Here is a 144,179-nt window from a genome sequence, read left to right on the forward strand (position 1 = left end):
ACAGGTGCTTTGTTTGCTTTGAATGCTTTTCCCCCTCTGGGCAAACTACTAAACACAGAGTTGTAAAGAGGACATACTCTGAGAGTTGCTTCCTATCTAGTGTGCAGAAAACCAACTATAATGAAAATAATTATAACTAATGTTTTCTGATATTTCCTATTACTCCCTCTTGTAAATGATCATTTTAAATATTCTTTTGGTGTCCTCGGTGATTCACGACATTAAAAGAGCATTCTGAATGACTTCAGGCCGTCACATTTGACCCTTTTCACTTTCACACTCCCTGTACTTTTTCTAAAAACCAAACCGAACACAGTTTTTTTTAAAGGTTATCAGAAGTGACGCATTCACTGAAGTGGCTGCTTATGACAAAAACTTTGATGTGGAATTTGTTTTGTTACAATTAATTTGCATTAAATGCGAGAGAGAGGTATTGAACTTAGAACAAGTTCAACAATATTTACTGATTCTTCATGAAAATCCCTTTATTTATTTCTCAACTTATTGTTTTGTTTCTGCTGAGGTTAGAAATGTCAAATTTTGTTTTTTTGTTTTTAACTCTCACTCTTTGGCTCATATTAGTTTTTCCTTTTAATTATTAACTACTTGTCAGTAAAGATTCCATTCAGTTCAATGTTATTTATACAGTGCCAGATCCAGGGATTTGAAGTAATGAAGTACAAATATTTTATTACTGTACTTAAGTAAAATTTTCAGGTTTCTGTACTGTACTTCAGTTTTTATTTTTCTAACCATTTTTTGACTTTTACTCACTACATTTTTTCACACAAATATCTGTACTTTACATTCTCCTAGCATTAAAAACAAAACAAAACAGGGAAATGACAATTTAGGTTTTTAGGACATTGAAGGGGAGTTATTATTATTATTATTATTGTTATTATTTGTCAGTAGTGTGCACATTTAAACATCGGACCTATTTGAGCTTAAAAGAAGGGAACATTGATATATAAAAGACAATCCCATTGGCGTATCCATCACCAGTGCTTATTGCATGCCAAGGGACGAAGGAAGAATGACAAAATAAATGACAATTTATGTTAAGAGCACTTTACTCAGGGGTTAAAGTGGGCTGGGATTATCTGGAACAGCGTTTCTGGCATTGATGTTAATAAGGTGTGGTCTTTGTACTTCAGCGTCAAGCTAGCACAACAGCACAAGAGCAAGTATAAAGGAAGTAACTTTTTTCTAAAAGTGGCAGGTCATTTCTATCAGCTCGACAAACAACAGTAACCACACAAAATGTTTCTCCGCAGTCTGTCGTGTCTGCTAGATAAAGGTAAAGCTGCTGTATTTCCCATTGAAAGAATAAAGTCAGGTAACTTAATTTTGAGAGAGAAAGATGTAAGAAGTTATATTTAAATGAAGCTTATACGTATGTTCAATAGGGACGATCTATGGTCTCGCTTCTGTCTGCTCTCAGGTGCTGCCAGCTAAATCTAAGCTTTATCACTCCCACTATCCCACGCTGTCAAGCTGTATGTGTCGTCACTCGTCTAGTCCAATCACCTTCTTACGGCCTTCTCCAGCCCAATCAGCTCACTGCACCACTGTTATTCTCCTTTCCAGACTCCTTTGTGCAGCCCACCTTCTCCCCGTCTCCACCTCTCATCACTCAAGCTCCATTTCAGCCACCTTCATCTCCACCACCAGTGTCCAGGCTCCTGGGGTCCTGCTCTGATCCCTTTCACAGCTGGGGTTCCGTTCCACCAAGACGGGCCATTAGAGTCTAACCGCCAAACACCTATCTATATTCTGTTCATCAATAAATCATGTTCATTCTTTCTAATGATCTCCCCTTTTTGAAATACAGTTATATAGTTATGAAGGTAAAGACTGCTCAGGGGCATTTGAAAAACTAGAGCTTAAAATATTACGTGTAATGTGCTCATTTAAATCAAAAAAGTGAAATTATGTTTTTTCATATTGTGAAACATCCTGCAAAAGAACCTGATGTTTATACTTTGTGTGATTCTGACGTTGCATGAAAATTTCCTGCAGTTTAGTGTAAGACACACATGTCTGTTTAACCGGACCGGTGCACAGGGATTTAGTATTCATAATCAGTGTTAGGTTACATAAAGAATATGATCATTTTGAGTTTAAGCTGATGACAGTTGGATTCAGTCATTGAATTCAACCTTTATACTAACCTTATATTGTCTAGTATAAAGTTGGTGTAAACAGTATGGTATCAGTGTGGGGAATTTAAATTAGCCAAGATAACTTGTAAAATATGGCATTGCAGCCCGTTGGATTTGACTGCATAAATCCAGTAAACCTCAGAGCAGCAGGAGCAGCAGCGAATCAATGTTAAGTACATGATAAGTGCATAAATTATATTCTGGATTTAACTAAGAAGCGCTGAGGAGAGACTAATAAGTGAGAAATATGGTCTCTGCCTAGTTGTGGTCAGTGCTCTCTGTGAATGGGTTGTGTATATTGTATCTATGTTGTTTGCACTTTGTATTAGATGTCACACTGCGTTGCATCATTTGAGTTACATATTTTTTCAATTACATTCAATTTAAAATAGTTGTACATGCCCAAACCATGTTATCCTTGCCTCTCTAACTGTGTCTCCAAACTGCTCAACCTGAGGTATCTCTCATTTCTGATTATACAATTTCTCTTGTAACATTACAGATTAAACAACCTAACAGCTGCCAATATAGCTTTGTAATATTGACACAGCTTGGCTGGCAGAGTACACAAATCAGCCACCAGATTTGTTCATTGTGAGTTGACATAAAATAAATATTTCAGTTATTCCCCTGATTCTTTCCATCTCCCTGTTCTGAGAACTATCTTGAGGCAAGATTTCGAACAGTGCTCTTTAATATTCAAAAAACTGTCCAAAAGCTGTATTTAAATCAAAGAAACGTGATTAGCACACTCTCACAAATAAACAGTCACTCAAACTGTTATTTCAGATTAGATGGGGAATGCCTCACAGTCATGCATTTTTAGGAAAAAGAACTGTAAATTAACTTCTATAACAAGGTACGCTATTACTGTGCCATGCACACTAAATGCTCTTAACTGAGAGCCACAACGTGACTCTGGGAAAACTTTGGCTAGCGGGAAACAAGATGTCTGCTATTAGATGGAGACCTCTGCACACTTTCTCTCCTTGCACCAGTGGAGTGTATCATTAATTGACAACCTAGTCATGGAGCTACCCACTGCTAGGATGAATAAGGCTGGCCGGGATGTGCTCGAGGCCTGGAAAGCAACACTTGAAGTGGCAAAGAGTCCACTCACATGAAAATTAACTTCCTGCGCTATCTTCACTGCAACAGAGAAAATGGTGGGGCGGGAAATAGTTCTGAGGGGAGGTGGGGACAGGTGGGGAGAGGATCAGAGAAAACGGACTGGAAGCAGAAGCAGAGGACTAGGGTGGAAAATAAATGAAGAAAAGCAAACTAGGTGGTGGTGGGAAGGAAAGAAAGGAATAGGTTTTCTTGGACAGGGAGTTTTTACCTTTAAATAGGATGATTGATATTGTGTGAGTGTGTGTTTAAGAAGGCTGTCAATGCCTGGGCATGGTGCTGTAATAGTGAGCTTTATGTGGTCTACTGAAAGTCAGAATTTTTTTTTTAATGGTTGGTGATACGTGTAACCAGTGTCATCGTCCTCATAATATACACACTCTGTTGATGCAGCAGCTTTATATAAAATATATAAAAATGAGCCTGAAATACGTGTAGTTAACTGCTTATAGGGCCCGTCTAACCAACCCAACTTTGGTCAGGTTTTGATGCTACTTTTGTTATATTTGTTGTGGTAAACTGAAACAGCCCTGCTAGCGCATTCTGAAAGTGGATAAACATCAGAAAAGTGAAACTTTCCAAAGTCTACAATGACAATAAAGTTCATTGATCATCTTGGATATTTCCAGTGTTTTCATGCAGTTTTCTGCCAATTAGTCTTTAATCTCTACTATAATTTTTGGAAATCATAAACTATTTGACACTATCACATTGCTTTTATTGGCAGCACGGTGGCACGGTGGTTAACACTGTTGCCGCACAGCAAGAAGGTCCTGAGTTCAATTCCACCATCAGGCCGGGGTCTTTCTGTGTGGAGTTTGCATGTTCTCCCCGTGTTTGCGTGGGTTCCCTCCGGGTACTCCGGCTTCCTCCCACTGTCCAAAGACATGCAGTTTGTGGGGATAGGTTAATTGGATAATCCAAATTGCCATTAGGTGTGAATGTGAGTGTGAATGGTAGTCTGTCCCTGTGTGTTAGCCCTGCGACAGACTGGCGACCTGTCCAGGGTGTACCCTGCCTCTCGCCCTATGACAGCTGGGATAGGCTCCAGTGCGCCTCGTGACCCTGAAAAGCGAATGGATGGATGGACATTTCTTTTATTAAGTTTTGGTTGCTTTGTTATAAGTGAGTTTCCTTTGGCTCTGGCTAAAAGTTACTGGTTGAGGTAGTTTACTTATATATTTTTGTGTTCTTTCTGCCTTATCCATTAATTAACCCTTTAAGATCTACCATAGAACCAAGGCCGCCAGAGCTTACCTTATATTTTTACATGTTGTAGTGCCATTTTAGGGAGCATTTCAAGTTGCTTTACATCAATACAACTGTTATAGCCCACATTTTAATAATATGTATGCATTAAGTCCATAGTAATGACATAAACTGAAAAAAAGTGCAATAAACTACAAAAAACTTGAAAATCGTTTTTGGTTTTTTTAAACATATTTCTACTTGGAGAAATTTAAGAGGCTTATCCCTCAAAACTTTAAATACAAAAAAGTTGCAAAAAATAGTTTACAACAACAGGAAATTTATTTTGAGTGTCTTCATAGTTTTATTTTTGAGATACACCAATTTTTATATACTGCAGAAAAAAACGAAAAACAATCTTATGATGCAAATTTGCAAAGAAAACAGCATGTGCATCAAAATAAACTATTTGCAGCAGTGCAATTTGAGTTCAATTTGAGTTCTAAGCATCACAGAAACTATTCAGAAAAGCATAAAGTCAAACATGACTTATAAAAACACCAGTATAGGCTTCTAAGGGCTACAAGTAAAAAACTACATTTTCCGCAAAAATGGCGTCACTTCCGGTTTCGGGCAGGTAATGGCGGACATGCGATCGTTCGCGCTGACATCTATTTCAATGTGGGAAGTGTTATGAACAGCTGATCGGATCGGCAAAGTATGTTTCTGGATATTATGTTTTTGTTCCTGCAAGTGCTTTTTATGCAGCTTTTGCAAAGCTATGTGTGGAAGGAAACCGTGACTTAGGACAAGCTGATGGCATAAGATGTAAATACAACTCCTCCGGTTTCATACACACAAAAAAATTATTGCGCTAGCTTACGTGGTTCCGGTTCTGACCGGCTTTAAAGGGTTAAAGTGACCAGACAAGCCAACTACTGGAGCTGCAGAAACATGTGATGAAGAGATTTCTAAGAAGTACAGCAAGCTGCCTATACCTGAGGCCTTTGAAACTGCTAAGCAAAGACACACACCCTTTGCCAGCTACTTGAAAAGGTAGACCAGAGAGGTAGAAGTAGGGCTGCACGATTTTGCATAAAATGAGAATCACGAGTTTTTTGCTTAGAATTGAGATCACGATTCTCTCACGATTTTTTTTCCAATATAAATATTTATTGCACTTATTAACTGCACATCAACTTCGCAACAGTTGAGACTGAACATAAAAACAATAAATGTCTCACTTGTCTACTCCTATGTACAAAACCTTAAAATACTTTACTGACTTTAACAATACTTTAACAATAACATTTTGAACAGTATTCTTTGCGCGTGTAAGGTGATGACAGAGGTAGGTAATAGGTATGTTTCTTAAAATGTAAACCACAAATATTAACAAAATATAACGCTTGACATGACAATATGATAGTTGACCATGGCAGGACCATAAGTCTGTCGTTTGCACAAAATGTTGTACTGCTTGTAATTCCGTCTCCACCGTTGCTCGACACTGCGTGTATAGTACAGGTAGTGCAACATTTGAAAAATAGTTGCGGGACACCACTGTGTAGCGTTTGTCTAGGGTGTTGATCATTTTCCTAAATCCCTCGTTTTGCACAGTGTTGATGGGAGCCATATCTTTAGCCAGGTGATAAGTGATGGCCTCCGTAATTTCTTTGTGCCTGCGGGAGTTCGACAGGTAGGGGGAAGCGCTGTATAAGGTTCCCGTTATTGATGTTTGGGTGGTTGACGGGGACGGATTTTCTCCTGTCACTTTCTTGGCCTTTACAGCTTCATCATATTGCACTTTATGGTGACGTTTGAGGTGGTTATACAGATTTGTAGTGTTACCTTGCAGTGCTGCTACTATGGCAAAACACAGCTTGCAAATTATATTTTTTTGACTCTCATCGTCTTCTTTGAAGCCAAAAAACTTCCACACGGAGGAATGAGAACCTTTTCTTGGAAGTAATTTTACAGTGGGGTTGTCATTCTCACCGCCACCAGCGAGCTTTTCCTCTGCGCTCATTGTGTTTTCTCCCCTCGGGCAGTTTCTCTCACGTGCTCTCCGTTGTTTTTTCCCTGCCAGATGGCTTCTGTATCACGTGGTATAAGGCTCCGCCCTTGTCATTTGTTGAGCAGGAAGAGTGAGCGCTTGTTTTCATGCAGATTATGTCCCGGATCAAAATGCGGTACAATCGTCTTTTTTTTTTTAAATCGTTGTCCTTTGGAAATGAGATCACACATAAGTATGAATCGAGATCGCGATTTTCTAACGATTAATCGTGCAGCCCTAGGTAGAAGCCAGGAAAATAAACCAGCTGTAGTCCACTGAACCATCCAAGGTATACTCTCGATGCAGGAGAACAATATGAGAATAGCTCCACCAAGGCTAGAGATTGAGCAATACTGGAAGAACATATGGGAGATGGCCAGCAATGCTCAGTGGCTAGCAGAGCTATGAGCAGACCTCCCTGAACAAGATCAAGTAACTCAGTACATGAGTGGGGCACAGAAAGGAATTGGCAGGGGAGGAGAAAACTGGACAAGTGGCTCCAGCAGATTCCAGGAACGACATCCGAGATCTCTGTCCAGAAAAGCGCAGCCCTAGGAAGAGCAAGGACACTGCACAGGACCCTCAAGCTCCCAGACCTCTGGTAGAGGACCCGAGCTTGAAGGAAAAAAGATTGATTGCAATATTAATCTGTCATGCTTTCAACAAGGCAGTAAATTGAGGGGTTCATTATTATTTCTAATAACCATACAAGCAGTAATATTTGGTCATATTTATCCTCAAGATCTTTAAGCTTTAATATTTTAAACATACAGATACAATCGTGCTTATAGTCTAATTTCACACAAGTCAACCGTGCTGCAGAGTGGATATTCACTTGCATCGTTTTCCCTTATGCACACAGGGTAACACACACACACACACACACACGCGCACACACACGCGCACATTTCATTTCTACCTAAGACTTCTTTTTCAACCCCCACCCACCACCCCAGTATACCCCACTCATTACTTGGTTTTTCTCAGATGCACAGAATCACAAACATGTGAAAAGATTAGGAACAGTCTCTGCCTTCTTTTTCTCTCTTTCAGTGAGTTCATAAATATTCAAAACCAGGCTCTGCTTATTGCTTTGCATAATACAAGACTTTATTAAAACTACGGTGCTGCTTAAAAGTATTCCTTGATGATGGTACACTGGAGGCCATGTTGGGCTACACACACACACACACACACACACACACACACACACACACTAACCCTTTACCAAAAACTGACCTTAATTCAGATACTTTTAAACCTAGACCTCACTGTCTCCTATTATATTTTGATATTAGAACAGCTATACATTATAACATTAGTCTGCAGTTGTAGAGATTTGGCTGACACCTTTACTGTGTGACAAAATGGGTGAGACTCCAGGAGTTGTCTCATTTCCACCATTGAACCATGCTGCTTACTTCTTGATAATATAGAGGAATATTTGCACTGGTGAAAGAAAATGTGCTTCCTTACTGACAACAGCCACATTTTGCACTTGCCACACCACTGTTATATGTTATAGTATAGTGACAGTTGGTCATTGATTTGGGAGTGACGTTACATTTATCTGAAGCTTGACTGGCACCACCGGCTTAAATTAGTTTCTGACCTATTAGAATAATACCCATAGGATAAAACACTCAAACCATTTGAATGGTGACCTGGTCCAGACCTCTGCACTGGGTTAACTGGGATCTAACAGGTGTCACTGCGATTAAGGTATTCCTTAAAGTATTCCTAGTAGTAGTCTATCACCAGACTATGTCCACAGTTGAAGTCAGCAGCGCCCCTTTCCCTTCCTGAGTTGCCTGACGGTTTGCCAAAATCCCTTAAAGGCAGTCCGAAAGTCTTGTTCCATGACCTCACTGAACTCCTCCCCTTGTCAACTGATCCAACTCACCACCCTGAACTAGTATTTCATATACAAAGTTTCTAACATACAGTACAACAAAGCAAGACATTTTCTTTCTCTAACCATAACTTAAGATGATGTTAATCCCCTTGGATAAATAAGTACATTTCCATATGAAACTTACCTACATGGATATATGATAGGGATCTGTGGTGCTTAACCATTGTAGACATTTGTGAGGATGGTGTTATCCATCTTTTTTGTTAACTGACAGGAAAACAACAGAAATAAATGAAAAGGAACTTTAATGGTCAACGCTTATTTTACAATTTTCTGGCTGAGTAAATGAAATTAGGAATGAGATATATTCTTCCAATGTGCCAATTTATCAGCATAATATAGATATCTGCTTACTTCTTTACTACACTTATCAACCAACATGGCCCCATCCCCCCAAACTTTCCTTGCCTACACAATCAATGCTGATGGTTACAGGGCCAGATTTTAATCAATAATAATAACTAAAACAATAAAACATAGTTAGCTCTTACACATGTGCCAGTATTCAATTTATCTCCTGATATAATAATTTGTCCTTCTGAATAAATTAAGCAACCTTCTGCTGGAGTGGTAGGCTGGTTTACCCATAAACCTAGTGATAATTATTCAAAAAACATTTAGAAAAATGCCTGATTTAAGTCACTTATCAAAAAAAAAATCACATTTCATATTACTCAATAATTTGCTGTTCCCTCTCACATGTTAATTTAACAGCAAAAAAGTCCCAAGTTTATCAAAATTAGAGTGGACATTTAAAAGAAAAATCACAAAAGTAAACACAATAATTACTATTTAAATGTTTGCTCTTTAAAAGAATTTAATCCTTGGAGGAAACATCAAGCCTCGAGTTCTTCACAGCAGAATCCCCTGAAGGAGGAATGGCTGACACCAAGCACAAAAAATAAATAAATAAAAAACAAAAGAACAGACTCAGTCTTATGGCTATTTTTTTAAACCATCTAACTATAAAAAAAAAGAAGTGAGATATTGATTAGTATTTTATGTAAATTGTCATGATGTGCAACTCCTGAACTACAAGCATTTGTAACAAATGTTATTATGCTTGCAGTTTCATGTGATCCCAGAGGCTTGTTAAATCCAGATTTAGTACAACTCATCAAAAACCCACATCTTTAAAGGCTAAAGCATAAATATTTGGGTATTACATACCCATCCACAGATTATACAGATGTTTACCAATATATTTTCCTTCTGTGTGGTGACCTGTAACAGGTAGGGAGTGGTGGCAAGCTGATTGTGGCAGCAATGCATTATGGTACTGTGGGCTCTGTGGTAGCCCAGTTTAACCAGCAGACTGCCATAGTAAAGGCACTCAATCAGCCCCGAGCCACATACACACCTCACTGGGGGAGGAACACAATGAATAATACACACAGGTTAGAGTTGGTGCAAGTGAATGGATGGCATAAATGGACCATAAGTGACAACTGACAAGAAGATGCACAAATAGTAAGATACATATACAACTACACAAACACAGATGGGAAAAAATGTATTGGCATTGCACTACTCTTGTAAAGCTGTAATGATTTAAATGCACAAATAAAGGCACACATTGCAGGATAGACATCCCCAGTGTTGCAGCCAGTGGTATACAGAATAAGTGATGTGTGTAAAGTGTGTAAAGAATGTCAAAGAGAGGGTTCCTCCGACAGCCACTTTTGACAGAGTATCCTATGAATGGCAGAGTCTGTTGCTGTGTTTGCAGAAAAGTTCACAACTGATTTAAGAGGAAAGATATCCAGTCGCAGATTTTGTTCAATGCTCTTGTGGATTGAGCAGAAATTTGGTTCATATCAGCACTTTGGCTTGAGCAGTTAATGAAGCTGTGTGGTAGGGGTATAACTTGATCTTTAACACTTATTTTTGTGCAAAGCCAACAAACTTTCAGAGATTTTTTAAGTTGAATTTGACTGTGGATTATCCAGACACATGTAATTTCCATGTGTTGGTGACCACCAAAGACAAAGTTATGGCTCTCTCCCATACTCATTTCAGATGGAGGTGTTTCAAGCCAGCTGGCTAGTTGTGAGACTTGCTTCTAAGGACATTGGTGTAAATCTGGTTTCATTACAAATATCCCCAACTTGTTTTTAACATATTAATATCCACTAGAGTATTGGTGATTTATCTAGAGTTTGGTCTATGGTTGATTTTTTTGCTCAAAGGAAAGGGAAGCTCAGCTGTTGAACATGCTGATGCTGGAGCAGTTCATGGAGGAGCTCCCAGCGGGAACAGTGGAGTAGGTCTGCTGTCAGCCAAGGGTCACATGTTGGTGCTGTTGGGGCAGCCACAGCTGGTGGCAGGAAGTCAGTCGATCCCGGGCCCGAGGAGGAGGCCCTGTGGTGTGTCCCCATCGCAGCCGCAGAGCAGTGGTCGCCAACACTTAATGACGCTTCCCCTTCTGCTGTCTCTCCACTGGTCCCAGTGGCTATGGACACTGCACCCCACTCACCGGGAGGATCGTGGCAGGAGTCTTAGAGGTGAGGGTGACCAGGACACGTCCACTGTGTCTGTCCACAGATGGAGGCGAGACAGGTGCCCGTCTGGGGCATTGTTGGAAGCAGGGTGGGTGGAGGTTCGGTGTATGCTTGGGGAAATCCACAAATATCCTATAGTGCAGCTGCAAATTAAATACAAGTCTTCAGACTGAAGAAGTCATCCAAGTGACTTCACTTCGACGAAACGTTTCTCCACTGAAAACGTTATGTCCAGATGAACAGGATCAACCTTTTGGGATTTACTTACCTGGATGATTGAGCATGGATCAAGACAAATCGGTTTAATGTTTGAAGGCTCGCAGTAATAACAGATTTCCTCCTATGCCTTAAACTACGGGTGTCAAACTCCAGGCCTCAAGGGCCGGTGTCCTGCAGGTTTTAGATGTGTCTCTGATCCAACACAGCTGATTTAAATGGCTAAATTACCTCCTCAACGTGTCTTGCAGTTCTCCAGAAGCCTGATAATGAACTAATCATTTGATTCAGGTTTGTTGACCCAGGGTGTTATCTAAAATCTGCTGAACACCGGCCCTCGAGGCCTGGAGTTCGACACCCCTGCCTTAAACCAAAAGTAACGAGCCTGTTCTGGAAATGTGAGAAGTAGAAAGTACAGATACTTGTTTAAAAATGTAGGGAGTAAAAGTAAAAAGTTGTCAGAAAGTAAACTACTTAAGTAAGGTAGAGATACCTGAAAATGTAGAGCGTAGGCTAGGCCCAATGGCTCACAGAGATACTAGCTGTAGACTGCAGGCTTGTTTCCAGACCACTTATTGTTATTCACATAAGCTGCTGCCAACTTGATGACTCTGTTGCCACATTTAGCAGATTTCAGACATTGTAAGTAAGTTTTGACAAATAACCACAGGGAACATCGTTAATGTGCTCAGTCTTCGAGCATTTGGTGACAAATTGGAAAGGCTGCTGCTGCTGCATGTAGATGTGCACAGCTTTCTTAACAGATCTATAGAGGTCTCAATGCAGCATTTCCTGTAAACAGTAAATCTTTATTTCTGCTTAAAGAGATTTTTAGCATACGGACAGTATTATATGCAAATTAGCATATAATGTCTTTTGGCTTCTTTTGGCAAGTTTTTTTCAGCAGCCAAAAGCTGGTCTCAACGGGAGCGAGCTGGCACCACCTGGTCAGGGAGTTGTTCAGGGCAGATGATGGCGAGTGTTTCAGATTACAAAGCCAAAGAAAAAAAACCTGTTTCTTTGTTGATGACAGCAACAGATTTCCTCAGATGAATCCATCCCATATTGTTTTTCAGCTAAGTCTCAGCAAGGCTGGGAGAACTGGCTCAGTTTTAAAGGAGTCAATAATTACTGAAAAACACACAGATGATGCCTGCAGTGAAGCTCCAGCAGCACCAAGTCCAAATGTTGGCAAAGCGTCTGGATGACACCACCTCATAATGTCTGATTAATGCACTGGCGAGATGGGCGAATAGAGATTTACCTGCCTAATCAGTTTCTGCTCTGCTCTTTTTTTCCCCATGAATTTGGTTAATTGAACAGAAAGGCTTCTGTTGTAAATTCTGTACCCTTATTACTTATGAGGCTTACCAGCAAACTCAATGGGGGCAACAAAGGCTAAGTTGTAATTAGGATAAGGGAGTGTTTCAATTTTAAAATCACAATTGCTTATTTATGCCTTATTCCATTCCTTGCCCTTCTACTGTCTATCCATATTTTCATGTATTTATTCACATAATGGAAAGTAAATTAAAAACCTCAGGTACACCACCCCAAACACAAACATGTTGAACACAAAGCTGTGATTAAACTCGAGATGTTGCATTGTAACTCTTGTCTGCTGTGTCTTCTACCCCCTCCCCTTATGTTTATCCTGCTGGGTGACAGTTTTCCACCACTTTGCGGCTCTTTGATGTTTTTTGATTCCTGCTGTTAAGTGTTCTGATTATGTTTTTATGCCTGTATGCTGGGCTTTTGAAAGGCTGATTGCTATTCTGAACAAAAGGCCCATAGCTTGAGTAACAAAGGGACTACAGTGACATCCATCTGAGTGAGGGGACAGCTGCTGATGTATAAGGATGCATCACTGATATGAATGAGGACTGTGGACAATATTTCCACACAGTTCACAGAAGGCTAACTCCCAGTAAGAAAAGCTCAGGCGTTTACATGAGCTCTGTTCTACTCAAGTGTCCCGGTGTGCCATTAAGCGTGGTAGTATTTCAGCTTTTACAGTACCCAAACACAGAAACTGAAGTGGCTAAACAACATTGCGCTTTTATTCGTGTTGTTATTTATACCCCTTCAATTCATATTACCATTTTCTATGTGAGATCAGAAGATTACACGTTTGAAGTAAATTTAGACATAAAATCTTAAGTAAACAGCTTCACTTTTCACAACTTAATTGGTTACCAAATTTCTCACTGAGCAGAAAAAAAATGTGCAAACAACCACATTTTGCAGACAGACTTGCTGGATCAAAGATTTCCTTCATACTCTGTCAAACAGACTAAATATTTAACTAATCTACTGCAAACATTAATTCCCTCTTTTCAACCAAAAAACCTTTTGTCCAGTCGAATACTGAAAGAAATAAATGCATTTAATATGTGACATAATATCGTATACAGTATTTTAACAAACTCAAGTTTTGTTTGAAAATGATTGCTGTAATTTAAGCTGCATTAGGCATACATTTGAAAAAGGGCAAAAACATTACTGACTGCACTCATCCTGCTCTCCCCTCACATACCCAAGCATAGGCACATATATACACATTTCATATGCACTCTAAATAGCTGAAAGTACAGTGCATGCGCTTAACACATAATCAAAATCCTGCTTTACTGTGTTAAAGTTCTCCGTTGACTCTCTTCACCTTAGTACCGTTATACCTCATCTGATCTCATCGGAAAAGATCCACATTTTTTCAAAGGCCAGAGGAGGTGCAATGGTTTAGCTCCCAAATCACTTCAATTACAAAATGCTGAAGGGTTAAGTGTATAATGCGGTCAAAGGCAGGAGGGTGTCCTGTTTAATGGTCTCAGAACTGCGTGTCTGCGTTTTTGCAGAAGATGTGGTCCTGCTGGTTCCACTGAATAATAATTCAGTTCACATTGGAGCAATTTTCAGTTAAGTGTGGTGGGACGTCAAAGAGAATTAGCACCTCCAAGTTATAGGAAATGGTTCTCAACTCCCATGTCTGCAGTGGTACCAGTGGCATGTAAAGAACAGCAGAAGAAAAGCTGTCGGTTTACTGATAGATCACCAGTCCTACCATCCACGGCCATGGACTGAGAGCCGTAACCAAAATAATGAATTGTGCATATAATTGCCAGAAATCCACCTGAGGAGCTCAGACATTCTTAGAGTAGATCCACTGCTCCTCTCCACCGAAAGCAGCCAGTTAAGGAAGATCACATTAGGATGTCTTTAAGTTGAAGATTATCATTTTACTTTATCTGAATTCCCTCATAATTTAATAATTTACTGATGAATTTGAATTCAGTAACTTGATATGGATCTGTTTGTTGGTACATACTGCATTTTAAAAAAGAGTCAGGGAAAGAGAGTTTACTGTCGTGGTTCTGGGTCCTTTTGACCCAGCATTTTGAGTTTCTTGGGTTTTTATGACAATTTGTGTTATGGTTTATTATTTAAGGTTCACATAGGTAATCCTGAGTTTATTCTATGTTAGAGTTTGTACTTTTAGGCTCCCCTTGTGTCTTTCCCCTCTGTGTCTCTCCCTGTGTTTATATGAGTTCTCGTGCCTTGTTTCCCCTCCTTGTGTTTTATTCCATCATGTTTATCTCCTCTCCTCCTCCTCTCCTGCGTCATGTTACTCCGTTTCCTGTTTTATTGTGAAAGTCTCGTGTTTTTGTGTTCGGTGTGCCTCGCCTGTGGCGTGATGTTAATTCGTGTCAGCTGTGTGTCCCGTGTGTTCTCACGTCCCTCGTTATCCTTCTGTGTATTTATGTCAGCGTCTCCCTCGGTCCTTTGTTGCGATCTCCCTCATGGTTGTGCGTTTCCTTGTGTGCTAATGTGTCATTGTATTGTGTCAGTGTAGTTTGTGTGATTTTTTTCCCCCCAATCTTCAGCAAATAAAGCTTTTTTGATTTCTCGTTCCGCCTACGAGTCTGCGTTTGAGTCCTGCCTGCTGCACACAGCCGAATCATGACAGTCTACATCAAACCTAATGATTTCCAGTCACCTTCTCAGCGTAAGTAACACAGCTTCTACATTTAAATTTGATCTTTGAGCTTGAGTGAGATGGCCTCTGCAATTTAAGCAATCATACTGGATCAGAACTGAAAACTGTTGGACTGGTGATTCTATCATTAGTTTGATTTCAACAGTATTGTTTATACTTCCTGGAACAGCAATACTCCAGTGGAGCAGGCAACACATGGGCAATAGCTGAGTTTTCTGGCTTTTTGGTGTTTAACTAATTTCTCAGTATCATTATAAAACAACTCATGTAACTGCACTAATAATGTATTCATGTCTGTATATGATGCTAAAGCATCATATCTGTTAAGATTTACGGTAATATATGGGAAGCCACCACTGAATTTACAAACATATATATACAGTACGAAATGGTTTTCCATTTAATTCCTTATTAGTTAGGCAGACACACTAACACCTGGGAACATCCGTGCACATATGTTAACATAAATTCCTTCTTTTTCTTCCAAAATTGTGGTTGTAGAACAATGTCTATGCTCTGGCGATCGTGGCTCAAGAGTTGGGTGTTCGTCTTGTAATCGGAAGGTTGCCGGTTCGAGCCCCGGCTCGGACAGTCTCGGTCGTTGTGTCCTTGGGCAAGACACTTCACCTACCGCCTACTGGTGTTGGCCAGAGGGGCCGATGGCGCAATATGGAAGCCTCGCTTTTGTCAGTCTGCCCCAGGGCAGCTGTGGCTACAACTGTAGCTTGCCTTCAGCAGTGTATGAATGTGAGAGTGAATGAATAGTGGGATTGTAAAGCACTTTGAGGGGTCTCGAAAAGCACTATATAAATGCAATCCATTATTATTATTATAAAGTATTTACATATGTGGTTTAAAGCTACTCTACCATTATTTATAGTACATATTTTGTTGCAGCACAGTGGCACGGTGGTTAGCACTGTTGCCGCACAGCAAGAAGGTCCTGAGTTCAATTCCAACATCAGGCCGGGGTCTTTCTGTGTGGAGTTTGCATGTTCTCCCCGTGTTTGCATGGGTTCCCTCCGGGTACTCTGGCTTCCTCCCACCGTCCAAAGACATGTAGCTTGTGGGGATAGGTTAATTGGTTAATCCAAATTGCCACTAGGTGTGCGAGTGAATGTGAGTGCGAATGGTTGTCTGTCCCGGTGTGTTGGCCCTGCGACAGACTGGCGACCTGTCCAGGGTGTACCCCGCCTCTCGCCCTATGACAGCTGGGATAGGCTCCAGCGCCCCCCGCGACCCTGAAAAGGATAAGCGAATGGATGGATGGATGGATTTTGTTGCTTGCTTCTTGTGTTTTGGTTTTTTTATGTTGCTTTTTACATTTAATACGAAGACTTTGATAGACTTCTGTTTGTTTTTCTTCTAAATGTTGAACTTGAGATTCTGCAGACAATGAAACCGCAAAGAGTGGGTCACTGTGCTATGCCCTGGGGTCAGTGCACCCGCACGCACACACAGATTTTCCCACTCAGTGCTGTAATAATTAAAGAATCAGCTGGAAAATCTGATGTTCTTTTTCTGTCTTCAGGTCCCAAACAACTCCAAGCTAGAGGTTAGAGGTTAATGGAGTCTAAATAACGTGTAATGTATGAACAAAGACATGAGCACACGCATGTTCCCCGAGGTCTGTGTGTTACAGGGAACAGTACTATTATTGAGAAGTAAGAGCAGAACAAACATCAGAAAAAGCAAAGATACATGGACATTTGGGGAGGGCGTTAGAGTTCAAAGGCAATTTTTTATATTTCTTAGTACATAAAGCGAACAAGAAAAGCCATTTTCCCTATCCAGTGTATCCTGTGGCTGCCTGAGGGTAGAGACACACAAACGCACTAAGGCTCAAACTCATTACATGAAGCAATGTCCTCACACAAATACAGAAACTTAGTTTGGCATTTAAAGAAAAAGCTGTCCTGAGCATTCAAGCATGTCTGCATCAAGAATAAACAAACTGGTAACTAAAAATTCCCCCTTTACACAATAGTTTCAACAGTCCAAAATGCTACAAGATAATTACTGAGCCCACTGGTTTAACAGATGTTCCCATTGTTCTTGCACTGTGAAAACTGGGGAAACCACAGCAGAGCTTGAGAAGCTATAGACCTTTTATTCAGTCCTCTAGGTGATATGCTTTGCCATATAGGTTTTTTGTTGTTGTTTTTGTTATTTTTAACCATGGTGGATGAGTTTGTTTTTGTTTTTTTGGTTGAATTCATAAATTCTTTTATTTGGGCAGCTGGCTCATTAGTGTGGTTTTTCTTCAGTAGGCTACATTAACTTTCTGTGAGAAACCATTTGCATTAACTGTGTTTGTTTGGATCTAATGTTCTTCATGTGCCTTTTTACTACACCGTGGCATACAACATTTCCTGTGGTCTAAAGTCCAGGTCAAAAAAGACGTGTGAAGGTGTGTGAAGGATTAAAGTCTGTGTTCAAGTGTCAATGGATGTATTTTCTGTGCTGAGAGCTTTTCATTGGTTCATTATTACCTCTGTGTTGCAAACTGAAACACTGGCCACATTATTTTGATATTCCTCTGTGCTGCACTGCACTTTTATTGTGCTTTGATCTGTCTTTAACCCTCATGTATTTTAGTCTCCATCACCTGCTCTGAAGCAGTTGTGTTTGGCTCGGCGCTGCTGCTGAACTCACTGTGTACCATAAATTCCATTTTCAGTGAAATGAAATGCACTGAATACACAATATACATGAACCTGATTTTGAGATTAACCAGTCATTTTGATTTTTCGCTGCAGGATAAGTATACATGAAACCTTACTAAAGGCTCCACTCCAACAAATACAGCATGCCTGGTGACAAATCTGAATTCTGGGGAGAAAAACTGGATCAACATTTGGTAAGCAGACGGGTTTAAGTAAGCGACTATAATGTAGGTGCCTTATTGCAATTTTGTAATAATGTGAAAGTATTAAATTGATTTTGGACTTGAGGCTTGCTCATTTAAAAAGGAAATCTGAGTATCTGGCTATGATTAAAAGCAGGAGCACAAGAATTTAAATGGCTAAATATGTAAATTATATTAGCATCTGCATTTGTGTCTGAGGGACAACAACAGGGAAAGTGAGGACAAAGAGGAGAAGAACCCAAGACCTCTGAAAATACAGAGACGTAAGGAGGTCACAGGTTAAAAGAGTGAGAAGTAAAGTGCCTACAAGCATCTGTATTTAAGATAACATCGCGTTGCCCTTTCACAACATTGCAGATTGAAAGATGCCACGTACAGATAGCATTTAAATGTGATGCAAAAGGGCCAATTATCCATATGTGACAATTTAGCTGTAAGACCCATTTAATGATTTCCATTTACATAGTCCTATAAAAGATTCTAAAGGACATGTGGATTGTATCAGTCTGGCTTTGAGAACAGGTTGGTTATAGAGGTGAATTGTGACAGTGTAAAAAATAATAATAAATTAAACAATCCTGCAATAATGAGACTCGAGCAATCGGTACATTTCTCTATGTCATGAAATTTTGATGTTTAGAAAACTCTTGGTAAAAGACATTAAAAGACCACGGCAGATTTAAATCACATTTAAATTGGATCAATCTAAAAAAGACTGAAAAGGATTATCAATCTGAAAACATTCTAGTTTTTGGTAAAATTATTCAAATGTAACACTGTTATTACTGAATTTCTTTTTTCCTGTAGCATTTTCTTTTTTGTGAGTGTAAATGGCTGTACTTCCCTTGGTAATTAGGTTTCTGATGGCATTTTTTTTTCACCTGCTTTATTTCTACCAAATAAAATATTCACAAAATATTTTTAATACTTAACACTCTCCAACTCAGTTTTACTCTTTGGTGGTACCTCGTTGCTTGTTTGTCATTATTGAGTTGTCTATATTTTTATCTGAAGTAAGCAGAGGTGTTTCATCACAGCATGCTTGGGGTGCATGGTTATATCATCAGTCAAAGAGCTTTTATAATTGAATTCAGCCTTGGGGCCCGGCTTTACCAAGGGTGTGATTTTGTGTTTATTTAAAACCTTTGAGACTCTTGGCAGTTACCTGAGCGGTTTGTATGTTTGTTCTTGTACTAACATTAATCTGTGTTTCTTGCAAGAGATCCAGGATGGGCAGAATCGTACAAAGGGGTTTCATTTCTTCTTTCTGTTGTTGATTTGGTGGCAACATCATTCCATTTGCACCTTTTTCTTTTCACAGAGCAGACAAAGACGGCAGTGATCAGCTGAATATCATATTCAGGTTACTTACAAATTCCAGCAGTAGCTCAGATAAGCTTTGCCGGGAGAGCTTGTGAACTCATATATTCTTCACATTGTTAACTTGTGCATGTTATAAGTCATGTAAGAGACTGATAATGTGTAATACTACAGCCTCTCTAAACTGCCAGCAGGCATTGCAGTGCAAAACCCTAATATACACATGTGCACAACTGTGTTTTTATCAAATGAAAGTGTCACACATGTGCAGCGACTTACTCTAAACCTTGAACCATGTCACAACCAAATGCTATTTTAAATTATGGTGACCTCAAAGAGAAACCACTTTCCTCAAAATGACTCTGCAAACAGATTTCTGCTTAACGCAGACATGTCTTGGTATGCCTGGCTAACCAGGTTAAGACACACAATAGGATATATCTTATGGCCATTTCTTTTTAAATCATGCTTGCTTCCCTTTTTGGAGCAGATAACCCCATTACCCCCAACCCGAGCAGCTCTGACCCACTTAACTGCTTTCTGTGTAAAGTAAAGGGGGCAGTGAGGCGTGGCTATGCAGCCTACTCTAAGTGATGTAGGGTGGGTGGGGCTGGGAAGTAAAATAGGTCTCTAGAATGCTTAAAAATAATGTGGTTGAAGTTATTTATTTTGGCAAAATGAGTTATTGTGTAACACAGTTTCATTTCAACTCTAATTTTATCTCTTTTCAGATCCACTTGATGACAAAGCGTACATTGAAATAAATAATAAATGAAGTTCAAATAAAATTGCAGTGGTTTTACAAAGAGCTGAATCAATCTCTGTCACATTACAGTCAGGACTTTCAACCCTGTAAAACTCTCCTTCATGCTTAGCCTTGGAACTTAACCTTCTTAAAAAAAAATCCTGCTGGAATATGAAGCCTTTTCAAGTGCAAAAATGTAGAATCACTTTCTACCCCAGTGAAGATGGTCCTTCTTATTTTTATTTTTTTTTAAAAAAAGTAAACCATGAGCTTTTTGACTGCATGAATATTTTACTTCAAATTCATTCTTATCTTATGAGACATTATTCTTGCACTTCATCAGCAGATTCACTCTAAACAGCTTAGCGCTTGTGTCTACATCCAGAATTTGTAGTTTTCCACATAACTGTCTATATCGGTTCAGTGAATTGTGATATACTGCTTGATTATATTTATTTATTGGTGGAATAAATATGTATATAATAGTGTACTGCCATCATAAACAAGTACAGGTGATCTGTTTAACAGTATATGGTACACAAACCTGTGTGATAGGGACATATATTTGAGTAAATCTTCAAACCCAGGTTGATCCTAAAACCCAGAGTTATGAGGTACTGTTGGGGTAGAACAGGAGCAGATAGCCAGTCAGTGATGTTGGAGAGGACATGGCCACCTCTGGGGTCTGAGGAACACAACAAACACGCGTTAGGACAACTTGCATTAGAATCTGCCTCGATTTAAGGAGTTAAATCTTTTGGCTGCTTAACAGAATGCAGCTTGTTGATTCTAGTCCAGGCAGTACATTAACATTTAAAGTGAACAGTGAACTTTAAAGCTCCCAGTGTGATGCTGACTGTAATTTATCACCTGAGTCACAGTAGGCTAGCCTATCTTAACTCCAAGGCATAATATTTGTTAAAAAATACAACTGTAAGCTTTTGTCAGGGAATGCATTATTTATTTAATGCTTCATTTTAAAAATATGTGGCATAAAAAGGGGAAATCAGATGAATCTGAATTCTTTTCTTTCCATGGACTAAATGGGTATAGTAGCCGTTTGTACAAAACCATTGGAACAAACTATTGCTAATCACTGTTCAAAAACCTGGATCATTATGAGATTGTGAACTATGAATATGGCTTAAGTGATATCTCAAACAGTAAGACATTTTACTTCAAGAAGTATCACTAGAAGTGTTTAAAAACAAGCCGCAGAACTGAATGTGCAAGCTTTACTGCTTTTGTTATGAAGTAATTTGAAGATTATCGCAAATAACTTCTACAGTCTTCGGTGTTTTTGATCTAGATCAAGTTTTACCTGCTTTGAAATGACAGTTCTGGAGGATGGTGAAGTTGTTAATTCAAACAAAATAGAAGGATGGAAGAAATACACAACAAAAGAATATACATTTGCATATCCTTTAAAACATGAGGCTCCTATTTGAGTTGGATGTCCTCTCTTTTCCTTCAGTCACGATGACTGTTGAGTATAGGAGCTAGTGTCATAGTTCTTATGATAGTGGAAGTGATAGTACCAGAAATTTGAGATTCTACTCCTGCAGAGGGACACAGATTGAGTACCCTCCAGAGGAACTAGATAACAAGAGAAATCCAATCTATGATAAATGGGATTGTTGGAAAAGTTCATGTTAAGGTCTGAGGGGCAGTGCAAATGAGTAAAGTGGGGGGAAGAAGGAGAGAAAGAGGAGAGGTGAAAAATATCATCACCGTCTATTAAAGAAAAATGTGAAACAGAGAAAAAAGTCAAGATGGATCAGAGATGTGCAGCAAAGGACAAAAAGGAGGCAGGGGGTAGTAGGAAGGAGTCTGGGGCTTAAGGCTTATACTGGGGGATTTATGATCTCTGGTTGTGAGGCGGACACATCGCCATCTCTTCCACTATAATTTCATTACAATTCACAGGGGAGAGTTTCAGATTCCCAAGGTAGAGATGCCATTTCTCAGGACTCCACTGATGCATTCAAGTGTTTCAGTGGGGTGTTCTGAAATTACATCAGAACTTGACTCCTATATCAGTAGAAGTGTCCTGAAATAAGAAAATAATAGTACATTGAGGTGAGAAACACCTCTACTTTGTGTAGTATGCACTGAACTCAGGCCTTTTCCCCCAGTATTTGTGTTCTACTGCAACAAAGTTGTCCAAAACTTTTATCTTCTTGCTATTTCTGAAATGGAGAGCTTTCAAAAGCTGAGGTACACTAAGTTTATGTGATTATTATCATTGCCTTATTTTCTGTTGCCATTTCTATTTGTCATTCCTGTTTAAATTTGAAACCGCTCACATTGTTTTATTTCATTCAGCTGTGCCTTATGTCTTTTTCTTCCTGCCAGCTTTCTCTATCCCCTGTCATCAATAATGCAAGCAGTATATCAGAATATTTACTCCTATTTTGGTTCACTGATAGACAGTCATGGTTGTCATTTGTTTGCTTTTCTTTGGGGCAGATGGGGAATTTGTCATTTTGCCTACCACTGTTCTGTATTATTTTTCACTTTGAGTGATAAACCAAGTAAGACCTAAAGCTACTACATTAAAGATTTGGATTTTAGACTTCACTCTTACACTCTTGTAACGGCTTTGCAACAGTCCACAATGAGAAAGGTGTAATCTTCAGGTCCTATTTTATTTTACTTACCTACTGAGCGTTGCAGCAGTTACTTCTCAGCAATAATCATCAAGCAATTTAACACCAAGAAAGAACATGTTTTATAATGATTTTTTTGTTTTTAAATATATATATAGATATATATATATTTTTTCAATTTAGGCTTTACAACATAATCATATGAGGCCTAAATATACAAATCAAGTTCTGAGTATAAAATTTATATCACACTGCTTTAGCTGGAGAAGCAAGTTATTTATGGATGCTGGAGTTCTAGTATTACTGATCCTGTTCATTTTCTCTGTAGTCATGTTTATGGCTAATTCAACACAAACCCTGTCAATATCTACTTGTTAGCTCATTGTTGTGGCATCCTTATCCATTTTCAGTGTTCCCAAACAAAGTACATGAAGAAGACAAGACGTATATGAATAGTGTAAACTCAAAACTGCAGTTGCCTAGAAAGAGTACCAGGCAGTTTTATTGCCTTCTGCCAATAAAAAAAAAAAAGAACAATACACAACACACAAAAAAAGAAGAAATTCTGAATTTTGTGACAAAAGTTACCTACCCTGTAGGATATCTTTTTAGTGCAAAAAATAATGTGCCCTTAGTATGGACATTAGATGTTTTTGTGCAGTGTGTCACAAATGTAGGACAATTATTTAAGGAATACCTCCGACTTTAAAAAAAATCTGGAATTTCTGATTTTTGTAGAACCTCATTCTTATTCTGTTTTCCTTTCTGCTCTGCTTTTCACACCACTCCTTATCTCTCTCCTTATTTTGACTAACATCTTAACTTCTTTGCTTTGCTCTGGCTATTCTCTCTGCTCCTCATAACTCTCTGATTTGCTGCAGTTTGCGATGTTTGAGCGCCTGGTCACGCCTTAGTCCTTACCATTTGTTTCCAATCATACTTTTTCCGTTTTCTTCACACATTTTCTGGAAGACTGATGTTGCAGATTACTGATTGGAAACAATAAGTGACTCAGCGGCTGAGCGATTGTAGTATAATCTATTGAGATGCTGTCCCGTCAACAAGTTAAAAGTGTAAACAACAATCAATAGCCAGGAACTGTGGGGCGGTGTTTGGGCAATATGACCATGAAACATTTAAGCTAAGGCTATACTTTCAGTTTTCGACTGATTAGAAAACCATTAATGTTCATCATATGAGAAACATGAATGTCACAATATTTAATAACAGTGTTTGTTGCGATATTTCAGTTTAAACTAAAATGGTGGAATAGCCATCAGCAAACTCATCGTAATCACGTATCATCATGTTTTCCAAAGTATGGCGTGTACATCACACAGATGTCATTCTCCATAAGTTTAATCTCATGTAGCATAGCCTACGAGAGGAACCAGAATGAAACCTGAACATGTTCTTGTAAGAATAAATGTATGAAAGGAAAATAAGGCTGTACCTCTTAGTTACATCAGTGAAATAAGCTTACATAAAAATGCACTTTTAAATTATTGTTTGTTAGGTAAAACTGGTCACAATTTTGGTTCTTTGTGTTAAGACTGGTAACAAAATGCTAAAAGGCAATGAGAATGTCATGTATTAGTTTATAAATCAAAGTGCTCAAATATTAAAACATAGAGGGATACAGATTTACATTTAGTTCTGTGTGTGTCGCGCTGACCTAGTAGGTGTGGCTGTTACTCCTCTCTTCCTCCTCCTGCCCACTACCTGCTCTGTGCTGCTGCTTGCGCATGGCTGCTGATTAGACCTTGTGTGCAATCTATAACTAAGCGTGGCCTGGTGCGCGCCGCTCCGCCAGGTGAGCTGAATTAGAGCAATCAAGGGCAGGCGTGGCTAGTAGACCTTAAAATGCATGCAGCAGTCATTTGACCCGGGTGCGACATACTGAGAGGACAGCAAACAAGGCACAATCCACGTTCCACTGTGAGGAAGACTTTGAGGAAGACTTTGAGCTAGACGGGCTATCGGTAAGCTCTTGGACTCATATTTGCTGTTTATATGTTCGGGAACTATGGAAGCTCAATTGTGGAAATGTATTTATGCTTTGGGAAATAGTTACTGCATTTAAGTTTAAAAAATTATATTGATATTAAAATGAATGTTTAAGTTTGAATAAATTGTTTATGTAGATAGTGTTTCCCACATATTTATGTTAATTAATACTAAAAATAGTTACCCCAAATCCTTGGTAAATCTTAAAACTAGTGTAAATATGTTTGGTTTAATTTAAGGAAAATAATTCTTTGTAAAAGAAAATCCTTGGTTAAAGTCTCTAAACTTTAAAATGTATACTTTAAAAATGTAATTGTTTATAAAAAGTGAAAAATGCAAGGTAGACACATTTCGTGTATTTAAGAACCAGTTTATTTCATCTTCGTTGTTTGAAATTACTCAGCTCTGTGATTAAAAACCAATGAATGTAAAACTGACTTAAACTGGGTTAAATGATAGTTTAGACAAAAGTATTTAGCTTTAGCTATGTTAAATGGCTTTACTGAAGTGTATATATTTTTGTTATTTCATTTCTATTCTGTATAATGCATTTAATTTATCTGAATGATTAATGAAATGTTCTTTATTTTTTGTGTTGAAAGGTTTTTCACCTATCTATATCTATCCATTTACTTACCAGCTATCAAACTAGCTGGTCAAAATAAAGTGAGTGAAATTCAAAGTCTGGTCTTTTTCAAGTGTGGGCACCTCACAAAGACAGAGAACACTTGACAGTGAAAAACCGCCCTGGCCAGTAGAGAAACCGGCCTTGACCAGTGAAGACTCCACAAAAGCTCACCACAAAGACGGAGAAGACTCCACCTGGGGGCCTGGAGGAAATCGCAACTTGCCTTTTGCCTGTCCAATCAATAACCAAGAAAGCAGTATGGCTGAGTCCAAGTCACTCGAAGAGCTGAAAATAGAGCGAACCACTGCAAAAAGACTGTTTTCCAGACTCACCAACCATATAATAAGGACCCACATGGATATGTCTGTAGAGGAGCTGCAGGATTCCTTCAAGAGACTCACAGCAGAGGGCTCCAAAGTGATTGACGTGAATGAGGAGCTTGAGGCCGCCTACATCACGCAGGGTGAAGCAGAGGGCACACCGGAGCTGATGGGCCAACAGAGAGCAGACGTCGAGAAAACGGAGAAAGAATGTGAGCAGAAGTTGAAGGAGGTGAAGCACCTGATCAGAGATACACTGTGGACATCATATGGTGAAAAAGAACTGACCCTTGCTCTAAAATCAGCAGAAATAGTGTGTGAGAACGTCACATCCACTCAGCCTGATACACCCCTGGAGGCATATGATTTTATGCTCCACCATCTAGAAGAACTGGTGAAGAAAGCTAAGCAGGCACACCAGACATGGAACCGCTGGGCTCCACCTGCTGAGAGGCGAGATTGTGATCGTCGACTAATGGAGCTCGAGATCTGCCTTCCAAAGCTGGTGTCAGGGAAGGCAGCCCTGATCAAAGCAGAGAGAATTAAAAGAGATACCGACCAAGCAGTTGTCACAGTCCGCAACACGGCCCCGGTCGCAGCCATAAAATTGAAAGCCACAGCTTTACCAAAGTTCACTGGCAGCCAGCGTGAGTTCTACAGATGGCGGAAGGAATGGGAGGCTCTGCAAAAGCAAGGTGAACCAACCAGGTCCGTGGAAGTAAAGAAATTCCAACTTCTCGATAGCCTCGATGATAAAGTGGCCAAAGATCTGCGCCTGTCCACATACACCTCGGCCGATGAGATCTTCAGAGTCCTTGAGAACCGCTATGGAAACCAAGCCACCATCGCCATTGAAATCATTGAGGAGCTTCAAGCTATCCCTCCTGTCCGTAGCAACCAGCCTAGAAGAATTATAGAGCTTATCCACTCAGTTGAAAAGGCCCTCTATGATTTGAATGAGCTGGATAAAGCAAATGCCATAAAGAACCTATTGGTAATAAAGTCTATTGAAAGCAAGCTGCCTGAGTCTCTAAAGAAAGACTGGCTTACCCACGCTGCTGATCCAAAGAATGCTGTGACTCATCAGAACCGGTTTGACAAGCTGCTCGCATACCTCCAATCTCAAGAGTCCATCTACGAGCAGTTAGACCAGCTGAGAGACATCGACCCTGCCAAGGAGAGAACAAAGTTCCCAATAAAGTACGCCCGTACCAAGTCAGTTAAATCCAGTACTGATCCAGCAGGCTGCATCGTCTGTGGGGACCCGAAGCACAAGAGAAAGCTCTACATCTGCAGACGGTTTAGAACCAACACAAAGTTACAGGAGAAAAAAGATGCAGTGCGGCAACTTGGAGCCTGCAAGAGATGCCTCGAGATCCACGACGAACCTTGCAGAAAGACGACTTACCTGTGTGGAAATCCAGAGTGCGAAGACCAACATCATTACCTTCTTTGTCCCTTGCCACGACCCTTATCACAAAGGCCCAAGTCTGGTCCGGCGAGAGCTGAGGGGAGGAGGTATACAGAGGTTCAAGAAGAGTTCATCTCTAAACTATCGCCAGAGCTAGCGCAGCAGTGTCGGAACGCTTTCTGCAACGTCTCCTCACGAGCCTTCAACTCCATGGCAGCAGAGAGAGGTCTACTGGAGGAGACTGGTCTAAAAGAGTACCCTGTGACCCTGATGCTCCTTGACGTCATCGCCAATGATGGGCAGAGAATTGGGACACTAATTGATCTAGCATCTGACACAAACTACATAACCCATAAAGCTGCAAGTAAGCTCAACCTTCGCAGTGAAGACGTCATGCTTGTCATCCAGGGTATCGGAGGTATGAAGGTGTCTGTGGCAACCAAGCGCTACCTTCTCAAGATCCGTGTTAACACCTCGAGAGGAACTTTAAAGCCTCACCAGTTAGTCTGCTATGGTCTTGACAAGATTGCTGAAGTGGAAAGACATGTTCCACCTCAGAAGCTACAGAAGATCTTCCCTGACATCCCTCTCGAAGACCTCATCAGACCCAGAGAGATCCAGCTTCTAATCAGCCATAAAGAAGGCCAGCTGGTGCCCCAAAAGATCCGTTCCATCGGTGACCTGGTTCTCTGGGACGGTCCACTTGGCAAGACAATTGGGGGCACACATCCAGACCTCTTTGAGGAAGTCACTTTGATGGCCCACACCTCCAAGACTCACTTCGCAAGATCAATGAGAGCTGCTGCATTCAAGTACCAAGAGTTCACTAAAGACCTAGCTTCCTGTCAGCATCCTGATCACCCTGAGACTCTATCCACCACAGCTACCAGCAGCAGAGACTTTCTGAAGTGGTGGAGGTGGGAAAGCATCGGAGCCGCTTGCCAGCCGAGATGTGGAGGGTGTCGTTGTGGGAGCTGCCAGCCAGGTGGTAAAGAAATGACGCTTGCAGAAGAGAGGGAGATGGAGATCGTGAGAAATGGCCTGACTTATTCAACTGGAGATGACCACAGCAGTGAACCGCATTGGCATGCCAAATACCCATGGGTGGAAGATCCAGCAACCTTGCCAAATAACAGGAAAGCTGTAGAAGCAACATTCATCAGAACCGAGACGAAGCTATCGAAAGAACCTGAATGGAAGACGGCCTATGCTGCACAAGTTCATGAGATGGTAAACCGCAGAGCTGCAGTGAAGCTGTCCAAAGAAGTCCTGCAGAGTTGGAATGGGCCAGTATGGTATATAAGCCACCTCATCGCGCCAAATCCACACTCGGTCTCTACCCCAGTGAGGTTGGTGTGGAACAGCAGCCAGAAGTACAGAGGCCTCAGCCTGAATGACATCCTCATCAAAGGTCCTGATGTCCTGAACCCGATAAGAGCTGTCCTGCTGAGGTTCCGAGCTGGTGTCTACGCCGCCCTTGGTGACATCCGCAAGATGTACAACTCCGTCTGGCTGGAAGATCGAGAGGTCCACTTGCACAGATTCTTGTGGCGTGACACAGAAGATGCAGACATAGAAGACTATGCCATAACAAGAGTCAACATTGGAGACAAACCTGCTGGTTGCATAGCCCAAGTCGCCATGAGAGAAACTGCAAACCTACCTTCATTCAGTCACTTCAAAGAAGAGAAACGTGTGCTGGAAGAGGATGCTTATGTCGATGACATTCTGACATCACACAATGACCTCGACCATCTGAGACGCCTAACAGCCAACATCGAGCACATCCTGAGAGCTGGAGGATTCTACATGAAGCCTTGGGTCTACTCCAGTCAAAGTGGGAGGGAGGAGTCAAAGAAAGAGTTGCCTCGATCAGAGCCAAAGACTATGATCCTGCCGAACCAGCTGACAGAAGATGACAACAAAGCCCTTGGCCTTGGCTACACCATCAATGATGACAAGCTTCATGTCATGGTTGCAGTGAACTTCTCAAAGAAAAGGAGGAAAATGCGCCTTGGTCAAGACCTGCTCAGAGAAGAAGTCAGAGGGCAAACACCTGATCCACTCACCAGGCGAGAACTGCTAAGCCAAGTCTCCGGCCTATATGACCCACTCGGTCTTGTGACTCCCGTCAAACAAAAGGGTGCCATCCTGGTAAGGAGAGCTTTCCAAGAAGCAAAAGTAAAGCACTGCCTCGAAGACACATGGGACGCGGCCTTGTCTGAAGGTCTCCGAGAAGACGCCATAAAGCTTCTGGAAGAGTATGCTGACCTGAAGAAACTGCATTTCACTAGAGCCCTGACTCCACCAGATCCCTGTGCAGACCCCAGTGCCATCACGTTCTCTGATGGCAGTGAACATGGATATGGCGCAGTGATGTACCTTCGCTGGAGCTGCAGCCATAGTGTCATTGTGAGACTAGTAGAGTCCAAAGCCAAACTGACGCCTCTCAACCACAAAGGCGATCCTGTTAAAGCAGAGATGTGTGGCGCAGTCTTTGCTGCCCGTCTGAAGACCTACTTCCACAGACACTGCAGAATCCAGGTCAAAAAATGGTACCACCTCGTCGATAGCCAGACCGTCTTGGGTGCAATCCAGCGTGAGAGCTACGGTTTCCAGACCTTCTTCGCAAACCGCGTTGGTGAAATCCAGAGTAGCACTGATGTCCAAGATTGGTGGTGGATTCCCGGGTCAGCAAACATTGCAGACATTCTCACCAGAGGGGCCAGTCCAAATGCCCTAACCGAGGACTCCGAGTGGCAGTCGGGTCCAAAGTTTCTCCAACTTCCTGAAAATGAGTGGCTGAAGAAATCCGCCGGAGAAGTCGCTGCCCAAGCTCGAGAAAAGGTCACAAAGCTACAGAAAAAGACTTTTGTTGCGGTCCTTACCAGAGTCCACATCAAGGCAGCTCAGGACTCAGCACACGTAGAGTCGAGAAGACCACCAGGAGTAGCAACCCAACAGCTAATCGACGAGAGGCGATTCAGCAACCTGAGAAGGCTGATTGGAACCGTGGCGTGGGTCTGGAGGGTTGCCAAAAAGTTCATGAGATCCAAGACCAGAGACCAAGAAAAGTGGGAGGTAGTACCATCTTTGGGTGTCCTCACAGTCAGCGAGAGACGAGATGCTTTTCGAGACCTTTGCCAAGCAGCACAAGAGGGCGTCAACTTCCCAAGCACCACAACAGACAGACTAGTCGTTTACAGAGACCAAACAAGTGGACTTCTAGTTTGTGGTGGCAGAATCCAGACCTTCAGAAAAGACCGCAAAGCCGTTCCCCTTCTACCATTCCAAGCCTGGTTATCCACCCTCCTTGCCAGAGAAGCACACAGCGAGGGACATGACGGAGTGGCAGGAACCTTACTGCGGATGAGAATGAAGGCTTGGGTTGTCAGAGGAAGAATTATTGCCCAAAAGGTCGTTGACCAGTGCATCATCTGCAAGAAGGCAAAGGCAAGAACCTGTAAGCAAGTAATGGGAGACTTACCTGAAGAGAGGTCAAATCCTGCTGCACCATTCGCATTCACATCTGTCGACCTGTTTGGACCCTATCATGTGAGGGATGATGTCAAGAGAAGAGTGACCATGAAAGTTTGGGGAGTTGTGTTTTGCTGTATGGCAAGCCGAGCCATTCATGTCGAACTAGCGAGCACACTATCAACAGAGAGCTTCCTGCTTGCCTACCAGAGGTTCACTTCTGTCCGAGGCCATCCCCGAAAAATCTGGTCAGATCCTGGCACGAACTTTGTCGGCGCCAAGCCTGTATTAGAAGAAATGTATGCTTACCTGAGACAACAAAACAAGGAGTTGCTTGAAGAATACTCTGCCAAAAATGAGACCACCTGGGCATGGAAGATTCTTCCTGCTGACTCACCTCACTGAAATGGGGCCGCCGAAGCTGCTGTCAGAGTTACCAAGAGAGCCCTTCATACTCTTGGCAATACAGAGGCTCTTACCTTCAATGAGTTCCTGACAGCACTCCAGCTAGCTGCCAACCTTGCAAATGAGAGACCCATTGATGCCAGAATTCAGAGCCGAGAAGATCGCATTGACTACATCACGCCGAATAATCTGTTGCTTGGTCGAGCCACACAAAGTGGGGACTTCAAGACTATCGACTTCACAAATTATCCTTTCAAAAGGCTGAAGGAAATACAAACCATGGTCAACAACTTCTGGAGGTCCTGGAGCCAACTCGCTGGACCAAACCTGTTCATCCGCAGTAAGTGGCATACTGCAGAGAGAAACATTGCTGTTGGAGACATAGTTTGGCTCTGCGACCAAAATGCCCTTAGAGGGCAATTCAGACTCGCAAAAGTCATCAGCGTGAATCCTGATTCCAAAGGGATCGTTCGAGATGTGCATGTGAGGGTCTCTCCAAGTTCCAGCATTGCAATCAAGAGTCCAAAATCTGCTACCACAAGTCCTGAGCTGGGCACCATTTTACATCGGGACATCCGGCGTCTTGTGGTCCTTTTACCGGTGGAAGATCAAGCAAGGGACCAGCCCACCTGAGTGCGATCTTTCCAGGCAGTGCTGAGCAAAGATCGAGTGGGAGGTGTCGCGCTGACCTAGTAGGTGTGGCTGTTACTCCTCTCTTCCTCCTCCTGCCCACTACCTGCTCTGTGCTGCTGCTTGCGCATGGCTGCTGATTAGACCTTGTGTGCAATCTATAACTAAGCGTGGCCTGGTGCGCGCCGCTCCGCCAGGTGAGCTGAATTAGAGCAATCAAGGGCAGGCGTGGCTAGTAGACCTTAAAATGCATGCAGCAGTCATTTGACCCGGGTGCGACATACTGAGAGGACAGCAAACAAGGCACAATCCACGTTCCACTGTGAGGAAGACTTTGAGCTAGACGGGCTATCGGTAAGCTCTTGGACTCATATTTGCTGTTTATATGTTCGGGAACTATGGAAGCTCAATTGTGGAAATGTATTTATGCTTTGGGAAATAGTTACTGCATTTAAGTTTAAAAAATTATATTGATATTAAAATGAATGTTTAAGTTTGAATAAATTGTTTATGTAGATAGTGTTTCCCACATATTTATGTTAATTAATACTAAAAATAGTTACCCCAAATCCTTGGTAAATCTTAAAACTAGTGTAAATATGTTTGGTTTAATTTAAGGAAAATAATTCTTTGTAAAAGAAAATCCTTGGTTAAAGTCTCTAAACTTTAAAATGTATACTTTAAAAATGTAATTGTTTATAAAAAGTGAAAAATGCAAGGTAGACACATTTCGTGTATTTAAGAACCAGTTTATTTCATCTTCGTTGTTTGAAATTACTCAGCTCTGTGATTAAAAACCAATGAATGTAAAACTGACTTAAACTGGGTTAAATGATAGTTTAGACAAAAGTATTTAGCTTTAGCTATGTTAAATGGCTTTACTGAAGTGTATATATTTTTGTTATTTCATTTCTATTCTGTATAATGCATTTAATTTATCTGAATGATTAATGAAATGTTCTTTATTTTTTGTGTTGAAAGGTTTTTCACCTATCTATATCTATCCATTTACTTACCAGCTATCAAACTAGCTGGTCAAAATAAAGTGAGTGAAATTCAAAGTCTGGTCTTTTTCAAGTGTGGGCACCTCACAAAGACAGAGAACACTTGACAGTGTGAGTCTTACAAAGAAGCACAGACATCCAACTCTGTACTCACACACAGGCCTCAAAGCCCAGATCAAATCAGGTCTAAATTTTCTCATCATTTTAATAAGCCTCTCAAAAATACCCTTTCGATTGCTCCAATCATACTGGAAAACTACAAATAAAGCTTGAATAATTTTGTGGCTGTGAGGAGTAAGGTTTACACTTTGCAAATGAGAAGCTTCTGATGCTATACCAGCCAGAACCATAGGGTATATTGTAGCAAGTACTTCAGAGGATCCATGATATGTACAGAATTATATATGAATGTTCTTAAAGTGTGAAGCAGAAGCCTTCCTGGAAGTAAAGTTGGCAAGAGACTTCCTTGGCATGTGGTTGTTTAAGCTAAATGGCACATTACCAACACATAACTAGCTGAACATATTGAACCTATGTACATACTGCATCCTGAAAGTTGCTAAGGACTGAAAGGATGGGGTGGCTGGGTGAGAGAAGGATGCACACCAGAAGTCTCTTGATATGCTGTATGCTAAAATCTCTCCATGCACTTATCTCACATCAAGCAAATGCAAATGACTAGGCTTGGATGGCATAAACACAGACATCCACACACTGAGGGGCACATGTCCTTAAAACAGTCATGAACACAAAGAGAAGGCAATGTTCCAGGTGGAAGCATTGAGTGAGCCTTCATATTGTCCTAGGAGCTGCAGCCATCTTCCCTTCCTGGCTTCAGATATAGAGAAGAAGAAAGAAAAAGGCTAGCCAAGAGAGAGGGGAAAAAATTAGTCTGAACTTGAGTTCTGTCACTGAGGATGTCCTTTCACTCTGCCTTGCTCTTCTTTCTCATTTTCAAGGCAGATGAACCTGGGACTACCTGCCTGAAATGCTAGGTTTACTTCTGTTGGCTAATTTAAAGACACATCCTGCAACTTCTCCTCTCCCCTGTATTTTGTTTCAGAAATGTCCCGTTCTTCAGAGTCTGCAATCATCACTGTGGAATGCACAGACAGACATGCTGCTGGAATCGACTGAGGCACTAATAAGGGTTAAATATCCACATACTTAGAACATAATATGAAAAAGCACTTTAATGGCATATACAACTTGAATTCTAAAATAATGTCTTTTAATAACATGTGCTGTCTTTATATCTGAAGCCTCATATATCTTATTCCTTTTTGTCATAGAGCTCCATCGTTGTCTAAAAAAGCATTAAAAACACATTAATGAGCAACATTATTCCACTGGGAGACACAGTTATGCAGCAGAATATACAAAGCACCAAAACAGCCCCAGTGCAGGCTTTACTCCCATTTATCATCTCCAAAAAAATGCACTGATGAACCTGTCATAAAGTCAAGCTAAGATAAAAGTATATATCCATGAGCAATTTTTAAACTTGAACATCTTCAGTGAGAAGTTCCAGTTTGAGGTTATTATGAACTGAGACCCGAACGTGGTTTTGTTTTTCGTGGCGTTTAAATCAATGAAAAAGATCGATAATAATGAATGTACTTGGGTATTGTGATGGGCTTTCAATTGGTAGCACACTAAGATCAGCATCAAGTAGCTACAATCAATTTTGTTTTTATTATACCAACATATTCATTGTAAAAACAATGTGGCAATAAGAATTATCACCCCAATCTGCAGATCACCTCAGGTTTGTGGAGCTTCACAGGGAGTTTCTGCTCATTATTTAGCTGTCAGCCTGCAACTTCACTGTTTTGGTTAACCCTCAGCCCTCACAGTCATTTTTTTCTGACTGCAGCTTCTATCAATACATTCTCAGGCAGTTACTTAGACAAGCCTATGCTGACTGATGCCAAACAATCTGAACAAAAAGAAAATGTATTAGCTGTCAGTTTCTAATGACAACTCTCGACCTGCTCCTAATTACTCTATTAAGGCCTAATAAGAAACTTGGTGAGAATATAATATTTAAAGAAAAGATTGGTGGTTTTTGCTCTGTTTCTGTCTAGTCTTGTAATATTTTGATATTATGTCTTGAGTTTCTGCAGCTTATTCTTTTCTGTTAAAACTATTTTGTATACACGACATTTCACTAATGAACATTTTTGCTGTAATTCTCATATTTTTCTGAGATTATCACGGCTTCATCTTATTTCTTATGGAGTACCTAATTAAAGGCTGTGTTTATGGTAAACCTCTGCATTTTCTTCACATGAACGAGTTAACTGAACCAGATAATGACCTACTTTCTGATTGCACTTATCCAAGACTGCAACTCAAAAGGAGTAAGACTAAGGGCTTCATTTTTTGCAGAGAGCTTTTGGGATACTTTAAGAACACTATTACCAAAGATGAACAAACATGAGACTCTTGCCACCAGTGTTGGTCAAGTTACTTGAAAAAAGTAATCAGTAACTAATTACTGATTACTCCCCCCCCCCCCCAAAAAGTAATGCCATTACTTTACTGATCACTTATTTTCAAAAGTAATTAGTTACTTAGTTAGTTTTTAAAAACATGATTTACAACCTGAATAGGTGATAAAGCGATAGATCTTTCAGCCCAATTCTACTTTTTCTGCATAATCAATCATATAAAATGTAATCAAATGAAAAAGTCTCTTTTTAAAACTTGTTTTATTAGTTTTAATTTTTTAACTTTATGCATCAAGCAAAAATTAAATTATATGCAACATTCTCTGACTGGAAGAAATTTGTTTAACATTTAAACCTATTTTCTGCACATTCCAGCATGTAAAATAAAATAGTTTTTTTTTGTTTACACTCTTTCAAATAGATGCAAGTAAAACACAGCAGAAACTAAATAAAATCAAAGACTCAGTGGTCCTGTTGCTCTATTTTCACCTGTATAGCAGGAGTGGGACAGGCGGATGTTTGCCCTGGTGCAGGTGTGTCACAGCAGTCAGTGGAAGAATCTGGGAGTTTCTCTGTGAATTTCACATTCCCGTGGCAGCGTACTCGGTGCTTGCTCGGAAGTTTGGGGGGTTGCTGTGAAAAGAAGTTTTCTTCCCACGCAGTGAACAGCGGATGATTATGTTTTTTGTCACTTTTTACAGAATCAAACTCAAAGTCTGCTCTTGCTCTTGACGAAGGCGGTCGCACTTTTCTCCTCTCCTCCTCCTCCTCTCCCTTAGCTTCCCTGCTTAGCCTCTTATGTCCTTGTCTAGTCTTGTGTTTTTTTTTGTATTACTTTTCCCGGGAACATTCTCTCACAGTCTGTTCTTTAAAACCTAAAAGAAGAATTATGGATTGGATCAACTGGTCCCTAAATGCAATTGACACCCCTTTCTCAACGAGAAGTTTGGGCTTGGGTGAGCCTGAGTGCTGAAGATATCTACTTATTCGGAACCATGGTAACAGGGTTCTGGCTGATTGGAGCTGGCTTGGCCCTGACTTATCGAAGAATTAAGAAAGCGGAACCGGCTGTTCAAACCCCCACAAGGCTGCCCGCTGGGATTGGAACGATGGGAGAGGCGTGAGTTTCTCAAAATGGGCTCATTGAGTCAGCACGGATAAGATCTTGGAGAGGCTACGGCTGCTGTGAATACTCAGAATAAGATCTCTGACTGCAGACTGGATACATCTCGGAAGGGCTAGCTCGGAATAACATCTCTGGGCGCAAATTGGATGACATCTCGGGGAGGCACACTGCCGTGAGTTCTCAGAATCGGCTCCTTGAGCACAAGAAATGACAACATCACAGAACGCAAGTATGGCGAAGCTCGCGGCTCTCCAACGGGAGATTGAGAGACCAGTGTTGGACTGTAGAACTGCTTTGAAATTCATATGAGCTGTTCGCACTAAAGTAAAAAGCACCATCACTTATGCGGATACCCCTTTGGCGCCAGCTGCGGTCTCAAGGCCGGAGCTGAACAAAAACACCCTGATAATGACTGTGTTTAGTCTGTTCCTTCCCATTCCATGCAAGGCCACCTGGGTTGGCTGGAAGACTGTTTACTTAGCCTAGCAGGGCGAAGGACACTGTCTCAGCTGAACTCTGGACACGCACACACATACATATACACTGATATGCACACACTCATCCCCCCCTCCCTTTCCAAACGCCTTCGACGCTTTTTCCCTTCCGATGCTGCACCCTTTACCCACCCCTGTTGCTTGTCATGTGTTTCTTTGGTGTATTAAGAGTTTTTTCATGTGCTATGTGCAGAGGTGTTTTTTTTTTTTTTTTTCTGTTCTCAAACTGATCTCCCTGTTGGAGCTCAGTCTGGGGGGAGTTATTTTTTTTCTCCTTATCTTTCCTCATGTGGTGCATTTTCCATTGTTATACCTCTCTGACCTGTCTTCCCCATGTGATGTTTTGTGTAATGTATGTATGGTCGGAGGGTAAGATGGCGCCGCCATTGCGTGCAATAGGTCGGCAGCCTTATGAAATTTCCCCTTGTGGGACTAATAAAGGTATATCAAATCAAATATGTTAGTTTGTTTGTTTGTTTGTTTTTTTAAGTATAGGGCTGTTTTAATTTTAATTATGTTTTATTTTTTCCTGTATTGTCTTATTTTATTTTTCTTAACTTATTTACTGTACAGCACTTTGGTCCCGTGCTGGGTATTTTAAAGAGTTTTATAACTAAAGCTGGATTGGATTGGGTAAAGCAGGAACATTTACATTCTGAGCTGTACAAAGTTTAGTTTAGTTCTGGCAGTATTCATGAAAAGTAGCAATTTAAGAAATTGCAATGGCCAAATCAAAAGAACACTTTAAATGCCAACCATTCAATACACCTTCAGCAGTTTACTCAAACCAGACGACAAACAAATTATGTCTGCCTTACTGCACTGCTTCAGACAACATGCTAGTCCTGAAGAAAATTGTTCAGAAAGCAGCTTTCCCACAAGAGAAATGGAATAAATCCTTTGTCTCTATCAATCTGTGATATTTTATATATTTCACTCACGAGAGGTGTAGACATTATCAATCTGAAACAGAGTAGCTTTTAGAAAAAATAAAATTAAATAAATTGTCATATCGTCTGTCCCAGTCAGACAAAACTAAATGTAGGATGATACTTTCCGTCTGACTAGGAAAAATCTGCTGTTGCCCAGGGATTGTATTGAATTTTATTGCTTACAGCAAGCAATTGCAAGTGCTTGCAGCACTACGTTGCTGAATGTCATTTGGCAAAATCTATGTCGTTATTTGTGGAGGAATTTCCGAATGTCTATTTTATATCTATGAGGTTCTGGCTGGAATATGAATATAAGAAGTCGACATAAATTTCTGTTACAGACAACAACAGATTTGGGATTTTTAACAACTGACCACAGTTAATTCTATGCAATACTGTTCAGTCACCATCATTCAGTCTTTGCCATTTCCATATTCAAGCTTTGGTCCCTTGGTGTGCAAAAGCCTTAACACTTAACAAGGAAACACAGAGCGTGTTGTGAAAGTGAAAATGAAAAACAAAACTCCAAATGTTTTGGATGTGAATTTGTCATGTAACACACACAGAGTGAACATGTTGCATTGTTGTGGAAAATTCATCCTCAAACAAATGCATAGTGAAAAAATTGAAGTTGATATCAAGTGATGATGAGCTGATCCTGATTTATTTTATTTTATTGTATATAGTATTTTATTTTATTCTATTCTGTACAGTTGTGTACAGTATATTATTCTTAGTGTATTCCAGTGTTCTCTGATTTTTGCTATATAACTTCGCACTGTCCACTTTCTGCTGTGACAAAACAAATTTCCCACGTGTGGGACTAATAAAGGTTTTCTTATCTTATGTTTCTACAAAGAAAAGGAAGAAACAGATTCCCGGTTCATCCAATTCTCATAAGAATTTCATGGTTCGATCCAAGAGTTGAAGCTGTATCACGGCAGCTTTCATACATATTTCAGGATGTCAGATGGGACCGCATCTGAGGAGGCAGAGATTAAAGATTTCAGAGAGCCAATTGACCCAGAGCAGCATCTAGCTGTGTGTCTGAGATTCTATACCATTTGTGTATTGTGTAGCGGTGCCCATTTTGAGCTGCAGCACATTTGTTGCCAAGTGGTCTAAATGGTCTGATCTGTTTATTTACATCCAAAATCTTAGAAAAATCAAGCTTCTTTTGAAACATGTAATATGTACACATGTAATATATCCACAGATGTAGTATTCATGTCTGTGTTCGCCTTTCCCTGTTGTATTTTGAAAGTTTATTTTACGTTTTTTCTTGGGCTTGTTTTGTGGTTGGTTTTTTGGGGGTTTTTTGGGTTTTGTTTTTTTTTCTTTTTGTCTTGAACAGGTCGCCAGCCTGTTGCCGGGCTGGTGACTAACATAGAAAATGATTATTTATAAAATTTTATGTTAAGTCACTAATGATAGCTAGGTAGTAAACTATATTTTCTAAGCAACTACAGGGATTTGAGAGTTTAAGAAGCCACTCAGGGATTAATGTGAAGAGATACTGGGCTATCTGTGGTTTGTGCCATTTTCTGTTAGATCTATAAGGTTAAGTCAAGTCTGTGGTCAGAACAAGATGCACACGCACACCAGCTTTGCCCTTGTGGGTTCATTATAAACACTTTAGCAGGCCTTATGCTGCACCCAGAGGTTGCTAAATAGCCCTGATTGATTCGCTGGTGAAGACCCCAGTCGGCAAGTCCTTTAGCCAATAATCATTCACACACTAGCACTCATCTGCCCATCTGTCCTACACACCTGCCAATAGAGTTTGAGCTACGTGCTGATATGGCATTCAGTGCCTTCCATTAGACAATACAAACAGCAGTCAAGACTCTCCTGATGACATACGGAGAGGAAAAAGTATATCAGAGAAATCTGAATCAAAACTGAATCTTGTACAGCTCATAATATGAAAGTTCCCAGAATGTCTCTGTAAATAGAACTACTTTCAAAGCTGAAATGGCAATAATCAAAATAAGAGTATGGAAAAAAATAAACTTTTAGGTTCTGTTATTACTTGTATTCATTTACTAGCTTTATGCATGACAAACACTAAGCACTTCTACTGTGGCACTTTCCCAAATCCCAGCTCCTGATCTGGTGCCTTTCATGTCTCTCAGCATTTCATGCTTCATAGCTACAAATTCACTTTTTAGAAAAATACTTTAGGTGCCTCGTGAGTCACAGTTGTGTGACTCGTCTAGTTTGTTTATTTTCTTTTTTTTACTTGGCACACAGAGATATCTTGAATCAAAACTGAGGCTCAGTATGACTGATCGCATACACTCCCAAGCATTTCCTTATGAACATCGTATTATTCATTTTCAGTCTTGCGGCATGGAATCTGAAAGATGTTGGAAACATTCCTTAGAGAAACTGCTCTATTTTGATATGGCTGCATCACATGGCCTAATTTCCACAGATTTTTCAACTAAAGATCAGTGTTTCCAAACTGCTACCGTTACCACACCGTGAAAGGGATTCTGGGTGACCGGCAGGGCCTCTAGTTCATTAAACTCAATGTGATGTTCCCAAAACTAGATTCATATGACCTTTGCTCTTTGATGACAATACTCTGACTGTGGCATTCAAACATAGACCAATCTGGATTAAGCAGTGTGAAGTGTTTTTAAGGGGGAAAAACATCACTACTACCAGCTCAGACTAGGTTCACAATTAACAGTTAAATGTTTGGAGGACGAGGCTACAGAGACATTTCTCCTGACACAATGAAACATTGAAAGCTACCCTGTGACACTCTGTGAATGTAAAGGTCGTCTGACCTGCAGGGAGCTTTCAGGCATGATTGGGAAGTAATTGTATATTTCTTAATTACATATACCTATACAGTTCCCAGTAATGGTAATGCATGCATATCCCATCACTTCTCTATTCATCAGCTTTTTGCATTATGTTTGGTTTGTGCACTGAAGTGTAGTAAAAATGGACAATATTTATATAGCACTTTTCTACTCAGCTCAACACACCAAATCACATTCACTATACTGGGAAGTCCAGTTCTGTTTTTAAAGATAGATCAACATACAAACCGGAGAAGTTGGGGATCGAGCCACTAACCTTCCAACACTACTGTTTGAGCCAGTATAGTATTATGCTTTCAGTGTAACCAAAACATAAGTGTCTTCCATCATCATGGGTTTGCTGAGTGTCTTGGCAAACTGCTGCTTGATTGTTATTTATCCTTTATTTTAAGTTTTTTATGACTATTTTTGTGATTTACTCATTATTGGACTGTGGAGGCTGGTGAGAAATGACATTTAATTTCCCTCTATACTGTATTTCTTTACCATGCAAAGTGACAACCTTGAATCACATGTAATTTTGAGGTGACTGGTTGGCGTCAGGGGTGGGAGCAGAACAAGACAGGTGACTGTAACAATAGTAGACAGCGCCATTTATTAAGCAGCATTTCTTTATGTCACGTTAGAGGCTGCTGTAGAATAATTCCAGACTTTCACAAAGCCTCAAGGAGCTTTACATTGTAAGATAAAGACCCTATGGTAATACAGAGAAATGCTAACAATCCGACGATTCTCTGTGAGCAAGCACTTCGGAAACAGTGGGAAGGAAAAACTCCCTTTTGGCATAAAGAAATCTCCAGCAGAACCAGGCTCAGGGAGGGGCAGCCATCTGCCAAGACTGGTTGGGGATAAGGGAAGAGATTAATTAACAGAGATTAATAATAACTAATGATTAATTGAAGAGTGGTGTATAAACACAAACTGAAGGGGGGGAATGAAGAAGAAACACTCATGGGAAGCCATCAGCATCTTAGGCTAATAGCCGTGTAACTTCACGCTTACCTGATCCAGCCCTTACTACATGCTTAATCAAAAAGGAGCGTTTTAAGACTAGTCTTAAAAGTAGAGTCTCCTGAAACAAAACTGAGAGCTGGTTCCACAGCAGAGGGTCCTGAAAGATAAAGGCTCTGCCTTTCATTCTACTTTTAAATATCCTAAGAACCACAAGTAAGCCAGGAATCTGATAGCAAAGCACTATACTGGGGCTATGAGGTCTTTAATGTACAGTGGAACCTGATTATACCAGCTCTTGTATGTGAGAAGGATTTTAAATTCTTCTACAAGAAGCAAAAAAACAAAACTAGTACCTAGATAACATACTGACAAGTCTATAATGGTTTTTCACTCATACAAACTGAACCTTTGGTTTTTAGGAATCATTCTTTAGGTAAAAAAACAAACAAACCCAAAAAACCCCTCTTGGCTAAGGTTATAAAAGACAACAGTGTGGTTTAAGTGTGCCAAAGTGTGCATGGGAAAGCATTCACTACTTGGTCCATGGAGTCATTCATTATCTATGCTTCATAATCACATCAAATCAAGATTTATCAGATCAAGTGCCATCTTTCCAGCCTTGGAAAAAGGAAGACATTTTTTCATCCAAATTCAAAAAAAAATAAAATAAAAAAATACAACAAAAAAAACCTGTCTCTGATTTCCTAATTAATTTCTACTATTATACTTTTGTTAAACCCTAATTAAAGCTTAAATCCACACATCAATCATTTATTGAGTGTTTGATATCAAATCCAGTATTGTGGTGTACAAAGGCAAAATGAAAAATCTTTTTGCCATTACTTCTGAAAGTGTAGCGGAAGTCTTGCTCACTCTTGATTTTGATTGGTTTGTCAGGGAAAGTGACATCGATAAGTGCAGCAGTGTTCCAAATGTTGAACTGTCAGGTGTGTTTTTCATGGCAAGAACTTTGACCTCCATTATATTCAAATTCTTCTTAGTTTGTATAGAAAATAGATGCTGAGAGCACAAAAATTGCTTTCAGTGAACATAGGCCCTTAGGATGAATAGGGAGGCTAAAGCTGGGTGTGATTTACTCTGTGATTGGCAAGTTGCTAGAATATAACTTTACAGTGTCCCTCAGTTTCTCAATCACATTCATCCCTTGCTCTTCCTATCTGCTTTCAAAACACAAAGATTGCAATGGTGAAACCACTCAGCGTAAGGCTTCACTGAGGGACTAACTATTGAGTGAAGCCATAACGGTTACACCAATCTTTCTATAAAGTCTAGTACAAGGTCATCAACTATATATTAAAAATAACAGCATGTATGCAATGGAAGGTAATTCTAGCCTTAGTAGAAAATGTATAGCTGTCTAATGACAATAATAATCTTTTGAGAATTTTGATAGGGCAACGACCTATCAAATCCAAAAGACTTTATAGTGGATAGGCTATTAATTCACAAGACAGCCTCCAGTAATGTGTGTGTGTGTGTGTGTGTGTGTGTTAGTCAAGCAAGGCAGTGATTAATTAAATCCTGTGGGAGTTGGAGTGTTCATTGCAGAAGGCAGAGAATGCAGCACATCCAGTTGATAGTTCCCTTGCGATGTAATGCCTAATCTATTGCCATGGGAGGTGTCTATCAAAAGATTGCCATCAATTCATAGACTTTGCCCAACTCATTGGACAATATGTAGTACAGTACCTGGGGAGCCTGGGTGGAATAACAGTATAATCATCTTGTGGAAGATGGAGACCTCCACATACCCACTTTTAGTGACTGAACTCAGTCAATGTACAAGTCAATATATAGAATACAGAGAGCATTATTTAGGATGGAGAGCATTCCACGTGAAAGACGTGAGCCCAGGATAGAAATTCTCTTCATTTGCTGTAGATTATGTAGTTTCTACTGTTGTAAACAGTGGATAGAATCATTAAATGTGCACGTACTTTCATAGTCGATTGAAAAGCTTTCATTATAAAAGATTAAAAACAGCTGGGCTAAACAAATGAAACAATGAAATTAGGTCCTTGAAGCTAACACTATGACTGAATGTTAATGAAGCATGAAAATGAGGGATCAATGTGATTAACAGACACCACAAAACAATGTTATGCAGGGTAATGGTCAAGTAAGTGCATCAAAAAGAATAGAAGACATAACTGATGCACAAAGTTACTCCATCTGGCACAGTCTATTTGGCAGTGAACTAACTTCACAACAGGTCCATGTAATGAACTATAAGTCCATGAGTAATCTAAAAATAATTCACTGCAGTTTTGACCCAGCATATCAGAGCCAACACTGCTTTGAAAAGTGTTGCCTACTCTTGAATCACTGTAAATTTTTAGCATACGCTACCAGTCAAAAGTTTAGACACACCTTCTCATTTAATGGTTTTTATTTATTTTCATGACTTTTTAGTACATTTTAGATTATCAATGAACGCATCAAAACTATGAATGAACACAAATGGAATTATGTAGTAAGCTAAAAAGTGTGAAATATCTCAAAACATATTTTAGATTCTTCCAAATAGGTGGTGTGTTTGGGGTCATTTAATTTCCTTAAGGATTATTAAAGGATTCTGATTCTTCTCCACCAGCAAGCCCACACTCTCAAACCTCCTCCTCCATGCTTCGCGGTGGAAAGCCATGCATATAGAGACCATCCGTTCACCTTTTCTGCGTCGCACAAAGACATGGCGGGTGGAACCAAAGATCTGAAATTTGGACTCATCAGACCAAAGCACAGATTTTCACTGGTCTAATGTCCATTCCTTGTGTCTCTTGGCCCAAACAAATCTCTTCTGCTTGTTGCTTTTCCTTAGTCGTGGTTTCTTAGCAGCTATTTGACCATAAACACCTGATTCACACAGTCTCCTCTAAACAGTTGATGTACAGATGTGTCTGCTGCTGGAACTCTGTGTGGCATTTATCTGGGCTCTAGTCTGAGGTGCTGATAACTTGGGATTTCTGAGGCTGGTGACTCAGATGAATTTATCCTCAGCAACAGAGGTGACTCTTGTGAGCCAGTTTCTTAGTACATGGTACTGATGATTTTGCGACTGCCCTTGGGGACACATTCAAAGTTTTTGAAATTTTCCATACTGACTGATCTTCAGTCCGGCAGTGGCTCACACACCCAAGTTTTTGTGTCAGTCACTGCTGGAGCTGTGTTATACTTGGCCTGCTGATACCTGTAAACTGCCTCTCGAGTCCCAAAGGCCAGCCCAGCATAATAAGACTCATTTCATCTGATTATGAGATTACAGCCGCAACAGACACCAACGACCTTGCGCTCACAGCTCCTTGCAGCTTTGTCAACAACGGAGGTGTGGAACATGGTCCACTCAGACTCTATGGCCTTGGCGTCCTTCGGAATGCAATGGAAGCACTGCCAGAGGTGGGAATTAAAGATCGCGTGGACTGAGGCCTCTGGCAGAAGTTCCCAATGAACCCTCACCATACACATGGGTACACCATGTCTGAACACCATCTTCTGGTCCCACTTACCAAGTGGTGATCAGTTGACAGCTCAACTGATCTTTCTTTCACCCCCACTGATACATATCAACCAAGGAGCTGTTAACAGATAATATCACATTCTTTATTTTTGGGTCATGCTGTAAAGCACAGTATAACAAAGTTTACATTATATTAAAAATGAACACTTCTAAGGTTACTTGGCACTATAATATATTAATATTCAGGCTCATATTATCTTACAGAGAAAAACAAAGCAGACAATCATAAACAAAAATTAAATATAGAAAATTAATAAGGCAGACAGGCTGTTGTCTTGCATATTGTGTTTCTCCCTCAGCAGAGACTATAGCTAGAGCTCTGCTGGGAGAGAAACTCCCACCAAGGTTCAAGGTTCTTTATTCGTCACATGCATAGTTATACAAGTATAACACAGTGAAATGTAACCTGACACGCACCTCGAGTTGTGCAAAAGGGGGGAGGAAGACCATTATCTATAATATACCAGAAACTCAGAGCTCTGCTGGTTTCTGCTGTTTTAGCTCTGGATAAAGCACAGCCATCTATACTGCAACCTTCAGTCATACCTACATTTTAACAAAGTAGCTTAAGTGACTGCCAAAACTGTTAACTAGTGTCGTTTTCAACTGCTCATCGGCAGTTGCAGAGTAAGAAAAATTGATCCATCAAAAATTCTGACAGCAGTGGGAAATGACTGTGAGGCAGTTTCTGTCCAGAACCACTGGAGCTGCCCACTGTCTGAGATGATCCTCAGTGTTGTATAATACACTGGGAGATGGGTCATTTCTGAATTTAATGTTGTTAAATTTTTAAATAGTTCTTTAAATATATAAAGATTATTAGTTACAGTGAATGTAGTGTCTGTATCCTTGGCAGTATGCGGTGCAGTTTGTTTGAAAATGTTTTACTCACTGAGGTCCTGCATTTGCAAAGCATCTCCATTTTACTTCTCAGTGCACACCAGCCACTTGGGGAAGCACTGTCATTGCTCCTGCTCTTACTACGCCAAGTACTGAAAACCTCTGTGAAGCAACGCACTCTTTTATTTAAACTGAGATTCTTTTTTAACTTTAGAAGCCTGGAGCTATGAGCACACACTCAGCCCTCAGAGCTGTCATCAGTGTGTCCTTTCCACAGTAAACAAGGAGAAGAAATAAGCCAGCATTGTAAAGAGCTCCCCAGTGGACACAACACTCACGGCTGATGCAAACCTCTCTTCTTTTCTGTCTCTTCAAATTGGTCTGGGCATTCTGAGCTGACGTAAGCGGGCAGTTCTCATTATGGAGAGGAGGTTGTCCAATTTCAATTGACACCTTATTAATCAGCATACCATCAGCCTTGGATCATTTTTTTTTCGTGGCTCAAAAATAAAGTTTTTAGGGAAAAATGGGGGGCGGGGGTCAAGTATCTTTGAAATGTGCACACTGATAGCATGATATAAACATGTAAGAATTTATCTGAACTTGTGTATGTCCACTTATACACACATCAAGATGAAGGGCTATAAAAGGGCAAGCATGTCAATAATGCAGATTGACCACTTAATTCCCACTAGTCCTTCTGTCACCCGGCAACAGAGGTAGCCACAGATCAATACACCTATTACCTGATATAAGAAGTGAGTGAGCAGGGAGTCGGGGTGGAGGGGACATGGGAGGTAGAGGTAAAATGAGAGCGAGATGCTCAAGGCCAACATGGTGTATCTCATATCAAGATAATAACCCAGGTAGCCTTCTGACAGCTGTCCGGATAGAAAATATGATGAGGGACAGAAAGGGGAATACAGCTAACTGAAGGCAGGGGAAACACTGTTGCAAGGTGACAGACATTAAGGTATTAGCACAGACGGGTACACAGAGTGAAAAATGACTTGATAAATGCTGAAAATGTTAAAGTATTCTGTTTTTTTGGTTTTGTTTTGTTTTTGTATATAAAAAAGCGTGATCAAAAATGTCCTACAGCTGCAGAGAGTATGTTGTTTGTATTTGTAGTTGCAAAATATAATTTGCCACTGGCTGAATTGCCTCCAGTGTATGTAGCTTAAAAATAGATTTAAAAAAACAAAAAAACCCAAAATATTACCTGATTTAAAATTGGACATTCTTTTAAGGTCTTCAGCTTGTGCACCCATAAACAGTTTTCAGCAGGGCTGCTATTTCAACATTTCTCAGTGGATGTTTTTAAGTAAAGATACTTGAAAACTTCCCCTTGCACTTGCGCCCCTGCAGTGGGTGCTTGATCTCCTATCTGTCAAACCTGCGATTCTTTGAGTTCATCTTCAGTATCAGGAAGTGGATGAGGTTGCAGAGAGATAAATCTGGCAAGTGGTCAAGTCGTTGTGCAAAAATTGTGTTGGTGTTGTAAAAACTGAACTCTCACACACTGAAAAATACCACAGTTTAGCCCGTTGTCATCCCTGGGGGGTAAATTTACAGTGTACAGTCCGATAAAATTGTTGGCTCTTCAACTGAAAACTCCATGAGTATAGCTGGAGACACAGCTTTCACCACCAGCAATGATGCTCTGCACAAAATTTTATTCAGTCTGAAAAGTAGTTTATGTTTGGTCAGTAGTACGATCACAGACCACAGAGTACAAGTGGTCAAAATGGGCCTTCTGGGAAGCATGAACTAAAAAAACACCCCAAAAAACAACAACAAAAAAGCTTGAGGAGGTGTGTTTCAGCTATTTCACAGAGTAACATGAAAGTAATGTAACGAGTAGCATAATGAATTACTTTTTCCCCGGCATAATTAAATAACGTACCTTACTTTTAAGAAAAGCCTTCTGTGTAATATGTGTAATAGTTGTTTTTTGTTTTTTTTTGAGTAACAAGTCCAACGCTGATCACAACAAAGAGGGGAAATGCCTCAACAAACATGCACGAACACTTGACCCACAGCATGCAATTAATTTGCAGGAATGTAATTTCTTTATTGCTGCTTAGCAATAGCGGTGATTCTAAAAACTGAACCAATGAGAACCCAATGACAATCAAAAGAATCGATAAGTGATATCAATAATGGGATCGGAATCACTAAACTCTTATCAATTCTCATCCCCACAGGTGGATCGATAGATTTTGATTCATTTCTATGTTTGTTTCTATATTTGTGTTAGAAATTCAATATTAATCAAAGGCAACCTGAGTAAAGACAATATAAGTTTAAATAATGGTTATGAAAGCAAGGTTGAATAGGAACGACTGCAACCAAACTCTTTTTAAAACTAGAGCGCGGCCTCTGACACCTCCGGTGAAACTGTGGCCCACACGACGAGCCACACTGAAGGATTTGTTAGCATGAAATGGTCTTTTCAGATCCGACTGTTACACTTAATAATAGGCTTCAAGTCTAGACTACAGCACTACTTGTATTTATTCCTTTTGAGCATCTCAAGGGTGAACTTACTCTGGTTCGTTGTCTTGCTGCATAAACAGGCTGCACATGAGCTTCAGCTCAGATCGATGACATGATGTCTTCCTTTGAGATTTGCTGTCAGAGAGCAGAAGTCATGTTTCCCTCAATTCTGGAAAGTCACCCTGGCTTTGAAACAGGACATTATCTCTGCAACATCACACTGCCACCTTCATGCTTGACTTCAGGTATAATGTACTTTTTCGAGAATGATGTGTTTGGTTTACACCAGATGTAGCTGGGCCATTTTCTTCCTCTCTTAGTGTGAATGTGTAGCGTCCCAGAGCCTAAGAAAATGCTGTGGACTACTGAATACTTTTTCATGTAGGGCCAGCTGATATATAATAACATTTCTGCATCCATACATATAATATGAATGAAAAGCTACAGTGGCCCTTAGAGTGAAACATGTTACAACATTAGAATGACATACATTGTTTCCATATCAGACATTAATCAACCTTTGGGTAAATTTGAAAAAGAAGAAACTATTATAGCAATCAGATCAGGGTCAAAACTAATCATTTCTTTTCCCTTTGTTCTAGATTTGTTGGTTTAATGATGACTCAAAGGTCAGTGCTGCTTGCAAACAATTATGCTTCAAAGTTCACCAAAGATCAACTCATGGCAATAAATAAATACATACATTAATTAATGTATCAATCAAACTCAGTGGGAAATGAAACAGGTGTTGGTGATTTTCAAAGCACTTCTCTGTATTTAGTAGCTATACAGCTATACAGTAGATATGTAAATTTTCAGTCATGTTCGACTGAGTAGCAGCTCCCAAAACTTGAATCTCTCAAGATGGTACAGGCAAGTAAACAGTGAGCTGTGCCCTGTGCACTTTGGGTGGTAGATAAGAGTCATGAGTTTTCCTCTAAGCTGAAACAATGAGAGAAGCACCTCTCAAAGAAGAGCAGTGAGATCTCAAAGCCTAAAATGTTTGATACATCTGAGCCAGTCACATAGGCTAAAGGACAGATAATCTATAAAGCAGTGTTTGAAATCGGCGTCTTCAAAGAGATAACTTTACTCCCATGTGCTATCAGTGTCGCATTGAATCTCTTTCTACCATGGATTTCAAATAGTTGCAAACTCTTTACAGTTGTGAGAATTGTTGTCAATTGTCTGTGTGTGGGTCTAATGCTGTATTACTGCTTTGTATCAATGTGTCTGTGGGAAAACATCTTAGAGAGGAGTAGACAAAACAAAGAAGAAACAAAAAATTCTCACAAGCTGGATTTGAACCACATAGATCAATGCTGCTTTAATGAAGTTACCCTCCATAATGACAGAAAAAATGTTCTTTAAGTACATCTACTAGCTGGGCAGTCACTGAAATGTTTTTTTTAAAAACATTTTAAACATCATAGCTGCATATCAAGTATTTTATTTTTCTCTTGTTGGTACTATCATACCATCCCAGTAGACTGATACGTGGGAAAAACCTGCTCCTGAGATGTCTATACAGTATAAAGTCTAAAATTCGCTTTTACCAAATGGCCCATATCGTAGGTTAAATAGTCATTCAAATAAGGCATTGCAAACTGTTTGTGTTTCTGCACTTAGCACCAGTAACAGCAAAGCAAATTGTAAGTTTGTGACCAGACCTGCTGCACAGATAAAGCTAAAGATAAAGAAGAACTTTATTGTCATTGTAGTTATACAATGAAATTTGTTTGGTAGCTCACAGAGGCCAGCAGCAATTAAACAAGAAGCAGCATAGTAATAAATAACCGTAGTAAAAGTATAAGATATAAAGTAAAAGGAAGGCACTTAGCACAGTAAATAACAAAGAAAATATAATAGTATTTACACCGATATATTGTGTCATTATTATCATTACTTAACAGGTACAGTCTGCTCAGGGTCCCTCTACGTTTAGCTTGAGTTTTGTTGTTTGTTTGTTTTGTTTTTTTAATCCCAGAATTATTTTATTTTTTTTAGTCTGTGACAGAAGTCATCCCTCAGTAAAGCTAATCAAGGATGAGACAGCGGGTGTGAGGAGGAGGTGGGTGCTGACAGAGAGGTTTGGACAGATGGACAGAAAGACAGGCTGTGCTCTGTCAGCACAGTCTGACATGATGAGAAGGGACAGACGAATGGAAGAACAGAATTGGAGAAAGAAGTGAAGTGGAGAGAGTAAAGATGAAGAACCAACACCAGAAGTGAAACTACACACTGTAACACACTAACACTTCTTTCAGTCCATTCAACCCAACTTTTCCTTTTTTCTCTTGTTTGCTTAATTGATTTTAAATAAAATGTATATGAAGTCATGATGTTGGGGGGAAATGATGCGTTTTATTTCCCGTGACACAGTCTTGTGTTTCTGGTTTAAAAATATTTGAAAACGGGGGAAAACCTGCTTTTTAGACAATGTAAACAGACAAACGTTTTCTGAGAATCACAAACAATGAAACTCCAGGTAAATGTGTTAAAATACTGTTAGTTTAAATGTGGGCCATCAATGTTGATTTAACAAACAAAACCTAGAATGAAAAATATGTGAACAGTTTCTCTTTTACACCCAAAAAATGAATTGAATACCAGTAGCAAAATAGAAATAATCACTGCTTTGGTGAGCCAAACTTTACACATATTTTGAAAATAAAGTGATGTGACTGTCAGCAAAACCATCTGATACTACTGATTCAAGGAAGATGATGACAAAAATGGTTTTGAACTCTACTTTTTGAAGCCTTAATGTTTTGGTTTTTGCCATGTTAGTTGTTTTGTTTTGGCATTTAAACAGAGTTATTTGGATGGGAGCATCATAGGAAATTGTCCGGTGACGACATCCAAAAATGTACATGCCTCTGAACCAGACTAATAACAATGCTGTGCTGGGAGATTGCGTACACCTTGCAATAGAAGGTTTGTGAGTTAAAGTCCGATTGTGCTGCATTCTCATACACACCTTTGTCAGGTGTCTAATGTGTAGAAAAGTTCAGTGCTGCAGTTCTTCTCAAACAGCCAGAGTCTGAGAATGAGAACTGTAATTCTGCTGTTGGTTGGCTTACTCACTTGGTGTTGTTACTTATTTTATGTTGTTATTTCTTAGCCTTCTTAATGATAATGCTAGGTGTGGAGAAAAAAAAATCTACTCAACGCTCAACTTTGTGAATTGGAGGCACGTCTTGGAAAGGTGGAAAATAAATGCACCACAATCAAAAAATCAACACACACCATCCATCCAGCTTTAGATGTGATATTCAAATGAATTTGAATAATGCTCTCTTTAATTTAATACATGCAAAACATTTCAAAAAAGGTGGGATTGGGCATGTTTATCGAGGTCACATTACTTCTTATTTTAATACGATTGTAAGTGTTGGGAAGCTGGGACCAAAATGGAAATAAATGCATTCAGTTTTTTAAACATTTGACAAAGACTTACCACCAATTCTGTTCACTGAAAAGTTAAGTATTTATTTAATTATTTTTTTTAAATATGTGACTGTTTTTGGGACAGTGCGTAATTGCTCTCTAGTGTGTCTGTGAAGGTTCTCAGTCATCCAGGTCATCATAGTCAAAGGAGCTTGCAAAGAAAAGCGTCTGGACTTCTTTAAGTTACTTGAAGACGTTTCACCTCTCATCCGAGAAGCTTCTTCAGTTCTAAGGTCAAATGGTGGAGAGTCCCAGATATAAACCTAGTGGGAGTATCCCCCCACAGAGGGACAAAAGGACCCCCTGATGATCCTCTAATCGCCTGAGCCAAGGTGTGAAACTGGGTGTGGGTCCCAATCAGCCAGAGTTTCGGGAAACTTCCAGAGTTTCCGAAACTCTGGCTGATTGGGACCCACCATTTGACCTTAGAACTGAAGAAGCTTCTCGGATGAGAGGTGAAACGTCTTCAAGTAACTTAAAGAAGTCCAGACGCTTTTCTTTGCAAGCTCCTTTGACTGCTCTCTAGTGTCTTTGCTAGACTCAGGTATGCTAAAACAAACTGAAATCAGTGGACACCTGAGAAGTCAAAGTAAAAACAAACAAATTAAAACGAAAAGCTAATATAATCGGTCTTTTACATAAATTAAAAATATTCAGTTTTATGCTAAGCTATTAATCGTAATTAAAAACTCAGCAGGAGGGTGTGTTTGATTAGTTTCATTTACATTTATCATCCGCAGCACACACATTTGACTACTTTCAGCACATTAATGTTAACGGTCTTGTCTTAAACAGCTCAACTATGAAAATATATTGCAGGGACTTATGCAATTGTGATTTAACTGACACCTCTTGTCTTAATAGATTTGGGGTTCTGGGGGAGATTGGACAGTCATATTTCATCATATAATGAGATTAGTGTTTTTTAAAAAAAACATTCAATCCATAATTTCTGGCATAATCCCACATTTTCTGTTTTTCTTTGTTTTGGGTTTATTAAATCCTCTTGAAAGAAGAGGATGTTGAAATGAGAACCACATATTTTAGTGTGAATAATTTGTTGCACAGCCAAAGTCGAGGGACTCTAACCCCGAGGCTTACCCAGTGAGGGAAAGAAAGGGATAAACTTTTATTCGATCAGCTGTCTTATCTCTACAAAACATGAACCTGAATTAATGTTTGTCACTTATGTAGTACTGACAGGTAGGCAGCAAAACTCCATGCTAATTAACAGTAATAAAGAATTTCATTACATTATGGATACACAGAATAAACATGCACAGATCTTACTCTGTTGAAAGGCAGAGCTGCACTAGTGTCCTTTGGGTTACAGGGTTCAAGTGGATAGACCTGAATTAAGAAACATACACACATATCCTATTGAATTTAATGTTTTAAGAACCTCTATGATGTTAGAGGGCACCTAACTTTGTCAGTCACTATTGGCAAAATTGATGGGGGTATCTGATAGTTCATCAGATAACAGGAACAACAAAAGTACACATTTTATTGTGACAAAGAATAGTAAGTATCAAAGTACTGGACACTACACTGGTATAAATACTGAATAATGCAATGCATTGCAGATGCATGGTACGTGGCATCATCAAGTACAAACATGAATACAAGCATTGCTGAGAACCATAGTCAGAACTTGGCAATTGTCAAGTAAAAGTTGATTGTTTATGAAATTACATTTTTAGCAGACAGATTCTGGAGTCAGTCCTGTTGTAATTCTTCTTTATCTAATCTGCATTTGATTTGACTGAAAGTTGCATATTTTATCCCTCACGTATCACAAAGGTCTTTCTTTTTCCTGTGTAATGGGAGCTCGATTCTGCTTTACCTTCCCTCTCATATAACCCACAGGTTAATTCTCAGAGATGAGGGGTGAGATAAAGAGACAGAATTGAGAATAGAGAGTGAAAGTGCAAAATGCCACTGAGAAGTTTGGAAGAAAGATAAGAGCTAAACAGCTAAACAGCCACTCTTCTCGTCTTTTATTCAGCATCAATTTTCAGTTCAGTGCACACTTTAATAGATTTTCCTTCATTTAAAATATGCAAACACATTATCACACATTGTTTTTCTGTAAATGATCTAGAACAGGATGCTTACAGGAAGCTATAAATATTTCACATTTACACATTTTAGCTTTTGGTAGAAAGGCATAAGGCTTTTAAAATAACCATTTCGCAAAGATGCCAAACATAGTGCTACAGCAATTATGGCAGAACAAGAAGGTGATAAAAAAGAAAAGATGTAGAGGAATAAATTTAGTAACCTTACAGGAAGCAGCAAAACCACTCAAAATATGGTGGTGTGCACAACAACCTGCAGACATCAGACAGAGAGAAGGAACTGAGAAACAACCAAAAATAACCAAACCTCAGTGAAACACCTTTGCCTCTGACAACCACACTTTATCCACAGGCAGCTCTGTGCTGCCAGTTCCAATGCCTTTCTATCAATGACTATATTCATCCAATAATTCTGCATATTAGAGTAGAAATAATAAAATAATCATAAAAATCACAGGCTGAAAGAGACATAAAACATAAGAAACCATCCATTCGGTGTCCTGTGAGATCACCGGACTTCCTTTTCCAAAATACAGCACTTAGGTAGATAATCAGAGCTTTGGAACTGATGGTAAAAGCAAATTCCAGATCTTATCACATAAAAACAAAACCAGAAATGCAACAATTACACAAAGATTTATGAAATCGATATTTCATTTGTAATTATGATGGTTGTCTTAACATCCCTAATCACTTCCTGAAGCTAAAGTGTGTATGTGAATTTTAGGAGTAATGAAGAAACTCACCCAAAGCAATGGTGTAATAAAAAGATGAGTTTTTAATAGTTTTTGAAAATAATGAAGCTCTTCTTCACCCGGTAACAATACAGACAGCACTTGTAAAAATCAGTTAATTTGTGCTGATGAAGATAATATTGAAATTATACCACTTTATTTTCACTCTGTGGAAATAAAACGGTATGCAAAACACGAATTATACCTTCTTGTATTTGTGTAAAAAGTGCACTGATGTTTGCATATTCCAGTATATCAAAACATATGAGGTCCTCATAGCTTTTTTCATTTGATAAATTCACTTGTCTCACTAGAGTTAAAATGTCACACTTCTGGGACTCCCATCTAGTTGTCTAGAACTGAAGAAGACTTTATTTTCACTTGGTCACTTGGTGTTCGCTCGCTCTGCGGTAGAGTATCACTTCCTGTTCCTGCTCAAACACAGTGGTGTTTCTGAGTAGCTTATTTGCTTAGCAATTTAATTAACAACTTTTAAATACATTCTTCTTTCATAGTATAATCTTCACGTGCTTCATCCGAAGCACACTTTCTGTGTACTCACTACCTAATTTATAGCCAAAGTATTCACTCACTGTCTCTGTACTGTTTCGCTAGCTTAGCTTAGCTCGTAGCCGACTCGTTAGCACCATGGCTACTTCACCTGTCCCTCCTGCACTTTCTTGCTCATTGTGTCAGATGTTTAGTTACTCCTCGGCCTCCTTTAGCAGTAATGATATCTGTAACAAATGTAGCATATTTGCAGCTCTGGAGGCCAGGATTACTGAATTGGAGACTCGGCTTCGCACCCTTCATTCACCCGTAGCTAGCCAGGCCCCTGTAGCTGGTGCAGCCGAAGATAGCGTAGGCCCCGCTAGCTGTTCCCCGGCAGACCCCAAGCAGCTGGGGAAAGAGGGCGGCTGGGTCACGGTGAGGAGGAAGCATAGTCCTAAACAGAAGCCCCAGGTACACCACCAACCCGTTCATGTGTCTAACCGTTTTTCCCCACTCGGTGACACACCCGCCGGGGGTCAAACTCTGGTAATTGGTGATTCTGTTCTCAGACATGTGAAGCTAGAGACACCGGCAACCATAGTCAATTGTCTTCCAGGGGCCAGAGCAGGCGACATTGAAGGAAATTTAAAACTGCTGGCTAAGGGTAAACGTAAATTCAGTAAAATCATAATTCACGTCGGCAGTAATGACACCCGGTTACGCCAATCGGAGGTCACTAAAATCAATATTGAATCGATGTGCAACTTTGCTAAAACAATGTCGGACTCTGTAGTTTTCTCTGGTCCCCTCCCCAATCAGACCAGGAGTGACATGTTTAGCCGCATGTTCTCCTTAAATTGCTGGCTGTCTGAGTGGTGTCCCAGAAACGATGTGGGCTTCATAGATAATTGGCAAACCTTCTGGAGGAAACCTGGTCTTGTTAGGAGAGACGGCATCCATCCCACTTTGGATGGAGCAGCTCTCATTTCTAGAAATATGGACAAATTTATTAAACCCCCCAAAATATGACTATCCAGAGTTGGGACCAGGAAGCAGAGTTGCAGTCTTACACGCCTCTCTGCAGCTTCTCTCCTCCTGCTACCCCCCCAAAAACCCATCTCCATAGAGACTGTGTCAGCTTCCAAAAAGACAAAAAACAAACTAAAAACCAGCAACAAACAACTTAAACATAAACAATCAAAAAGAAAGAACAATACAGTATCCACATCTGAACCAAAGAGTAAAACAGTGAAATGTGGATTATTAAATATTAGGTCTCTCTCCTCCAAGTCTCTGTTAGTACATGACTTAATAATTGATCAACAAATTGATTTACTCTGCCTTACAGAAACCTGGTTGCAGCAGGATGATTATGTTAGTTTAAATGAATCAACACCCCCGAGTCATTCTAACTACCAGAAACCTCGAAGCACAGGCCGAGGGGGCGGTGTGGCAGCAATTTTTCACACCAGCCTATTAATTAATGAAAGACCAAGACAGACTTTTAATTCATTTGAAAGCCTGATGCTTAACATTGTCCACCCCAGCTGTGAAACTCAGAAACCAGTCTTACTTGTTATCATCTATCGTCCACCTGGGCCTTACACAGAGTTTCTGTCTGATTTCTCAGACTTTATATCTAATTTAGTTCTGAGCTCAAATAAAATAATTATTGTGGGTGATTTTAACATCCATGTAGATGCTAAAAATGACAGCCTCAACATGGCATTTAGTCTGTTATTAGACTCAATTGGCTTCTCTCAAAATGTAAAAGAACCCACCCACCACTTTAATCACACTCTAGATCTTGTTTTAACATATGGCATAGAAACTGAACATTTAACAGTGTTTCCTGAAAACCCTCTCCTGTCTGATCATTTCCTGATAACATTTACATTTACAATAATTGATTACACAGCAGTGGAGAGTAGATTTTATCAAAGTAGATGTCTTTCTGAAAGCGCTGTAACTAAGTTTAAGAATATAATCCACCCACTGTTATCATCTTCAATGCCCTGTACCAACACAGAGCAGAGCAGCTATCTGAACGCTACCCCAACAGAGGTCGATTATCTTGTTAATAATTTCACCTCCTCACTACGTACGACTCTGGATACTGTAGCTCCAGTGAAAACTAAGGTCTCTAATCAGAAGTACCTGACTCCGTGGTATAATTCTCAAACACGTACCCTAAAGCAGATGACTCGTAATCTGGAGAGGAAATGGCGTGTCACAAATTTAGAGGATCATCATTTAGCCTGGAGAAATAGTTTGCTGCTTTATAAGAAAGCCCTCCGCAAAGCCAGAACATCTTACTATTCATCACTGATTGAAGAAAATAAGAACAACCCCAGGTTTCTCTTCAGCACTGTAGCCAGGCTGACAAAGAGTCAGAGCTCTGTTGAGCCAACCATCCCTTTAACGTTAACTAGTAATGACTTCATGAACTTCTTCACAAATAAAATTTTTATCATTAGAGAAAAAATTACCAGTAATCATCCCACAGATGTAATATTATCTACAGCTACTCTTAGTACCATTGATGTTAAGTTAGACTCTTTTTCTCCAATTGATCTTTCTGAGTTAACTTCAATAATTACTTCCTCCAAACCATCAACGTGTCTTTTAGACCCCATTCCTACAAAACTGCTCAAAGAAGTCCTGCCATTGATTAATTCTTCGATCTTAAATATGATCAACCTATCTCTAATAATCGGCTATGTACCACAGGTCTTCAAGCTGGCTGTGGTTAAACCTTTACTCAAAAAGCCATCTCTAGACCCAGCAGTCTTAGCTAATTATAGGCCAATCTCCAACCTTCCTTTCATATCAAAAATCCTTGAAAGAGTAGTTGTCAAACAGCTAACAGATCATCTGCAGAGGAATGGTTTATTTGAAGAGTTTCAGTCAGGTTTCAGAGCTCATCACAGCACAGAAACAGCTTTAGTGAAGGTTACAAATGATCTTCTTATGGCCTCTGACAGTGGACTCATCTCTGTGCTTGTCCTGCTAGACCTCAGTGCAGCGTTCGATACTGTCGACCATAATATCCTATTAGAGCGATTAGAACATGCTGTAGGTATTACAGGTACTGCACTGCAGTGGTTTGTATCATATCTATCTAATAGACTCCAATTTGTGCATGTAAATGGAGAGTCCTCTTCACACACTGAGGTCAATTATGGAGTTCCACAGGGTTCAGTGCTAGGACCAATTCTGTTTACATTATACATGCTTCCCTTAGGCAGCATCATTAGAAGACATAGCATACATTTTCACTGCTATGCAGATGACACCCAGCTCTATCTGTCCATGAAGCCAGATAACACACACCAATTAGTTAAACTGCAGGAATGTCTTAAAGACATAAAGACCTGGATGGCCGCTAACTTTCTGCTTCTTAATTCAGATAAAACTGAGGTTATTGTACTCGGCCCTGAAAATCTTAGAAATATGGTATCTAACCAGATTCATACTCTGGATGGCATTACCTTGGCCTCCAGTAACGCTGTGAGGAACCTTGGAGTCATTTTTGACCAGGACATGTCCTTCAACGCACATATAAAACAAATATGTAAGACTGCTTTCTTCCATTTGCGCAACATCTCTAAAATTAGAAATATCCTGTCTCAGAGTGACGCTGAAAAACTAGTTCATGCATTTATTACTTCCAGGCTGGACTACTGTAATTCATTATTATTAGGATGTCCAAAAAACTCACTGAAAAGCCTTCAGCTAATCCAAAATGCTGCAGCAAGAGTACTGACAGGGACTAGAAAGAGAGAGCAGATTTCTCCTGTTTTGGCTTCCCTTCATTGGCTTCCTGTTAAATCCAGAATTGAATTCAAAATCCTGCTCCTCACATACAAGGTCTTAAATAATCAGGCCCCATCTTATCTTAATGACCTTGTAGTACCATATCACCCTATTAGAGCACTTCGCTCTCGCTCTGCAGGCCTACTTGTTGTTCCTAGAGTATTTAAAAGTAGAATGGGAGGCAGAGCCTTCAGTTTTCAGGCCCCTCTTCTGTGGAACCAGCTTCCAGTTTGGATTCGGGAGACAGAAACTATCTCTACTTTCAAGATTAGGCTTAAAACTTTCCTTTTTGCTAAAGCATATAGTTAGGGCTGGACCAGGTGACCCTGAATCCTCCCTTAGTTATGCTGCAATAGACGTAGGCTGCCGGGGGATTCCCAAGATGCATTGAGTTTTTCCTTTCCAGTCACCTTTCTCACTCACTATGTATTAATAGACCTCTCTGCATTGAATCATATCTGTTATTAACCTCTGTCTCTCTTCCACAGCATGTCTTTTATCCTGTCTTCCTTCTCTCACCCCAACCGGTCGCAGCAGATGGCCGCCCCTCCCTGAGCCTGGTTCTGCCGGAGGTTTCTTCCTGTTAAAAGGGAGTTTTTCCTTCCCACTGTCGCCAAAGTGCTTGCTCATAGGGGGTCATATGATTGTTGGGTTTTTCTCTGTATCTATGAAGCGCCTTGAGGCGACTTTTGTTGTGATTTGGCGCTATATAAATAAAATTGAATTGAATTGAATTGAATTATTCAGAAGCAAAAACATAAAGAATATAAGAACTCTGCTCTTGATGTGTTTCCGGTTTCTGAGCTGGAGTGTTATGCAGGTAATTAAGTTAGACAGCTGTTCACCCACAACACGACTGTACTGTTTGGAAACCAAATTTTGTTTCCTAAGTAAAGATGGATTTCTGTTCCCCAAGTTAAAATTTCACTTTTATGGGCCAAGCTACCATCTGTTGTCTTTTACGGCAAGTAAACTAGCTGTTTTATATTCAGGAGTGAAAAAAGTGTTGCTATTGGATGGTGTGGTCAACAAAATGCATTTTATCTATCAGTAGATGGCCTCACATCAACAGAAGTTTTACTTACAAGACTCCAAGTAACAGCAACATCACTGTTCTTCAACAAGTGCTTAAGAACAACATTGCATGATGTTGCATACCCTTGTCTCCTGAATCTCCCCCAGAGTGTCAAAATAGTAATCATTAAAATTTTCAATTTTGGAAATTGGGTAAAGTTACTAAGAGACAGTGGTACAGGTGCTAAGCAAAGTTTGAGATCCACGGTGAAATCACTGAGTGCATACACAGACACATCTTTTAAAGTGTAAAAACAAAGGAAAACGACAAAGGAAACCACCTTGAGATTCGCTACAAATAGTTGTATCTACTTTAATGGCTTCCATCAGACACTATAGCAGATGTTTCTCTATCCCAAAGTAACTCCTTTTGTCAAACACTGTGTCCTATGTAAAACTGCTGGTAAGTGCAGAAAAAATACCAACCATGGCTGAGGGAAGAATTGGAAAATATACAGACAGGAAAATGTGTGATGATCGTTCAAGAGCTCTACAGATGGGGCCCTGCTGTAGTTGAAGTGAATCTCCAAATGACCAAAAGTTAATTGAACTGTCCTGTAAGTCCACTGACATCAGTGTAGCCAGTGTGTTCATGCTATCCTGTCCCATAGTACTGTGAAGAAATTATTTTGTCCTCTTTAACCACTCTTTGACTATATGGAAGGGGTTTTGATGGCTGTTTGCATTTATTCCAGTGTTTACAAAAAAAGTTTCCAAAAGTCAACAAAATTACATCGCAAACTCAAACCCTCCTCTCTGCAGATCATTGGCAAATGTTCACTTGTACAGCAAAAAAAAAATCAGAACCAATGAGTTACGGTACAAGAATGTCACAAAGCATTTAACTGCTTTATTATTATTTCAGTGCATTGTGGAGCTAACTGTACAGATACTAACAGATACTATATCAGACCATGATGCAGGCACAGCATCTGAGTGTCATCTTTAGTCAGCTTGTCCTTCACTTCTTCTATGAAACAGGAAAAAACTCTCCTGAGCCTGTTTGGTTTTTAGAGGATGCATAGTTTGTTTTTGAAGAAGACTGCATAGAATATCAACATGCATGAGGCCAGTGTGGGGAAACAGATAAAGAGAAAAGAAAGTTTACATCCCTGCAATGCAGGTGGCCCATGATGGACTGGCACGCTGTTTCAGGACTGATAATTCCACACTTTTTCATAACACTGTTTCAAAGTGTTTTGATGTTCAAACATGGAAGGTGTAGCTTTCAAAGATTCACCTTGTTTGTCCTCACTCTGGAATCCTCCCGCCACACATTTCATCCAGGACTGCAGCTCTCCTAGGGGACTTGGAGAAATTTGGTAAGAGGTTGTCAAAAAAAGTTAACAGGGCTACAAGATTAGCAGGCCTGTTGCGTTTACTTAAAAAGCCATCTCTAGACCCAGCTGTCTTAGCTAATTATAGGCCAATCTCTAACCTTCCTTTCATATCAAAAATCCTTGAAAGAGTAGTTGTCAAACAGCTAACAGATCATCTGCAGAGGAATGGCTTATTTGAAGAGGTTCAGTCAGGTTTCAGAGCTCATCACAGCACAGAAACAGCTGTAGTGAAGGTTACAAATGATCTTCTTATGGCCTCTGACAGTGGACTCATCTCTGTGCTTGTCCTGCTAGACCTCAGTGCAGCGTTCGATACTGCTGACCATAATATCCTATTAGAACGATTAGAACATGCTGTAGGTATTACAGGTACTGCGCTGCAGTGGTTTGTATCATATCTATCTAATAGACTCCAATTTGTAAATGGAGAGTCCTCTTCACATGCTGAGGTTAATTATGAAGTTCCACAGGGTTCAGTGCCAGGACCACTCTGTTCACATTATACATGCTTCCCTTAGGCAGTATCATCAGAAGACATAGTATACATGTTCACCGCTATGCTGACAGTGTTGGGGAGTAACGGAATACGTGTACCGCCGTTATGTATTTAAAATACAAAATATGAGTAACTGTATTCTGTTACAGTTACCGTTACGTTACCGTTACTGTTACTGGTGGTATTCAGAATACAGTTACTTTGTTGATTACACGGAGGTCTTTTCCTGTGGCGGTCAGGTTAGGCCAGGGGTCGGCAACCTGCGGCTCCGGAGCCGCATGCGGCTCTTTAGTCGTTATAGTGCGGCTCCGCGTGGTTTGGGAAAATAAATTATAAGTCTTTAGCTGAGGTGTATTTTATTTATGTTCTTTTTTTTAAACTTGTAGTTCTAAATTGGAAGATTATTGTGACATTGAAATATAAAAATAAAATTATGTTTTATCATTTTTTCATCGCTCAAAATAAGCGTCACACTCGCAGAAGCCGGTGTACCCGTCGAAACGCCGTGCATTTATCGAGACTTTCAACCCCAAGTAGGCCAGTTATGGATCTTCGGATCCACATTATGTCAGCAGCTATTCTCCACTGTGAACTATGTTAAAAACAAACACCGCTCACGCCTCACAGATGACAGCTTGCAGTCCTGCGTAAAGATGAAAGTGACTTCGTACAGCCCCGATTTGCAGACGCTGTGCGCATATGGGATATGCGCAGAGGTTCATGAGCAGAAGTCCCATTGTAAACATATCATGGCAGACCCTACGATGTTTGCATGAACATGCTTTTCAGCATCTCTTTATTGACCACTTTTCACACACGGTTGCTGTACGCATACAGCCGGCTGTAGCTTTTCAGCTCACAGCCCGACATATACCACCAACAACACAACAGCATAGATGGCACAGACGTTAAGGCGGCGAGGCGTGACTGCGGGTGCTGCTCAGGTGCGTCCACCTCCCCTGCAGCGGCTCTGCAGACCACGCCCCGCCACATACCTTAACCTGGTAAAATACATATTTAGGCAGAATTTTGCAAATATCTATTTTTCATTTTTTTTAGCAGCATAGTGCTTTTTTCCAATTATTTTTTTAAAAGTCAGGTCAAGGCTCCAAAAGCCCAAAGGCGATATAAGGGTGGCGGCTCACAACAGTTTTTGTTTGCTACATGGATCATTTTAGTTCAGCTGGGTGTCTTTCCTTTTGTTATATTTCTTTAAGAGTTCAAAATGTGTTAATTACATAAATAAAATGTAATTTTCTCTGTAGCACTTCATGGATTTCATAAGCATCACACCTTAGTTGTTCACATAAAGCATAAAGGTAAAAAAAAACAATATATACAGTATTATCTTAATTTTAGATGTCAAAAAGTATTTGCGGCTCCCAGTGTTTTCTTTTGCGTGGAAACCAGGTCCAAATGGCTCTTTGGGTCTTAAAGGTTGCTGACCCCTGTGTTATGCCCTCTCTATTTTTGGTTTCCACGCCGGTGGAAACCCAAATAAAACACGCATTAAGAGGCTCTAATGTCTGTGTCTCAATCTCGCGGCCCATGTCACCTCTACTTGCGACCCGCATAATGACATGAAGAAATATTTTTAAAAATTATTATTCAAAAAATTATTTAATATGAAAGCAATAGGCAGAGTGTTACAGGCATAGCCCTAAAGAATGTAGCCTCATGGGCAGTGTAGTCTGTGCTGCAGGGATAATGGACTGCTATACCCATTATGTGTCTGTGAGCGAGGGAGGAAGAAAAAGGAGAGTCGAAAATTATGAGTTGTCACCGACCAGAAACATGTAAATATAATAATAACCACTGCAGCCAAGAAGAGTGCCTCGCAAGCCCAGCTGTAAGTAAGCTATTAAGACTCGACTGTAAACTGTGTTTGTGTTTTCCTCCGAAACAATAAGTTCCGTTGTAGCAGCGTTTCAACGCCTCTCTCTCGCTAGCAAAGTTGATCCCGACAACAAAGTAAAGCTAGTTTTCAGCTACGAGCCCGACATGAACCTGACGTATTAGCCAGAGGTCCTTTTACTACGGTTCAGAGCTGCAGACCTGTTTTATATACGCGCGGAATAGTTTTCTATATGAGATTGCTGCAAAAAGTGCAGCCTTACCTAATGTCCACCCTACTGTTACTCATTTTATATTAAGATTTAAAAATCTAGTTGATATTGGTATGGCGAGTAGCCTTCAGTAATAGTAATAAATCACACAGCAATAGTACAGTCATGTAGTTGTAAAAAGCATGATAATATAATAGGTACTCCAAAGTATTCAGAATACATTACTCTCATTGAGTAACGTAACGGAATACGTTACAAAATACATTTTGGGGCATGTATTCTGTAATCTGTAGTGGAATACATTTTAAAAGTAACCTTCCCAACACTGTATGCTGATGACACCCAGCTCTATCTATCCATGAAGCCAGATAACACACACCAATTAGTTAAACTGCAGGAATGTCTTAAAGACATAAAGACTTGGATGGCCTCCAACTTTATGCTTCTTAATTCAGATAAAACTGAGGTTATTGTACCCGGCCCTGAAAATCTTAGAAATATGGTATCTAACCAGATTCTTACTCTGGATGGCATTACCTTGGCCTCCAGTAACGCTGTGAGGAACCTTTGGAGTGATTTTGACCAAGACATGTCCTTCAACGCACATATTAAAAAAATGTGTAAGACTGCTTTCTTCCATTTGCCCAACATCTCTAAAATTAGAAATATCCTGTCTCAGAGTGACGCTGAAAAACTAGTTCATGCATTTATTACTTCTAGGCTGGACTACTGCAATTCATTATTATCAGGATGTCCTAAAACTCCTAAAGCCTTCAGTTAATCCAAAATGTTGCAGCAAGAGTACTGACAGGGACTAGAAAGAGAGAGCATATTTCTGCTGTTTTGGCTTCCCTTCATTGGCTTCCTGTTAAATCTAGAATTGAATTCAAAATCCTGAGCCTGGTTCTGCTGGAGGTTTCTTCCTGTTAAAAGGGAGTTTTTCCTTCCCACTGTCGCCAAAGTGCTTGCTCATAGGGTCTACCTTACAATATAAAGCGCCTTGAGGTGACTGTTGTTGTGATTTGGTGCTATATAAATAAAATTGAATTGAATTGAATTGCGTGGTGAGGTTTAACTCATGGGCGATGTCCAAAGGATATATGAGGAAATGTTTCTTTTAATCTGGCCTGCAAACAAACAATATATAGCTTATTACACAGATTAATACAACCCTTGTTGTTTTTCTGTATTTATCTGGCAGAAGTCACTGTCTCAGGGACATTTGAGTCCCTTTGTGATTGTGTCCATTAACAACAGAAAAAAATAAATCTCACCTCATTTAAATGTTCATAAATATACCTGAGCAGAGTCACTGGCCCACAGTTCATCAGTTGTTTCATCAGCTTTCACAGCCATAAGGAGTGTTTGCAGAGTCCAAAAATATGATAATATAATCAAAAAACTCATTTTGGTTAGACTTGGGGGTTCAATTTATTGGATAAATGTAGACTTCACAGACTGTAAACAGTGATTAATAGTTAGGAATCGGTGAGGTTCACAGGATTAAGAATCCTTTTTTTTTTAATACAGTAAATCTCACAAAGTGAGCCATGCCACCACCAAAAAGCAACCATTGTAATGTATGACAGTGTACAGACACGCTGCCATATTGAGTTCTAAATCAAACAATCAATATGTGCTGGAAGTGCAAACTTTCAGGTTTTTCTTTTAAGAGATTTTTTTCTGCATTTATACATAGTCTTTGCATTCAGTGACTGGTTGACATTTAAAACCCATAAACATCACCAAATGCTGTGTTTCCTCCTTTCAGATTATCTATTAGCCCTTTATTGCAGCACCTTCAACTGCTGCTTGTTTGTGGTCTATCTGCTTTCAGGTAAAAGTAATATTACCTTAGAGGGGTTTACCTCTGACAAACATCTGGCTGACAGTCTTAACAGTTTTTACCTTCGTTTTGAGAACTTTGACTGTTCTAGGCAGACCAGCACACCGAGGGAAAAGACTATCACTCCCCCATCAATTTGTATTGATGAGAGGGGGGTAGCTAATCTTTTTAGACACACTAAAAGTAAGAGTCCTGGACCTGACAACATCTGTGGACAGGTACTGAGAACTTGTGCTGATCAGCTGAGTGGGATTTTTCACCATATTTTCTCACTTTCTTTAGAGCTACAGACAATACCTAAGATTTGGAAACATGCTGTCATTGTTCCTGTTGCTAAGGGCAGTTCTCCTAAGGTACTGAATGAGTTTAGGCCTGTGGCTCTGACTTCTTTAGTGATGAAGTCATTTGAGAAGATAATTAAGAAGGAGATTTTAATGCATGTTGAACACCATCTTGACCCCTTCCAATTCGCCTATAGAGCAGAGAGAGGTGTGGAGGATGCTGTTGTCACACTCCTGCATCTCTTGTATGAGCATCTTGAGGCCCCCCACACCCATGCAAGATTATTATTTGCTGACTTTTCATCAGCATTCAACACAATTCAACCCTTCTTACTTACTGACAGGCTTTACAATCATTTCAAGCTTGACACTAGTCTGGTCGGCTGGGTGACAGACTTTCTGACTAATAGGTCACAATGCGTGAGGGTGAATCATGTATTTTCTGATGTGCTCTCCTCCTCTACTGGATCACCCCAGGGTTGCTGCCTCTCTCCCCTTCTGTTCATTCTGTACACAAATGAGTGTCGTAGCAATTTCACAAACAGACACATCCTGAAGTTTACTGATGACACAGTAATCGTCAGTCTTCTAGTGGGGGACGAGTCGGGCCGTGGACAGGTTGTAGATGATTTTGTGAATTGGTGTGATGAGTCCTTCCTTTCACTTAATGTGTCAAAAACTAAAGACATGATTATTGATTTTAGGAAGTCCTCTTATAGCTCATCATCTACTATCATTAAAACTGCTGATATTGGGATCGTTGAGAGTTATAAATATCTAGGTGTGGTACTTGACCATAAACTGTATCTCATGCTGATGCCACTACTAAAAAAGTTCAACAAAGATTGTTCTTTTTAAGGAAAATGAGATCTTTTAATGTCTCATCTGAGATGTTGTCTTTGTTTTATAGAAGTTTTATCGAATCTGTGATGTCCTTTTGTATCGCTGCCTGGTTTGGTAACCTGACGGTGAAGAATAAGAATCGGTTGGGACTTCTGGTAAAAACTGCTAGCAAAATTTCAGGGCGCTGGCAAGATGGACTTTTGGCCATCTACAATAGAAATGTGCTTAGAAAGGCTCATTCTATTATTAATTGTTTGAACCATCCACTTCACAGTGAGTTTGAGTTGTTGCCTTCCGGCTGCCGTTTTAGAGTACCTGTGAGGAAGACTAAAGGACTCCAGGTCTCTTTTATCCCCACTGCATCTTGTCTCCTCAATGGCAAATAACTGTCCTTGGACTTTCTATCACTATTATTGTCATTATTATTTTATATTATTGTTCTGTTTATTTTTATCCTGCTGCTAAACTGATTTCCCCATGTGGGACAATAAAAAAATTGAATTGTTTTGTCCTCAGTAACTGAGCATGTTCTGATGGTGCGATCAGGTGACTGCCTTAACCAATAAAAAACGTCTTGTTTCTTTGCCTGGAGAAATGAAGGTTTGTTTTTCAAAATGCTTTGGGTCATTATCCATTTGTACTGTGAAGAACTAATTTATTTTTCTGCTTTTGGCTGAATAGATGTATAGAGTATAGCTGGAAAAACAAATTATATACTTAACTGTATATAGTATCCTGTTTTCAGAAGTTTACAAGTTATTGGACAACATACTGGCCATGTAACAGACACACCGTTACATGGCCAGTTGACCTGTTGCCTTGTGATTCCATGACAAATTAAGCAGGTACAAGGTCTTGAGCAGACTCAAAGTGTTGAACTTGCATTGGTAGTTGTCAAAACTCCAAATATGATGTGCAAAGAGGATGTGGATGCAAGTGTAGTAGGCCGATATTAAAAAGCCAAAACCTATTAGAGACAGACTACAGACTTTAGGAGTGGCCAAATCCTCAATCTGTTACATTCTTTAAAAAACATTTATTACACTGATCAGTTCAGCAACACCAAAAAGAAGACAATGGCAGATTACTAAACTGTATGAACTGCAGGTTCCTTTCCTTCATTCTTTTCATTTTCTTCCATAAGAAAACCTCCCTCACAATATCTAGCCAGGTCATGAATATTCTTGAAGAGGTAGGAGTATCATTGTTGAAGTATGCGATAGAGAGATGCCTTTGGTCAAAAGAAAATAAAAACAGGGAAGCAGATTACAACTTGGTTGTAATTTTCAGAAACTCAAAATAAACACTATCTGATCACTATGTGATTCTCATAATTATATGGGAAGTATTTTTCACAGCTCCAACCCAGCCACCAGCAGAAGTTTCCTCAGGGCCCCAGGGAGGCTGGGGTCGGCACTGTTAGAAGCTGACTGTACACACCCTCTCCCTGTCAGCTCATGACTAATGAGGCAGAAGTAAAATAATGCATGCATGTTGGAGTGGGAATAGTCTGAGGGTGAAGAATTTGGAGGAGGAGTAAAAAGAGGCTAATCCATTTGGTGATCTGTCAACATGAACAAGACAAGATTGTTTTGAAATCTGTGCACTTGACATACCCCAACAAACATGCCCAATAATTGCTGCCTAGCTTTTGATTCGTGTTCAAAGCCAGCAACAAAGCATTCAGTATCACTGGGATAAAATGTATTTTCTATGGGGCAGATTCATCCAGTACTGGATTCCAGCAGAGAAATTAACACATGGAGCATTATGGAAATGAGAGGCAGCAATAATAATGTTCCTTCATTTAAAAGTTCTCAGCTATTATAATAAATCCACAGCAAAAGCTCAACTCTGTCTATCAACAGACTACTAACCCTCAAACAGCTTTGTGTTTTGGTTCTACAATCCACAGCTTTGCCGGTGTTACCAATTTAGCAACTTTGCTGCTTCATTTAGCAACTACAGAGACAAATTGTTTTCAGTAAGTGCAGTGGTGCAGCAGTTGACTAATCAGTATAAACAGACCATCTTTATTTGTGTGGGGAAACTCTTCATTTTTTCGGCTCTTAGGCAATTTAAGTTGACTGTTTAAGCTTGATGTAAGCAACACAGTTTAAAAGTGCTTAGGCAGGGGCAACACAACACTAGAAGAGATGGTTACTTTGAAAACGTGATCAAAAATGTAAGAATATGTTTTCTCAAAAAATGCATAGAGCTGGAGTGTTTCATCATTTATGATGCATAATAAAATGAAAAGGATCATAGAATCCAAATGCATCTGTGTTCACAAGGGACAAGGCTGAAAACCAAAATTAAAATGATAACAAATGGGCTAGATGTTCTGGCTCTAAGGCAGCACAACATTTGTAAAGTAGTGCTGCATTAAAACCCAAACATTTTATTCAGTTAACTGTATTTATATATTGCAGACAATTCATAGGAATTGTCTGCATGCAAACAAAAAAAGAAGATATCATGTAAACTGTATGTTGGTTTTTCCTATGATAACTATTGGTATACCTAATGCTGGACAAGATGCAGACAGTGGACTGTTACAGTGGGTATTTTTTGGTGCGGGGGAGTGGGTGGGTGCTTTGTCATCTGAATTTAAGCGCCATTTCACAAAACTATAATCTCTGCAATTGCAACATTGTGTTACTTCTACTGGGAAACAAGTCGGTGAGAAGAAGGGTGATGATCAAGATGGGAAAACTTAGAGGAAAATGAATGACGTAAGGGAAGCAAGGGACAAAGAAAAGAAAACAAGGAAAAAGAAAAGAGGTCTTATGTGAAGAGGTTGCAGAAAAGAGACAAAGAGAGTACAATATATATATATATATATATATTATAATTTATAATTTATAATAAGTGGAAAATAGGTGAAAGAAAAGCAGAAGGAATATGTAAATAGAGCCAAGAAAATGATGTGAACAAAATTACTGAAAAAGTAAATTTACAGAAGAAGATTTTAAATGAGGCAATGCTGAAAGAGAGAAGTGAAGAGGAATTGAGGAAGCTTGTCTTGTGTGAGCTGCATGCTACTGATGGGCTGCTCGATCTGGTGGACAAGGTCAAGAAAGGCTGTGTTCTTTCTCCTCTGCTCTTCTCCCTGTATACCAACTGCTGCACCTCCACCCACCAGTCTGTCAAGCTAATCAAGTTTGCAGATGACACCACCGTTATTGGACTCATCTCGGACGGGGATGAGTCTGCCTACAGGAGGGAGGTTGAACGTCTGGTGTCCTGGTGCAGCCACAACAACCTGGTGCTGAATGCCCAGAAGACAGTGGAGATTATTGTGGACTTCAGGAAGCACACAGCTCCACTCCCCCCCATCATCCTGACTGACACCTCCATCACCTCTGTGGACTCATTCCGCTTCCTGGGTACCACCATCACCCAGGACCTGAAGTGGGAGCCCACCATCACCTCCGTCATTAAGAAAGCCCAGCAGAGGATGTACTTCCTGAGGCAGCTGAAGAAATTCAACCTGCCAACACGGACGATGATGCAATTCTACACTGCAATCATCGAGTCCATCCTCACCTCCTCCATCACCGTGTGGTACGCTGGAGCCACTATCAGGGACAAACAGAGACTGCAGCGTGTTGTGCGCTCTGCTGAGAAGGTGATTGGCTGCAGACTCCCATCTCTGCAGGACCTGTACACCTCCAGGACACTGGGGCGTGCAGCTCGGATCTCAGCTGACCCTACTCACCCTGGACACAGTCTGTTTGACCTGCTCCCCTCAGGCAGGAGGCTCCGGTCCATTCGCACCAGAACCTCTCGCCATAAGAACAGTTTCTTCCCCTCTGCTGTTGGACACATGAACAATAACCGTATGACTGTTCCCACCACTAACACATGACCCTACGCTGTGTTCACTGCATCATTCCATGTTTGGCACTGATCACCACCTGCACTCATGTATATATCATGTATATATCTATCTACTTAGCACTTTTAATTCTTATTCTTATTTTTATTTTCATGTCTATTCAAGCGTAATTTATGACAGTATGTTTGCACTGAAGCACCGCAGCAATTTCCTAATGTTGTAAACCTGCTCAACATTTGGCAATAAAACCCTTTCTGATTCTGATTCTGATTCTGAAAACAATCTGAACGAACCAAACAAACACTGTGTCACTGATCTTTTTATCTTTCCAAAACATGCTCCAAGTGATGCTCAATACAACCGTAGAGCTGCACTGGAACTGAATTCTTTATAACTTAACAAGGTGAATTGAACTTGAAACGTACGTAAATCATGCTTCTATACAGGGCAACATTGAGACTAAATAGAATTTAAGTTCTGTTTCATGGTTCCTTTTTTTAATCATAGCCGAACCACAAACTTGGATTATCTTGCTTTACAAAAGAGTCTTTGAACACAGTCAAAATGTGTGCCTGGAGCACACAAGGCCTTTGAGTTTCTCATAGCCTGTAGGTATAGGAAGCTAAAGGGAATTGGTCTAAGGTTTACCTTTTCTTTTTCGTCTGCATTACACAAACCAGAGAATTCCTTCATACATAAGTGAAAAGACACAGACTGTATTGAAAGCAGATGTAATCAGTGTAGTTCAGTTTGTATTGCTTTTGAATGTTGCTTTAAAAAATTGTGCTGACTTTTAAATGTTGACATCAACAAAACAGCCCCACATGCGGTATGAGGTCGATGGAATAAAACAGAAGGTGAGAGCTTAGAAGCAAAGGAATGATTATCCAATTTTAGATTCCAACTCTAATATGAAAAGAAGAAAGCATGCTCATATTTTGAGCTTTCAACAACATATAATTTAAAAAAAATATAGAAAATCAACAAACGCATCTCTTGAAGAAAGGCTTTTCATGCAGGTGCTGCTGTCTCAGTCGTCAACCACATGCAACAGCAGAGTTTGTTTTCCTTGTTTGTCGTGTGATCCCATCCCCTTCCAGTACACTGCAGCAGTTAATCACAGTCTTAGCAGAGTGCTACTCATGTTCATGCTCACCTGAAAGTACGTGAAGGCAAGCCTTCACTATAAGCCATCCACTGAATCAAAGCATATTGCATATCTAGGCCTCTAGAGTTTTTTCGTTTTTTTTCCCTTCTCATTAGTGGTTATATTGTCACATTGTTGGAATAATTATGCAACTGAAAAAATGCATAGTTTGAATTCTTTAAATTCATGCAACATTTGTTACAGTTACAATGCATGAAGAGAGAAATAATCTTGCTGAAGAGCATTACAATCAATACTGAGCCGTTCAAGCCACTGTTTGCACAGCAACGCTTGCTTCTGATTTTTAACATACTGAAAGAGAAACAGTTGGTGCCGGAGCCACAAGTTGTCTCATCCATCAAAGTAAAACTTGAAATCCACTTGAAAGGTGACTGTACTAGAGCCTTCAGAGATGAAAACAAATCTCACAACAAACTGTTTTGTTATCTGAGAAATGAACCAGCAGAGCATCTACAAATACATCCTGAGTATGATATGTGACAGCTCTAATGTACACAGCAGAATTGCAGTTAGTGCATCAATGATCTCTTCAGACACTGTGTTCTTTTCTGTTTGAAACAAGGGACACAGCTAATGCCAGAGATTGCTTTCTGTATATGGCATTTATCATTGTATATAGTATCTAGGAATTTACCATAACAATCATATAATACATGTCACTGCTGTGTTTACAGCCCCAAAGAAACATAAAATATAAAAATGAAGTAGAACAAAATATGAATCAGTTATTATCCAGCTCTTTCTAACTAAATGTTTTAATGTACATTTCCTTCCATGAATATACCAAATGGGGATTCTGTCTACTATGCAGCAACGTTTTCACTACTGCTAATAGAATGAAGAACAAATAGAGGGCCATATGGCATCCCTTAATTTTGCCTTTTTTTGTTTTTTTCACAGCTCTGTACAAACTCTGCCGCCCCCCCACCCCCTGTGTCCCTGACAAGGATAAGCGCAAGAGAATGGATTGATGGATGGATGATGCTTATTGCTTGTCTTTAACAAAACTGGAGCATTTTCTTGCCCCATTGATGAGAAAGAACTTCTCCACCGATAACTGCTCTGTACTCATAGCTTAATGTGATATCTAGGGCAGATACAATCAAGAACATGGCTTTGGTTACTGTGACACAATAAAGGACCCACCCACACAGCATTGTAGGTTAAGTGTTTTTATTTCCAGCTGTCCTCCTCCTGCACAGTTTTGTCTTCTGGTCCTGGTGACATACTCAAATAGGGAGACATGATCAGATGATGGAGGTCAGCTGTGTGGGTGAGCCTCTCCTGACACCACACCCTCAACCCACTGCTCCATCTCCTGCAGCTGAGCCACAAACCACACCCCGCCACAGTTACATACTGAAACTAACCCACAGAAATGTATATTTTATGTCTCAGTTATAATTCCACTGCAATACAGATACCTGCAGAGACTCACTTGAATGTGCTTATAATTACTATCACAGCTCTGCGAGGCTCTCTGTCTTTCAAGCAGAGACACAGAGGTTCTAACAATAACTTCTCAAGCCTTATCTTTGACTATACGCTTTATGGCTCAGTCCATGTTACACTACTGCTCAGTCAGTTTCAAAAGGAACCAGGCCTTCTTTTACTTCCTGGTACCTTTCGTGTATTTGAGTAACAATTTATCAGTATTTATAAAACTATTAATTACAGGACTTTTATTTCTGTGGTTCTGTATCTGTGAGTTTGTAAATATGTCAGTATCTGTAATCTGTCTGTCTCTCTCTTTCCAAGCTATAGAATGTTAATAGTGTCAGATTTGAAATTTGTAATGTATTGAGGGGAAATCTAGAGGGCATTATGACTTCTTGCAGGCCCAGGATCGAGAATATCTTATTTTGCACTCTACAACTAAGTTGACTAACCGACATTATGTGGAACTAAATATTAAAATCAAATGGCTGGTTACCTTTGTCCAGTAATATTTTCAAGGTTTATGCAATCAAGACGTCGGTGTCCTCAGTGGCCTGATTTATTTAAGTGGTCCCTGCCAGGGACACAGCACTAGCCGGTCAGTTGTCTGTAGAAATCAGGCTGATATTTTTTCAGCACTGCCACAGCAGAGAAATTAGTTTTTCACTTCCCTGTATAAATTCGAATAAATCTTAATGCAACGTTTGCGTTTATCTGATGTAATTGAATCAAGAATCAAAGGGAACTAAATCGGGAGATAAATGAACACTCAGTTCCTCCTCACTGTGCCAGTGGATATCTGGCTTTGTACTACTCAATTAAAAGTTGGGTTATAAAGGTCCTGCATATTTCATTTTAATTTAATTAAGTCATTTGGAGAAGAGATAAACAAATGTAGGCGCTACGGCAACAAAGTCCTCTTAAACTTATGCAAAGACGAAAACAATCATTCGGCATGTGTTGTGTGTTTTGAATGACTTGTTCAAAGTGGCTTAAAAGAAACCAATATCTCCCTCAAAGACTCTTCAGTCTGCGCAATATGTGCTCAGCCGTTTGCTGAATTCTGACCTGCACACATGCTTAAGGCGAGCTTCGGCATCTTCATCCTTAGGCAGCTTTGCCTTGATGCAGCTGATGGCAAGGCTGAGTTCCTCAGGGTCTGCACACTGCATCTCCATCAGCACATAGCCCTTAGAAGTAAACTAGGACAAGACCAGGAGTCAAGACTTGCTAAAGGTTTATGATTTATGTTGAGAAAAGGGACTTGATTTTACAATAAAATTGCTCCATAAAACGAGAATATCACTCAGTGGAATCAATTTTCCTGCAGACACAAGGACAGCACTTTGCAGAAACCAGTCTTTATGCAATTTTCCTCTGGTATAGGGCGATTTTTTTTTTTTTTTTTTTGCTTCAGTGTCTGGTAATATTCTGGGTGTACCTGCAATGATGTAACAGGTGAGGCAATGATGCAAAATGATGCATCTAATAAGTCACCAAAATTGACTTATGTAAATACCTTAATACCTTTAAATTCCTGCAAAAATCTTTGCATATCTATTTAAAATTATAATAACTCAGTCAAACAAGATATGTATATAGAATTAATTAAAGCCTATTTCTACAAATTCATAACTTGGGATCACTACTTTCCTGAGTTGCTGTACAAGTTCATCTTAAAGACTGGATATAAAAGAGGGGGAAGTCTAATGGAATCTAGATTACATTTGTTTTTTCCTCTTTTAGTTTTACCATACATCTTTTTTAACCCCATTTGTTTCAGATTGGGCTGTGGCAAAGACACTGAAATATAAAGGAGGATTCAGTTATTCAAATATCACCACCTCTCTTTGACAACTGGAAACTTTTAGCACAAAGATTGTATTTCTTTATTTTTTTCTTCAGACTGACAGAAGCTGTGCACGGGACAACAACAGCCAGCGCCAAAATATTGATCTTAATATTTATATATAACTCTTTTAAAAAGAAAAATGATCAGATTTTAACATAAGCCTGGACATTTGCAGTTGTTCTTACAGTAGTTCTCTCATAATTACATAACCATCTCAATTCTGTGAACAAACAAAGCAGCGAAACATGTTGCGTTTATTTCTCAAATTGCAAATTGCAAAGCCAGACATGCCAAGCAGCACCTCCAAATGTCAGTTCTGTAAACATAAGGGATAAGTTGATCTGTGATTCATGAGTTCCAGCACCACTTTTTTCCCCCAAATATCTATTTTTAAAGAAGCGCCCTCACCTCTCTCTCATTTCACCTGTTGCTCCATGTAACTGGTCATTATATCACTCCTGCTGCAGATATACAACAAATGAAATGTTGAAGAGCTTCTTTCCAGGTCTCTGAAACTATACTAGAGATGAACACAATTCTTCAAAAATGTATTCCCTCATTTCGTGTTTTTATGAAAGTGGAGGAGAGTGCTGTCTTTGTCTCTGCCAGGTGGTTATTTGAGTTTAGATCTAGTGACTATAATTCTTGTTATTTTCGCATTCATGAAGCCATTCAGCGACCCTTTATACCAGATGGATACAGACACGATGATCCTGGAAGAGACCACTCCTATAAGGCTAGAAGTGTTTCATTATAGGTTAAAGACAACAACTCAGGATGCATTTGGATCGTCTCACTGAGGGGGGGGGGGTGGGAGTTTTTTCCTTTAAGATGTGAATTGTTTGTATGAGTACGTAATGAATCATCTATAATGAATTAACAGTTGAAAAAAAAAGTTTTGGGGGGAAACAGAAGTTTTATCTTGGTGGCTTTGCTGACCTTTATGTCAAACTAAACAGACAAAAGAGGAGAGAAAAAGGAAACGACTGAAACGGCATCAGGCCCAATAATCATTTGGCCTGAACTCCTTCATCCTATTAATGAAGCAGAAACAATGGCAGTTTTTGCTTTCAGTGATGGTGCTGAATGGGAACAATGGACAGGATTTTCCAGAACAAGCACCATTATAACTGCTTAATGCAAACTGCTTTTTCAGAAATCTTAATGAGACCCACACTATCTGTGGTGCTTTTGTCTCTTGATTTAAGCCTTAAAACTGAAGCATGACCATCCGAATGTCTGACTGATGTCGGTTTATGGTAAATTTAAAGACAATTTAGACCACAGTAATTGTTTCAGACTGGAAGATTTCTTCACTCAAAGTGAGACTCGTCTTGCAAGTTTGCTGAACATTATGGGCACTTGTGATAACTGCAGGACAATAGGGAATTATTTATGCTCAGTTTAATTTGTTATTAATCATTTAATAACAAATGCTTTGTATAGTGTCTCTTAGATAAATTGACAGAATTTTTTTTTAAAGATTTCTGAAAGATGGAGGCTCAGTGTGAACCTTTTTGTCATCACTATCTTGGTGGCGTGACAAGTGAGAGGCAGATCAGGACTGAAAAATAAAGGACAAGCGCAAGATTATACAATAGTAAGTAGGTAATCATGCGTTAGACCCATATTAAAGTGTTATCTGTCTCTTTGACTCTAACAAAGCCAGTGTTGAAGCTAGCAATTGAGAAAATTACCTCATCAGAGATCAAAGGAGCAGCAAGACTAGTTTCCCATAGATGTCAATACAAGCAGAGTTGTTCGCTAGAGGAAAAAGAAAAAGATTTGGACTTGTAAGTGCATAAAGTACATTCGGATGGTACATATACACTGCATTACAATCTATGTTATAATTATGCATGTGTCTGATTCCTGGCATATATTACATTTACTCCAGTTTGGGCCATAATCCACATCCTCTTGGGTGCAGTCATATTTTGCAGCCATATGTTGTCATCTGTTTCAGCTCCCAAATGGGGAGTATAAAACAGTAGATAAGGCCCAACAGTTCACTGCATTGGGTTACAGGGGGAAAGGGAGCAGTGAACCGAGGGTAGCGACCTGTGAATTGTGATGTTGCTTCTGTTGCCCATAGCTTCAGGTGCATGAATAAACTCAACAAATATAACAGTAAATCAACAGTAATAGTAGTTTACAGGTGTTTTTTTTTCCTGTGTGTGCATTTGTTTGTGTGTGTGTGTGTTCAAGCTTTAAAGGACATACCTGCAGGGCAGTGTAGAGGGAGCTAACTGCTGCTATGTATGTTTTCTTACTGTAGTAAAGGTTGCCATCGTGCAGTAATAAACATAGCCTTTGGTCAATTGGAGGCAGAAAGCTCAGATTAGGTGCATGGCTTTGATCGCTTTATTTATGGGAAGGAAGAAGCGATAACATGGAAAAGGAGGGAAACCTGGCAGGAGGAAGAGGAAGTAAAAAGAGCAAGTACGAGAAGTCACAAGGTTAGTCCTCCTGGGAGTGTGTTCTGTTTGTTTCTCTCCATTGTGATTCTTTACATCATCTTTCTCCTCAGTCTTTACATCCTTTTTTCTTGGCTAATGTCAAGATGCCGATTTGACCTTTTAACCTCTCATTCTTTGCTCTGTTTCCATAGGAGTGGTGGCTGTTGTTGGATGGGACATATGCATCTCTGGTTTTGTTGTCCTTTTGCTGCATCTCATTTTTCTTTCTTTCTTCTTTTTGGTTATTAATTTATTAATTTTTGTGCAGTGATCACTCATGAAGCTGCAGGGATACACATTCAATTATGAAACCTTCCACCAAGTCACAGTATTTATATGCAACTAACTGGCAACAGCAAAAAGAATAACACACAAACAAGTTGATACGATACTGTATATGCAAGATAGATATAGTCAGTATGATGTTACCTAGTAGGTAGTGACTTGAGTGTTTTAGCCCTTCCTATAAAGTCAATTCTGTTTATCTGAACGTTGTGTTTTCTGTAGAAGAAACATTTTATTATTCATCCAAGTGACCTCTTCAGTCTCAGCTTACTGCAGGTTTCTCCAACCTTGTAAACAAAACACCATGCTTCAGTGCGAAACTACGACGCGCAGCATCGTAACCTGTTATGTTGTAAACTGTTGGATGTGCTTGGGGGAAAAAGGCTATTTTATAGCATGAAATAATGCTGATTGCATCTTGCTGACATCTGCTCTGTCAGCTGATTTATAAAGTGTTCTACTTGCAGCTAGCAAACAAATGCATTGTTCTTTCCACTTATGTAAAGACTATAACTCCACCAGCTGTAAAGGTCAAAACTGTTGTGCCACACATGAGTAAGCAGCAAAGAGCCTAAGGTAAGAATATATAGCAATTTAAAACACTTGAAATTATGAAAGGTAGTACCTTCAGAGTAAGATATAGGGTTTAGGGTATTTTATTATACTAACGTCTGTGTCACGGCCAGGCGGATCAGCTGCACGCTGATCAGCCCTCTGTTTCTCTCTCTTCCTCTTCTCTCTCGCCGGGGCGGAACTCACTGTGGGTTCACGCCCTTGGCCCACGCCCTCGGGAAATGAGACACCTGGGTCTCATTAAGGGGAGCAGCATTTAAGCCAGGAGGTGACTGCTGTTCGTCGCTGGATCGTTGTCTACCACGCAGCTTCCTGGATTTTCCCCCGTGTGATTCCCGTGTGGCAGTGTCGGAGTGTGAGCCTGTGATCGTGTGAGTGGATATTCTGAAGAACGTGTGCTTTCCCCTGGACTTCCCTGGAGACCCCTTCTCCCCCCACTCAGCTGTATATAACACCCCCCCGCACATTCTTGTATATACACCTGGTGACTTGTAAATAAACCCTTCTTGTGAGCATCAGAACCGGAGTCCTGCGCTTGAGTCCTCCTCCAAACCGTAACAGTCTGTGCCCCATGCTGTCTTGCCTGTCTATACAATGTCGTTTTTGAGTTTTGTTTTTTAATGTGTATTTATTGTATAGACTCTTCGTGTTATTGAGTCTTATTTTGTGTTTTACAAGCATAACTATGGACAGACATTGCAAACTAGCTTAGACGATAAATGCTTTGATGTGTGGCATGGTTCATGTACTGTAAGAATTCCATCATTCCTTTCTTTTTATCTTTCCTGACTGATTTTTTTTCTAGTTGTGCTTTTGTCTTTGTCACTACTGGTATCATTAGATGATATCTGTGGCCCACACGTGTTGCACAGGTAGTCCAGCACCTCCAAGATGGCTTATCCACATGTGCTCTCACAAGGTTTTTTGTTTCCCAGCACAGAGGAGATAACAGAAGATGAGCAGTTACATGACAGGGTCATAGAGGGTCCAGCGTCAGCTCATCGGTATGATTGGTATTTACTTGTTTGTGTGAGGAGGAACGAGAGGAGCAACAGCAGAACCCTTCAAAAGGACCTCCACTGGGCTAATCATGTGCATCATTCTGACTTGCAGGTGACATGTGCTCATAGCCCACCAACATGCAGGTGTTTTTCAGGATGTTTTGTTTGCTAGTTTTTTTGTTTTGTTTTCAGTTGGGCATGTCTGAGGATTAGGGGTGGGTTTTGATTATCGATTTATCGATTAAAATCAATTCTAGCTTGGATAACGTAATATCAATTCATTAAAATCCTGAATCGATTTTTAAATATAAATTTATTTTGCCCGAAATGCCAGAATCTCAGTTTAAACCTCATAAAATTTTGACAACCACCAAATGGCTAAAACAGTAAATGAGAGCAGGTACACGGATTCTGTACAAAGACATAAACACAAAGCGCGCACCCGAGGCATCAGAATCAGTGAGCTGTCGCATTTCTCACGCTGTCGGAGCTGAAAGCCGACAGCTCACTGATTTTCAATGCGTCGGCGGGTCCACTCTTTGTGTTTACGTCTTTTTTTGCGCTAGATTCTGAAGCTGCAGGTTTGATCTCTCTCCAAACAATACTGACTGAACCAGCAGCAAAGGAAGATCCAAACTACGCTTCACTTTTCACTTCACATAAACATCGTCATGAATTCCCTCTTGCTGTTTCGCTGCCACCACGATAAAGTCACACTTCATGCACAGCTCTCTCTCTCTCAAGTACAGTTTCCCATCCAAAAATCTCTGTTTTCTGCATTATTCGCTTGCTTATTACGCACCTGTCTACCGTTGTTTACAGCGCTACCAGCAGCTGTTTTTTTTTTAACTTGCTTCCGACAAGAAAGCCTCATTTCTGCTGTTCAATACTGAACAAAATTAATTTTTTTAAAATTATGCAAAACTGCAAAATTCTTAGCTGTGTCTCTAATAAAACCTCTGTAACTTTGCTCTGCTTCACTTCAGCAGCATCAGGTAATGTTCATATGTTGATTAATGGTTTTCTTTCGTTTTTGTTCTACTGCACAATATTTTTAAGGTCATCTGCTGTTAAATCCCAGGCCAGGAAAATCTTCATGTTTTTCTGTGTTTTATCCTCAGTTACTTTGACACAAAGGAATCTGCTGTGATGCTTACACTTTTGATAAAGTCTCACAAGTGTGAGCTTTTTTTTATAGATATAAAAATATGGAAATGTACTGATGCATGATCAGAATTTAATATTTCTGACTGTCTGAGGCAAAATTTCCCGATTCAAATCAAATTGCATCAAATCATGGATCGAATCGATTCGGGACATTGTGAATCGGAATTGAATCGATTCTAGAAATCAGTGACGATACCCAGCCCTACTGAGGATATTGCACAGCTGATTCTGAGTTGGGCTTCCACTGCTGCCTCTGAATACTTTCTTGGATCTTGTTTTCTGGATTTTGTGCCATTCTAAGCATGAGGAAGAAACAAAGAAATCTTAATTAACAACAGTAACTTATTTAACTGGGGATAATTAACTGTGTTTTGCACCTTTTTTCCTTGTTACCTGTTTGATGTTTTGTTTTTGCTTTTGGCTTAAACCAAACTTTTTACATCATTCCCCACATGGCAGGAAGAAATATTTTCACGACCCATCTAAACAAAACAATGACAGAAAAGCTTAGCTCCAACTCTATTTAGATAATAAACTCATTCACAATTAATCCTTAATTTGTTTTAAACAAACAACTTTCAGACAACTATTTGTAACTTTTGTCACTAGACTGCTTTATTAGTCTGCACCACTTTTCAAAAAAGCCACAAGTTAAACAGAATGTGAACATTGCCAAGCATGGAAAAATAAAGTTCATACTTAGTCTTATAAAAAAAAGAAATCCAGAAACTTGTGAACAGAGATGAAAAATATATAATTTAGTGAGAGTTTAATACTATTCACTATTAGTGGCTGCAGTGTGCCTCTTTTTGACTGCGGAGGTGTGGCGGGGCGTGGTCTGTGGCTCACCTGAGCAACATCCCCAATTGCCGGCTTAAACCAGAATGAAGTGGGTCCTGTTGTTGTTGTTGATGTGTGTCGGCTGTAGCTGAAAAGCTGCAGCCATGTGTGTAAGTCGACAGCCGCAATAAAGAAGTGTAGACCTGACCACATGTTGGCACTTTTCAGTACACTTCTTTATTGCAGCTGTTGACTTACACACGCGGCCGCAGCGGATGCGCATATTATCAACACAACTGCCTTTGTTCCGCCATAAAAGTGATTCCGATGTTAAACATTTGCTTCGCATGACTTTTTTTGCAAGGTAACTTGCGCCCCACCTGTCAGAACTCTGCGCCCGACCAGTGGGGCTGGCCACACCCTTTGAGAACCACTGGCTTAAAGTATTAAAGAACCTCAGGAATGTACAATTAAGTGAAACTACCAAAAGAAAAAGATCCCTAATGCCATTTAAAGAACTCAAGATTCTTTCAATACTTTTAAGACTAGGGTTAAACATTTCCTTTGTGATAAAGATATAGTTGGTGTCAGCTCTGGTGTGTGTTAGTGTTGGATCAGGTGACCCTGAACCAGCCCTTAGTAATGCTGCTATAGCCTTTGGCTACGTCCACACGTACACGGGTATTTTTGAAAACGCTTTTTCTATGCGTTTGCACCTTTCGTCCACACATAAACGGCGTTTTTGGTCACTGAAAACTGAGATTTTTAAAAACTCCTGCCAGGGTGGAGATTTTCGAAAACTCAGTTGTGGCATTTACGTGTGTACGAGGAAAACAGAGATTTAGTCAAGCAACATTAAAGGTGTGCGCCACGTTATTGTTTACATGAGATAGACCCTGTGCATGAGAAAATGCTAACTAGTAATGTGTTGGTCGCGAACGAAATGGCTCTTGGAGCCGGCTCCTTATCGCGAGCTGTGGGTTTGTTTGTTTTTTTTTTTTCTTTCTCTCACCCTCTCTCTCTCGCACTTTTTTTGCGCTTCACTCCACACGCGAGGCTTGTGCTTGCGCTGGGAAGAGGGCGGAGGGGTGGTAGTTACACTCGCTGTAGCACAGGAACAGAGCAGGAGGGAGAGACAGAGAAAGAGAGCCAGGGACAACAACGTCACATTAGAAAGGTATAGTAATCATCCACAACTATTTTCAGTTGCAGATGATAAAGGATTCAGAAAGTTTATTCATGCAGGTCCATATGACAGAGAATGTGCATCTTCTTTTTGTTTTATATTTTAATTTATATTTAATTGTGTTGTGGTTTGCAGTGTTTTGTGTTGTTTCACTTTAAATTTGTTTAAAAGGAAAAAGCTGAAAATTTAAATAGTTGAAAGTTGAAATATAAATAGTTGTTTTTTGTATTATATGATTTATTTATTACATTTTATGTGGAGTGAATAAATAAAAGTATATTTACGGTGGCCCCAAGAGACAAAGCACGTACAAACTTCAAAACACGTCCGAACTCTGAAGCACGTACAAACTCCAAGACACGTAAAAACTCAGACGCACGTAAAAACTCCAAAACACGTACAAAAGACAACAGAAGTTCTCCAGGATGCTAGGCGCAGTGTTGAGCTTTTGTTACCAAGTGGCTACACAAGCCAGCAAGTACCAACGACCGGATTTGGTGTGTGGTAGTAACAGGTAACTGAAATTTTTTTAAATTATTTGAATATATATGAGTGCTTGTGTATAAATACACAAACCATACACATGTGCTTTCAATTGTGTAATTTGAGTGATCTAGGTAGCTCTGTTTTGGAAGTTCAGTTAACGCTAGAAATGTGTTTTGGAGTTTGTACGTGCTTTGTCTCTAGGGGCCACCGCATATATTTATATATAAACATATATAAATAAAACCACTTTTTTTTTTTACATTAGTATTTCCTTTTGTGCATAATTTTATATTGTTGTTAATAATAAATTAACTAAAGCAACAAAACAACCTAAAGAGCCGGTTGGGAGCTGAAAGAGCCGGCTCTTTTTAGTGAGCCGAGCCGAAAGAGCCGGTTCTCTAAAAAGAGCCGGAAATCCCATCACTAATGCTAACTTCCTCTTTTAAGACCGGATGTAGTGTTGTACATTTCCGGTAGCTTTATTTTGCGGTCAATCGCTACTGCAAAGATGGACTCCAAAATCATGTCCAAAATACGGAAACGGAAAGATCGCTTTAAATTACAAAGCGCAGAAGGTGGGAACGCTCACCATTGCTGTGTCCCGCTGTGTACTGCTGGGGGAGATTTAACAGGATGTTAAGTTTTCACTCCTTTCCCAAAGATCTTGAATTGCGCGCACAATGGCTGATAATCCATGGCTGAAATCAGAAGGGACGGCTTCACAGTTACGACCAGCTCTAGAATGTGTTGTTGGCATCTTGAGACTTTAGAGATCTTTGTGTCTTCCCCTGGGAAGCGTTGTCTTCAGCCGAAAGTTGTTCCCTCCTGTAATGTTCGAACTCTTATTTTGAAATCACCGGAAATAGACAGGTACGCCGGTTGTGTGTTCATGTGCTAGCTTAGCAGTTTACAGTGTGTGGATACGTTCTTCCATATCTACGGAATAAAAAGAACCTGTATGACGGCTCCGAGGCGATTTCTTCATAAGCAGTGAAGACACAACATGGTGTCAGAGTGAGTAACTCCTCAGCGGACCCACTCGAAAAAAAACAAATATATAAATTTAAAAAAAGGAAGAAAATGGAAGCCTACGGTGTACCAGCCCCGAGAATGGACTGGGACTCGTCCAACCTACCCGACGCCTGGCGCCGCTTCAAACAGCATGTGGAGCTAATGTTTTCTGGACCACTCAAAGACAAGTCAGAGGAACAAAAGTGCAGCTTCCTACTTTTGTGGATCAGAGACAAAGGACGAGATATAAGTAATACGTGGAACCTAACAGAAGACGAAGCTAAGGTGCTACAAACGTATTACAACGGCTTCACAACGTACCTCACGCCGAAAGCTAACCCTATATTCGCCAGATACAAATTCCACGAAAAAACACAAGACAGCGGTGAGTCTTTTGAGCACTTCGTCACAGAGCTAAAACTCCTTGTTAAAGACTGTGATTATGAAAAAAGTGAAGAAATGGTAAGAGACAGAATAGTGTTTGGAACCAACTCTCCTCACGTCAGAGAGAAGCTACTTAGCCAAGGACGGACTCTTACGCTAGAGAAAGCTATAGACATAGCCCGTTCCTATGAGCTAGCACAGTCACAGCTAAAAGCTATGACTAACGACAACCATGAAGTGCATGCCATACGTCGCAAAGGCGCAAAGCCACAAAACTTACCACGAACCAGCAAACCAAGTGAAAGTTTCAGACACCAAAACAAAGCCTGCATGGCATGTGGGAGGAATCACGACAAACGAACTGATTGCCCAGCCAAAGGAAAGCAGTGTCTGAAATGCAATAAATTCAACCACTTTGCAAAAGTATGCAGATCTAAGAGCAACGTGGAAAGAAAAACAGGACACAGAGAGGTGCACACTGTACTAGAGGCTAACGATTCAGAGCCAGAGCTGTTCATAGACAGCATAGCTGCAGAGGATAATGGAGACAGTCCGTTTGCAGACATACTACTGGGACCAAATAAGATAAAACTCACCTTCAAGTTGGACACTGGAGCACAAGCGAACATCATACCAGCCAACACTTTCCAAATGCTACAAACTCCACTCAGGGAGGACAAGGACAAACTGTTTGGCTATGGGGGCCACCCACTCAAAGTCAACGGACACTGTGAGTTGATTAGCAGATACAAAGACCGAAAATCAGAACAGACGTTTCATGGTGTTGACTGCACCGGCCCACCAATATTAGGCTTCAGAGCATGCAAAGCCCTCGGACTCATTAAGGTTGTGTACGCAGTAACGGAGAGCATGGAAGCAGGGCAGCCCACCAAAGCACCAGACATCATGAGCGAATACTCTGATGTTTTCAAAGGCATTGGGGAATTCCAAGGTGAGTGCAGTTTCACCGTGGACCCGACTGTCGCACCAGTCGTGTGCCCACCAAGAAGAGTGCCTTTTGCCCTCAGAGATCGGGTCAAATCGAGCTGGACAATATGGAAAGAGACAAGATTATCCAAAAAGTCACAGAGCCCACCAAATGGGTCAATGCTCTGGTAATCTGTGAGAACCCGAAAAGACCCAAACTCCGGCTGTGCCTGGACCCAAGACCTCTAAATAAAGCCATAATGAGACCACACTATCCACTCCCCACTCTTGAGGATGTGACACACAAGCTTACAGGTGCAAACTTTTTCAGCATCCTCGACGCACGTTCCGGCTATTGGGCCATCAGGCTAAGTGAAGAGTCATCCTTTTTGACTACTTTCAACACAATCTTCGGCAGATACCGCTTCCTCAGACTCCCCTTTGGCATCGTGTCTGCTCAAGATGAGTTCCAGAGGAGGATTGACGAGACATATGAAGGCCTGGAAGGTGTGGCAGGCATCGTTGACGACATCATTGTGTTCGGAAAAACAAAAGAGGAACACGACAAGAACCTCAAAGCCATGCTCAACCGCACAAGAGAGAAAGGTTTAAAACTCAATCCAGAAAAGTGCCACATCTGTGTTACAGAGTTGAGTTTTTTCGGACATAAGCTCACAACCAACGGGCTGAAACCAGACCCACTCAAGGTAAAAGCTATCAAAAACATGAAACCTCCAGAAAATGCTGCAGAGCTGGAAACAATCCTTGGCATGGTGAATTATCTCGCCAGATTTGCCCCAAACCTGGCAGAAATGAGCGCACCACTCAGACTGCTGCTGCGCCAAGACATGCCGTTCAAATGGGAAGAAGAACACGCGCGTGCTTTCCAGCAAATCAAAGACACCCTTACTGCCGAACCAGGGCCAGTGCTTGCATATTTCAACCCTCAAAAGGAAGTAACTCTACAAGTAGACGCATCTAAAAATGGACTAGGTGCAACAGTCATGCAAGAAGGAAGGCCGGTCACATACGCTTCAAAACTGCTTAACAAAACAGAGCAAAACTACGCTCAAATAGAGAAAGAACTCTACGCCATCCTCTATGGCTGTAAAAGATTTCATGACTACATCTACGGACGTCATATTACAGTTGAGTCGGATCACAAGCCACTGGAAAGTATACTACGCAAACCGCTAGCCTTGGCACCGCCTCGACTACAACGTATGCTGCTTGCTCTTCAGAAGTACAGCATAACACTTGTCCACAGGCCTGGAAAAGAGATCCCAGTAGCAGACACGCTATCAAGAAAGTCAATAGACGACAGTGACAGCTCACTAAGTGAGGAAATGGAAACACAAGTGCACACAATCATCCGGACAGCACCAGTGAGCACAGAGAAACCGGAATGCATTAAAACTGCCACAGCCCAAGACAAACAACTCTCCACCCTCAAACGCATCATCCGGTCAGGCTGGCCAGAGACACGCAAAAAGTGCCCAGAACTTGTCAGTGAGTACTGGAACCATCGTGATGAAATCACTGAGGCAGATGGACTTCTCCTGAAAGGTGAAAGAATAATAATTCCGCACTCACTGAAAAAAGACATGCTGCAACGAATACACACTGGACATTTTGGAGTCGAAAAGAGCAAACACAGGGCACGAGACATAATGTTCTGGCCAGGCATGAGCAAACAGATTGAACAGACAGTTATGAAATGTGACATCTGCCAAACGCATCGCAGCTCGAACCAAAAAGAGCCCATGCTGTCTCAAGAAATCCCAGAGAACCCATGGCAAACTGTGGGGACCGATTTGTTCTCATGGAACTCTGAAAACTACATTGTCATTTGTGACTATTTAAGCAGATACTTTGAACTCGAGCGCCTGCCAAACATCACCACAGCAGCTGTGATTCACAAGATGAAAGCCACATTCTCCAGACATGGCATTCCGAAGAAAGTCATAAGCGACAACGGACCATGTTACAGCTCACAAGAGTTCAGACGTTTTGCAGAGCACTGGGGATTCCAGCATATTACATCAAGCCCACGTTACCCCCAGAGCAACGGCTTAGCTGAAAAGACTGTCCAAACTGCAAAACGTATTCTGACAAAAGCAAAACAGGACAAGATGGATCCCTACTTGAGCTTGCTGGAGTACAGGAACACACCTGTTGATGGCCTTAAATCCCCAGCCCAAATCCTCATGAGCCGTAGATTGCGCTCCATTTTGCCCTCAACAACTACACAGCTCCGCCCTCAGGTCACCCCACAAAGCCTTGTGCAAGAAAGACGGGAGGAATGTCAACTCCGTCAGAAAAGACATTATGACACATCCGCCCGACCCCTGCCGACACCGCAGGCTGGCGCACTAATACGCTACCAACAAGAAGATGGGACATGGCAGCCAGCCACTATTGTCAAACCAGCAGAGACCCCACGCAGCTATCACATTAAAACAGGTGATGGTCAACTCCTGAGACGCAATCGCCGACACTTCATCAGCGCCCAGGACACCTCGCCATGCACTCCCACACAAACTGGCGTTTGTGATGACACGCAAACCACTCAAGACATTGTTCCAGAGACCAGGTCTCCCCACCACATTCCAACTACAATGACTGAACCCTGCCCTCGCACCAGATTCGGCCGTGCCATCAAGCCAAGGCAGGTCCTTGATTTGTAACCCCCCCCCCCCCCAAAAAAAAAAAAAAAAAGGACAAAGAAAAAAGAGACACTTATGCAGCAGAAACTAAAAAGAGTGTTGAAATGTTTGGAAACTTAAGAAGTGTTGAAATGTTTAAAAAAAAAAAAAAAAAAAAAAATGTTTAGAATACACATACAGCAGCATAGCATATTGAAACTTAGAAGTATATTGTTTACATCTTATTATAGTCTCACTACCAAGGAAGCGTTTTGTTTGTTAAAGGGAGATGTAATGTTCGAACTCTTATTTTGAAATCACCGGAAGTAGACAGGTACGCCGGTTGTGTGTTCATGTGCTAGCTTAGCAGTTTACAGTGTGTGGATACGTTCTTCCATATCTACGGAATAAAAAGAACCTGTATGACGGCTCCGAGGCGATTTCTTCATAAGCAGTGAAGACACAACACCTCCTTATTCCACTGGCATAATTTTTTTGGAAAAGACAGAGTGACCCGGAGTTTGGGAGCGCCGCCCTCGACCTGTTAATATCGTGGCTGTGGCAACCGAGGATTACAACACAGAGGATGAAAACAATGTGTCTGATATATCCATCGCTGGTTGTGCTGATCCTGCTCCAGCCTCCATCCCCCTGATTGAAGACCACGACTCAGGCAACAGCTTGAGTCTTATCACTTGACTCAGGGATTTGGACTGCACCGATTTGCCACATCACCTGATGACATTCGGTACTATACAAGGTAAGAAATTCTGAAGTTTTCAGCTAGTGACCCATGGTCTTATAACATTACCACACAAATGTGCATTTTAACATGAGGCTGAAGTTGGTTTTCGTTTCTAGCCCTCATCACTTTAACAATATTAATGTTACTTACCTCCAATCTGTATTACATTGGCCAGTAGAACGTTGTAATGTCATCTGAAAGTCAGCAATAGCTGCAGAAAAAACTATAATACCATCCACCATTTAAATGCAGATTTCTGTCATATGAGCATTTGATGGCCTTTTGGAATCTAATCCAAGAGGCAACAAGCAGGATGGTGAGGGTCACCAGTGGTCAGAAGAGCCTTTCCACCAGCACATCCACCGAGAGCCCTGTAAACAGACCAACTAAGTTCTACAAAATGACTAACTGCTTGGTCTGTGTGGGTTGCATGTTTTTGCTGGTGACTGACCAGCCTTTTTGTCCAAGCACGCTCAAATGTCAGATGTGGATGTCCTTAGAACCCAGTCCATTGCACATCTGAGGGTCCACGTGGAGAGGCTGATCAGGAGGGTTAAAGAAAACAAACTTTTTGACACTGTCATCCCTCTCTCCATTTCTGGAAGTATAAACCAAATTTTTACTGTTGCATGTCTCCTCACAAATTATCAATACGGGCCCCTGGTCAAAAAATGGGTGGTTGATTAAAAGCTTGAAATGTGTGTTGTGTAGTCTATTTTGTAGTATGTGGGAGAAGTAGCCAGTGTTGGGAGAACACTTTGCAATTGTATTTAGTTACTGAATACTGAATTCTTGCCGTTAAATGTATTTTGTAGCATATTTCATTACTTTGTTTAATCAGAGTACTGTATTCTGAATAGACTTTTAGAATATTGTTATTATTCTAAATTCATGTATTTAGTTACTCCCCAACAATGGAAGTGTGAAATTTTGTTACTTAAGTAAAACTGATGAACAGCTAACACACCCCCTTTTCCTGGTTAAAGTTCAATAATAAATCACTGGATGTTTTACTGTTACTCTGCAAATAAAACTGCCTTACTTTAACCGCATTGTCTATTGCTCTATTCTGTGTTGACTGCAATAGATTTTGTAAAGACGCTAAATACTGTTTCCCTGGAATTCTGAAAGAAAAACACACATAGCTTTCAAATTACCAACTGTATTTGACATACTTTGAGTTTCATAACAGTAAACATATCAAAGTTTTTCCACAAAAAAAAAAACATGGTTTGAACACTATGACTGCCGATATTAATACTAACACAAAACTAGTCTGTGTGAACTCTTCACCAAACCTACTTTTACCAACAGCTTTCTATTTTGATCAAAACACCACGACAGGCAAATAATACAATGGCCCTTGCCCACCATGTAAGTTTATGACATTAAAGTCAAGAATGACAAGCTACCCATTTATGATACTGCAAGGTATTTGTCCATGTACACGTGAAAATAGAACATATCTACCTTACGCTTCATTGTCTCCATCAAACCCTCACCCCTCTGTATTCTTTGTATGAAAACATCTTCTTGAGTGGAGACTACAAAATCGCACCAACTCATACCTGTAGTTAACAGCTGGCCCTGAACTTGCCAATAATAGACATGTTTTGGTTTAAGCTGCAATGTCTCACTGATGACCTTGAGGTAAGGTGCATCTACATAACTTTTAATGTTTGGACATTTCATTTCTACTAGGCCAAACTGAGGTTGCTCCAGGGGGTCAAAAATGACACCATCTTGTGATGCACCAATCCATGGTGCATCTGGCTGCACCACAAATCCACATTTGTAGTGGTTCACTCATTTTATCTGACAGCATTCCCAGATCGCATCTGCCTCTAACTCTAAACCCTTCCTCATAGGGCCTGTCTGGTGAGTACCTTTTAAGATGCGTTCAGCCTGCAGCTCTTCAGCGGGCTTGCCCACATGACAGATCTCTCTAAAACGAGATGCAGTCACTCGTGGTCTCCGTACATTATACCAATCGGCGCACTCACTCTGCTCTCACGTAGCACATTCAATGCTCTGGAACATTTCCTGGGTCACCTCCAGACTTTTCATGTGCAGCTGTTGCTTCCTGGAACAGACAGACATGTACTCTGATGGTTTCAGTCTGTAGTCTTGCAGTGGCAATGATGGAGGAGGTGGAGCATTATAGAGGGTCTGCGCTTTCTCTTTGGCTGGTTGCTTATAAGAAAGTGGACTTCCTTTTTGCACCTTGCCGAACAGTGACTCCAAAAGTGGGGTATCGTCACTTATTCCCATGCTACAGATCATAGGCCGGTCAGCATCAGAGAAAGTTTGGTACACTTCAGATATCTGCAGAACAGAGAGGTCAGGAAGTTCCCCGTAAAGGCCTTTGTACAGTTTGCTCCTGGATGTTAAAGAAAACACACACACACACACATACCCACATTTTAAATTTAGCGGGAAATCTACTACAATTACAGGTACAACGATAGCAATATTTTTTTTATACAAATGAACATTATGACTAATGATTAGAGGTGTGAAATTCGAAAGACACCAGCTGAATGATATGTAACAAAAAAGGATAATTTTAAACAGATTTTCAGTTTTCAGATTAGAATTCAAATAGATGATGTCATAGTGCCACTGGGGGGCAAGAGATAGATTTTCTTATTCATTACATTTGCCATGGCATATCAAAACTTTAAATTTATAAATGCTGAAACCAGTCATTTTTATTAGTTGCTATGCCCTATAACTCACTATATTACCACTAGAATCTGCCTTTTAACACTAATAAGTTGGCCCCCATTCTGTATTAAATATTATGGCCCCATCCAATGTTGTGATATTATCTGAAACCCCATCAGTAGCAAGCACTTACCAAACTCCCTCTGTGGTCTTTCTTGTTTTGGGTTTGAGTACAGCTTAACATCAGGGGAACAACTTAGACAACTGCGAATAGTGCGCAGATTGAAACAGAAGAGCAACACAATGGTTGCACAACGCTTTTCCAGCCTTACATGTGCGAGAGAAGTTCAGCAGTTGCACAGGCTGCAAATTTTTTAGGACCACCTACAAAGTACAATATTTCAATGCATTTAATATCATCAATTAATATCCTTAGAAAGTATTATCCATTTCTAAAGAAAGCATGTTTGCCCAATGCACTTATTTCTGAACACCTCCCTGATATGACAGCCTGACATGATCCTAGCAACAATATCAATAGCCTACAACCTATTACATTAATGCATTATATACACTGAACACAACAACTTCATGATCATTCACTGAGTTTGTGAGATTTCTCTGTTTTCTTCATAGACCTGAAGCACTCAGCCCTGACCACCACCTCTCCTGGGCCCTGATCTTTGTCAGACAATGCAGAAAAATAATTTTAGTAAAGTTAGTAATAGAATAAAAGTAACACAAAATTATCTGCCTTTCCAGGAATTTTTTTTTTTTTCCAGAAGTACTTAAGGTTTTGTGAGGGTACAAAACCCTGTTTAGTCTTTCCCTCCCAGGCTTCTAGACTTCTGATTGGCCAACATTTCATTTTTAGCGTTTACATGTGGACGGAGATATTTTTTCAAAACGGCACGTGTGGACGGGATTTTTTTAAAAAAAACTAACATGGAAAATCTCTGTTTTCAAAAAAACCCGTGTATGTGTCGACATTGCCTTAGACTGCTACAAGACTCAACGTGATACATTACCATGCACCTTGATACACTGTTTACATACCACTGCAGCATGTCATTAAATTATGTCCTCTCTCTCTCTTAGGCTGTGGTTTGTTCTGTCTCCCTATGCTCTTTTCCTTTTCTCTTCTCTTTCCCCTCACCTCCCATCCGCCAACAACAAACGGCTGTTGCCCCTCGCTGTGCCCAGTTCTCCCAGAGGCAAGGGCGTAGATTTGGTTGTGGCATTGGTGGGGACGGATAATTCAACCACCGAACCCAGACATGGACTACTGGTGCCCCACACAACAACTCAATGTCCACTATGTGAAGGAGCCAAACACATGCCTTCTCCTCTCGTTAACTGAGATAAACTGCTGGCATATTTGTTGTACATCTACACTGTCCAGTCTCTCCTGGTGGACATGACATACAGCAGCATTGTTCAATCTCATTTGAGTCATTGTTGACCTTAGCCATGTTTTTAATCTTCTGAGGGCACTGAAGCTTCTTTCAGCTTCAGCCGAGGATACTGGGATGACTAAAAGCAGCCTGACAAGGCTTTCAACTTGATCAAACAGACCCCTCACCTCCACCAGCATTCCCCTAATGATAGTAGACACTTCTGTACTGGATGTAAAGGTATATTTGGATCTGAACATGGCTAGCTGAACCTTTAGACTCTGTCTGTTAATTTCTGGGTAACGATCAATAATGCCATCCACCTCTCCAGTGAGCAGAATTTCCTCCAGTTTCTGCAAGACACCTAGATCTGGCTGGTTGAACCTCTCCTGAAACTGAACATCAACACTATCCAGCACTTTGTAAAACTCTGCTCTGTAATGCTCTTCAGGTGACTTGGGAGTGTGCTGGCTAGCCCCGCCAGCATATCGTTTTGGTGGCCATCTCTGGTGAGGAATCTGAATGGGCTCAATACCAAGGGAGTTCACCATTTTCGCTGCTTTGTCAAACATCTGATGGAATCTTTCTTCATTTCTTTTCAACTGTAGAGTGGATCTGACACACTCTATTGAGCATCTCATTCCTGCAATGGTTGCAGTCCGTTTTTGCAGGGACTTGTTCAGACATTCTAGCTCCTCAATAACTTCCAATGCCATAAGAAGTCCAAGCACTGTTCTGCCCTTTTCAAACCTCTCATGCAATCCATTTGCCCTAGCACTTGTGCTAGATCCAGCTGCTGCCATCTCCTCTAAACTAGTCAAAATACTGTCATACTGAGATAGCACTGCTTTGATAGCAGTTCCCCCTACAGTCCACCTGGTTGGGCAGAGAGGTCTGAGTGATACTGATGGTCCCTCTGAATCTGCTGCAACTGCTGAAAACATAGCTTTGAATCTTCCAGACTGTTTGCATAATGACCCCAGATCATGTACCCACTCTAAAGCATCACGTATTACAGAACTAGCCTGACATGCAGCCTGTGTAATTAAGTTCAGGCAGTGAGGCCCACAATGCACGTACAATGCCAGTGGCTGTTGTTTCTTCACTTCTGCCTGAGCACCTGAATAAGCTCCTGACATGTTCGGAGCACCATCATAGGTCTGACCTCTTAAACATGACATTGGCAAATTCAGCCTCAAAAGCACATCCACAGCTGTTCTAGCTATCTCCACTCCATTAGTTCCTGAAACCTCATATAAGCCTACAAAAACCTCATGTGGAACCAGGTCCTCATCCACATATCTAAAACATATGGACTGTTGCTCTCTTCCTGTGATATCTTGAGTACCATCTATAATGATAGAGAACTGCAGGACAGATAGAGACTGGATAGTTTGTGCAATATTTCTGACAATGCAGTTTCCAAACAACTGCAAAATCTAATTTTGCACTGGTGGAGCGGTATAGTCATGACAACAGGTCAGCCAGTCAGAAAGACAGACATCGTCTTTGGCTTTATATTTTAAGTGTTGAAAGAGGTTACCCTCTTCCTTGCCATGTCCTCGCAGTGCCAAACCCTGTCTGATAAGAAACTGCATTGAACCCACAATGCTTTGTAAGCAGTGTCTGACATTTTGCTGTTGTTTTGACCAGGCAGTTGATAGTTGTGAATTTATTGGAGCTGCTTCTTGAGCGCTAGCTGTGACTGCATGGTGATGGGATTGAGAATTTTGATGCCTTTCAAATCTTTCAAGAGCATTCTTCCAGTTAGTAAACCCCTTTGATGAGAATGCAGGGTCTGCCTTTTTTGATATAATACTTTACTGAACAGTATATGTTTTCACACAGTAAAAACAAAGAATTCCCTTCACTGCATGGCTAGCCATGGATACTCTTTGTACCACCTCTCTTGAAAATGGAGGACCCTACTGGACAATGTTTGAACTGGGATGCATTTAGGGTTAGGCTGGTTTGGCTTATTGTCCAAAATATCTTCACATGTACTCTGTTCTTCATTGTTGTGACCTTCACTGCCACTCTCCCTGTCGCTCTCCTGTCGCTCTCCCTGTTGCTTGCTACAGGTGTACTGGTTTCCTTAGAAAAAGACCACATCATACTGTGGTATAATCTGTTTGTGTATAACCGGTTTTATTGTGAAAGGGGTTCTAAAACAGGAAGTGGACAATAAAGGTCGGAGTTTGAGTGCTCTACAAGGTGTCGCTTGAATCCTTGCCTAAAACCACGACATGGTGTCAGAAGCGGGATTGCAGTAAGAGCCTTGTCATCGGGGAGTGACAGCAAGCGGCTTTGGGAGCGGTAAAGAGTTTTTTTCTCCAGACGATAAGATGTCGGACGAAGAAGCGGGAGCTAGCGCAACAGCTACACAGCCTCGCACGTCACCGCCCCACCAGCAAGCTAACGGCGGCTATAATGCTAATGCCAACTTACCCCCGAATGCCACATTCACCATCCAGCCTCCCGAGCTGTTTGATTTCTCAAAGCCACAGCAATGGGAAAAGTGGATAAGGAGGTTTGAAAGATTTCGACTTGCAAGAAACCTGCACCTTAGCTCAGAGGCTAACCAGGTAAACACACTCATCTACTGCATGGGGGATGAAGCAGATGATATCCTCCGAGGGCAAGCTTTATCGGACATACAAAGGCAGCAGTACCAAGCAGTAAGAGACACTTTGGATACGTACTTTGTTCCCAGGAAAAACATTATCTATGAGAGAGCCCGCTTTAATCAAAGAACACAGCAAGCTAATGAGACTGTTGACTCGTTTGTCACCGCACTTTATGCTTTAGCTGAAAACTGCAGTTATGGTGCACTGCACGATGAGTTAATAAGAGATCGCCTCGTCGTGGGTCTGAGGGACATCAGCTTAGCGGAGAGACTTCAAATGGACAAAGATTTGACGTTGGAGAAAGCGGTTAATCAGGCCCGGCAGTCTGAAGTCATCAAAAAACAACAGACAGACATCAGAGGAGAAAATAAGATGGAAATAGATGCTGTGACAGCGAAGCACAGGGAACAAAAGCATTCAACATTCAAACCCCGAAGAGAACGTAAATGCACAACAAAGGACAAAACACCAAATGGGAGATCATGCTACAGGTGTGGGAAAACCCCTGCGCATGGTAAAGGACAATGCCCAGCAAAAGATGCAACATGTCACTCATGTGGTAAAAGAGGACACTTCAGTAAAGTGTGTAAATCTGTTAAATCTGTGCATGTGATAGAAACAGAGAAAAGTGATGATACACCCGTGTTTCTTGGTTCTGCAGACGCAGGTTCAGATCCTTGGTATGCAGACCTTACTATCAGAAACCACAAAGTTAGATTTAAGATAGACACAGGAGCTGACATCTCTGTTATCCCAGCCCAGATGTATTACTGCATAAACCAAAATGAGACAGAGTTATGTAAACCAGATAGACCATTGTTTGGTCCAGGTGGTACTCCACTTGATGTGTTGGGTATGAGCAGTGAAACAATTTGCAAAGGTGAACAGGGGATACAGGAAAATGTGTACATTATCAAAGATTTGCACATAGCTCTGTTAAGCAGGCCAGCAAGTGTCAAGCTGAACCTTGTGTGTAGAGCTGACAGTATTGACATGAATGTGTTGAATGAGAACTACCCAAAGCTGTGCCAGGGATTAGGTTTAATGCAACAACCTTATACGATTAAGTTGAAACCCAATGCTGTGCCTTTTTCCCTGGCCACACCAAGACGGGTCCCCATCCCTTTGTTAGGAAAGGTGAAACGGGAACTGGAAAGAATGGAGTCCATGGGAGTAATCAGCAGAGTTGAAGAACCAACGGAATGGTGTGCAGGTATGGTCCCAGTGCCAACAAAAAACGACTCTGTGCGTATTTGTGTTGACCTCACTCACCTCAATGAAGCAGTGTGCAGAGAAAAGTACATCCTGCCTTCGGTTGAACAGACACTTGGATCCCTGGCGGGAGCAAAAGTCTTCAGTAAGTTAGACGCAAACAGAGGCTTCTGGCAGGTTCCATTGTCACCAGAGTCAGCACACTACACAACGTTCATTACACCCTTTGGGCGCTTCCACTTTAACAGACTTCCCTCTGGAATAGCGTCAGCCCCAGAACATTTTCAGCGTAGAATGTCAGTGATCCTTAATGGGCTGCCAGGTGTGGTTTGTCACATGGATGACATCCTGATTTGGGGACAGGATCAGCAGGAGCACAACGCCAGACTGCACACAGTGCTCAATAAACTGCAAGAGGCCGGTGTCACACTAAACCTGGAGAAATGTGACCTGAGCAAACAGGAAGTGAAGTTCCTCGGTCATGTTTTGTCTGCGGAGGGAGTACAGCCAGACCCAGACAAAATTAGAGCGATCACAGCAATGAAAGAGCCATCAAACGTCAGTGAAGTGCGCAGCTTTCTCGGGATGGTTAACCAATTAGGCAAATTCATCCCAGGACTGGCCGAAAAAGACAAACCCCTAAGAGACCTGCTCTCGAAGAAAAATCAGTGGGTTTGGAGCTGCGCACAGCAAAAAGCGTTCAATCAGCTAAAAGGCGATCTGACGTCAACTCCCATTCTTGCACTCTATGACCCAAACAAAGAGTTAAAACTGTCTGCAGATGCTTCCTCCTATGGACTGGGAGCAGTCCTATTTCAAAAAGAGGGAGAGCAATGGAGACCTGTTGCATATGCGTCTCGTTCTTTAACGGAAACAGAACAGAGGTATGCACAGGTGGAGAAGGAGGCGCTTGGACTAACATGGGGTTGTGAAAGATTCAAAGATTTTCTCATCGGGAGACACTTCTCCTTAGAGACTGACCACAAGCCACTCGTCAGCCTGCTAGGACAGCAAGCTCTAACCGAGCTTCCACCCAGAATCCAACGGTTCCGCCTAAGGCTCATGAGGTACAGTTACACCATCTCACACACTCCAGGCAAAGCACTCCTCACAGCAGATGCACTGTCACGTGCACCCGTTAACCAAGACCCTGATTCTAAGGCTACAGCTGAACTACTGGATGACACACATATATATGTGGATGAAATAGTCAAATGCATGCCTGCTACCTCGACATACATCACACAGTTAAAGGAACAGCTTAAAACCGACAGCATATGCTCAGATGTCATGGCTTTTTGTCAGAGCAGCTGGCCAGAATACAGCCATCTCACAGGCCCAATTAAAGCATATTGGCCACTCAGAGACACCTTAACGGTACACGACAATCTGCTACTGAAAGGCACCAGACTAGTGATCCCTACTGCTATGCGCCACTCTGTCCTCTTTGCCCTACATGAGGGACATCAGGGAATGTCTAGATGCAGAGAGAGAGCCAGGGAGACAGTATGGTGGCCTGGTCTGAGTGGGCAAATAAATGAACTTGTGAAAAACTGCACCATATGCATCAAAGAGCGTACCAACCCAGTGCAACCTTTAATGCCAAGCCAACTCCCTGAGAGACCATGGCAAAAAGTTGGAGCAGACCTTTTTACGTTTAACAACAGCAACTATGTGCTTCTGGTGGACTACTACTCTAAATTTGTGGAAATAGCCAAACTTACTCCCACAAGATCGGAGGATGTTATAGTGCATCTAAAATCAATCTTTTCCAGACATGGGATTCCAGAGTTTCTCTACAGTGACAATGGACCTCAGTTTTCAAGCCAACAGTTCAAAGACTTTGCAGCAGCTTATGGGTTCAGGCATGTAACAAGCAGTCCAAGATTTGCACAAAGCAATGGTGAGGCTGAGCGTCATGTCCAAACTGTGAAAAGTCTGCTAAAGAAAGAAAAAGACCCATATCTTGCACTTCTAGCTTACAGAGCAACCCCATTGGCTAATGGATGTAGCCCTGCACAACTACTAATGGGACGAAGACTGCGCACGTCAGTTCCCCAGCTTCCTTCTTTGCTCAATCCCAGCCTGCCCAACAAGGCTACAGTGTTGACAAAAGCGAGAGAGAGAGTGATGAAGGACAGTGTTGCGTACAACAGGAGACATCGTGTGACAGAACTTCCTCCACTCTCACCGGGACAACCAGTGTGGATTACAGACACTAGGCGTGAAGGGACTGTCATCTCCTCTCACTCCACACCCCGCTCATACATTGTCGAGACCCCTTCAGGAGCCATCAGGAGAAATAGGCATCACCTCCAGCCATTGCCAGATGCCACACCAAATTTACAAACCCCAATTATGCCTGTCAGTCCAACAGAGAACGCCCTGCCTGCTTCAAACCTATCGGCGACTACAACTCTGACTCCTAAGACAGAAGACCCAGGTCCTGTCAGAACTAGGGCTGGCAGGGTTGTCAAAAAACCACAAAGACTGGACTTGTGAAAATAAACAAAACAAAAAAGAAAAACATGGGTTTAAAAGTAAAGGAAAAAAGGTTGAAGAGAAAGAAAAGTTTCTATGAAAGGTTCTAAGAAAAAAAAAAAAAAAAGAGTACAGTTTTCATATACGCAGTAAATGTTCTTGTAAATTTGATGTTTTCAGCGAAAGGAGGATGTGGTATAATCTGTTTGTGTATAACTGGTTTTATTGTGAAAGGGGTTCTAAAACAGGAAGTGGACAATAAAGGTCGGAGTTTGAGTGCTCTACAAGGTGTCGCTTGAATCCTTGCCTAAAACCACGACACATACAATTAGCTATACTGTAACACTAGTCATATGACAATACATAGCTTATGTAACTTCATGAGAACAGAGAACCACTTATTGTAGATAGATTACAGTGGATATAAAAAGTCGACACGCACATGTTCAAATGCCAGTTTTTTTGTCATTTAAAAAAATGACAGCAAGTCAAATAATTTCACAACTTTCGCCACCTTTAACCCTTTAAGACCTACCATAGAACCAAGTCCGCCAGAGCTTATATTATATTTTTACATGCTGTAGTGCCATTTTTGGGAGCATTTTAAGTTGATATACATCAATGCAACCATTATAGCCCAAATTGTAATAATATGTATGCATTAAGTGCTTAGTAATTACATACATTGCAAAAAAGTGCATTAAACTACAAAAAAATTGAAAATCGTTTTTGTTTTTTTAACATATATTTCTAGCTAGAGAAATTTAAGAGGCTTATCCCTCAAAACTGTAAATACAAAAAAGTTGCACAAACTAGTTTCCCACCACAGGAAATTTATTTTAAGTGTCTTCATAGTTTTTATTTTTGAAATACACCAATTTTTATATACTGCAGGAAAAACGAAAATAAATATTATAATGCAGATTTGCAAAAAACAGCATATGCATCAAAATAAACTATTTCCAGCAGTGCAATATGAGTCCTAAGCATCCCAGAAATGATACAGAAAGTCATAAAGTCAAACATAACTTTTAAAAACACCAGTATAGGCTCATAAGGCACTGATGGTAAAAAACTACATTTCCGCAAAATTACGTCACTTACGGTTTCGGGCAGGACATGGAGGACATGCGATAGTTCACACTGATGGACTAGGAAGTGTTAGGATGCCTGGGTCGTTGACCCAGGGTTTTGAGTTTATATATTATTTATCATTTCTATGCTTTGGTTTCTTTGTTAGAGTTATGTCTTATGGTTTGACTCTGTGTAATCCTTAGTTGCTGTCTCCCCTGTCCGCTATATCCCCGTGTCCAGTCAGTGTCTGTGTCTGCCCTGGTCCCACGTCTCTGTTCCCTCTGTTGTAGTGCCTGCATGTGAGTCTGTCTTTTGTTCAGTCTGTGTTATGTGTTTCCTGTTTTACTTTGAAGGTCTCTGTCTTATCTCAGTGTGTTCAATTTACGCTTCCCTGTCTCGTCAGTTCTGATTTCCCCCAGCTGTGCTCTCCTTCTGTGTCTCATTCCCCTCGTTACTTCCCAGTGTATTTAAACCCTGTGTTTCTCTAAGTCAGTGTCGCGATGTCCCTCATGCTGTGTGGATCTCCCTGTGTCTCACTGTGAGTTTTGTTTAGTTTGCTTTTTTATGACTTTCCCCTGCCAGCAAATAAAGCTGAGTTTTTTTTGTGTTTAAACCTCATGCCTGAGTGCCTGCATTTTAGGTCCAACTCCTGCCTGCCACACAGCGACTCATGACAGGAAGTGTTACAAACAGCTGATCGGATCGGCAAAGCGTTTCTGGAATATTATGTTTTTGTTGCTGCAAGCGCTTTTTATGCAGTTTTTGCAAAGCTATATGTGGAAGGGAACTGTGACATCTGTCAGGTGATCTGAAGAGGGCTGTGCACAGGAGATGTCCTCGCAATCTGTCCGATTTGGAGGGTTTTTTTGCAAAGAAGAGTGAGCAAATATTGCAACATCAGGATGTGCCACGCTGAAAGGTTGCTACCCAAAAAGACTGATTCGTGTGATAAAAGGCAAAGGTGCCGCAAAAAAGTATTAGTTTAAGGGTGTGCATATTTGTGCAACCAGGTTATTTTAACTTTTTTATTTTATTTTTCCCCCCTTTAAAGGTTTGTTTTGTTTTTCAGGTGCATTGTCACATAAAGGTGGAAGAAGTTTTGGAACTATTTAACTCGCTGTCATTTTTTTACATGACAAAAACCTGGCATTTGAACATGGGTGTGTAGGTTTTTTTTTTTTTGTTTTTTTTTTTTATAGCCACTGTGCATGTGTTTTATCCTCCGATTAAAATTATTATTATGTGCTTGATGTGCCTCACCTTTGGCCCTGGCTCTTCCCCTCTGACTGTAATAGGACATATTACCACCTGATAAAAATAACACATGGATTCATGCCATATAAAAAGTGAGACTTGTCAATTCAGATTCTTTGTCAAATATACACTAATGAATCAATTTACATCAGCAGCCTAACAACTTTCATGACAATACTAGTTATCTATAGCACCAAATCATCAGTCAGTCACCTGTGACCTTGCCTCTTCACTTCTGTCCGAGCTACAACATGGCAGAGCTGCCTCTGTCACCTGATAAATAACAGTGAGACATTCCAAATACATGCAGTCACATATGTGCTTCAAATACAGTCATGAACCAACAAGTCATCATCCAATATCACCTGTGATCTTGCATCACCATTGCTCTCTGAGCTTTGTGTTGGTTCTTCTGTCACCTGACAAATAGGACATACATAAGATAAGATAAGATAAAACTTTATTAATCCCTCGGGTGGGTTCCTCTGGGAAATTCTGTTTCCAAAAGCACAGCACCGACAGAAGTTACAGTTACAGAATATTATATTTATATATATATATATATATATATATATATATATATATATATATATATATATATATATATACACACACACACACACACACACACACACACACACACACACACACATATATATAAATACAGAGACATATATAAATAAAATATACGAAGGGGATAAATAGAATAAATAGGAATAAAAATAAAAATACAAGTGAATTGCACATTTCATGACAATAAGAATAAAATGGGTAGCTGCTTCAGTGTTTCTGTCAATTTGTGCAGATCTTGACTCATCAGTAATGTTTGTAGGGTGAGTGCATTTAAAAAAAAATTGTGCAAACTGCACTACAAGGTGAAATATTTGCAAAATCATGACTACCTCATGATATTTTGTCTCAAAAATGAACCTATGAATATGTCAGTACCACTAGGACGAAATTATTGTGTCACCAACATTTTAACATTAGACATATAATTTTAACAGCCTGTGTAAACTAATATCCTGGCTTGCTCGAGGCTGCCGTTTTCTCTGACAGTTTCAATCAAAATTAGAAATGCTACTCTGAGACCGAGATAACTAAAGGTGCTGCCTGTTGTGCAGTTAGTTTCCAAAACACGTTATTCATGGTTACATACAATTTTAGACTGATGTGGGCCAAAGCCTAGCATAGCCTGTAACGTTATTATGACAGACACATTTTATGAGTGAACTTGACTTTAAGTGACTTACAGGTTTCCTTGAAAAATACTTTCGTATATCGAGGTTTTTCCTTTTTGCTGCCATACTCCTCTCCTCCTTGCAGGTCCTCGCAGCGCAGGCTTGCCGCTGCTAAAACTAAACAGCGCTCCCTGACAGGCACAGCCAATCACATTGGCCATATTTGTCACATGAGGTAGAGAACGTAATTTAACACTTTCTGCACCGCTGGGTGAATGAGACGTTGACAGATCGTTTTTTTTTCTTTCTATCGGGTTTGTTTTTCTTTACTCGAAGAGATCGAATTATTGGTGGGGACAATTCAATAATCACTGGATATTGGTGGGGACGTGTCCCTTCCGTCCATGCCAAATCTACGCCCTTGCCCAGAGGTGTCTTCCTTTTAAAATGGAGTTTTTCTTTCCCACTATTGCAAAGTGTTTGCATATAAGGGATCGTTTGATTTTGGGGTTTTTCTTTGTTGACTTGAATTTAATTTAATTGATTATGCTCCACAGTTACTCTGTTGGAGCTATGGACTTCCAAATAGACACAGCAGGAAGAAGTGCACCTGGGTGCACCATCAAACACTTTTTTCACTCCCCAAATCATTCTGATAATATATACAGAAAATACATAAGGCATTTAAAGTCCAACAAAACAGTTTTCAAAGCATACTCAATGCAAGAATGGCTTAATTGAGTAAACACTACAAAAATGATTATCATCAGTACTGTTTACAGGTTTACAGTCCAACAATTTAAAATCTTAATTTTTTTTTTATTCCATCTGGGGCAGATTGCTTTCATGGAGGCACTTCAGAACAGCTGCTGACAAACCTTGTTGCAACTCTGTGAGGAGAACAGCACTGATGAGTAGTCAGTGTAGGCACTGCAAACCCATGCGCAATCTGTGGGGGGGAAAATCACATTATTCAGTTAATGGTGTACCATACTTTTCAATTTCAGATAAACCAATTTATAAGTGAATGTGGTCACGCTTTTCAAACTCTTAGAGGCTGCCTTGCAATGTTTTCTATGTGTTTCTTTTTTCTATAACTGCTAAACTTTTCCCTTTACATTGCTTGAATTTCTTACACCACCTTTGATCTCTCATACATCTAGAGCGTGTGGTCACAAATGAAATGACAAGGATAATGTGTGTAAAAGATCTTTTTTGATTCCATATGAAGAAATGCATCAACTTAATAAATGATGAGAGACCAATGTATGACAGTGGCTGCATTTAACAAAGGAGGGGGAATATATATCGATCTGAACAGTGTCAGTGGTATATGTGGTTCAGATAGATCATTGGTAAGGTCTGGTGCAGTCATATATGTTGTATTGTCCTTTAAATTACATACATATGCCTGTGCTTACTCAGCTAAATTAACATTCCTCTCAAAGTGCTTCATATTGTAGGGTAACTTACAATACCTTAATACGGAATACTGTGTAAGTCTTGAGCTATCCCGTGTTCTTTATGTTTTGCTTGCAAAATGGATGTTAGAGCAATTAATTGAAATGTGCAAACATGTGTGATGTACAGTATGTAAGGCAAGTGGAGCTTTTGTAATTCTAGCAAACTTGAAAATCAATATTTGACCACCTTTATTCCCTTTATTCTTCAACACAGTTTGAACTCTGTTTGGCAATCTTTCTTTATTTCTTTCTGGAATATTTTTCCAGGTTTCTCTCTCCTGACCTTCTATAGAGACAAAATAGTCTGATACACAGGCCATGTTGCATGTGCACAGAAGGTTTTGAGATACTTTTCACAGTGTAAGCTTTCCACAAATCCACATATGTAGGCTGTGTTTAAGTGCACTGGAAAACCGGAACATCATGAATATACATTCATATGTATTCCTGTGTTACTTCCAATAAAACACCTTTTCTTTTAAATAAGGTGGTTAGCTCGTCGTCCCTCAACTAAAATGCAGATATTTGAAAATCAACAAACTATAATATTTAATACATGTTATTGTATGATTATGGTTACATGTTTTAAACAAGGTATAAACACATTACTAATAATTGTGGAACAGTTTATCCACTGGAGAAACTGCAAATAAAGAGAACAATTTTCAGTTGCTCTCAAAACCTCACCTGTGCTGAACTTGGCTGATAGACGATTCAAGGTCATCTCACATATCTCACATAGCTCCTGACCCTTTATGTGCTTTTTGATTGGACCCTGGATGACCTGTTCTTTACCCTTGTTTTTGTGACATTTTAGTGTGCAGTAGATTTCCTCTGCTGTGTTAAAATGGCAACTCTAACTTGATTAGTACAGCAGTTCAGTTTCTTTCCATTGAATTAAAAGTAAATAAAAAAAAAAGAATCTGTTTTTGGTGCAATCTTTGACGTAAAACTGTTGAGTCATAGCCAGAAAACCAGCTTTCATCACATCACCGTCATCACTGAGTTGTTTCTGCTTTGCTTCTGCTCTCAGATTTTTGCATTTCAAACTGTAAGTGAGAACAATCCCTGAGTTGGGTAGCTCTCTTCTCTTATAGTAAACAAGGTGAGAGAAAAGGCACGACTGGCTCACAAAAAGTCACTGATGCCAAAATCTAAAAATGATGTTATGCAATCCTTAACATGTATCTACAGCAGATTCAACCTATTGCACACATCACTTAAATATTGGGTTGTACTTGTTTTTCACAATTTATTGTTATCTGTAAGCATTCCAGTTCTGCCATCTGAACACGACCACTTTTGGCTAAGGACTCAACAGCACCATAAGACCAATATTGGTTCAGTGGTTAATGGCAGAAATCCAAATTCATATTTACATATTTCTGCCACTCTGTTATTTACCGTGTGAACTACAGTGTGATCCTCTAATATTTAAAGGCTTAACAGTTTATGTAATAGCAACAGTGTGTGAGCATAGATGGGCAGGTGGGACAGCAGCAGCTGGCTGTTTATACAGGACACAGCATAATGAGGCCCATGCAGGCAACCGCAGAGAATGTACACCTCAACAACAGCTTGGCGACAGATGTTGAGCACACTCTCTGAGGGTAGCCTCGGCCTGCAGGAGTTGTGTGAGATAAAAAGGAATGACGTTTGGATTGAGACTAAGACGAGGAGGGAAAACAAGAGAGAAATCTGTGGTTTTCTGTTGGCTTGTTGGGACAGTGGAAGGTGGTGGGCTGAGGTGGAACTGATTTTTTAAGAATATTTAAAGAAAGGTGAAAATGGATATATAGAGAATATGTACAAGTTTGGTCATGCAAACACGTAAACCTGCTTTGATTTAGAAGTAGGTACTCCAGGCTCCATTTCCATGCATACATAAAGCATAGACATAATGGGCGAGTACTTAGTAGAACAAAAGGAAAATCAGGACCAGATTCCCACTTGTATAAACAAACAGTAAATTCAGTAATCTGCCAAAGCATAATGTGACTATAATATTTATGTAATTTTCCTATTCATGTTGTACTGCCCTCACTGTTCCACCTGAGCATAGCTAAACAGGCAGATAAACTCCCCGAAGTGACAGGTGCATCGTCCTAATTAAGATATTTCCTTTGAAGTTTTGACAGGGTAAACTGGAAGAAACTAACAAAGCATATTTTCAGCCAGTGGTATGCAACAAACAAATATATTATAAAATATATGCAAAAGTGACATTCAGTTTGTTCCTTCAGTTTATACAGATGTAACATCTGTATAAACTGAAGGAACAAACGGAAAAGAATACATGTGAACATATAATATGATTCAGTAAGAAGCCAACAAAACCAATTTAAAGCTACATACTAGATACCTGTTACATTCACAACTAATCTAACTTCTGTCCCTGTTGCTCATAACAGAATTTTAGTAGCAGACTGATCGTCCTGTCCAGAGGGGCACTCCGCTTACATTCAACTAGGGTACAAGTTTGTGTGTACTTGTGGTTACTTAAATGTCCAATTATGTAGTTTTACCCAACTACATTTTAAAGTAACATACTGTGCATTTCAGTTAATTACATCTAGATAACAGGTTTACTTACTTAACATCTGCTTGTTTTCAATATATGGTCAAGTCCATCCATCCATCTTCTTCCGTTTATCTGAGTCCAGGTCGCGGGGGCAGCATCCTAAGCAGAGAAGCCCAGACCTCCCTCTCCCCGACCACCTACTCCAGCTTATCCGGGGGAACACCAAGGCATTCCCAGGCCAGCCGAGAGATATAATCTCTCCAGCATGTCCTGGGTCTCCCTTGGGGTCTTCTCCCAGTGGGACGTGCCCAGAACACCTCACCCAGGAGGCGCCAAGGAGGCATCCTTTAAGATGCCTGAACCACCTCAACTGGCTCCTTTCGATGTGGAGGAGCAGCAACTCTACTCTGAGCCCCTCCCAGATGGCTGAACTCCTCACCCTATCTCTAAGGAAGAGTCCAGCCACCCTTCGGAGGAAGCCCATTTCTGCTGCTTGTATCCGCAATCTCATTCTTTCGGTCACTACCCACAGCTCGTGACCATAGGTGAGGGTAGGGATATAGATCGACCGGAAAATCTAGAGCTTCTCTTTTACACTCAGCTCTCTCTTCACCACGATGGACCAGTACAGCGTCCGCATCACTGCAACCACAGCACCAAAAAATCTGTCAATCTCCCACTCCCTTCTGCCATCACTTGTGAACAAGACCCCAAGATATTTGAACTCCTCCACCTGGGGCAGGAACTTTTCTCTGACCAGGAGTAGGCACTCCACCCTTTTCCGGCTGAGGACCATGGCCTCAGATTTGGAGGTGCTAATTCTCATTCCTACCGCTTCACACTCGGCTGTGAACCGTTCCAGTGCAAGCTGGAGGCCATCACCCAATAAAGCCAACAGAACCACATCGTCTCCAAAAAGCAGAGAAAAGATTCTGAGACCACCCAAGTGAAAGCCTTCCGCCACTTGGCTACGCCTAGAAATTCTGTCCATAAAGATTATGAACAGAATTGGTGACAAAGGACAGCCCTGGTGGAGGAACAAGTCCAACTTATTGCCGGCTATGACCAAGCTCTTGCAACGGTTATGTTCTATAAAGATGTTTGTTTATAAGAACAATTGCTTGTTGCACCTATAATGTGCAACATAAATATAAATATATATAAATATAATCTGTTTTTACAAGGCAAAATATTTTATATTATTTATATCATGAAGTTTACTGATTAATTTTTTTTATTGCTCCTTCCATTTTTCCCATTTAAATTAGTTGTGAAAAGAAATTAGGAAACAATAAAGGTACAAATTGGTTTCTGGAGTCTGTATTGAGAAGTTTTATTATTAGTGTTTTGTCGCTATGTTGATGTTTTTGGACCCTGAAGTGACCATAAATTACAAGAGAAGAAGTGCAAGTTACCATTTTTAAATACATGCCAACACCAACACGTCAGTTTAGTGATTGTAGAAGTATACGAGTGTTGCCTAGACCCAAAAATATCCAAATGGATCAACTGTGAAAGATATTCACTCACTGCATAAGTTTTAGTCTTTAACTAGAGAGAACCCCCCCCCCCCCCCCCCCCCCTCCCCGCCGCCGTATGAGTTACAGTTTCAAAATGGTATTTTAAAATGAAGATACCCCCACTTTGAAATAACACGCACAGACAGCTGACTGCTGGTCAGTTTTCAGCCAATTTTCAGGCAGGTCTCTGGTTCTGGGAGTTCCAACCCCTTCACCTGGTTTTTATCTACTTCTGACTGTGAACAAGTCCCTTGCAGAAACATATGTTATTGTAATATTTTAAAGTGGTCTTGGGCAATAGTTCTTCATGCTTTCTGAAGGTCTTTCAGTGTTTCAAAAAAAAAAAAAATTAATTATATAATAATTTCAGAGATTGTACCACTTGTGGCTATGACACTGGCGGGGAGATCAGGGGGACCAGCCAAGAATTGGTTGTAGTCCTCTCACTGACCAGCCATCAATTTTAAGTAGCTGTATCTGGAGGAAGCTATGAACATTGACCTGAATTATGGCCCTTGCTCTGCCTTCATTTTTCAGGCCTGGAGATTGCCACTTGTTCAGCACCAACCTAAATGTGCCACAAATCATGCACTGAACTAGTTGTTACGAGCCTTAACAGCATCACTTGTTCAACCTGCCATTACGGATGAGACTGAGATAAGAGGTTGTTTTGCTTAATAGCATTTCCGAATATTCGTTCAGCCATCAGCCTTTCTTCCTGATTTGTCTGCGAGATTTCAGTACAGCACAGATAGAAAGGACTTGTTAGTAAATTGTCTTTTTTCCCTGCTGCTGTCAGATATGATGATGGTTTGAGGACAATGGCTAATGTTGAGCCTAAAAGCCTTGTGTTGAGTATGAATCATGTTCGAGTGCTTTTGGTGGTGATATATGCCTCCCTGAGTGGCATTTACTTGGAAATAGCCATATTTGTGTGTTTAATGGGAGTGTGTATTTTGAGGGTGTGAGATTGGGTGTGAATGTGTTGGCTGTCTTTCTTTAGACTATTGAGTGACAGCCTTTTTCCAGACAATTGTACACCCCCACAAGAGAAAGAGACAAAGTGAGAAAGGCGAAGAGATAGAGAGACAAAGAGACAAAGAGAAAGTTGCAAACAGACACACAAAGTTAGTTTCCATTTTCAGCTCGTGTCAAGTGATTTTCTTTTATATTTGCTTCAGTTTTTTTTTACATTTTTTTATGCTAATGTCTAGCGTACACAGACATATAATGCGTCTTCCCATACAGTGTTGCTTTACTATTTTAGAACACAAAGATTGCTCAGAGATGGCTTCAGACGTATTGGTGTGCTTAATGTTTTACTTGCGTCAATGTAGCTCCATTAACAAAAAGAGAAAAAAAAGTCTTGTTGCATAAAATGTATATTTTTTGAAATCATCTATGCAGTAGCTTCTGAAAAAGGATTCTGCTTGCTTCAAGCAAACAAGAAAATGATTAGCGAATATAAGGAGATTGCGTTTACTGGCCCTGACTCAGAATTGTTAATTTGACACGTCATAATTCAAAGAAACTATATTTGGATGGAAGCAGTTTGTGATCTGGGAGAATGGGAACACATGTGAGTATGTATACGCTAGTGTGACTTAGTGAAATCTGTATATAGCAGCATAAACCACAGGAAGCCCAGCTGCCATCAAACCAGGGAGAAATAGTGCCATGAGAATGAAAGAGGGAGTGAAAAAGTGTGGAGGTGGGAGTTAGGAAGCGGACAAAGATGACGAGTCACAGAAGTTGAACTAACAGCACAATGGAGAGGGAAAGAGAGAGAAACAGTGGCAGGGCAGTGAATGATGGTAGTAGGCGGATGCACCCATGCAGCTCTTTATCAGAGCTCGACCGTTGTTTTCTCTGTTGCATATAAATAGCTGTTTATATTTGTTTCATAGAGTGTATGCCTATTGTTGTTAGCCGTAGGGAAGGTGGGTAGTGCTGGCCTTCATTCTGAAGAGAGTCGATGTATGCATGTGTGTGAAGTTGCTCCTTTTCCTGTCTTTATGAGAACCATTTTAACTTGCAGACCATAGTCGTGGAGACTTAATTTACAGATTTATTGTGTTATTCTAACTTCCACAGTGTTTTTGTTTCATGAATAGCATGATTAAGATCAACCACGATAGGCAATGTAACAAGAAGTGCAAGACAGTTGGGTGCACAAGTCCAGGGGTTGTACACACACCATTAACAATACAATATATTCAAATCAACAAAGGTTCAGTGTAGACATCTTATCCAAAACTTCTGGTGTTTTGGATAGGATGAATATTTGCAACAGTGACCAATCTCCATATCAGGTGCTGAGAGGAAGTGTCAGTCTTTGCTGTATAACTCTATATGTTGGGATGGACATTTTTGATTGTAATCCATAATCAATCAACACTTGCTTTCATAGGATATGTCAGAAGGAGCAGGCATCATCCCTCCATTTGGTAGTTTTAGCACTGCTGCTCCACCACTATCACTGGTCTGTAAAGTTGGACTAGAGACATTAGCATCCAGGTTCTCCACAGGATGCAAGTCTGTCTTTTAATCTTGAGCTTGTACTTGTTCTGACACTCCTTTCTCGCTGCTCCTATGTCCCCAAAACTGACACTTAACTGAGAATTACAAATCTCATATTTTAAAAGTCAAATATTTTCACATAAAAACAAATAAAATCTTAAGGTCAAAAGCCCCCATTAACTCCAGTGCCTGGAATCGGGCAAAGTATTCATGTAGTATGACCGCTAATCATGTCCAAGTACAGAATGTGAACTACAGCTCTCTCTGCCAAACTTGTCGTGTTAAGCAATTAACATATCTGTATGACATTTGAGAGGACAATGTGTCACAGCTTCAAAGAAACTACCCTAATTAAGTTCTAAAATTGACTCCAAAATAGACTCTGTTGTGCTTTACAGAGAGAATAAAAAAAGGGAGAATGAGTGCTTTTGAAACGCATGTGCGTCAAAGACTACAAGTGTGAGACGGAGGGATTATGTTTATATGGACAGTGACCATTAACTGGAGTAAGTTCCTAGGGTAAGGAAGTAATTCCAATATTTTGTGTGGATCTATTTTCATCTGTTTATCCATTTCTGGTTCACACAGGGGCTTGAGGCGATTCCTGCTGTCATGGGGCGAGTGGCAGGATACACCCCAGACAGATTGTTAGTCCATTGCCAATTTAGAATAACCAATTAACCAAATATGCATGTGACTCTGTGAATACCCAGAAAGAACCCACACTGAGGGAACATACAAACTCCACATAGAAAGGCCATCTGGTGGATTCAAACTCAGCACAATCTTGCTGAAATACAACAGTGCTAACAGCACCACTGTGCTGTAGACATATTTAAGGTTAAACCTGATGTGAAAACTGAGGAAATCGTCTAACTGTGATCTACGATGCCAATGTTAAAAAGGAATTGGATTTATTTATTTATTTTACAATCCACACTTCAGTTTGGAGTGAAGACTATGTTCGCTATCATTCGACAGAAATCTAAAGTTGTTGTTTGGACCTGAGCTAACTCTAAAGACATCAAGATTTATTTATTTTTTGAGAGTTTGGAAAGCTTATTTAAGCCTACATAAGTAATTTTTACTGGCAGTTTAAAACTTCTGACAAGCTGACAGAGATCACACTAGGTGAAATTCATCTTTTAATAACACTCTAGAATTGACTTAAATACACTTATCAGTTTCTGATTGCTAAAGCTGGCCAAAGCTCAAATGTCACCAACTGTTAATAATTTTCAACACAAATCGATTGAAGCCTGCACTCTTAATTACTCGCCACAACTGGCACCCATATACGGGCTGGGGCTGGATCACATTTGGGCATCTGGTGCCAGAGCACAGCTGAGTATGCTGGAACTCAGCCTGACCCAACTGGCTGGGAAGAGTCAGAGAGGGGTTCAAGGCAATTATGTACCTGAGAAAATGGAAGCCTGTTAGAGAACTAGATTGTTTATCAACATTTGTTTATTCTGTCTTTTGGGCAAAGCAGAACACTTTCATCTTGTATATCATAATGCCATTACAAGTGGAAGCTTAAAATGCATCTAGGGGACTTTATTTGCAACCAACCTCATATAGTTGAGGTTATGAGGTGCATGAAACCAAATTCCAGTGATGTAGGAAGTCTGTAGCTCTAATTTCTCAATTTTGGGGTCATATTTTGGATTTTTATTATGTGAAAATTATTAGTAATGTTTCTCTGTTACTAATGTTTTCTTTGCTAAGTTCATGTATATTTGGTGTACTTGACATTACATCAAAATGTAGGATTTTTGAGTGCTTAAATGCTTTTATTTTCTGTCTCTTTTTGCTTCTGTCTCCACCAGTACTAATGAGAAGCACATAACAGATCCATGTGCAATACATAAGCCACGTTCCAGGAGGCTGAAACAAGAAGTTACAGAAAGACAGGGAGAAGAGAGCAAGGAGGGCAAATGAGAAAAACAAGTGTCCCTGTACATTATGTTGCCAATTACTAGTAATATGCTGGCATGTTGCCTCTACACTGGCTTATTTGATTTTAATTAGTGTTTTGCACCATTTTTAATGTGTTATTGTCAGGTTGATGTTGTCAGTTACTGCATAAGCTTGACTTGGAATACATGGATTCACAGTAATTAAATGTGCACGCATGGACAAGTTTCAGTTTTAATGAATGTATTCTTAGTAAATGTCTCCAACATTTGTTATACTTTATATATCTTATGCAAAAATCTGAAAGAAAACATGATTTATTATCTCAGTAAAAGAAAGTACACCATCAGTCGAGCATCATCTATTTTTCATACGACACCCACCTATCCATTCATCAACTGTATCCAAGTATTGTTGCAGGGTTTGGAGTCTAAATCAGCTGACATGGGACATAACCTACACAGTTCATCAGTCCTTCACAGGACCAAAACAAAGGTGACATACAATCTAGCTTCCAAAAAAGTTGGGACACTGTGTAAAAATTTAAATAAAAAGAGAATATAATGACTTTCAAGTCCCATAAACCCATATTTTATTTATAATAAAACAAAGAAAACATTTCACCATGTCATATAAAAAATTGCTCATTTTGAATTTGACGTCATCTCAAAAAAGGCCGAAAACATAAGTGATATTAAAAAGAAACAACTGGGAGTATGTTTTTTTTTTACTAATTAGGGTTAACTGGTAGCAAGTGTGTAATATGATTGGTTATAAAAGGTGTTTTTAGAGAGGCAGAGTTTCTCAGAAATGAAGATGGGCAGAGGTTGATCAGTGTGCAAAGAAAGTGCATCTACACATTGTTAAACAATTTTGGAATAATGTTCCTCAGTATGAAATTGCAAAGGGTTTTAATATGTCATCTACAGTACAAAAATGTCATCAGAAAAGTTGAACTTTGGAAAAACTCCCCAAGCACATGATCTCTGGGCATTCAGGCACCACTGCGTGATTCTATCATGGAACTAATTATATGGGCTAAAGGAACAGTCACATAAATCACTGCCTGTGAGTGCACTTCATCAACAAATGCAGGTTAAAGCTTTATTATGCAAAGAAGAAACCATCTGTGAACATGGACCAGAAACTCTTCTGCGAGCCAAAACTCATTTAAATTGGACGGTAAAGTTGAAAACTGTTCTGTGGTCAGACAAATTGAAATTTGCAATTTTTTTTGGAAGACATGGCTGCAGCGTCATCTGTACTAAAGAGTAGAGGAACCACTTGATTTATCACACTCAAAGAATGTATGTGGGTGCATTAGTGCTTATTGAATTGGAAAGTCATCAACACTGAAGGTTATATACAGGTTTTAGAGCAACATATGGTCCCATCCAGATGATATGTTCTTCAAGTCCTGCATATTTCAAAAAAACAATGCTAAAACACACAGTGCAAGTATTTCAATAAGGAGATATCATTTGGAAGAACTGAACCCATTTATTGAGCTAGAGAAGTTAATGTACTTCAAGTGTTAAACACTATATATCCAGAGCAAAAAATTCAGTGACTTGTGTTCTCTAGTCACTTATCTTGTTTACTCACTCTGCCAAGAGCAATGTTGTCTTTAAACGTCAGTGTTCACTGAAACTAAATTTCACCAGCAGATGAAATTTAGAATGACTGAGTGTTTACTCTCTATATAAATCTGAATATGTTCTTGCATAAAACTGTGGTAAACCTCTACTGGGGGACTGACATATAGCTACACATTCACCTTTGCATTTGTGTGATTACACTTCAACCAAACATATTTGCATTTACATTTTCTTATTTGTCAGTGACCAAGTTCAAACTCTAGTGTTAATAAAGAAGTTAATAAAAAATTATATGATTGATGGTTTATTGGCTATACCATGCTGCAGAATGTGCATGAGTGTGACTATATATGCTTTGAGGTGACTGTTGTTGTGATTTAATACTATATAAATAAAAGTGAATTGAATATTGATTTGAATTATTTACAGTATGTTTTTGTGTATTTCTCTCACAAAGTACTTATTAGTTAACATATATTTTGTATATTACATATATTTCTCTGACAGTCATCTTTCTGTTATTTTATGTGAGACTTTTATGTGTAATTGTATGAATTTCATATTTACAAAACTGTTCACCTGAACGCTTGAAATCCAAAATTATTTCACTTTCACTTTATTTTTAAAGCACCTTAAAAACAACATAACAGCTGACCAAAGTGCTGTACAAAAATCTAAAATAAGAGAACAAGAATAAATTAATAAATGAGTACAATTACACACAAAGGGTACAAAGTTTAACACAGATGACAACTCACACTGGGTTAAAAGCCAAGGAGAAAAGGTGTGTTTTTAAAGGAGTTTTTAAAAACGCAAGGGATGGAGCCTCCATAAAAGTATATATATATATAAAACATAATTGCTATTATTACATATATTTTCACACAATTAACTAGCAACAAGTCAAACGTTTGGATACCACTTAGTTTATTTTTTGGGTTTCTCTCATATTATTTAAAATAAATGAAATAAACAAATGAAAATTTAAAAAAATCTATTTTTTATAATAAGACAGAACTATAAAATAATACTATACATTGCATATGTAATTAACAAAACGAGTTCCCACATATACGAGTCTTGTGTACTGATTTACTCTGCTGTCCAACTTTTCCTTACTGATTTTAACTGTGTTTAGCTTGGGTTATTATGAAGGCCCGTCATCACCCAAATTGCCTTTACATAGCCTGGAGTTATGTTTGGGTCATTTTCACTGAACTTAAAGTGCTGCAGCAGAGGACACGTTGTTGACCTTGGTCTCTTTTCTGAGGGGCTTCTCATGAAAGAAGTTTCATCAGTTTCAAGTGTCTTTCACTTTTTCTTACTTCACTTGAAGAAATTTAGAGTTCTTGGCCCTTAATTGAGTGACTCTTGCAGTACCTTTGATTACTACAGTAAATTCAGGCAGTTATGTAAATCTGGCAATCGAGCAAACAGTGCTTATATTTAAGATAAAATACAAATGTTTCTGTCACTACAACACTGACAACAGTAATTTTCCCTTTGTCCATTAATTTGCAGTAGTAGTAGGTACAGTAGCAGTTCTTAGAAATGCAGTTGGTCATCTTTGGCTGTATTTGTAAAGTCTGTCAATGTGAGGTTCTCTGCACCTGTCAATTTTTCATCTGACACAAATTTTTAGATTACCTTTCAAAAGAGGCAAAACCAAAATATGCAAACATACAAGGGCCCTTACATTCTATATTCAGCAGTCAACACAGTATTTAAATCACTGCAAATTCTGCCAGAAGTCAATTTCAGCAAGACCTTACTGTTGTGAGGAAGACATCTTATTACACTGCCACCAGGATAAACGAGCTTAAAAGTGCAAGAAGTAAAGATGCTTACATGTATTTTCCATTTGGATGGATCAGTACAGGATGTCTGCCAGAAAGGTTTGAACTGTTGTCTGCGATGGGGGATTTGACAGGGAGAATGGTGGTGTACATAATTGGATGGATATAAGCTGGACAGGAATATTGACTTAAGAAGATTTAGTAAATGAGTGCTGAAAGTAAAAGCTAATACCTCAAATGTTTTTTAAGATCATTTTCAAAGAACAAGATATTTATTAAGAGTTTAAATAAATAAATAAGAGAGCAGGAGATCAACAGACGGATTGGTGCAGCGGCTGCAGCGATGCGGACGCTGTACCGGTCCGTCATGGTGAAGAGAGAGCTGAGTGCAAAAGTGAAGCTCTCGATTTACAGGTCGATCTACATCCCTACCCTCACCTATGGCCACGAGCTGTGTGTAGTGACCAAAAGAACAAGATTGCGGATACAAGCAGCAGAAATGAGCTTCCTCCGACGGGTGGTTGGCCTCTCCCTTAGAGATAGGGTGAGAAGTTCAGCCATCCGTTAGGGGCTCAGAGTGGAGCCGCTGCTCCTTCACATTGAAAGGAGCCAGTTGAGGTGTTTCGGGCATCTTAAAGGATGCCTCCTTTGCGCCTCCTGGGTGAGGTGTTCTGGGCATGTCCCACTGGGAGGAGGCCCCAGGGCAGACCCAGGACAGATGGGGGGATTATATCTCTCGGCTGGCCTGGGAATGCCTTGGTGTTCCTCCGGACAAGCTGGAGGAGGTGGCTGGGGAGAGGGAAGTCTGGGCTTCTCTGTTTAGGCTGCTGCCCCCGCAACCTGGCACCGGATAAGCGGAAGAAGATGGATGGATAAATCCCTAATAGAACCTACAAAAAAAGCTCAAACATGCTCTAAGTTAAAGTTAAAAAACAGATTGAAGACCAAAGTTATTACTTTGTTTTATCTGTCCTAATTTTGCTTTTAATATAGCAAAGCTTCAAGCCATAGACATACTGTTATACTACTGGTAAGAGAGGGATTTTTATTTAAGATTAGAGATGAGCTCCTATTCTGTTGGAAAAGGGGGCTGCGATCTGCTATGTTAACATGATGAGATGAGTGGATTCTACTGGTGGCCTCAAAGCCCTTCTTTGATGCCTGTCTGATGCCTTTCTTGTGTCTGCAGCCACAAGAACGTCAGAAATCTGAGCTGTAGGCAAAATGTTTGAAAGTTCCTTAATCTGAATGAACTCTGGAACAGAATATTTGTCTTTAGTATAAAACTGGTCCCAATGGAAGGATAGAATGGGACCTGTAAAGACACATACTTGCCAATAAGAGCCATAAATATCCAATATCAACATGACAAATTGTGATTAGCAACCTGATATTCACTAATTAACTGTAGGTGAGTTATAACATTTCTCTGGTTTTGGTAATAAGCTGTTCAGTATATTGTATGTGCATAAAACATAAAATGAGCTTACAGTTAATGGTTACAAGCTAATAGGATACATTAGCTAATATTTACTATATTTGTCACAGTTGTATCTATTGTTTAGAAGGAAAAACATGCAAATGAAAAAAATTTCCAATGCCTTGGCTTACCATACACCGGAAAACCAGGAATCTGTTAAATTTAAGCAAACAGAAGCAAAAGACAAAGAAAATGACAGTGGGGAAGGGAAGGAGAAGAAAGTGTCTGTTAATAACAGAAAAATAATTTCCACAAAGTCAGTATGATATTAATTAAAAGCATTAGCCCATAACTAATTCATAATACAAACAAATTGGCTCAGAGGACTCAGATGATTTTTCTAGAGCATCGCAAATAATGGACCAGCAATTTGTCCCAAATCAAATAACTTCATCCAAAGGAAAAGAAAACAGTTAAACTGTGATCAATCCTTTGCCCTCAAAGTTTGATGATGTCCTAACAAATTACATTAGTCACTGTAGTTAACTATGAAAGTAGCTATGGCACTCTCAGGGAAGGCTCATGCTATTGTAAGGTAATTGAATCAATTGCAAAATAAACTTACATGATCTTTGACCCAAAACATAATGTGTAAAATCTGAACGCACAGTTCTCTCCTTTTATTATCAGACGACAGCTGTGAAATCTCAAAAATATAACGGCTATATCCTGATTGAACCGTTATCTAAAAACACAGAATTATGTGGGCATTTACAATTGAAATGTTCTTCTATGTGAGTCTGAAGTGCAACATTTCTTACAACTCATGCATGCTGCACTCATATATATGAATACATTACATACATTTCTCTAATGAGCTGATAAACTAAACAATGTATTCTCAAGCGCTCCATATGACTGTTTCCTCTTTTTACTAGGTGCTGAAAATCTAGGCCACATTTTCATTGTGTGTGAGTCAACCTAGTAAAATCTGAACCTGTGATTATAATTTACAGGCTCTTTGCACTGAGAGCAAAATTGATTGACTGTAATCTTAATCCTGATATAATCTCTAGTATGAAGGGACAGAAAGAGAGGCATGTGAGTTACTGTTAATCTGAACCCAGGCTCCGACCTCCCGGACTTCCTCAAAAACCAGCACTGTAAACTTAACTCTGTGCCAACATTTAATCCAATCCATATGGCATCAGATTTATCTGCAGGTAAATTAGTGGCTGGGATAAGTATCTGCTGGGTAGATTAATAGAGTGCAGAGGAAAGTAAAATAGGGATGAGGTAATGTTTTAGGGACCCACTCGAGAGGCCCAGAGCGGTGATATGTATATAACTGTCTGTGGATGAGAAAAATACTCTGGAAATATTTTAGAGCCACACTTAGAAACCCTCAGTATATTTCCCTTCCAAATGATGCCGTTACACTTCAAATTAAACAAGAGGTCGGTGAGATAGGTGTGTGTGATAAAATTCCTTTAATATATTGCCTATGAAATGGCGTATTTTGTCCTGTTTTGTGGTACAGGGACAAGTCGCAGTCACTGCTTTATAAAATTTAAAGTGTAATCTTCTGTTGGCTTAATTGTTTGGATGCATACAGGGGCAGGCAGTGATTTGTTGGATCACTAAAACTCGGCAGCTATTGGAGCACGGATGGTGGACTTCCAGGCAGTGTAGTGGAGAGAGAGTGGAGAACAGTCTGTTTGGTCTCAGGGTTATGGACAGCCTAGTGCACAGCTTTTCTTTTAGTGTTTGTGTGTGTTTGGGGGGCAGATAGGCCATAATTACAAGGATGCTAAATCACCTTATATTTAGAACATATACATCGGTGCTTAGCCATGTTAAAATTAGCATATTAAGGCTTGGGTCAAAAGTTAATAAAAACGTTATAATTTTAAACTTGTAAATTCTATCAAAATCTAAGACACGCTGAAAAAAAACAAGTGAGCTACTTTAGTAGGCAAACAGTCTACAGATTTTCATGTGAGATATACGATGAGTCAGCGCTATTCTTTTCAGTGTTTTTCATGATGCTTAACATAACCATAGACCTCTTGTCTGTCTCACACCTTGCATGAAAACCCACCCTTACTCTTCATTTTTGTTCAGTCTTACAACTTAGTGTTTAAACCGAATCCCAGTTAAATATTAAATGACATGTAAAATTTTGAATGGATATCTTAATGTTAGCTTCTGCCATACGCGCAATTTTAACACAGCCTTTCAGACTTCTTCAGGAAAGATTGGCCGTGTAATTTCTGAGGAGGCTTCCATTATGCGTTTTTGTGACAGGCTGTTAGTAACAAAGTGTCTAAAGATACTATTTAATTACTAGAAATACCAGATCTTTATGCATTAAAATTTCCAAAAGGCAATTTAAGGTAACTAATGGAACAAATGAAGAAAAAAAAAAAATACATATAGGATTAATCAGTGTATGATATCAATAACTAATGAAATTAAATTTCATCCCCTTAATATACATTCAATATCTTTACTCAGGTAGTAATGAAACTATTTCTATACCATCAAAAGCAGATGGAGGCCATGGCATGTTTTATTTGATTGCAGTGGGCTGATACTGGATAGATACTTTTTCCGTTTGAGGTTTCTTACATGATACCCATGCACACTTTGTCCACCACACTTGATGTGATGCAACCACTGGTTACTAGAGCAAGTGACTGCAACTTTTTCCAAATGTTTTTTCTTCTTAATGTGGCCCCAATACTCGTGTACTCGGCGGCATGATTTACCCATCCAGATCGAAAATACATGTAGCTGTCTGTATTTTGAAAGCTTTCATCCTGGCAGTAGAGTAAGTTGAGTACAGCGAGTGAGTGGTACAAGGATACAGCTTTTGAGAAGTGGAGATATGGACATTACTTTTATTTTTATTGCACGTGGTAAAGTAAAGAGCATGCTAACCGCAAGCTAGCCAAGAACCCAGAGTGATGTTAAAGCTGGATGTTTGATGTTATTGACCCCAGTCCAGCAGCCAGTCCCTGATCTTTAATCCAACAAAGGCAGTGATGAGCCATCAGGCTTGTAGCCTCTGTTTCTACCTGTTCATGTTTCTAAAGTAGTCACCGTGGTGATCGCTTTGAGCTTTCTTTGGGCTGGTTTTCATCTTTCTGAAAATGAACTTAAAGGTTTGAGTCTTGTTATATCAAATTTAAAACTGAACCCAGCAATTTAAGACAAGAACATCATACCAACAATCAAACATAGTGGTGGTTGTGTGATGGTTCAGGAGATGAAATCATTCTTTAAAATCTGCATTTTGTATTTAATCGGATTTTCTTTGCTTAGTAGTCAAATTTGTTTGATGGGCTGATACCTAAATGTAACAAATTTGTCAAAAAGCTAAGAAATCATTTTTGATGGCACTGCATATACAGTGTTGGGGAGTAACTCAATACATGTACGGCCGTTACATATTTAAAATACAAAATATGTGTAACTGTATTCTGTTACAGTTACCGTTTAAAAAGGTGGCATTCAGAATACAGTTACTTTGCTGAAATAAAGGGATTACATGGCGGTATTTTCCTGTTTCATATGTTCGGCTATGCCCTCTCTATTTTTGGTTTCCACGCCCCAAATAAAACACGCATTAAGAGGCTCTAATGCGTGTGTCTCAATCTCGCGGCCCATGTCACCCCTACTTGCGGCTCGCATAATGACGTGAAGAAATATTTTTAAAAATTATTCACAAAAATGATTTAATATGAAGGCAATAGGCAGAGTGTTACAGGCATCGCCCTAAAGAATGTAGCCCCATGGGGAGTGTAGTCCGTGCTGCAGGGAGAATGTACTGTTATACCCGCTATGTGTCTGTGAGCGAGGGAGGGAAAAAAAGGAGAGTCGAAAAGTACGAGATGTCACCGACCAGAAGCTGGAAGCATGTAAATATAAAAATAACCACTGCAGCCAAGAAGAGTGCCTGACGAGCCCAGTTGTAAGTAAGCTATTAAGACTCGACTGTACACTGTGTTCGTGTTTTCCTCCGAAACAATAAGTTCCGTTGGAGCAGCCTTTCAACGCCTCTCTCTGTCTCTCGCTAGCAAAGTTGACCCAGACAACAAAGTAAAGCTAGTTTTCAGCTACGAGCCCGACATGAACTCGATGTATTAGCCAGAGGTCCCTTTACTACGGTTCGGAGCCACGGACCTGTTTTATATACGTGTGAAACAGTTTTCTATACAAGATCGCTGCAAAAAGTGCAGCCTTACCTAATGTCCACCCTACTGTTACTCATTTTATATTAAGATTTAAAAATCTAGTTGGTATTGGTATGGCGAGTAACCTTCAGTTATAGTAATAAATAACACAGCAATAGTACATTCATGTAGTTGTAAAAAGCAGGATAATAAATTGAGTAATCCACAGTATTCAGAATACGTTACTCTCATTGAGTAACGTAACGGAATACGTTACAAAATACATTTTGGGGCATGTATTCTGTAATCTGTAGTGGAATATTTATATTTATTTATTTAGGACAGTGCATGTTAATGAACGTAAATGTAAAAAAAAAAAAAAATTACATGAATGTAAACATGCCAGATTATAGCCAAAGGCTAATTTCCATCTGTTGTCCTTAAACATAAAAAAATAGACATAATAATTCATAAAAATTCATCATTCATTCATAATAAAAACTCCATCACCAAACTTACACATACACACCACTCTGTTCCCAAATAAAACATTAAAACTATACAACTCATACATGATCACACACTTGATTTGTCCATAACCAGTTTTTAACCTTTGCCTTAAACAAATTGAGTGTAGAGCATTCTCTAATGGGTTGAGGAAGACTGTTCCACAGATGGCCACCCTTAACAGAGAGGACGTTCTGCCCAAATGCTGTCCGTCTGTGGGGTATAAACAAGTCTCCTCGGATTGTAGCTCGAGTGGTCCTGTCTGAGCTTTCTTTATGCCTAATGAACTGCTTTAGTGGTGGTGGAGCAAGGGAGTGTAAGACTTTATATATTAAACACACTCTTTTAAGTTTCACTAAGTTATTGAAGTTCAGTAATTTATGTTTTTTTAACACATGACAGTGGTGGTGGGAAGTCGTTTTTTTGTCAAGTAGTTTTTAACTTCTTTTATAAATGTTTTCAATAGTTTTAAGTGTTGTTGGACAAGCAAGTGACCAGGACGTCAAACAATAGTCCATATGAGAGATGATCATTGAGTAAAAATAAGTTTTTGCAACATTCATATTTAAATTATTACGTATATGATTAAAATTTCGATTATTAAATTTAAGTACCTGGGACACTTTATTTATGTGACTCTTGAAGGATAATGTTGGGTCTAGAATGACCCCAAGATATTTAAATTCTGGAGCTAATTCAAGCTCTACTCCATCCAGGAATATGTTTGACTGCTTCAAGTTTAAGGGGCGTTTTGAAAAATACATACAGACAGTTTTTGAGGTGTTCAACATTAGGCATGAGTCCTCCAGCCAGCTATGCATTAATGCTAAAGCAGCTGTAAGATCTTTTGCCACCTGCTGGACACTATTTGCTTGCGTATATATAACTGCATCATCCGCATACATTTGAGCAAATATATTTGGACAGACTTCAGGTAAGTTATTGATAAAAGAGAGAACAACAAGGGCCCAAGAACAGATTCTTGAGGAACCCCTGTATCACAGTCTAAATATGGAGATTTAACCCCATCCAATACCACACACTGTTTCCTGTGTGAGAGATATGAGGCAAACCACTGAAGAGCCTGACTGGAGATATTAAACTGAGTCAATCTGGACAACAATATCTGATGGTTTACAGAGTCGAAAGCCTTCTTCAGATCTAAAAATACAGCTCCAACACAGGGACTCTTGTCCAGCAAGCTCTTCAAGTTCTCCACTAACATACACAGGGCAGTATCTGTGGAGTGATGTGCCCGAAAGCCAAACTGCAATGGATGTAATGAGGGTTGGATGTTTTCTAGGTGAGCAGTGAGGAGTTTAACCACCCACTTCTCAGCTATTTTAGATACGACCGGGAGTATGCTTATGGGGCGATAATTAGCCATGTCAGTCTTCACACCTGCTTTGAAAATTGGTGTAACTGCAGCAATTTTCCAATCTGTTGGAACAATGGAATGTTCGAATGACATATTCAAAACATGAGTTGTTGGACGTACAAGCAAATCCATATGTTCCTTTAGGAAATTTGTGTTAATACCATATACATCAAGTGCTTTTGATTGTTTTAAACCTGTAATTAGTTTAGCAACTTCAGTGTCTGAAATATGAGTGATGGTGAACAAATTTTGATCAGCATCATTCACATTATCAGAGCATACGACTGAGTCAAAGCTCTGACTGATCTCCTTAACAGATGAAATAAAGAAAGTGTTTAAGTTACTGGCAATAGATAGAGGCTCTCTAACAATAGAGTTATTTACATAAAGTTCAATTGTATTTTTACTTTTGTTTGAATGACGGCCTAGTAATTTATTTAAGTGTTGCCAGATAATTTTACCATTACCTTTGGCTCTTTCAATTATATTTATAAAAAAATTTGCTTTGGCCTGTCTCAAACTTCTTGTTACTTTGTTCCGCATTGAAGTAAATCTCTGTCTATCCAGAGTTAGACCTGTTTTCAGGAACTGCTTTAGTAATTGATCTCTTGTTTTCATTAAATTCTTGCACTCTTTGTTTAACCAGGGCAAATTAGATGTTGTCTTTATTTTTTGTCGACCTCTAATGGAGTATGTTGATATAACATCCTTAACAATGTCAGTGAAGTGACTGCTGCAGAATTGTGGATCATCACTACACAATAAAGGCTCCCAGTTAACTGATGCTAATGCTTCTGCTACATTTTGTCGCTGACTTCTTGGTATGAATTCATAAAAGGATCTCCTATTAGATGAACTTTGAAAGTCATTCTTTATCCGTGCTTTTATAAGTTTTCTAGAAAATAATATAAAATTGTGGTCTGAAATACCAGTGATAAAATTATAAGATTTAATAATTCGCTCGGGCTTATTACTGAAAACCAGATCTATTTTAGTTTTAGAGTGTCTTGTTATTCTTGTGGGTTGTTCAATGTGTTGAGTAAAGTTCAAAGTCTCCATTATGTCCTTGAGTGTTTTTACATACATACATTTTAAAAGTAACCTTCCCAACACTGTGTATATACCTCCCCTTTAAGTGTAAATACTTTTTTTGTAAGCTTGTTCAGAGTAAAGCAAATTAAAAACCTAAGTAATACCCAGAAGTGACTGCATTATTTCACTGACTGTCATTGTTTTATTAAGGCAATCAATTCAGCCCACACCTCACCATACAATTATTATTGAATGTGTTTGTGGATGCCCAGCTAGTTTGACATGTGAGTTTGCCTGATTGCAGAGTAGTTTGCATGTGAATTATAGAGCAAATTATTGCTTTGCAATGTCAGACAAGGCAGTCAATTTAATAGCATATTGAATAGAGCGTTGCTCTCTCCTAGTGAGGAGCCGATATAACTAAAACAAATCTTTGGCCTTGTTTTCCTTCTGTTGAACATAAAGAATTGAAGTCTTTTTAATTGCATCCCAGACAAAGTATTGAAAATCATTTTACATCCTAATCCAATTATGTAGATTTTGTGCACGCAGTTATTTAAAGTCAAATAGAAAAAAACTTGCTGTCAGATCACTGATCACTGCTCTTTGAGTGTGTCACCAGAAAAGCCCACACAACAACACCACACACAAAATTTGTTTTTAAGACAAAATGAAAAAGCACGTTTTAAATTGCTTGCAAATTTATTAAAAATAAAAAAAGACAACATGCACATAACCAGTCACAACTGGTTTGCTCAATACAGAAGATCCTCAAGATTTTTGGAGTATAATGCTATAAACTTGGCACACTCAGTTTTTTGCAGTTTATCTCATTCTTCTTTGCAGAAGCTCTCAAGCTCCACCAGGTTGGATGGGGAGTGTCGGTGCACAGCCATTTTCAGATCTCTCCAGAGATCAGGTTCAGTTTTGTTCAAGTCTGGGCTCTGACTGGGCCACCCAAGGACATTCACAGAGGGGTCCCCAAACCACTCCTTTGTAATCTTAGCAGTGTGCTTAAGGTTGTTGTCCTGTTGGAAGATAAGCGTTCTTCCCATTTGGAGGTATAGAGCATCGGGAGCTCTGTAGTTCCCTCCTCTGCTCCATCACAAGTCTACACACCTACACCCAAAGGCACTGCATAAGATCAGATCAGAGGTGTAGGGGAAGTATTCTTCCTCTGTCCCTTCACGGCCACCTGTCTGTTCCACCACTTAGACACTCGTTACTTACACACTCCTGACACATACATATAGGGCCTTGGGGGTGGGAACACTGAACAGTGTCCAAATGGGGTCTGTTCATTGAGACCCTGCTGGTGGGTGGGGGACCCTTGGGTCTCAGGCAGAGCACGGTCTGCTCTGGGATAGCCAGTTGCCAGTGGACCCTGCAGACTTGTCGCCACGGGCCCCTGGGGCCTCTGCACTGTGGCTCCTGGGTAACCCCCCCTCCAGGGCTGTCCTCTGCTCTTCGGGCCATCATTGTAGATATTTTTTTTTCCTTCAGCAGGTTCTGAAGCACATTTTCAGTGTTTTTTTTCTCTCTCTCCTTTTTCTTTTCTATTTTTCTCTCCTTTTTCTTCTGTTAACTTTCTCCACAACTTCTCTTTCTTTCCTCTTTTTCTTTTCTGTCCACCGGTCTTGTCCGTTGTGATTGTCATAACTCACCATAAAAAATCTTAATAAGGTTGGCAAATGCCTTAATTCTAAGTAAATTTGTTTGACATTTTTTGGCCTTCAGGCAACAATTCTGATTGCTACAGTGCCAGACAGGGGGGAAAAAATTTAAAAGAAATTACGGTCAGCAATTAACCTAACCCCTCTGACTGCATGTCTTTTTACTGTGGGAGGAAGCTGGGGTACCCAGAGAAAACCCACACAGACACATGGAGAACATGCAAACCGATTCAGTTTTTCAAAAAATGAAAATAAGTCAGCACACTAAGATTACATCCTTACTTTAGCAAATGTCACTTGCAAAGAAGTCCCTACTTTTGAGAATAATCTTCCTCTTGTCTTCTTTCTGGCATCTTTCTCTGCACATGCAAAATACAGCAACTGTGCACAAGTTAGGAGACACATTTTGTGACAATGTACAAAAACTGGTGGTCTGTTTATGCACACCCTTCTTCTGTAGTACTAACTAGAGCAGGGGTGTCAAACTCAAATACACAGTGGGCCAAAATTCTAAACTGGAACAAGGTCGCGGGCTAACATTAATATTTATTGGAAAAAAAATCTTCCTCCAGATTTAAGAATGAATCTCTTCTTATGGACTCAAACAAGTTTTGCTGAAAAATTGAATAAGGAACAAGCAAAGCTTAATACTAAACAATATATATATTAGCTGTATAATACCAGTAGGCCAGCTCTAATAGTAATTTGGTATGGCTTCGCGGGCCAAATGTAATTAGGCTGCGGGCCAAATTTGGCTCGCGGGCCAGAGTTTGACACCTATGAACTAGAGGCTGAATTACCATGACCATAAATTTATATTTGTACTGTGAATGCATCACAGGGATGCAATGAGGGTATAAGCCGGCAATAGGATGTCTTTTTTTAAAATCATGAAGCTGCTGTCACTGGAAGCAACGCCTGGCTGCACCACACAAAAAATTTACTAATTCAACAATAAATATACATTAATTAGATTTAACTACTTATTATCTGATGGTGCCAAAATGCTGTTCCAGATTTTTAACCCCTGGTTGTCCACAACTCTGAGAGGACTTTCGGTGTTCAGTATCAAACTTACTTTGATTTTTTGATTAATAAAAAGTGCTCTTTGTTTTCTTCTGTGGGACAACTGACTTTGTTTTACAGTGATTTATGAAGGTGGTGTGACTCTTTAAATACAAACTTGAGATTCTGATGATATTTTTGGGAGTCCAGTGCCATTGAGATCTAGCACCGTATTTGGTACAAATTGGCATAGACAGCTCTTGCATATATCCCTGGAAGAAATTTTTTTTTTTTTTTTGAGTATGAAACATTGTGAAATTGTGTTATCTTTTGAGTCCTTCATTATACAACTCACAAACCCATTAAATACTATAAAGTCATTAAGTAATCAAAAATAGTTAGGCTCCTGATGGAACAAAAATTATTGTCTTTCATATTCAAAAGGAGTTGTACAAACTACATGGTCTATCATGTACCTGTCAGGTTCATTTCACAATTCAGTAAGAACATCATTGATTTCTGTTTGCACACCATTTCAGCCCGAAGCTGCTTTGATAAAATAAACATTTTAAGTATCTGATCAAAGATGTGAACAGCAAAAGGCTTTTCAAATTAATGTATTACACAGCCCCAAGAGTCTTTCACATTCAAGGAAAAATCTTGTTCTAAAGTAGGCAACACAGTTTTGTCAATAAAGATAGGTGGAAGTGTAACGCTTCCAGGTCTTCAAAAATCACAGACGCTCAAAAAGGTTGGCTTTTCACGATTTATTCCTGCAGAAGACATAAAACACACTCAACAGGTGTCTTCTGATGGTACCAGCAATTGTAGCTCCCTCACAGTACAAACGCGCGCTGTCTTGACAGACTTACAATTAACTTTTTAATAAAGAAAAGATGGAAAATAATGATTTCTCCCATTTTACAGTCTGTCACACTGAATTTGTATACAAAAAGAAATCTTATGACTAATAAAATACATTTCACAATCGTATAAAACAAAATAACAGGATAACAGAAGTATCACAGACTAAACATTTCCCTCTAGTGGACAAATTAACAATAGCGCATTACATTTTCACTTGCTTGTGCTTTACAGACAAAATGACTGTTAACAAGCTCACGTACCTGCAGAAGACATAAAACACACTCAACAGGTGTCTTCTGATGGTACCAGCAATTGTAGCTCCTACAATGTAAAACAACATCACAAAAAGCACAGAAAAACAGTAAATCCAAACACATTTCCTGCTATGCGCAGCAACCACTAGGGGGCTAACAAAAGCTTACTGCCAAAGAGCATAAATACGGCAGAAACACTGTTTAACAGCAACCAGCCTTTGTTTCGGTTACACAGAAACTTTTTAATATCAATATGAACCTATATACATCGACATGTACAACTTATGTAACAACATTCACACCAGAAACCGTAAAAATTCCAGAGCCTTTCATTACAGAACTTACCTCACAGTACAAACGCGCTGTGAGGAGCAGAAGCCTTAGCAGCTTCTAAATGCTAGAGTGAGAGCCGGTTTCTGGGTTTTCAAAATAAAATACAATAAAAAAAAAAATGATAAAATTCACACTTAAAATAATAATTAAGAACAGGTAAGTGCATGTTTTTCCAGATGTATTTTTAACTCCGTTACAGAAGCAGACGAGTAGTCATTATCGGCCTTACTCACACCTTCGCACACATCTTTGAAAGAGGTGAAGCACAATAAGGAAGACAAGAATGTAAACTGGGAACACAGTAAACAGACATAGATCTTCTTTACATTGTCATCTGCCTAATTAGTTGTGTTTTCTGCTACTGAAATCATTAATTCTTCTCAGGTGCTGACAGTAATGCTAGCTGGCTAACAATGGCAGATTTCTATTCTTGTTCTTGTTTGTCGTTTATATATATGTTCAATTATTTTCTTTAATACAGGAGAAATTAGTAAAAATAATATGTGGTCAAAGGTTTGAGAACTTCATAAAATTAGGGGAGCAAACACTGCAGTTAAATGCTGCAATAGTAATTACTGATGAGTGCACAACTCGTGTTTGACTTTTGTTTGAATAACACTATGTTGTATTTCTTAGTGTTCTGCATGTAAGTGTGTTAAAGAAAATATCTGAAGTGAGACAGTGTTTGCCATAGCTAGCAAGCTAATTACAGCGTAGCTAAAATGATATTAGATAAGCAAAGCAGAGTCTTCCTACCAGGAAATGTACTCTTTACAATGCAATAAAAATTGATTTTACTGCTGAAAAATGTAATGTGTTATCACTGTTCTTCCCTTGATGGTTTTATTTGATTTATCTGAAAATGTCTGCGTCACAGTGCCAAATCACTCTTTCTTGCCATATATCAGGGCTTTCAACAGCTTCATATTCCATGTAATGCAATGTTTCCTTGTCAGTTTGAACGTGTAAATACAGTTACACTAGATTTAGAAATGCTTTCTTGTGAGGTTACCTCCTTCAAACACAATTCTAATTCTATCCCTCTTAATATACTATTGATCAGATTAGGCGAGAATTGTGTAGACAGAAAAGATTTTCTGCTATACAGAAATGCACATGCTTTCAGGTAGCCTGGGAGAGCTGTAAAGCTGAGAATATCCATTTTTGTCCATTTCTATACTCAGGTTAAGGCTTTTTCCACATCATTCTCCAACCCATTTCCTGGCAGAAAAAGGAAAATGCATTTAAGAACATCAGCACTGCACTTCTAAAGGTCTGCCTCTCTACTCTTCACAGCAGAATACCATGTGCCTGACAGAGGTTTTCAAATCTGGGACACTGAAATCATTTCAGAATCTTGTTAGGAAAAAAAGATTTCTGTCCATGTGTGATACCATGCACTTACTTGAACAAAATCTGTTGAAGGTTGAAGGTCTGTTGAGACGTTTATAAATTGTTTGATGAGCCTAACTGAGGGGGGGGGGGGGAGAGAAAAATATGAAGAAAGCTACACTGGTTAAACAAATGTGAATGAAAAAAATGAATTATGTTTTCTAAGTTTATAGGTTGTAATGTGATGTCATATTTCTGTTTAGTCTTGGCTGTATAATTTTTTTTCCCATTCAGTATATGTTCTACACACTATCTGGCATATGTTTCAAATTAGAAAAACTGCATGCCCAATAGTCACGTTTTTAGTTTGTTGTTAACCATCTTAATTGTGACTACTCATAGGAAACTGGTGAGGGAAATTGGAGAACATTAAAACTGCACAAAGGTGTGATGAAGAAGGGGTGCCTAAGAAATATAGCAAGCTTTAACCTTTTCTTCACCAACTCATAAAAAAAAATATCTGGCGTTTTTGCAGCTTAAACCTCACCAGCTGCTCATCAGCTAGTCATCCTCTGTCTGATATTTTTTTTGCTGGGCTTGTAGCCAGCAGCTAACCGCTGCCCACTGCTGCAGGAAAAGAGGCTGATGAGAGCAGTGGAACTGAATCACAATCATAACGTGGAGGCCTCCAAAGGTTGATTCTGTTCGTCTGGACGTAGCGTTTTGTGGGAGAAACGTTTCGTCACTCATCCAAGTGACTTCAGTCTCAGCTGACTGCAGGTTTCCCCAATCTTATAAACAGTACATTTGCATAATGACTGAAACTAGCACCACTGAAGGAACAATGGGCTGGGAGGTCAGTTCGTTAATCTTAATTATGCAAATTCTCATGACCATTGATCAACAACCACTGACCAAAACCCACTGACCAATGGCAATGAGTACCAAAAAAAAATAGGTGAAAGATGCTTCATAGAGCTGAGGAGAATAGTGCTTTTTACCTTTTCTTAAACCATTTTCCAAATATGTGGAATTTTAAAACAAAGTATGTTGGGATCTCTCCATCTGTGCCAAATTAGGGAACCCCAGTGAGGTGTGCAACAAGTCCTGTTCACCAGGTGACTGACTTCCTTTTACATACAACAGTAATCATTTGACTGCTGGCCGCCATGTGGGGGATTCCACCATCTGTTAAACTTGGTGAAAGCAATGCTATGGAACTGCTAGTGGAACTGAATCACTGGTTTTTATTGATGATTTTATCCTGCTGATAGAAATGGCAGAATAAAATCTGAAGTTATGGGCTATACTCTGCTCAGATTCAGCCAAATACTGCAAATCTTACAGGTCAGTGATTCACGGTGCAAATTGATAATAATACAAAACATACTATAAAACAACCCAAGAGTTCCTCAAGGTGAAAAAAGGGATGTCCAAATCAGTCACCTGATCAACCCAGTAGAGCATGCTCAGTTAATTAAGACAAATCTGAAATCAGAGAGTCCAGAACAAGCACCCACTGAAGTTATTTGCATTAAAAGCCTGGCAGAGTTTCTAAGTGTTAAAACCCTCCATATTTTTACACTTATGTTAGTTTGTCAAATCACTTTTGGGCGTCTAAAATGTGGGGACTCTGTATAAAAAGGGCTGTAATTTCTAACCCCTAAATGCAATACTTTTGCTGAACCGCTTGAGTTACTGTAACGCTGAAATTCTGAATGCTATCTTGACTTTTATGGGGGGTTTTTTAATCTGGTGTGGTGCTGTACAAAGGCAAAATTCTTAAAATCGTAATACATGGGCCTAACCTTAATAAACAGATGAACAGAAAACAAAGAAAAAACAAAGTGAAAGAGACCAAATACAAGTGGAATAAGGTTTTTTTTTTCTAACATTCCACTGGTACGAATGACAAGGACACTATATCTGCCAAACCTGTTATTTCTCCAAAGACATGTTTCATTTTTTCCAAGTACACTTTCAACAGGATATCCTTTCCAATATTCATTTTTATAAAGATCACAAGTACACCAAAAGCTGTTTTAAGTGCCAAGGAGACTTGAGAAATACTTTTAGTTTAAAGAAAAAGATAGATATAGATCTAACACCTCCACTTTGCAGAAGAAAGCTGTATTTTTCAATGTGATACCTAATGGATCTGGAAAAAGAAATGCATTCATAAACAGATGATACGTTTTGTATTCAGTCATACTCAAAATTCCATGCACCAGGTAAGAATTCATGCAAGCCACAGCGCCTGCTCTTTCTGAAGAAGCAATTTGACAAATGCAATCGACAGCAACTTTCAAGCTGCCAAATATGTGATACTACACAGACAGTGTTGCAAGAGGATACTTGTAATGACGCAGCGTTCTGACCCCTGTCTTCTCCAAAGCAGGTAAATACACAAAATCCATGCATCACTACTGTGCCACACTGAACAGCCTATAGTTCAGTGTTGCAAAGCACTCCATCATTTGTAACTGCAGTTCAGGCCTCTTAATTTTCAATTTCTTTCAAGCCAACAATGCTTGGATCATTTCTCGCAGGAAGAAAAACAAAGATAGATGGACAAACTGCATGTTTCTGAGCACTGGCAATCTATATACAGCACCCAAGAAAAAGTAAATCCCAAAATAAGATAAAAATGACAAATTTATTTATTCTGAAAATTGTGGAAATGAATGTGTTATAGCAGCCAAAACATGGAAAGCGACAGTGTAGTAAATGCAATATGCTGAGGCAAAATAGCTTGGAAAGGTGAAGAATTACACTAAAATAGGAATATAATTACATAGAAAACTGGAAAAACAGACTGAAGATTAAAACAATAAAATCTAGATATGATACACTGAGGAACTTAAATTAAAAAGAATACAAATATTATGGTAAAGATTTTCTGTATCTTTCCTTGTGGCAGCTGAGCTAAAAACAGATGGATATATGTATGCTGTGAGAGACACAGTGTGGCATTTTGTTCCAGTATGACTTTAAAAACAATGCGATTTATACATTATATGGCCATAAGCAGTCATTTAGGCTTACAGTGAACTGTGGGAAATGCTTAAATCCTGCTGCTCTCAGTTTAAGATCTTCATGCTGTGTGGTTGGCTGGTTAATACTAGTGCTGATGCACTACTATGATGTATTTTCTTAGTGGGAAGTAATGTGATTTTAGATTAGCCAGTGATTGCTTTTCTTGGATGAATTTTTGATCAAAGTTTAAAAAAAGAAAAGAAAAAAGAAAAGAAAAACAACCCAAAACTGTGTTTACAATGGAGGTGCAGTTTCTGTATGTTTGTAGTGGTGCAGTGCCTCATGGTAGTTTATCTACTTTTTTTACATTAGTACATTAGTTATCAAGACAACGTCTCTTTCACTCTCTTGGTCCTTCTGAGCCACCAGTTAGTCTTAGTTGTAAAGAAAAGAGAGCAAGCATGCTGACTCATGGCTGACACACAAAATGTCATCGGAGCTGACTCATTTCTGTCACTTCCTTTGAGGTCTGTGCTCTTCTTCCCGCTGCTTTACTTATTTCCTGCCATTATTCGCATGTAAGTGTAGGTGTTACTTCACGTCTATAAATAAATTATTTAATGTCTCCATAAATCCACAACTTTCAATCTGGCAAATATGAATACTACCTTGTGTGACAATTGATAAACCATGCAAAGGAATATTATATTTGGACACACCTTCTTATTTAATGTGTTTTTCTTTATTTTCATTACTATTTACATTGTAAATTCTCACTGAAATAACTCAAAACATGTTTTATATTATAGATTCTTCCAAATAGCCACTCTTTGCTTTGATTACTGCTTTGCAAACTCTTGGTATTCTCTCAATGAGCTTCATGAGGGTAATGACCTGAAATGGTATGGCGTTATTTTTGTGCCATTATTCTGAGCGCATGTAAAAAAAAAATTTGAGCACAGTAAAAAGAAAAAAATTGCAAGTACAAGTGTTACATTTTGAGGAGAAATTTATTTTGAGCAAAGAAAAGCTAAATTTGAGTGAACAAAATTCATTGCTGCGTGCAAAAAATTTATTTTAGTGTTTGCTATTATCCATAAACATAATAACAGCCCCTCTCGCTCAGTTTTTGCATTTGCGCTTGCTCAGATCTCTGCGGACCTGCTCGCATGTGTTGCTTGCGCTCTCAATATTTCTGCCCCTGCGCGTTCAACTCTTTCTGTGCGCCATTATATTTGTGCCACAAAACCAACCAAATCACAGACTTGGATGCAAAAAATTCTGATTGGCTGTTTTGGTCTTCAATCAGCTCGCTAGCTGCTGTAGCTAAACCCAGGCAAATATCCCAGAATGCATTTCATCCAAAACTCAAACGAGGCAGTGGCGGAGGAACGCAGAGTGGTGGAGTTTGAAATGTTACTCTTTCTGGATCACAAAATAAACTTATTTTCAGGCTAGAATGTTGCTGTGTAAACTTCTAATATCTGCTCGATTCATCAAGACATCACATATTAGCAAAAGTGCTCTAACGTTTTCAGAGATGCCTGTTACCACCTGCTGACCGCATAGCTGGACTGGACATTGGGCATACCGGGCATTTGCCTGGTGGGCCGATGGTGACTTGTGAGTTTTGGACGAAAGGCATTCTGGGATATTGCATTTCTTCATTTCGAGCTGATTGGAGACCAGAACAGCCAATCAGAATTTTTTTGCATCCAAGGCTGTGATTGGTTGGTTTTGTGGCACAAATGTAACAGTGTGCAGAAAGAGTTGAACGCGCACGGGCAGAAATGTTGAGAGTGCAAGCAACACATGCGAGCAAGCGCAAATGCAAAAACTGAGGGAGAGGGGCTGCAATTGTGTGTTTGTATGGATAATAGCAAACACTGAAATACATTTTTTGCACGCAGCAATGAATTTTGTCCACTCAAATTTAGCTTTTCTTCACTCAAAATAAATTTCTCCTTAAATTGCAACACTTGCACCTGCAATTTATTTATTTTTTTACACACGCTCAATTTTTTTACGTGCGCTCAGAATAGTGGCACGAAAATAACGCCATAAAATGGTTTTCCAACAGTCTTGAAAGAGTTCGCAGAGATGCTGAGCACTTGTTGACCACTTTGCCTTTACTTTGTGGTCCATCTCATCTCAACCATGTCGACTGGGTTTAGATCAGGTGACTGTGGAGGCCAGGCCATCTGGCACAGCACTCCATCACTTTCCTTCTTGGTCAAATGGCCTTCACACAGCCTGGAGGTGTGTTTGGGGTCATTGTGTGTTGAAAAATAAATGATGGTCCAACTAAACACAAACCGGATGGGATGGCATGTCGGTGCATGATGCTGTGGTAGCCATGCTGGTTCAGTGTGCCTTCAATTTTGAATAAATCTGCAACAGTGTCGCCAGCAAAGCACCCTCACACCTCCTCCATGCTTCACGGTGGGAACCATGCATGTAGACACCATCCGTTCACCTTTTTTGCACCACACAAAGACATTCACTAACGTTCAGTTCTTTTCTTTTCCTTTTTTTTTTCCTCACCTGTTTGGTTCTTTTGCCATCAGAATTATTGTCTAAAGGCAAAGAAAGATGCCCAACGGATTTACTTTACCAAATGGATCATCCTGGCCTTGCCGTATTGGTCTATTTGATTCACCATTGCTTTTATTGTTTATTTTCACTTGCTACACACAGGACAGACATGACTGGGGGAAAGAAAAACAATGGGGAAGAGGAACGGTGATAAAGAGGGAAAAAACAAAAAACAACAAAACAAACAGACAGACAAAAAATACATATTTCAATCATCTGGATCACCTGTTAAGAAATAAAAAAGAGAAAACAAGAAAAAAAAGGGAGCAATATAATAAACAACATCATCGCGATGATCTATATGAATATAACAGTAAATACTAAATATTATTGTGCCGCACGTTGGATCGACAGCGCACAGTCTGCTTTGAGGTAGGAGCTAAAAAGGGTGTAGTTTGTGTCTGTGAGCACCTGTTTGTACATCTGTGTGCATGAGCGTGCTTGTATTAAAAGGTTCCTTCATGTAATGATCTGCTAGAGGGTGTGGGGAGCCATAGCCCCGTCCTCCAGGGCATGAAGCAGGTATGGAGGAGATCCAGGCTCCAGACATCCAGAGACCACCAGACCTTCAATTCTTAAAGTAATGATGGGCTGTTGTTTCTCTTTACTCAGCTGATTGGTTCATGCCATAACATGAATTCTAACCATTGTCAAACAGGGCTGTCAGCTGTGTATCAACCTGATTTCTGCACAACACAACTGATGGTCCCAACCCCATTAAGAAGGCAAGAAATTCCACAAATAAACCCTGACAAGGCACAGCTGTGAGGTGAAAACCATTTGAGGTCACTACATCATGAAGCTCATAGAGAGAAGGCCAAGGGTTTGCCGAGCTGTCAACAAAGCAAAGGGTGGCTACTTATAGGAATCTAAAATAAAATACATATTTAGAGTTTATTAACAATTTGTTCTTTGCTACATGATTCCATATATCTTGCTTTATATATCTGGTGTCTTGAGTATGTATCTACTAAGAGTACTAGAGTACAAGTAGTACAAATAAAGAAAAAAAAACATTAAATGAGGTGTTTCCAAACTTTTGACTGGTAGAGTAGCTTGATTGCTTTAATTGTAAATGTAAATAAAAATGTAAAGTTACTGTGCTTTTAACTCTCGTCTGAAACACGTTTTTGAGTGTTTTCATTTTTAAAAATTTTATTTTACTTTACATGACTGCAGTGCAACGAAACATTTCAGTTCATTTTTATTTAACAATCATCTGCAGAAAGGCTTGATTACTGGAGAGTATCTGAATTTGGATTCTGTGTATTGGTGTAGCAGCACACATAGACACAGCTATTATTCCTGTGGGTAAACACTTGAAAAACAGGTGAACGTGTTGTTCGAAATCACTTGTAAACTTTTGGGTTCTTACTAAACACATAACTTAATCAGTAGCAACTTCAAAAACTGTGTTAATCACAGTATCCTGCAATGTAAACTTTAAAACAACTTTTAATATAGTTACTTAATTTGAACTTTTCCAAAGAAGACACTGAACTCTGAAATGTACATTTACCTTTTTGATTTTTACCTTTCTCTTGGCTTGATTTATGTGCAGCATGAGTATGCCAGCAATTTGCACTGCAGATTTTATTAAATGTGCACTCACAATCTGTGTGTAATTAGTGTCTGATTTAGTAAGGCAGCACCTCATTATGTAATCAGACTTGCTGCTTTCTAGATGCATTCTGAGAGCAAAGGGGAGCTCAAAAGTGCAGTTCAGAAAGCTCAGATAAATCTGAAATTAACTTTATTTAATATACAATATATGGCTGAGACAACTGTCTGTTAGTGACAAAATGCCCAAAATCTGCTTTATTTGAAATGCCAATGGACTTTTATGTGAATATTATCTCCTAAAAGGATTTTACTTATTTCAGTGCACCTCTGAAAACATAAAATTCAATGGAGGCTTTGACTGTTAGACACTCGTGCATATGGACTACAAATAGACCTGAACAGAGATGAGTAAAATCTTATACTGCAAGGGTTGCGGTATAACTTCTGAAGATGCAAAACTCCACACTGAATGTAGTTTTGTGGGTCAACGTGGAGGGGCTGAAGTTTAGAAGTGATATAATAATGTGAACATGAATATTGATGGGTACTGTGATGGTTATCAGAGTGGTGGGGGCAGAAATAAACTGTTTCTGTTTTTCTATCATGACTTGGCATATAGTAGTTCTAGGAGGAGCTGCAACCCCTGACTAAATAGCCAGTGGCTCAGCCCACTCCTTGAAATAACAATTAAATATTAAGGATTAAATAAGTTAATGACAATCCTCAATCAGCCATTTAAATATAATGATAATAAGTTAACAGTGACAACATCAACACAAATATATTTAGAAAATTCCCCAACTTTTTAAATGTTTGAAATTATTAGATTCTTTAACCTCATCAAACTCGACCCCCTCCTTTATACTACACATGGCACATCCCCTTCAAGGAACTTTACCATAAAAGGAGTCCAAAAACACCCACGCTTCTTTGGCAGTTCCTGGATTTTTGAGAGCTGGAGTCCAGATACAGGCTGGAAAAGAGGGGATGAAACAAGTTACACCAATCTTAAAACTTTAAGCAACTCTCTTAATGTTTCTAAAAGTAATATGGCAGCAATGTTCACAACAGTTATATTAAAGACACAGCTTAGAGCTCTCAGGCCTCGATGTAATCTGTCAGAAGTCAGAAAGACACAACTATTAGTGCTCACAAGCACACTTACAATTCAGTTTAGCTTTATTTATATAGCAAATCACAAAAACAGTTGCCTCAAAGCACTAAATGCAAAGTGGTGCATAAATGTATAGACTGAAAGGAGGTGAGTGACAAAGAAATGCTAATTGTGTCATGGGAAGTCCCCACCAGCCTAGGCCTAATGCAGCATAACTAAGGAAGGAAAGTCACCTGATCCAGCACCTGATCACTTATCAAAAAAGTAAAGTTTTAAGCCTTAATCTTAAAAGCATAGAGTGTGTCTGTCTCCAAACTGAGAGCTGGTTCCACAGAAGATGAGCGTGAATGTTGAAACTCTGCCTCCCGTTCTACTTTTTAATATCCTAGGAACCACAAATAAGTCTGCATTCTGAGAGTGAAGTGCTGTACTGGGATGATATGTTACAAAGTCTTCAAGATAAGAGGGGTCTGATTATTCAAAACCTTGTATGTTAAGAGAGGGGTTTAAAATTTGATTCTAGATTTAACAGGGTGCCAATAAACATAACTAACATGGAAAAAATATGATCTTTCTAGTCTTTATCCAGTAAATAGAAGATGCAGCTATTGCAGTTAGCAAACGACAATATTTTGTGACATTCACTTTGAGGTTCTTTTGCCTATTTTAAGTTATCAACTGACACTTAACCAACCTATGACTGTCATGGATGGAAACAGTATAGCACATTCTGTGCATATAAATCCAACTCTTACTCCATCTCCTTTGAAAACACAACGTGGATTTCCATACGTGTTTATACTAACCGCTCACAGTTGCATCCTGCATTCATTCTGTGATAATCCCCTTCAGTGCCTCTCCAGTGTCCAGTAGACTAATGATGATATAAGCCCAGAGCTTAGCGTCACACAGACCTGCACTAAGATGACCTGACTCAGATGATACGGCAGAAATATAATTCCTGTGGCTTCCATCCAGCACCTTATCTCTGAGCCACTGTTCACAAAGCACTAACTATTTTTCCCCATGGCCCCTATGTAGCTTGAATACTTTTTACATAAGTATGACTTGAAGCAACACTTAACATGCTCTATATTTATAGTAGGGATTATGAAATGTGATGGATGCCAGTCTATAAAAATCAGAAACTTTGGGTGCCAAATTAGTGCCACAAGGCTGAAATGCAGCAGTTCGAGTCTGACCAGAGGCACTTTGCTCTGTCTTCCTCCACCCTCTCTACCATTCTTCCTGACCACTTTCTAATAAATGCAAAAGGCTTTTCTGATTTAAACATTTCCTTTGAAGGATGGCTTCCAACATGGCTGCAATTTACTTTGTAAAGACTATGATCTTTAACCTTAACTTTTTCTAAAAGTACATAGTGTTGCAGATTAGCCTACCTGGCAAGTAGTGAGTAAAAATTGAAGATCAATTGGACATTGAAAATGGCCTGTGATTTACGTAGTACTTTTTTAGTCATACTGACCACTCAAAACAGACTGCTGCTACACTCCATTTACATGACAGACCTCCAGAAAACCTTTTCAAATGAAGGTAATTAATCAAATTAGCCCTCTGCTCTCAAGTCAGCTGCTGCTCTTATTAATAGTAGAGAGTGCGTGTCATGTTGTGGCAGGTGTGTTTGTATAGTCACATTGTGATGATCTGATTTGCTTCTGGGAACGAAAAGCATTTCCCGCAAATGCCAATCATTGCATTTTAAGTTGAACACAGTGTTTTATGGTTAGATTTAGACAAATAATGGTTCCAGCTAGAATTATGGCCAGAAGAAAATGAATTTAAATCATGTTAATATCACCTAAAATGATGGAAAACCAAACACCCACAGCTATTTTTTACTTGGGCAAGAATATCTGTGTAAGGATGTAAGGTGTGTGTATTAGTGGGTGGTAGTACATGTAAAATAAGAAAATTGTGTTTGTGTGTACATGCATCTTGCACATATTAAATAAGGATTTGGTAAACTGTAATAGCGAGTGACCAAAGGAGAATATCAGAGGAAGGCTCATCATTGATCACCACCATAGATTCCCTTTGGAATCAGAATCAGGTGAGTCCATGTCTCTGTGTGTACAGGGCATGGAGATGTGGCCAAAGTTAATTATCAGAGAATCCATTCTGCAAATGTGCATGTGTGTTTATAAGAGGGTGGGTGGAGGTGTTATTGCAGCCAATGAAGCAGAAAGGTGGCTTCTAATTTGTATTCAGAAGCTGTACGGTGGGGCAGTGTGGCTCATCTCCACTTTTAGACACAGCTCAAAGCAAAACAGAGTCATGTTCAAAACGTTAGAAAGGACACCAAAATAGCTTGTGATAATTGCTGTGACACAGAGATATCATGAAAACACATCAGGTACTTTCCAAAATTAAGAACATTAAAAAATAACAATTTCAAAAATATCACTATTTTACAGAAAGGCTCATTTTGATTGCTTTCAGATTTCTTCACTCCAATTCAAAACAGTTCATGGAACTATCATTGGCATATTTATGCCTTCTTTCCTCCCCGTTTTCTGTTGTTTTTTTCCCTCTCTTAGTGTTTGCTAATGAGTTTAGCCTCACACTTGGGATGTCGTCGTAACACTTGTTGTAAGTACAGACTAGAAAATGCAATTATTCTAATTGTTTATTCTCCCATTTTCTTACTCTTGCAGCTAATGGGCTGGTATTGTATGCATTATCTGAATACCACTTTCTCGTTGTTGAAATTATTCCACTACTCCCATATGCACAATTGTAATAGCAAGCAAAATAGTATGTCATGTTCAAACTGGTGGACTGTGTAACCTTTTTATTCCTTGAGTCTTGCCTTGGGTTGACATGTATCTAGAGGGAAAGGTATTTAAGTTTATAATTATGAGATTTTCTGTTAAAACACAGAATAGAACTGATAATTTTGTTTGTTATTGCTTGAATGAACTTCATACTCTATATTGCCAAAAGTATTCGCTCACCCATCCAAATCACTAAATTCAGGTGTTCCAGTCAATTCCATGGGCACAGGTGTATAAAATCAAGCACCTGGGCATACAGACTGATTCTACAAGCATTTGTAAAATAATTGTTCACTCTCAGAACGTAAAATCACAGAGTGGGGTTAGCAGATGCTGAGGTGCATAGTGTGCAGAGGTCACCAACTTTTTGCAGAGTCAATCACTTTAAATGACCTCCAAAAACAAGTGTTACCTTTATCCATATAGAGCCTAAAATTGCCCTGATATAATCATTCAAATCAACTATTCAATATTTTTTCTACTTTACATACAAAAAAATCTGAATGAATTTAAATGTGTGATTATAACCATATTTTTAACCATCAGTTGTACACAGGCTTTTTACAAATGACAATACTGTGACAGTAAGTCTCTTTCTGTGGTCAACACTAGACCATTAACAAACAAAAGATCATGGCAAGTGACTATAAAAACCACTGACCAAAAACAGTCACAGTTAACGCAGCTGGTTAATTTATGTTTTCTTTGATGTGTGGGGAGATGTTGACATGTGGAGTTTAAAGGTCTTAATTTTCCAGTGGATGAGTTTTCAGCTGGTGGTATAAAGTCGTGGTACTGCTACCTTTTGCGTCAATAGTTTTACGGCATGTTTTGCAAATTACTGCGTTTTGTTCGACATCCTCCTTGTGAAATTTAAATGACAGCGAGTCTCATTCCCCCGTTTGTCTCGAACTCCCGTTTTCCCTGACTGGTAGTATAAAAACATGCATGCTCAGTGCAGTGTGGCAGGTAAAAAGATTTCTGGTTGGGAGAGGGGGGTTAATGATGCATTGGCAGCATGTTGGGGGGGGGTCACTTTGTTACATGCAGACACCTTAATATTGCCATGGCAATTTAAACTCGATGGTTATGATAAAGCCATTTTAACCATCATACGTGGAACAACCCACAATACATCGAGTATATTCAATATATCGCCCACCCCTACCTGAGACTGCACCTGTAAAAAGCAAAAAGCACTATCAAGTTCACTGAAATTTGTCACTTTTAAAATAGTGACATGTTCACATCACTTGTAACTCTCAACAACATGTACTGTGTTTAAAAGTGCAGGCAGTCAAATCTATAACTAGAAGGGCAGGTGGTGATTACACTGGTCTAGCCAAAAAAAAAGTGAAAACTAGACACACTGTAGTATTACTGTAGATCTCACATCTCACCACTGAACGTCCGACTCGGGTACAAACTCACGCACAATGCTCTGTATGTCAGAAAAAATGCAAGCATGCTTCCGATTGCATTTCTGACCAGACACATCTTTGTAGGTCTTGTAGGATGCAGGGTCTTACACTTAAGATTACTGTGTGGCCTCTGGGGCTTTAACCAGGCCAGATAGTAATGTGTGTGACCTCAGGATGTGTCTTGAACAAATCGTGAGGCTGTTGAATAATAATCTTGTACAGTAATATACAATGGTAATAAACTGGTAATAAAGGAACCACAAAATTGGAGCACAGGTCCTGGGTTTATACAAAAAAAATGAAAATAAAAATCCATGCAGCACCTGTTTCATTAGTATGAGCACATAATGCCTGGTTTTAATTGCTACTCATAAATTCCTTTTCTAGCAGAAATATTTATTTATATTTAATGATAATGGTTCTTTTTGTATTTTTGAAACTTTGAAACTTTTTTTTTCTTTTGTTGTGGTGTTTATTTTTTTCTGCATCTTATTTTCTCTGTCTTCAATGTTTTGTTTTGTTTTTTTCCTTTTGAGAATAATTGGGAACTAAGCCCCATGTTTGATCAACAAGTGAAGTATTTCTACATGAAGACATGTAGAAATGTAACGGTCTCTTTATCTATTCTGTATTTTTTTGCCCATTATTTGGGTTCTAAAGTAAAATGAAACAACTTTAAGAACTGGCCTCAGTTTTTTAACAAGTCACTGTATAAATTAGTGAAGGTATTTATAGAAATGTGAGATGCCTTATGCTGGGCTTACACTGTGCGATTTTTGGCCCATTTTGAGCCGATTTTTGAGTCGTGCGACCGTTTCGGCGATCGGCCCGATTTTGGCCTTCATCGTGCATCGTGCATCGTGTAGCATACGTGGGGTAACGAGACGCGATTAACAGGATTTCAAACCTGTTTGAAATCCTCGCGACCGTCGTGAGGCTGTCAGCGAAAAAGACGGCGCAGCACGGCAGTGCAGCGTGTGATCTGGACACAAGCGATGGAGGCACAACTTGTAGAACTTTGGAAAGCTCATCCGAGCCTTTTCGATGTGGCCTCACAAAATTATCACGACCACAACAACCGTGAAAATAGTTGGATTTACACTGCTGCTCAATCACAGCTGCCTGATCAATGCTTTTCATTAGCAATTTAGCAAAGTTGGTGGTGGTGGTGTGAGTGAAAGACGGAGAGGGAGAGCGAGCGACAGAATTTCTGTTATAACCTTCATTTTATGGACGCACAGTGTGAGCATCGGGTCGTATAGTGTGAGACCCTGCATCGTGACCTATGAACTTCTAACTCCTGCGAGTCAACCGTACAGTTTGAGCAGGAGCTGAATCGCGCGACTGAAAAAATCGCACAGTGTCTGCCCAGCATTACTTGACTTAGTTTATCCCCATGAAGAAACTATCAAATATATGGTTAGAAAATATCTGGTACATTTTAAAACTGGATATTGGTAAATTGAAAGTGTAATCAAAAGTCATGCCAAAGGTTTTTTATTTTTTTTTTCGCCACAATTGTAAAACTCCATGTTGTTCGCAGTCTTCACCTCCACAACCCTATCCCCTTAATAGATACTGGTTTCTTTCTTCCTTTTACAATATCTTTCAGCTTTCAGACAGGCAGGAAAGGGTCTGCAGCATTAATGGAAACTTGAAAACATCGACCACAGCTTTTTGAAGTGCAGCAGAGAGCCTGTTCTCCTTCCTCTTCTCTGCTTTTTCCTTTTTGCTGCTGCTGGTGAACTGATGAATGTTACATTTGGTTACTGGACACACCCGCCTCC

The 144,179-nt window shown here is 39.8% G+C and overlaps 1 long non-coding RNA gene and 2 pseudogenes across 2 annotated transcripts; 2 read left to right on the forward strand and 1 right to left on the reverse strand.

Moving 5' to 3' along the window:
• The first annotated feature begins 14,851 nt into the window (after positions 1-14,851).
• Positions 14,852-72,939, forward strand: LOC146361649 (uncharacterized). 2 transcript variants are annotated; one of them, XR_014799503.1, is made up of 3 exons: positions 14,852-15,172; positions 17,923-18,023; positions 72,687-72,939. It is a non-coding gene; the product is annotated as an uncharacterized LOC146361649 (long non-coding RNA). The 2 variants fall into 2 exon arrangements; XR_014799502.1 differs by lacking the exon at positions 72,687-72,939 and adding an exon at positions 33,652-34,896.
• A 10,596-nt stretch (positions 72,940-83,535) lies between these two features.
• On the forward strand, positions 83,536-88,999 carry LOC146361650 (uncharacterized; annotated as a pseudogene).
• Positions 89,000-90,530: 1,531 nt separating this feature from the next.
• Positions 90,531-93,588, reverse strand: LOC146361651 (uncharacterized; annotated as a pseudogene).
• Positions 93,589-144,179: the final 50,591 nt, after the last annotated feature.

Source organism: Perissodus microlepis, chromosome 23, assembly GCF_051167445.1.
Source record: "Perissodus microlepis isolate ML-2025 ecotype Zambia chromosome 23, ASM5116744v1, whole genome shotgun sequence".
Lineage (NCBI taxonomy): Eukaryota > Metazoa > Chordata > Actinopteri > Cichliformes > Cichlidae > Perissodus > Perissodus microlepis.